Raw genomic sequence first — 144,179 nt, forward strand, 5'->3', positions numbered from 1 at the left:
GAACCCTCATGAGAACCCCCAGGGCGATCAGGGTGAGCTCTATGGAAGGCGCGGACCAAATCAGTCGCATGAACATCGGAGGCGACCACCCAGGAATTATCCTCCTGACCATAACCCTTCCACTTAACCAAATACTGGAGTTTGCGTCTGGAAACACGAGAATCCAAGATCTTCTCAACAACATACTCCAATTCTCCCTCCACCAGCACCGGAGCAGGAGGCTCAACCGAAGGAACAACGGGTACCTCATACCTCCGCAACAACGACCGATGGAACACATTATGAATAGCAAACGATGCTGGGAGATCCAAACGAAAAGATACAGGGTTAAGAATCTCCGAGATCCTATAAGGACCGATGAACCGAGGCTTGAACTTAGGAGAAGAGACCTTCATAGGGACAAAACGAGAAGACAACCACACCAAATCCCCAACAAGAAGTCGGGGACCCACGCGGCAACGGCGATTAGCAAACTGCTGAGTCTTCTCCTGAGATAACTTCAAATTGTCCACCACCTGGTTCCAAATCTGATGCAGCCTGTCCACCACCACGTCCACTCCAGGACAATCCGAAGACTCCACCTGACCAGAGGAAAAACGAGGATGAAACCCCGAATTACAAAAAAAAGGAGAGACCAACGTGGCAGAACTAGCCCGATTATTAAGAGCAAATTCGGCCAGTGGCAAAAAAGCAACCCAGTCATCTTGATCAGCAGAAACAAAACACCTCAAATAAGTTTCCAAGGTCTGATTAGTTCGCTCCGTCTGGCCATTCGTCTGAGGATGGAATGCAGACGAGAAAGACAAATCAATGCCCATCTTGGCACAAAACGTCCGCCAAAATCTAGACACAAACTGGGATCCCCTGTCAGAAACGATATTCTCCGGAATCCCATGCAAACGAACCACGTTCTGAAAAAATAAAGGGACCAACTCAGAGGAGGAAGGCAACTTAGGCAAGGGCACCAAATGAACCATCTTAGAAAAGCGGTCACACACAACCCAGATAACGGACATTTTCTGTGAAACCGGGAGATCAGAAATAAAATCCATGGAAATGTGCGTCCAAGGCCTCTTCGGGATGGGCAAGGATAACAACAACCCACTGGCCCGAGAACAGCAAGGCTTAGCTCGAGCACACACTTCACAAGACTGCACAAAGGTACGCACATCCCTAGACAAGGAAGGCCACCAAAAAGACCTGGCCACCAAGTCTCTAGTACCAAATATTCCAGGATGACCAGCCAACACAGAAGAATGGACCTCGGAGATGACTCTACTGGTCCAATCATCCGGAACAAACAGTCTTTCCGGTGGACAACGATCCGGTTTATCCACCTGAAACTCCTGCAATGCACGTCGCAAGTCTGGGGATACGGCGGACAATATTACCCCATCCCTAAGGATACCAGTAGGCCCAGAGTCTCCAGGAGAGTCAGGTACAAAACTCCTGGAAAGAGCATCTGCCTTCACATTCTTTGAACCTGGCAGGTATGAAACCACGAAATTGAAACGAGAAAAAAACAATGACCAACGAGCCTGTCTAGGATTCAAACGCCTGGCAGACTCAAGGTAAATGAGATTCTTGTGATCAGTCAAGACCACCACACGATGTTTAGCACCCTCAAGCCAATGACGCCACTCCTCAAATGCCCACTTCATGGCCAAAAGCTCCCGATTACCCACATCATAATTGCGCTCAGCGGGCGAGAATTTTCTAGAGAAGAATGCACATGGCTTCATCACCGAGCCATTAGAACTTCTCTGTGACAAAACCGCCCCCGCTCCAATCTCGGAAGCATCAACCTCAACCTGAAAAGGAAGTGAAACATCTGGTTGACACAACACAGAAGCAGAAGAAAACCGGCGCTTAAGTTCCTGAAAGGCCTCCACGGCCGCAGGAGACCAATCAGCAACATCAGCACCCTTTTTAGTCAAATCAGTCAAAGGTTTAACAATACTGGAAAAATTAGCAATGAACCGACGATAAAAATTAGCAAACCCCAAGAACTTCTGAAGGCTCTTAACAGATGTAGGCTGCGTCCAGTCACAAATCGCCTGAACCTTGACGGGATCCATCTCAATAGTAGAAGGAGAAAAAATGTACCCCAAAAAAGAAATCTTCTGGACTCCGAAGAGACACTTTGAGCCCTTCACAAACAGAGAATTGGCCCGCAGAACCTGAAACACCTTCCTGACCTGTAGAACATGAGACTCCCAGTCATCAGAAAACACCAAAATATCATCCAAATACACAATCATAAACTTATCCAGATATTCACAGAAAATATTGTGCATAAAGGACTGAAAGACTGACGGAGCATTGGAGAGTCCAAAAGGCATTACCAAATACTCAAAATGGCCCTCAGGCGTATTAAATGCAGTTTTCCACTCATCACCCTGTTTTATCCGCACCAGATTATACGCACCGCGAAGATCTATCTTAGTGAACCACCTAGCCCCCTTAATGCGAGCAAACAAATCAGTCAATAATGGCAATGGATACTGATACTTGACTGTAATCTTATTCAGAAGGCGATAATCTATACAAGGCCTCAGGGAACCATCTTTTTTTTCCACGAAAAAAAAACCTGCTCCCAGAGGGGACGAAGATGGACGAATATGTCCCTTTTCCAAGGACTCCTTAACATAATTCCGCATAGCAGTATGCTCTGGCAGTGACAGATTAAATAAACGACCCTTAGGGAACTTACTGCCAGGAATCAATTCTATAGCACAGTCACAATCTCTATGCGGAGGGAGCGAATTGAGCTTAGGCTCCTCAAAAACATCCCTATAGTCAGACAAAAATGCAGGGATCTCAGAAGGAGTAGATGAAGCGATTGAAATCGGAGGTGCATAATCATGAACCCCCTGACATCCCCAGCTTAACACAGACATTGTTTTCCAGTCCAGGACAGGATTATGAGTTTGTAACCATGGCAGACCAAGCACTAGTACATCATGTAAATTATACAGTACAAGGAAGCGAATCACCTCCTGATGAACGGGAGTCATGCGCATGGTCACTTGTGTCCACAACTGCGGTTTATTCATAGCCAATGGTGTAGAGTCAATTCCCTTCAGAGGAATAGGAACTTCCAGAGGTTCCAGACTAAAACCGCAGCGTTTAGCAAATGACCAATCCATAAGACTCAGGGCAGCGCCCGAATCCACATAGGCATCGACGGAAATGGAAGACAGTGAAAAAATCAGAGTCACAGACAAAATGAACTTAGGCTGCAGAGTACCAATGGCAAAAGATTTATCAACCCTTTTTGTGCGTTTAGAGCATGCTGATATAACATGAGCTGAATCACCACAATAAAAACACAATTCATTTTTCCGCCTATAATTTTGCCGTTCACTTCTGGACTGAATTCTATCACATTGCATAGTCTCAGGTGCCTGTTCAAAAGACACCGCCAACTGGTGCACGGGTTTGCGCTCCCGTAAACGCCGATCAATCTGAATGGCCATAGCCATCGACTCATTCAGACCTGTAGGCGTAGGGAACCCCACCATAATATCCTAATGGCCTCGGAAAGACCATTTCTGAAGTTTGCAGCCAGGGCGCACTCATTCCACTGAGTAAGCACCGACCATTTCCGAAATTTTTGACAATATATTTCCGCTTCATCATACCCCTGAGAGAGGGCTAATAAAGCCTTTTCAGCCTGAATCTCCAGGTTGGGTTCCTCATAGAGCAATCCCAATGCCAGAAAAAACGCATCCACATTGAGCAATGCAGGATCCCCTGGTGCCAATGCAAATGCCCAATTCTGAGGGTCGCCTCGCAGGAAAGATATTACAATCTTGACCTGTTGAGCAGGGTCTCCAGAGGAGCGAGATTTTAAAGAAAGAAACAATTTACAATTGTTCCTGAAATTCAGGAAGGTAGATCTATCTCCAGAAAAGAACTCTGGAATAGGAATTCTAGGTTCAGACATGGGAGTGTGAACAACAAAATCCTGTATGTTTTGAACTTTTGCCGCGAGATTACTCAGGCTGGAAGCCAAACTCTGGACATCCATGTTAAACAGCTAATATCAGAGCCATTCAAGGGTTAAGAGGAGGTAAGAAGCAGCTAGACAGCAATTAAGGGCTAGGCAGCAAAACTCTGAAGGAAAAAAAAAAAAAAAAATTCCCTTAAACACTTCTTTTTCTCCTGCTTCAGCCCAAACAATTAACACTTTGTGGGCCGGCTATACTGTCATGAATCCCAATGGCTAGGGATAGCAAGGGACAAGCAAAGTAATACAAAATATCGGACGAGCTCTAGGGTGATGGAACCTGGGCTGACCGCTGCCCTACGCCTGACAAACGCAACTAGAGATAGCCAGGGAGCGTGCCTACGTTGGTTCTAGACGCCACGCACCAGCCTAAGAGCTAACTAGTACTGCAGAGAAAATAAAGACCTCACTTGCCTCCAGAGGAATGAACCCCAAAAGGTATAGTTGCCCCCCACATGTATTGACGGTGAAATGAGAGGAAGGCACACACATAGAGATGATATATATAGGTTCAGCAAATTGAGGCCCGCTGTAAACTAGAAAGCAGAACGATACAAAAGGGGTCTGAGCGGTCAGCAAAAAACCCTAATCAAAAAACCATCCTGAGATTACAAGAACCCATGTGCCAACTCATGGCACATGGGGAGAACCTCAGTCCACTAGAGCTACCAGCTAGCATAGAGACATAATAAGCAAGCTGGACAAAAAAACCAACAACTGAAAATCAGCACTTAGCTTATCCTGAAAGATCTGGGAGCAGGTAGGCAGGAACCAAACAGAGCACATCTGAATACATTGATAGCCGGCAAGGGAATGACAGAAAGGCCAGGTAAAATAGGAAACACCCAGCCTCTGATGGACAGGTGGAAACCAAAGGCCGCAACCCACCAAAGTCACCCAGTACCAGCAGTAACCACCAGAGGGAGCCCACAAACAGAATCCACAACAGGTGTCATAACTACAAGGTTATCTTGTTTTTCACTCTGAGAGCATTCTTTTTCAACTGGCTAACATGGTACCAAATCATTTTTTTTCTTTTATTCCTGATCAAGTCACAGAGGGGCTATCCAAATTTCTACAGAGGGCCTACCAAGTAAAGTCCCAATCAAGCATACTAGGAAACTAAATCTTGGAAAATAACGGAGTTGCTTTTTCCGACTCCAAAAACTGATACAGAAGGCATCATCAGATTAATTACTATGTACTCAGAAAGCACTAGAATTAACCCCTTTCTGACCTCAGATGGGATAGTATGTCCCAGGTCAGAACCCCCACTTTAATGCGGGCTCCGGTGATGAGCCCGCATCAAAGCTTGTACATGTCAGCTGTTTTGTACAGATGACATGTGCCCACAAAAGTGGCGGGTGGAATTGCGATTCACCCACCGCTATTACCTAGTTAAGTGCCACTGTCAAATGCTGAGAGCGGCACTTAACTAGCACTTCCGGCCATCTGGCCGGAAATGAGCGCATCGCTGACCCCCGTCATGTGATCGGGGTTCAGCGATGCATTGGCATGACAACCAGAGGTCTATTGAAGACCTCTATAGTTGTTGATGCCGGATTGCTGTGAGCGCCACCCTGTGGTCGGCGCTCATAGCAATGCAGTAATTCAGCTACATAGGAGCGATCTATGCATTGCTCCTATGTAGCAGAGCCGATCGAGTTGTGCCAGCTTCTAGCCTCCCATGGAGGCTATTGAAGCATCGCAGAAGTAAAAAAAAGTTTTAAAAAATCTGAAAAAAATTTAAAAAATATAAAAGTTTAAATCGCCGCCCTTCCGCCCCTTTCAAACTAAAAAATAAAAAAATTAAACCTATACATACTTGGTATTGCCGCATTCAGAATCGCCCGATCTATCAAAAAAATAAAGGATTAACCTGATCAATAAACGGAGTAGCGATAAAAAAGTTTGAAACTCCAGAATTACATTTTTTGGGTCACCACGACATTGCATTAAAATGCAATAACGGGCGATCAAAAGAATGTATCTGCACCAAAATGGTATCATTAAATATGTCAGCACAGCACACAAGTTATAAGCCCTCACCCAACCCCAGATCATAAAAAATGGAGACGCTACGGATATCGGAAAACTGCGCATTTTTTTTATTGCAAAGTTTGGAATTTTTTTTACCACTTAGATAAAAAATAACCTAGACATGTTTTGTGTCTATTAACTCGTAATTACCTGGAGAATCAAAATGGCAGGTCAGTTTTAGCATTTAGTGAACCTAACAAAAAAAAAAAAAAATCCAGTGTGGGATTGCACTTTTTTTGCAATTTCACCGCACTTGGAATTTTTTCCCATTTTCTAGTACAGACATGCTAAAAGCAATGATGTCATTCAAAAGTACAACTTAGCCTGCAAAAAATAAGCCCTCACATGGCCATATTGATGGAAAAATAAAAAAATGATGGCCCTGGGAAGGAGGGGAGCGAAAAACAAAAACACAAAAACGAAAAAAGAGGGGTGATGAAGGGGTTAAGATCCATTTTTGAAAAACACTGACCCATTCTAATGAAGGATAGTGATATCAGTGGCAAACCGGATCATTACCCATGTCATATACAGGAGGGGTAAATCACTGAAAGATGAGCTAGTGCATAGCCATTTTCAGCAACCATTCTGGTTAATTTCTATAGATAAAGACTGCTTTGTTTTGTGTGGCAAATTGTTTAGGGGAAATGTGGTACAAAAGGATTTTGCAATCACAGAGTTTATAAATTGTCGATCGCAGGGTGTAATCTATAAGGCAACATGTGCCTTTGGTCTCAAGTACATCGGAAAAACTAGGAGGGAGCTCAGACACAGGGTTGGAGACCTTCTTGGTGACATAGAACACAAAAGGGACATCCCCCTAGCAAGGCACGTCAATACTGTTTACATTGGCATAAAAACAGTGATTAACTTCAAAGCCATCAACATGTTTGATAAACCCACTAGAGGTGGTAACTGAGATTGGCTGATCCTTCAAAGGGAAACAATATGGATATTCCGCCTTAACACGACCTCGCCATCCAGTCTGAATGAGCAGCTAAATTTTGGATGCTTCTTTGAATTTATTTTTTGCTGCACCCATTCAATTTACCATAGACCTACTTATTCTTGTGGGAATTTGTCCGATGTTAATCTATACACTAAGTATTTATTGGTTGTCATATGTGAATTAATTTTAATCTTACTGTGTATCTGATTTTCTGTTTTGCACATCATCCTGCAGGATGCCGCACACTATTCTTGGGTGCTTTCCATGTCCTTCAGTCTTAATACACTACGTGCGTGCCAAATAGACCAGAATTGATTTCCAATCACTGGATTCATGCTGTTCTCTGATTGGTGCTTTTTCTTTCACGACAGGTACAAAAGTTTTCCTTTTTTTGTTTTGACCTGACTATACCAGACTGATGTTGGCTAGGTCCACCACTATGGGGCTGTTTTGTTAGCCCTAGGTTTGTGTGTAATGTGCTTTGCCATCCCTTGATGACCCTGAATGGTAGAAAAGCGTCAGGAGGTGCGTTGGGCTGTTTTGAGGGTGAGATCTGTCCAGGGTCAGCTATGGACTGCCCATGTCAGGGTGGGTGTCTTGGGGTTAACAAAGTCAGTATAGTCTGACAGGACTTAATCTAGTCCTCAGGCCTCATCCTTCAGTACAGACAAGTTCTTGCAACATTAATTGATGAGCAAAGACCCCGTTCTTATGAATATGACAGACTAGTGAGATTGTTACAATTATTTTCACTTCTTTGCCTTTTTGCCACAAGTTAGGCATAATGCAGACCAAGTTTTCAATCAGACATGTAGTTTTTTCAATACTGGACCACCTAAGGTTGACTGGCCATAGTCAGTAGTATGTGTTCTATGTATTGTCTGCAATATTAAGTGACATTGTTTGTTGATCCTTTTTGGCCACCTCTGTGGTTTGATCTTTTTTGCATACACGTTTGGTTAGTCTGGATATGTATTTGAACATTCTTAAGTAATATAGGTGGTGTCACTTATTTTTTTAAATTTTATCAAATAAAAGTTATATTTTATACCTCTTTACATTCACTTTATGCTGATTTCATAGTTTGCTTGTTTTATTCATGTCTGCAACAACAAGTGAGCATGGCCATCCTTATTTTCACAACAAATGATAATGAAGCAATGACTTATTTTATTCAGTCCATGACAATTTGCAATATCCTTTTATTTGGCAGCAGTAATTTAATCTTTAAATTAGAGTTGATCAAAAAGAAGAATAGCTTACATATACTGAATTATCAAGCTAATAAAAATTTTCTACATTTTTCTTTTCCAGTTTTTTTTTTTTTATTATTATTTTTGTCAGCAATAAAAAAAATTCATATGCAAGATACAATTTCACTCCTGCAGCAGCAGAAAATTATGGTTATCATAATTTCTTCAAAAAATTATGAAGAAGTAATGGCTTATTTCAGCAAGCTGTGACAACAATATTGAAAACATTTTAGGTAGTAAACTTTTTTTTTGAAAACAATATAAAGTTTCTTGAGAATATTGTGAAATATAAAAAAGCTCTACCTTATATTAAAAGGTTCATGACAAATTTAAAAAGTTGCATTTTACCTCTTGAAAGCAGTAAATATTTTTAAAGAGTATTTTCCTGTGTGCAAAAGCAAAAAATTATAATCAATCTCATTTTTCTAAAAAAAAAAATAAATAAATAATGAAGAAGCAATGACTTATGTTTGATAGCCTGTAACAGAAGCAATTGAAAAATAAAATTTGGTTAGTAGTAAACCTTTGAGTGAAAAAAATTAAATTTTGGGGGGGCACGATATGGAACACAAAGAAGCAATAACCTATTGTTATTCTAGTCATAACTCACGGACAGGCTGTGAGGCAGATAAGTCAGATGGTCTGGGGTCAGTATCAAGAGAGCATGTAGTAAACCAAGGGAAAATAGGAAGGCATAAGTCAGGTCACATTCCAGGGTCAGAATACCAGTGAAATAGAGGATAAGAAGGGGGCAATAACAAATGCGTAGTCAGAAAGGTCAGCAGAAGAAGATCAGAACTCACAGGAATCAGGCAAAAACACACCAGTGATCATAAGTTTTTGACTGGCATTGATCTGGGCCAGACAGCTCATCTAAATAGAACGGCAATTACTAAGAACAGGGAGCACCTGGGGCAATCTCTGCACCTCCCAATCTCAGATAGATCAACTGAGCTGTCAATCAAGGCACCGACAGCTCAGAACGCCCCAACACAGAATAGGATGACAGAGCTGTCCATCACTGAGTCCCAGACACTCTGAGCAGAGGAATTGTGAAAGTATCCCCTTTTATTGGGTCAGTGAACCTCCAAGTTTCCCAGGAGACCTACGATAAAGAGCTCCAACCAAACAATCAGCCTTCGCTGATTGAGCTGGAACTCAGGATCTCTCATCAAGTCCGTATCTCCTCCAATGAACAAGATAATGGAGAGAATTGCGGACCCTCCAAGAATCCTCGATCCTCTGCATGTCGTACTCCAAACTACATCAGCAGAGACTGGATGAGGTGGGGATGATACAGACAACACCAAAGGGACAAACTTCTTTAACAGGGATCTGTGAAAAACATTGAGAACATGAAGGGACTGAGGAAGCTTTAATCTAAAACTGGATAAACTGGATTGACTACCTCCAGAATCTCGTACGGGCCAATATATTTAGGACACAACTTTGCCAAAGGTACAGTTAATCTAATATTCTTGAACAATAACCAAATTTTATCGTCAACTTTGAAAGTAGAACCCACTGAATGTTTCCTATTGGCCTTCCACTTTTGATGACACTGAGTCACCCAATATTTATCTGAACCACCCTCCAAACTCCCCCAATCATCCCCACTGTTAAAAGGAAACTCAGCCAGAGGTAAAAATGAGTAGAAATCCTCCTGCTGAGCCACAACAAAACATCTTAAAATTTGTTCTAGCGATTCATTTGTTTTCTATGTCTGACCATTGGTTTCAGGGTGGCAAGCAAAAATAAATGACAAATCAATCCCCTATTTCCTACAAAATGACTTCCAGAATTTAGAGACAAATTGCACTCTCCTATCAGATATAATGTTCAAAGGTATGACATGCAATATCACCACATGATTGAAAAATAACCTGGAAAGCATTTCAGCATTGAGTAACACAGATAATGGAACAAAGTGAGCTTGTTTACTGAATCGGTCAACCACCACCCATATAATTATTTTTCCACCAGATAAAAGCAAATCAGTAATGAAATCCATGGATAATTGTATCCACGGTCTTTCTGGAATTCGCATTGGAGCCAATTTCCAGGTCGGTTATGACACAATTTAATGTGTGCGCAAATCTAACAAGTGGATAAGAACTCCTTAATATCTTTAAGCATGGCGGGCCACCAAAAGAGTCTAGCAACAGCTTTCTGTGTAGTAGTGACTCCCGGGTGACCACTTCAGACGGAATCATGAAAGTCCTGCATTATACATAATCTTAGATACACAGTCACAAATAATTTAGATTCAGGAGTAGAAGATGGAGCCAACAACTGGATCTCATGAATTTCAGCTTCCAATTCTGAGGATACCATAGAAATCACAATTCCTAGAGGAAGTATGAAGGATGGAGGTTCTGGAGGAGAAGCGTAATTAAGACTGCATAACAAAGCGTCATCCCTAACAAACTTAGACCACGGTCTGAACATGATGGACAAATTGAATCTAGAAAAAAATAAGAATTGTCTGGTCTGTCTAGGGGTTAAACGTTTAGCAGATTCAGTATAAGCTAATTTTTTAGGATTTGTCACCACAATAACCAGATGAATAGCTCCCTCAAAAAATTGTCTCCATTCTTCAAAAGATAACTTGACACTGAGCAGCTCGTGATTCCCAACTTTATTATTTCTCGCAACAGATGAAAATATTCTGCAGAAAAATGTAAATGATTTCAAGTTGGTCAAGGATTTGGAACCTTGAGACAAAACAATCCTTACCCTAACTTCTTAGGCATCCACCTCTATTATCACCTCTGCCGAAGCTGCGCCCCCTGGCTGCATGAACTCATATGAACTCTTGAGCATGGGAAAATCAGCTGGCATTTTCCCAGACTGAAGAGGTCATTTAAGTTCATGAAGCCAGGGTGCGCAGCTTCGGTGATGGCACCACTATTCACCGAAGCTCCACTCCCTGCATTTCATTAATTCCCCAGTCGTTTACAGCTGGGAGTGGCCGCATTAGCAGCGCTCCCATATGTAAAATGTAAATGCCCCCAGATATGGATTACTGCGTGGGACTTGACTGTACGGCGGACAGGTATGGGATATTGTTGCTTTTTTATTTTGGAATTTTTTACAAGAGAATGAGGGCTTTGCTTGGATTGAGAGTACAATAAATATGTTAAAACCTGTTTGTTTCATTATTTCATTAAAAGACTTTATTCTTAATGGGTGTGTGTATTTTTAACCCTTTCAGACTATTGGATTAATAATGGAGAGGTGTCTTATTGACACATCTCCATTATTAACCAGGCTTAATGTCACCTTACAATAGCAAGGTGGCATTAACCCTTAATTACCCCATATGCCTATGCTACAGGGTAGTGGGAAGAGAGAGGCTAAGTGCCGGAATAAGCACATATTACAGATGCGCCTTTTCTGAGGTGGCTGGGGGCAGATGTTTTTAGCCATTGGGGACCAATAACCGTGGTCCCTCTCTAGGCTATTAATATCTGCCCTCAGTCACTGGTTTTCCCTCTCTGGCTGAGAAAATTGCGCGGGAGCCCATGCCAGTTTTTCCCTGAATTAATCCTTTAATTTAACACCTACAGCTCCCAAATGTTACACACTCAGACTACTAACATTATTAGTGAGGGACATATAAAAATCTAACTGTTCTGCAATGGTTTACTGTATGTAAACCATGAACTCCTGTCGGGTTCTGCAATAATTTTACAGAACCCGACAATTGAATTATCGTCTAGTCTGCCATCTAACTCTCTATGATATATATATATATATATATATATATATATATACATATATATATATATACATATGTGTGTGTGTGTCAATGCCATATGTATGTACTGTATATATTGTGGTGCAGTGACCAATGTTACAGCCAGGGGTCGCTGTGTGTGCGCTGCAGGATGCACTTGGATTTATAACTGTGGTGGTGAGAGAAAGTCCGGCAGGATTATAAATGGCCGATATGTGTGTTGCAGAGGAGGACACTTTGCGCTGTCAGTCTAAAGTTATGTTGTGTTCTGGGACCTGTAGTCCCACAAGTAATTGTGTAGTTCTAATGGGAAATTGGCAGGGCTAGTTATGAGAGATGGGAGGGTCAAACTAGACACACACACACTCCCACCCAGGGGAGTGGTTAGGGGTAGATAATGTGACCAGGGTGTGGGTCATGTGCCTGTGAGGTTCCTATGTATGGAGCCGTTTGTTCCTGTGCAAGGTCCTGGATGGTCAGTGTTGGAGACTCCTGGGAGTGGAGTCATCCTGGAAGCACCTGGAGACCGTAGACCTGGACGGTCTGTGTTGAGGACCTGGGACTGATGTGAAGTCAGTGTGAGAACTCCTTAGAGGTAACCCCGGACAAGGGGATCATAACATACAGCAGAGAAGCCTATCTGCTACACAAACTGTCTGATGACTTATAATGTTTCATGGCTGTAATGAAATGGACTGTACCCTGTCTGGTTTATGCAGAGTTTAAATAAACCATATGGACTGATTTGTGTGAGGAACCGTGCCTGTCTATGATGATTCTGCTGCCAAGCGAGTGTCCCCAAGACCCGTAGCGGGTGAAATGGTACTATATATATATATATATATATATATATATATATATATATATATATATATATATACAGTACAGACCAAAAGTTTGGACACACCTTCTCATTTAAAGATTTTTCAGTATTTTAATGACTATGAAAATTGTACATTCACACTGAAGGCATCAAAACTATGAATTAACATATGTGGAATTATATACTTAACAAAAAAGTGTGAAACAACTGAAAATATGTCTTATATTCTAGGTTCTTCAAAGTAGCCACCCTTTGCTTTGATGACTGCTTTGCACATTCTTGGCATTCTCTTGATGAGCTTCAAGAGGTAGTCACCTGGAATGGTTTTCATTTCACAGGTGTGCCCTGTCAGGTTTAATAAGTGGGATTTCTTGCCTTATAAATGAGGTTGGGACCATCAGTTGTGTTGCATACCCATTCCACGATTAAGGCTATCCCCACGGGTCAATTCTTGAGGGCTAAATGGACATGTTCCACAGTGGATGGGTTTGAGGCACAGGCGAAAGATTTGAGGGCCCATTTTCAAGAGAGAGGCTATAATCGGAGGAATATTAAACAGGGGTATCATTGGGCTAAATATACCCCACGACAAGGCCTACTTGGTAATTGTGGTAAAATGAAGGACAAGAGTGACCCCCAAACGAGATTTATCTCAACCTTTATTTGCCAGTGGATACTATCCGCCAGATTTTAACTAAACACTGGCCTATCCTTCAAACAGACCCAATTTTGAGGAAAGAAATTTCCACAAGACCATTGATCACGGCAAGGAGAAGTAAAAATCTTAAGGATCAACTGGTGGAGAGCCACTATGTGGTCCCCCAGAAGAGTCCTTTTGGCAATTTAAAACAAAGATGGTGGTGCTTTCCCTGTGGGAACTGTTTGGTGTGCAATCTGCATAATATCATAAGAGCTAAGACCTTTAGACTATGGTTGGCACTCGGGAGTATACTATTACTCACTACATTTCCTGCACCACCTCATATGTGGTCTATTTTGCACAGTGTCCCTGCTCTAGGGCCTATATTGGCCTAACATCCAGGGAACTGTGCATTAGGGTAAGGGAGCATGTTAGGGACATCCTTGCAGCGAAGGAGGTGGAGGATCCCTCGCTGATGAAAACCCTACCTAAGCACTGCAGATTATGCCATAACTCTGACCCACGTGGCCTTAAAGTGAGGGGGATTGATACGATACATGGAGGCATAAGAGGTGGAAATTTGAAGCAGATGCTAGCACAGGCCAAAACTAAATGGATTGTGGAGCTCGGCACTATGTCTCCTATTGGACTAAACGAGAAATTGAGCTTCGCCCCGTATTTGTAATCCCTGCCTGTTTTTAACTTTGTTGTGTCTTTAGTATATGTGTTTTACTGTTGTATTTTTCCTTAATTTTAGTAACCCGTTTATATGAAACATCATGTTTTGTCGTGGTTTGAGAAGTGGTTCCTTACTCATTTATGATGACTGAGACTTTCTACTCATTATATTATTATATATTATCATTATATTATCATATGCTATTGATAATTTATGAAGATCGTATAAAAGTTCCTACTCAGTTACACTATATACTGGAAGAATCTCCCGGATCAACTTGGAGGCTATATTTTATCATATGTGGCTTCTTTTTTCTCTTTATTTACCCTGAATGTTCTCTGATTATTGTGTGACATACTACTGTATGTACTCTAGATTGATGATGTCGGGTTACTGTAGGTGAAATCCAGGCATTTAAATGTATATCATCCGAATATTAGTATAGGGAGAACATAGTGGGGAGGGAGTTCAGATTTTTTGCACGAATATGTTTAGTTTTAGGAGGGATACCTGTACTCTTTTAGTGCATTGAGGGAAATGGCTATGCACATGCACATTATGGTTCTGTGTTTGGCATAGCTGGGTGTTATGATCCTTAGTGGCTGAGGATCACGAATAGACCAGCAAGTGAATAAACTAAGGACAAGCTCTAGGGAGATGGTAACTGGACTGATCGCAAATCTGAACCTATGCAACACAACTAGAGGTAGCCGGTGAACGTGCCTAAAAAATTCTTAGACGTCTCGAGCCAGCCTGAGGAACTAGCTACCCCTAAAGAGAAAGAAAGACCTCGCTTGCCTCCAGAGAAATAATCCCCAAAGATATAGAAGCCCCCAACAAATATTAGCTGTGAAGTAAGAAGAAGGCACACACGTAGGGATGAAATCAGATTCAGCAAAAGAGGCCCACTAGTACTAGAGAGCAGAAAATAGAGCAGGGGTCTATGCGATCAATAAAAAACCCTTACAAAATATCCATCCTGAGATTTCAAGAACCCACACACCAACTAACGGTGTGTGGGGAGAAACTCATCCCACTAGAGCAACCAGCAAGCGAGGGAATTACATTTTAGCAAGCTGGAACAGAAAACATGATAAACACTGCTGATCAAAAAATGAGCAAACAAAACTTAGCTTATCCTGGATGGACTGGGAGCAAGGTAGTCAGAAGGAATCTGAGTAGCACTGATTACATCGACAGCCGGCAACAAGTGAAAGTAAAACAAAGCTATATAGGAACCTCCCAGAGGATAACGAACCAGCTGATAGCCAGAGACCAGCAGGATAACAAACAAAGCCACCAGGGGGAGCCCAAAGCAAAAGTCACACCATACCACCAGTGACCACAAGAGGGAGCCCGAAAACAGAGTTCACAACAGTACCCCCCCTTAAGGAGGGGTCACCGAACCCTCATGAAAACCCCCAGGGCGATCAGGATGAGTGTTATGACCCCAATGGCGAGGGTCTCAGAGATATCAGCAAGTCTGCGAAGTACAAAAATCCAGCTCATAGGGCAGTGGTAACTGGGTTGACCATATATCTACTCCTAACGCCAACACTAGAAGTAGCCGGGGAACATGCCTACGTTGGTCGCTAGATGTCTCGCGCCAGCCGGAGGACTAACTACCCCTAGAAGAGGAAAACAAAGACCTCTCTTGCCTCCAGAGAATAGACCCCAATAGTTGGATACAAGCCCCCCACAAATAATAATGGTGAGGTAAGAGGAAATGACAAACACAGAGATGAACTAGGTTTAGCAAAGAGAGGCCCACTCACTAATAGCAGAATGTAGTAAGATAACTTATATGGTCAACCAAAACCCTAACAAAAATCCACACTGGAGATTCAAGAACCCCCGAACCGTCTAACGGCCCGGGGGGAGAACTCCAGCCTCCCTAGAGCTTCCAGCAAGGATAGGATACAGATTATGTACAAGCTGGACAAAAATGCAAAACAAAAACAATAGCAAAAAGCAAGAAAGCAGACTTAGCTTAATCAAGCAGGAACCAGGATCAGTAGACAAGAGCACTACAGATTAGCTCTGATATCAACGTTGCCAGGCATTGAACTGAAGGTCCAGGGAGCTAATATAGCAACACCCCTGACCTAACGACCCAGGTGAGCATACAAGGGATGATAGACATACCCAGAGTAAAAACACTAGTAGCCACTAGAGGGAGCCAAAAGGTAAATTCACAACAGTACCCCCCCCTTAGTGAGGGGTCACCGAACCCTCACCAAGACCACCAGGGCGATCAGGATGAGCGGCGTGAAAGGCGCGAACCAAATCGGCCGCATGCACATCAGAGGCGACCACCCAGGAATTATCCTCCTGACCATAGCCCTTCCACTTGACTAGGTACTGAAGCCTCCGCCTGGAGAGACGAGAATCTAAGATCTTCTCCACCACGTACTCCAACTCGCCCTCAACCAACACCGGAGCAGGAGGCTCAGCAGAAGGAACCACAGGCACAACGTACCGCCGCAACAAGGACCTATGAAATACGTTGTGAATGGCAAATGACACCGGAAGATCCAGGCGAAAGGATACAGGATTAAGGATCTCCAATATCTTGTAAGGACCAATGAATCGAGGCTTAAATTTGGGAGAGGAGACCTTCATAGGAACAAATCGAGAAGACAGCCATACCAAATCCCCAACACGAAGTCGGGGACCCACACCGCGGCGGCGATTGGCAAAACGCTGAGCCTTCTCCTGTGACAACTTCAAGTTGTCCACCACATGATTCCAGATCCGCTGCAACCTATCCACCACAGAATCCACTCCAGGACAGTCAGAAGGCTCCACATGTCCCGAGGAAAAACGAGGATGGAAACCGGAGTTGCAGAAAAATGGCGAAACCAAGGTGGCAGAACTAGCCCGATTATTAAGGTCAAATTCAGCCAACGGCAAGAAGGTCACCCAATCATCCTGATCAGAAGAGACAAAACACCTCAAATACGCCTCCAGAGTCTGATTAGTTCGTTCCGTTTGTCCGTTAGTCTGTGGATGAAAAGCGGACGAAAACGACAAATCAATGCCCATCCTACCACAAAAGGATCGCCAGAACCTGGAAACAAACTGGGATCCTCTGTCCGACACAATATTCTCAGGAATGCCGTGCAAACGAACCACGTTCTGGAAGAACACAGGAACCAGATCAGCAGAGGAAGGCAGCTTAGGCAAAGGAACCAGATGGACCATCTTGGAGAAACGATCACATATCACCCAGATGACAGACATGCCTTTAGACACCGGGAGATCCGAAATGAAATCCATAGAGATGTGTGTCCAAGGTCTCTTCGGGACAGGCAAGGGCAAGAGCAACCCGCTGGCACGAGAACAGCAAGGCTTAGCTCGAGCACAAGTACCGCAGGACTGCACAAATGACCACACATCCCTTGACAAGGAAGGCCACCAAAAGGACCTGGCCACCAGATCTCTGGTGCCAAAAATTCACGGGTGCCCTGCCAACACTGAGGAATGAACCTCAGAAATGACTCTGCTGGTCCATTTAGCAGGCACAAACAATCTGTCAGGTGGACAAGAGTCAGGCCTACCAGCCTGAAATCTCTGCAACACACGTCGCAGATCTGGAGAAATCGCTGACAAGTAGTGTTGAGCGATACCGTCCGATACTTGAAAGTATCGGTATCGGAAAGTATCGGCCGATACCGGCAAAGTATCGGATCCAATCCGATACCGATACCCGATACCAATACAAGTCAATGGGACTCAAGTATCGGACGGTATTCCTGATGGTTCCCAGGGTCTGAAGGAGAGGAAACTCTCCTTCAGGCCCTGGGATCCATATAAATGTGTAAAAGAAAGAATTAAAATAAAAAATATCGCTATACTCACCTGTCCGACGCAGCCTGGACCTCAGCGAGGGAACCGGCAGCGTTGTTTGTTTAAAATTCGCGCTTTTACTTGGTTACGTGAAGTCCCGGCTTGTGATTGGTCAGGGCGGCCATGTTGCCGGGACGCGGACCAATCACAGCAAGCCGTGACGAAATTACGTCACGGCTTGCTGTGATTGGTCCGCGTCCCGGCAACATGGCCGCCATTAACCAATCACAAGCCGTGACGTCACGGGAGGCTGGACACGCGCGCTTTTTAAAAAGCGCGCGTGTCCAGCCTCCAGTGACGTCCCGGCTTATGATTGGTCACGGCGCCATGTTGCCGGGACGCGGACCAATCACAGCAAGCCGTGACGAAATTACGTCACGGCTTGCTGTGATTGGTCCGCGTCCCGGCAACATGGCCGCCATTAACCAATCACAAGCCGTGACGTCACGGGAGGCTGGACACGCGCGCTTTTTAAAATGGGCGCGTGTCCAGCCTCCCGTGACGTCCCGGCTTGTGATTGGTTGCGCCGCGGTCAACCAATCACAAGCCGGGAGGCTTGTATAATACATCAGCTGAGAGGTGATACATGGGAATGTGAGACACATCCTGCAAATTCGACCAAACTTATTATGCAATAATTGATGTTTTGACAACATTGGCAGTTTCCCCTTGTTTGGTTTAGTTCATCCTCACTCATTTTGTGCGCCGCGGTCAACCAATCACAAGCCGGGAGGCTGGACACGCGCGCATTTTAAAATTTTAAAATGGGCGCGTGTCCAGCCTCCCGTGACGTCCCAGCTTGTGATTGGTTGCGCCGCGGTCAACCAATCACAAGCCGGGAGGCTGGACACGCGTGCATTTTAAAATTTTAAAATGCGCGCGTGTCCAGCCTCCCGGCTTGTGATTGGTTGATCGCGGCGCAACCAATCACAAGCCGGGACGTCACGGGAGGCTGGACACGCGCCCATTTTAAAATGCGCGCGTGTCCAGCCTCCCGTGACGTCACGGCTTGTGATTGGTTGCGTCTCCCATGTGACTGCGACGCAACCAATCACAAAGCCGGGACGTAATTTTAAAATCCTTAAGGACCTGAAATTACGTCACGGCTTGCTGTGATTGGTTGCGTCGCCCATGTGACTGCGACGCAACCAATCACAACGCCGGAACGTAATTTTAAAATCCTGAAGGACCTGAAATTACGTCACGGCTTGCTGTGATTGGTTGCGTCCCGGTCACATGGGCGGCACGCAACCAATCACAAGCCGGGACTCACGTAAAGGAAAGAAAAGCGCGAATTTTAAACAAAGAACGCTGCCGCTTCCCTCGGTAAGGTGCAGGCTGCGTCGGAGAGGTGAGTATAGCAATATTTTTTATTTTAATTCTCTCTTTTACACATTTTTACATTAATGTTGTTTCGATACCGATACCCGATATCACAAAAATATCGGATCTCGGTATCGGAATTCCGATACAGCAAGTATCGGCCGATACCCGATACTTGCAGTATCGGAATGCTCAACACTACTGACAAGATAACTCCTTCCTTAAGAATACCCTCAGGTTCAGCGACTCCAGGAGCATCAGGCACAAAGCTCCTGGACAGAGCATCGGCCTTCACATTCTTAGAACCTGGTAAATACGAGACCACAAAGTCAAAACGGGAGAAAAACAATGACCAGCGGGCCTGTCTAGGATTCAGGCGTTTAGCAGACTCGAGATACATCAAATTTTTGTGATCAGTCAAGACCACCACCCGATGCTTAGCACCCTCGAGCCAATGACGCCACTCCTCAAATGCCCACTTCATGGCCAATAACTCCCGATTGCCCACATCATAATTTCACTCTGCCGGCGAAAACTTCCTAGAGAAAAAGGCACAAGGTCTCGTAGTAGAGCAACCAGGGCCTCTCTGCGACAAAACGGCCCCTGCCCCAATCTCCGAAGCATCCACCTCAACCTGAAAGGGAAGTGAGACATCAGGCTGGCACAAAACAGGCGCCGAAGTAAACCGGCGTTTCAACTCCTGGAAAGCCTCCACGGCAGCAGGAGCCCAGTTAGCTACATCAGAGCCTTTCTTGGTCATATCCGTCAGCGGTTTAACAACGCTAGAGAAATTTGCGATAAAACGACGGTAGAAGTTAGCAAAACCCAAGAACTTCTGAAGACTCTTAACTGACGAGGGTTGAGTCCAATCATGAATAGCTCGGACCTTGACTGGATCCATCTCCACAGCAGAAGGGGAAAAAATGAACCCCAAAAAGGGAACCTTCTGTACACCAAAGAGACACTTTGAGCCTTTTACAAACAAAGAATTTTCACGCAAAATCTCAAAAACCATCCTGACCTGCTCCACATGCGAGTCCCAATCATCAGAAAAAACCAGAATATCATCCAGATAAACAATCAAAAATTTATCCAGATACTTCCGGAAAATGTCATGCATGAAGGACTGAAAAACTGAAGGTGCATTAGAGAGCCCAAATGGCATCACCAAGTACTCAAAATGACCTTCGGGCGTATTGAATGCGGTTTTCCATTCATCGCCCTGCCTAATGCGCACAAGGTTGTACGCACCACGAAGGTCTATCTTGGTGAACCACTTGGCACCTTTAATCCGGGCAAACAAATCTGACAACAACGGCAAAGGATACTGAAATTTGACAGTGATCTTATTTAAAAGCCGATAGTCAATACAAGGCCTCAAAGATCCGTCCTTCTTGGCCACAAAAAAGAATCCCGCACCAAGAGGGGAAGAAGAAGGACGGATATGCCCCTTCTCAAGAGACTCCTTGACATATGAACGCATCGCGGTATGTTCAGGTACTGACAGATTAAACAGTCTCCCCTTAGGAAACTTACTGCCAGGGATCAAATCTATTGCACAGTCACATTCCCTATGAGGAGGCAGTGCACTGGACTTAGACTCGCTGAAGACATCCTGATAATCAGACAAATACGCCGGAACTTCCGAAGGCGTAGAAGAAGCAATAGACAAGGGCAGGGAATCTCCATGAATTCCATGGCAGCCCCAACTTGACACTGACATAGCCTTCCAGTCCAAGACTGGATTATGGGTCTGTAACCATGGCAAACCCAAAACAACCAAATCATGCATTTTATGCAGAACAAGAAAACGTATTACCTCCCGATGTTCGGGAGTCATGCACATGGTAACCTGTGTCCAAAACTGCGGTTTATTTTTTGCCAATGGCGTAGAATCAATACCCCTAAGAGGGATAGGATTTTCCAATGGCTCAAGAACAAATCCGCAGCGCTTGGCAAATGACAGATCCATAAGGCTCAGGGCCGCACCTGAGTCCACAAACGCCATGACAGGATACGATGACAGTGAGCAAATCAAAGTTACAGATAGAATAAATTTAGGTTGCAAATTACCAATGACGACCGGACTAACAACCTTAGTAAGACGTTTAGAGCATGCTGAGATAACATGTGTAGAATCACCACAGTAGTAACACAAGCCATTCTGGCGTCTATGAATTTTCCGCTCATTTCTAGTCAGGATTCCATCACATTGCATTAATTCAGGTGCCTGTTCAGACAACACCATGAGGGATTTTGCGGTTTTGCGCTCCCGCAACCGCCGGTCGATTTGAATGGCCAGGGCCATAGAATCATTCAGACCTGTGGGAATGGGAAAACCCACCATCACATTCTTAATGGCTTCAGAAAGACCATTTCTAAAATTTGCAGCCAATGCACACTCGTTCCACTGGGTCAGCACGGACCATTTCCGAAATTTTTGGCAATACACTTCAGCCTCGTCCTGGCCTTGAGACATAGCCAGCAAGGCTTTTTCTGCCTGAATCTCAAGATTGGGTTCCTCATAAAGCAAACCGAGCGCCAGAAAAAACGCATCAATATCAGCCAATGCCGGATCTCCTGGCGCCAGCGAGAAAGCCCAATCCTGAGGGTCGCCCCGTAAAAAAGAAATAACAATTTTCACTTGCTGAGCGGAGTCTCCAGAGGAACAGGGTCTCAGGGACAAAAACAATTTACAATTATTCCTGAAATTTCTAAACTTAAATCGGTCTCCGGAAAACAGTTCAGGAATCGGTATCTTAGGTTCTGACATAGGATTTCTGGTAACATAATCTTGTATGCCCTGCACACGAGCAGCAAGCTGGTCCACACTTGTAATCAAGGTCTGGACATTCATGTCTGCAGCAATCACAAGCCACTCAGAGGTAAAGGGGAAAAGAAAAAAAAATGAGAGAAAAAAAAAACTCAGAACTTTCTTTCTTATAATCCCGCTTCTGCAATGCATTTAACATTTAATACTGGCCTGGCAAACTGTTATGACCCCAATGGCGAGGGTCTCAGAGATATCAGCAAGTCTGCGAAGTACAAAAATCCAGCTCATAGGGCAGTGGTAACTGAGTTGACCATATATCTACTCCTAACGCCAACACTAGAAGTAGCCGGGGAACATGCCTACGTTGGTCGCTAGATGTCTCGCGCCAGCCGGAGGACTAACTACCCTTAGAAGAGGAAAACAAAGACCTCTCTTGCCTCCAGAGAATAGACCCCAATAGTTGGATACAAGCCCCCCACAAATAATAACGGTGAGGTAAGAGGAAATGACAAACACAGAGATGAACTAGGTTTAGCAAAGAGAGGCCCACTCACTAATAGCAGAATGTAGTAAGATAACTTATATGGTCAACAAAAACCCTAACAAAAATCCACACTGGAGATTCAAGAACCCCCGAACTGTCTAACGGCCCGGGGGGAGAACTCCAGCCTCCCTAGAGCTTCCAGCAAGGATAGGATACAGATTATGTACAAGCTGGACAAAAATGCAAAACAAAAACAATAGCAAAAAGCAAGAAAGCAGACTTAGCTTAATCAAGCAGGAACCAGGATCAGTAGACAAGAGCACTACAGATTAGCTCTGATATCAACGTTGCCAGGCATTGAACTGAAGGTCCAGGGAGCTAATATAGCAACACCCCTGACCTAACGACCCAGGTGAGCATACAAGGGATGATAGACATACCCAGAGTAAAAACACTAGTAGCCACTAGAGGGAGCCAAAAGGTAAATTTACAACAGATGAGCCACATGGAAGGCAACAACAAAAAAAAAAAATTCTCAAGGCTTATTTTCTCCTGCTTCTGCCATGCAATTAACACTTTAAGGGCCGGCTGTACTGTTATGATCCTTAGTGGCTGAGGATCACAAATAGACCAGCAAGTGAATAAACTAAGGACAAGCTCTAGGGAGATGGTAACTGGACTGATCGCAAATCTGAACCTATGCAACACAACTAGAGGTAGCCGGTGAACGTGCCTAAAAAATTCTTAGACGTCTCGAGCCAGCCTGAGGAACTAGCTACCCCTAAAGAGAAAGAAAGACCTCGCTTGCCTCCAGAGAAATAATCCCCAAAGATATAGAAGCCCCAAACAAATATTAACTGTGAAGTAAGAAGAAGGCACACACGTAGGGATGAAATCAGATTCAGCAAAAGAGGCCCACTAGTACTAGAAAGCAGAAAATAGAGCAGGGGTCTATGCGATCAATAAAAAACCCTTACAAAATATCCATCCTGAGATTTCAAGAACCCACACACCAACTAACGGTGTGTGGGGAGAAACTCAGCCCACTAGAGCAACCAGCAAGCGAGGGAATTACATTTTAGCAAGCTGGAACAGAAAACATGATAAACACTGCTGATCAAAAAATGAGCAAACAAAACTTAGCTTATCCTGGATGGACTGGGAGCAAGGTAGTCAGAAGGAATCTGAGTAGCACTGATTACATCGACAGCCGGCAACAAGTGAAAGTAAAACAGAGCTATATAGGAACCTCCCAGAGGATAACGAACCAGCTGATAGCCAGAGACCAGCAGGATAACAAACAAAGCCACCAGGGGGAGCCCAAAGCAAAAGTCACACCATACCACCAGTGACCACAAGAGGGAGCCCGAAAACAGAGTTCACAACAGCTGGGCTTCAATAAGATGGCGACACGCATGCGCACCACGCTCCAGGATCTAGCATCTGTCTGAAGGCCTCTTTCAACTCCGGCGTGCGGATGTGACGTCATGGGGGATTTCCTCCCTGCACGCTGAAGTTGAGTGCCGGAAATGGATGCACCTGAGACCCGGGGGCGGCGGTGCCGTGTGCGACACAGCTTTGGGCATTATGTGAGTGGGGATACCATATAAACCAGCGTCCTTTTAGACATGACATGTACAATTTCTTTCCCTCTTGAGAAAGCGGAAAACGCGAAATGTACGTCGGGGCATTTGTGATACCAAGGACGGGCTTACTACATGGGTATGTGTCAGGCATTTGATACGTGTTGACCCATTTGGGTATTTTGCACTATGCACTTTAGGACTATTTAGGTCAGGGCTTTTATACTTTGGATGCCCATATGTTCTGACATAAACTATATTATCCCAGAAGCCTGTTTGTCTTTCTTGTATCACTATTTGTGCTATATACTTGGGTATTAATCCTTCCCTCTTATTTAATATTATGATATGGTATTTACGATTTGTGTTTTTAAATTTAATAAAATTTGTCATCTTTCTAAACTTTCTATTTGTGAGTGGTGTGTTTGGATACTTTGTATCCGTATGTGAGGTTGTGTTGTGCAGAAGTCTGGTGAATACACAGCTGATAGTCCTACTGAATAGACTGTTAGAATTTGTATTATGGCAAGAAAAAAAACAGCTAAGTAAAGAAAACTGAGTGGCAATCATTACTTTAAGAAATGAAGGGTTAGTCAGTCCGAAAAATTGGGAAAACTTTGAAAGTGTCCCCAAGTGCAGTGGCAAAAACCATCAAGCGCTACAAAGAAACTGGCTCACATGAGGACCACCACAGGAAAAGAAGACCAAGTGTCACCTCTGCTTCTGAGGATAAGTTTATCCAAGTCACCAGCCTCAGAAATTGCAGGTTAACAGCAGCTCAGATTAGAGACCAGGTCAATGCCACACAGAATTCTAGCAGCAGACACCTCTACAACAACTGTTAAGAGGAGACTTTGTGCAGCAGGCCTTAATGGTAAAATAGCTGCTAGGAAACCACTGCTAAGGACAGGCAACAAGCAGAAGAGACTTGTTTGGGCTAAAGAACACAAGGAATGGCCATTAGACCCGTGGAAATCTGTGCTTTGGTCTGATGAGTCCAAATTTGAGATCTTTGGTTCCATCCACCGTGTCTTTGTGCAACGCAGAAAAGGTGACTGGATGGACTCACCTGGTTCGCACCATGAAGCATGGAGGAGGAGGTGTGATGGTGTGGGTGTGCTTTGCTGGTGACACTGTTGGGGATTTATTCAAAATTGAAGGCATACTGAACCAGCATGGCTGCCAGAGCATCTTGCAGTGGCATGCTATTCCATCCGGTTTGCGTTTAGTTGGACCATCATTTATTTTTTAACAGAACAATGACCCCAAACACACCTCCAGGCTGTGTAAGGGCTATTTGACCAAGAAGGAGAGTGATGGGGTTCTACGCCAGATGGCCTGGCCTCCACAGTCACCAGACCTGAACCCAATCGAGATGGTTTGAGTTGAGCTGTGAAGTGAAGGCAAAGAGTGAAGGCAAAAGTGCCAACAAGTGCTAAACATATCTGGGAACTCCTTCAAGATTGTTGGAAGACCATTCCCTGTGACTACCTCTTGAAGCTCATCAAGAAAATGCCAAGAGTGTGCAAAGCAGTAATCAATGCAAAAGGTGGCTACTTTGAAGAACTTAGAATATAAGACATAATTTCAGTTGTTTCACACTTTTTTGTTAAGTATATAATTCCACATGTGTTAATTCATAGTTTTGATGCCTTCAGTGAGAATGTACAATTTTCATAGTCATAAAAATACAGAAAAATCTTTAAATGGGAAGGTGTGTCCAAACTTTTTGTCTGCACTGTATATATATATATATATATATATATATATATATATATATATATATATATACCTTTACTATGTGTAGATATTTATTTTATCTATTCTATTCTAACCTGTCAGTGTGATTTTACTGCACACCGCACTGAATTGCCAGCCTTTCTAAAGGACACCAGTGTGTATTTCTCGCAAATCACACTGATGGTCCGTGTGATGTGCGAGTTTTTTTCGCATCCATAAACTTTCATTGACGATTCTCGGACGATATACAGTGCAAATCGCAGCATGCTGTGATTTCTCTCGCACGTATAATACGGCCTAGAAAACAACGGATGATAGGAGCTGCCCCATAGATTAACATTAGTCCGAGTGCTATGCAATTTTTTATTGCATAGCACTCGTCCTTATCATACGGTAGTGTGATGCCGGCCTTATTCTTATCTTTTTAGGGCAGTTGGGGCAAGTGTGACCTGCCGCAATTAAAGTTTTTTAAAAAATTCATTGAATCTGGTAAATTAGAATTTCAAAAGACTCAATACTCTCTAATTGGCAAGTGACAATTGCAATAATAAAATGACACAATAATAATGAACCTATTGTTTCCTTTTATAGATATCAAAGAACAGGCATCAAATCTTTCCAGAAAGTTAATTCATTCATTGCCCCGTACACCATGTGGCTGGCATTTAAGTTAGCATCTGTGATCCTTTAAAATGACTTTAACATGCATTATGATTGGATTAGGTAACCTGCATTCCAAGGATGTCTTGATATTCCATGAGCACTCATTAAATATTACTGCTTAGTTCTTTATTCAAAGGGATAAGCAATCAAGTTTTGGCAGCACTGCAGCAATATAATGCAGCATCCTGGCAGCTGCTACCTTTTTACTTATCCCTTAATAATAGATACATCTGCATATAAAGAAAGGTTGACTTCTCAAGACATATATAATATTAATAGCTACAGTTTTTATTACATGGAATGATGACAGGTACTGAACACAGTTAATTAAACACTTCCATATTGGAAAGATACATGAGACTATATGTTGAGGAATATTTGTAGTAATCACAGAGCAGTTGTTCTGATTGCTTTTTATTAGAATTGAAAGCGTTTAGCAGAATTTTGAAAAGGTCCAAATTTACATTTTGGCAACTTTTCCATTGTGTCTTTATGAAAATTAGAATTTATCAAACCCGTACTGGAAATATATGTGACTATATTGTGTCAAACCTCTTAATACCTCACATATTTTTAGTATCTGTCCTTTTTAAGATAACTTTGTGCCCTCAGCTATCTTACATTGATACCCCGTCAAAAACATAGGTCATGAATTTTAAGAACCAGAAAAACTTTTTATGGGGTTGTATCATGAAAGGAAACACCTTCCATATGTAAGCAATAAGTTTAGTTACTAAGATTTCTTAAAATAGCTGGCTTTGATAGGGACAATTAGAGCTGCTCAAACATTTACCCTAAAGTTGGACATGTAATATTGTATGTTAAGCATTAAGATAAATGGGCGTCTATGTAATACATGGTCTGTCCAAGGCTTGCAGAATATGAATTGTTGTTTTAAAGCAGTGGACCCTCTATATAATGCCCGTATGTCCTGTTAAGGGAAGTTGACAAGAGTTATTTGGCACATTAACTCACTTATTGAACAAATGCATTTTTGTATCACTATGGTTATAGAGTAACTCAATGGGTATCAAAACCAGGGCAGTGTCAATAACTAACTAGCTGCATTACTGAAATTGTGTAGGTTTATCATTGAAATGCTGTATTGTTAAAGTGAAAACAGGCTTTGAAAAGCTGGTTGAGGACTATGTGTCTTGGAAGATGAGTTTGAGGAATGTCTTTTATGGCTTTTCCCAGCCTTGCTTCCTGAGACATACAGGTATCTCCCTATGTGTGTATAGGTAGGTACTAGTGATGAGTGAATAGTGAAATATTCGGGTTTTGGAAAATCAGCACAAATAATTTCGAATATCCATGTATTTGTGCCGAATAACGCATCCAATGCAAGTCAATGGGAAAAAAAATATTTTTCTTCTGAACCCAACAAACAGGTCTGGGGGCATGGGAAAAAAGCTGAAATGATGGAAAATAGCTAAAACTAAATCGGAACAGCATAGAGAAGGTGACTGCATGCCTCTCTAATTCACACATGGTATCTGGGAATAATTTTGTCAACTTGCCGAGCTTTAAAGCCGCCACCAATTTGCGCACATTATTGCACACAACCAGACTTGGCGGGAGGTTCAATGGAAAAAGCCACTTATCGGTCTGGTCTTTTATCTCTTTCAACAGCTTGGCTGCATTGTAAGCTTTATCACCTAAACAGATGAGCTTTAGCAGAACATGCTGCTGCTTTGCCATGGCAGTGCTGCAAACTTCCCAGCTGGGGAATGATGGGGAGGCGAGTTCCACTGAGAATGAGGGGGAGGAGAAGGAGAGACAGGAACTGGAATACAAGGAGACTGAAACACTGATGGAAGTTGGACCCGATATTCTTGGTGTGGGTAAGATGTGTGATGTCCCAGCCTCTGACTCTGTCCCAGAACACACCAGGTTAACCCAGTGTGCCATCAGGGAAATGTATAGTCCCTGTCCACAAGAATTTGTCCACATGTCTGGGGTTAGGTGGTCTTTCCCTGTGATTGCATTGACCAGAGCAAGGCTGATATTGTGTAACACATGCTTATGTAACATGGGGATGGCACACCAGTAAATAGAGTGGCAGCTGGGAATCGAGTACCATGGGGCTGCCAGCTCCAGGAGGTTGAAGAAAGACAGTTCCCACAAGTCGAAACAGCAACATTTCTAGGGCTAGCAATCTGCCAATATGGGTGTTTAGCCTTTGGGCCTGTGGGTGGCTGGATATTTCTGCTTTCTGGTAAACGTCTGGGGCAGGGACATCTGAACACTGTGCTGGGACAATGAACCGGATGTGGTTACTGACTGTTGTGTGTGTACAACTGCTGGTTGTGAGCACAAGGCATCAGTGCCTGCTTCATGGTCAGCAGATTGGGAAGGCCATAACACAGGGGAAGGGGCAGTGGCTTTACCCTCAGACAGAGATTTTGTACTCATGAAGACCGAACATACCATAGGATAATATAAGGTTGGATTTAATTCTAGAATCTAAGGTCATAAAATGTTGAAGTGACAGTGCACATAAATCCAAACTGAACAGGAGGAAGCTACAAATTCAATATTTTATTATGGAAAATACATCACAAAATCAATAAATACAGAGACAACAGCAAAATGTGGCAGAATAACAGCTAAATGGAAGGCGCCTCAGATGGTAGGACCGGCGCCAAAAGATAACACATATCACCCCCACTGCAACAGCCGCAGTAGACACAACTGCCGGTGCCAAGGCTGCATAGGATGGCAGTAAAATACTGTTCGATAGTAAAGTATAGCAAATACCCGCAGCCACATAAGGGCACTAAGTGCCTAAGTCCACAATGGATGAAATAAGGAACAGTAACATACTAAACAGTGCTGGGCATAATGCCGAATCTAATTAGTTAATATTACCTTGGGAGGTCATGGCGGCAGAGGAGTGCGGGCATGCAGCGAGGGTATGGAGAGCCTCGACGCGCGTTTCACCGCCTTGGCTTTGTTAGGAGGCGTGGTGAGTGAGTGTGGGCTGGTATATTTATATCATAATGCACAAGACCTGTAGCAAATCGGCGCACTAACCCAGCATGATCTGAGTGCGCCGACGGCGGGGCGGGCCGCCGCGCGCTATGGATCATGGGGGGGAGGACATACGTCATCCCCCGCCATCTCCACAGCAACGCTCCCGGCCAGCGACGCCGCCGAGGAACCAGAGCGCATGCGTGGGGTGCGTCTGTGCCAGAGGCAAGAGGAGAGCCGCATCGTCATAACTAGGTGGGCGTGCACAGCCGCGGCAGCAACGTAGCAGCCACAGAGGTTACAGGTAACGTAACAAACTACAATAAGTACCCACAGAGGCTATTGGGCACACAGGACATCATTAAGCCTCTGCTGCTAGTCATTACATGCAGCTACTGCGGTGAGGATAGCCTGGTCCCAAAGATTACTGCACTTTCAAAAGGCATAATGGAGCTAAGCACAAGGCTATATGTCGCGCCAAAGTCCAGTCTAAGAAGACCCGTACACGCAATACAGCCAATCAATAAATTGTATAATACAAAGAAGAATGCTATATACGAGATATGATTATCCACAGATGTATGTGCAGCATAAGAGCTAGCTAATAAACATAACAAAATAGTAACGGGTATTCGCTAGTGCCTGGTAGGACACAATACGCAGCGTCGTAACACCAGCGGGTGGATGAGCGCTTCTAGGTAAATATTCTTCTCCATGAGTCCGTAATTCCACAGGTGAAGCCAGCTGAGCAAATGTCCCATTGGATGCGGCATGCCTCCAGCACAAGATAGCTGTCAACGGGTGAGTGTGAAGCAAACACTATTGGATATAATATAGGACACATTAAAACTAGTGTTGAGCATTCCGATACCGCAAGTATCGGGTATCGGCCGATACTTGCGGGTATCGGAATTCCGATACTGAGATCCAATACTTTTGTGGTATCGGGAATCGGTATCGGGATTAATATCAATGTGTAAAAGAAAGAATTAAAATAAAAAATAGGGATATACTCACCTCTCCGACGCAGCCTGGACTTTACCGCCGTAACCGGGAGCCGTTGTACCTAAGAATGCGCGCTTGAAGGGCCTTAGATGACGTCACGGCGCTCTGATTGGTCCGTAGCGGTCGCGTGACCGCTACGCGACCAATCACAAAGCAGTGACGTCACCTAAGGTCTTTCAAGCGCTTGAAAGACCTTAGGTGACATCACTGCTTTGTGATTGGTCGCGTAGCGGTCACGCGACCGCTACGGACCAATCAGAGCGCCGTGACGTCATCTAAGGCCCTTCAAGCGCGCATTCTTAGGTACAACGGCTCCCAGTTACGGCGGTAAAGTCCAGGCTGCGTCGGAGAGGTGAGTATATCCCTATTTTTTATTTTAATTCTTTCTTTTACACATTGATATGGATCCCAGGGCCTGAAGGAGAGTTTCCTCTCCTTCAGACCCTGGGAACCATACAGGATACCGTCCGATACTTGAGTCCCATTGACTTGTATTGGTATCGGGTATCGGTATCGGATTAGATCCGATACTTTGCCGGTATCGGCCGATACTTTCCGATACCGATACTTTCAAGTATCGGACGGTATCGCTCAACACTAATTAAAACATAAATCCCACAAATCAAGATAAAAACAGAACAGTACCGACCCATAGATTAAAAAACCCACTATATTTACAAAAAAGACTTGAAACTGAGAGATTCGTTCAGACCTCTCGGTGAAAGTGTGTCAAGCACCACTATCCATCGGGCTTCTTTTTGGAGCAATCTCCGCTTTACATCCCCGCCATGGATACCCGTATAGATGCAGTCAATGCCGCATACTGCAAACCCTCTGGGGCTGCTATTGTGCCTGTCCAAGAAATGCCTAGGAATTGGTTTAAGCAGGTGTGGCTCGGGGCAGTTGGCTGCATTTTTTATGTCCCTCAGATGTTCCTGCACCCGAATCTTCAGGGATCTGGTGGTCATCCCAACGTAAATACGGTTATATGGGCAGCGGCCATAGTAGATCACTGCTTCCGTATTACATGTAATATGATGGACGATCTTGTAGTTTTTATCACCTGCGGAATTGGTGAAATTTTTTGTCCGCACAATAGACCGACAAGCTGAGCAATTTCCACATGGGAAACAGCCCCAGGGAGGGCCACGGCTACTGATGCCAAAAGGGTTACTCCTGGGGGGTACATAATGGCTATTGCTCAGTAGGTCACCCAATGTGCGAGATTTTCGCCAGGTCACGAGAGGGTAAGACGACAATTGGCCCGCCAGGTCTCTATCTGTCAGCAGTACTGGCCAATGTTTTTAAAAATGCCGTTGATTTCGGACCAGTTAGAGTTGAACCTGGTAATAAACCGAGGTTTCAACTCTAAGTCCTTGATGGTGTTTCTTGATGGTTGGGCCAGTAGGGTGGACCTATCAGAGTTTACTGCCCAAGCAAAACCCCTATTAATGTCCCTCCATTTATAGCCTCTATTTCTGAAACGGGTGGATAGATTTATAGCCTGATTACAGAAACTATTCTCATTTGAACAGATGCGATGTGCTCTAAGGAACTGTCCTATAGGAATGGAACTCTTGAGCTTGGGAGGATGAGACGAGGTGAAATGCAGCAACGCATTAGTGGCTGTGGCCTTACGAAATATGTCAGTCCTTATGGGGCCTTCTGTAGGGTTAGTGATGTCTAAATCCAGAAAGTCAATGGAGACTTGACTATATTTCCATGTCAGCTTAATATTGAGTACGTTATTATTTAATAGACCCAGAAAAGCGTCCAACTGCGACGTGGAGCCCTGCCATATGAAGAATACATCGTCGATATAACACAGCCACAAGATAACGGAACCGTGACCTGGTGTGTCAAGGACCGTATCCCTCTCCCACAGCCCCAGGAACAAATTAGCGTAAGAGGGCGCACAAGACGCCCCCATCGCTGTGCCCTGGAGCTGTAGGAAGGGGCGGTCCTTGAACACGAAGAAATTATGTGTAAGTATGAACTGTAATAGTTCCAAGATGAAATGAATTAAATTAGGTTCCAGGTTAGTCATGTCAAGAAAAAATTTCATGGCCCGCATCCCATGGCCGTGTCCTATCGACGTATACAGGGACTCCACGTCGCAGGTGACCATCCACATGTCGTGCTCAAGAGTGAGACCGTCCAGCCTCCTTAGGACATCGGTCGTGTCCTTAACAAAGGACGGGAGGGTCTCAACACATTGCTTCAAGTAAAAATCAATAAATTGACAAGCTGGTTCACAAAGACCCCCTATGCCCGAGACAATGGGTCTGCCTGGTGGGCACAGGGGGTCCTTGTGCACCTTAGGAAGCAGATAGAACCTGGGGATAATAGGAAACTCCGGCAATAGGGCTAATTTCATTTTCCTGGTAATAGCTAATGATTCTTCTCCCTCATCAAGTATATGACTTAATTCATGTTGGAATGTAGAAAGAGGTAACGATTCCAATCTCCTATAATGTTCGGGCCTATTGAGCTGCTTAAAGGCTTCTGCCTCGTATAGTTTCACTGGCCACACCACTACATTTCCTCCCTTGTCCGCCCTTTTAATAACGACATCCTTCCTGGCTCTAAGCTCCTTAAGGGCGAGCCTCTGCGCTGGTGTGAGGTTGTCATGAAAAACCTGCGAATCAAGTTTAGATATGTCCTTTTTTTTGTACTCAGGTGTTCTGCCCACCTACTAGGGTGCTTGTCTGCCATGTGCTTTTGCATGCTGGTAGTGCTCAGGTTGGCAGTGTTTTCACCTCTTCTTAGCTTGGTTTGGCAAATGCTGAAATTTACAGTTGTGTGTGAAGGAATTCCAGAAATTACTGCCATACAGGGGAACAATAATAATAATAATAATAATAATCTTTATTTATATAGCGCCAACATATTCCGCAGCGCTTTACAGTTTAACAGTTTCAAACAACAATCATAGGTAACAATGTTAACAATACAGCAATAAAGCAAAATAAGACGACCCTGCTCGTGAGAGCTTACAATCTACAATGAGGTGGGGAGATACAAAGTACAGGTGTGTATTTACAATGATGTATTTACAATGATGGTCCAGCCATCTTCAGGGGGTGGGGGGTAGATGAGCTAGTGAATGGGCTACACACACACACACACACAAACATAAAATGACTGATTAGGGAACGTGATAGGCCGCTCTGAACAAATGAGTTTTCAGTGAGCGCCTAAAGCTATGCAAGTTGTGGATGGTCCTAATATCTTGGGGTAGAGCATTCCAGAGGATTGGCGCAGCACGGGAGAAGTCTTGGAGACGGGAGTGGGAGGTACGGTTTAGTGCAGAGGTTAGTCGAAAGTCGTTTGCAGAACGCAGCGGTCGGCTAGGCCGATAGACAGAAATGAGGGAGGAGATGTAAGGGGGTGCCGCACTGTGGAGAGCTTTGTAGGTGAGAACAAGTACTTTGAATTGTATCCTGTAATGAATGGGCAGCCAGTGTAATGACTGGCGAAGAGCGGACACGTCCGAGTAACGATTAGCCAGATGGACGACCCTGGCTGCTGCATTAAGGATAGACTGGAGAGGGGAAAGTCGCGTGAGGGGGAGGCCAATTAAAAGAGAGTTGCAGTAGTCCAGGCGGGAGTGGATTAGGGCGACAGTGAGAGTTTTTGTTGTCTCCATGGTGAGAAAAGGGCGGATTCTAGAGATGTTCTTTAGGTGTAAGCGGCACGAGCGGGCAAGATTGCACAATGCACCCTTGGCCTGTTATCTTGCCGAGTGGGGGGCTCTGTGGAACAGTTGACCAAGTTCTCTCTCTGGTCAAACCACTACCTCTTCTTATCTGTTTTTGTGCTACGGATCCATCCCTCTCTGTGCTTGCTAGGCATACCACCATGCCAGGTTGGATCAGAGGCCTCATTATCGACCATGTTGTTTTCCAATTCCTCAATCTGATCCTCCTTCTGATTTGCGATTTGAGGCTGACCTTGCATCATCCACACAGTCAGCTCGGCATCGTGCTCATATGCAGGCGTACTTATCTGCCCTGTTGAGGGCAGAGCAAAGTACTGTAGTTCACAGGCAACGGGAAAGGCCAGAGATGCCCAGCGCCTGCACACTGCAGGACTTTGCTCTGCCCTCAACAGGGTAGAGAAGTACGCATGTGCAGTAGCGCAATGCCGGGGAGATTGTGGGGATGATGCAGTGACACGTCATCCACCCGAACCAAAAAAGAGGATGGTATCGCAAGAAGAAGGAAGGCTCTGGATCAAGAAAAGCGACAACCCTCAGTCCGGAACGCCTGGCAGGTAAGTATAATAAAAAGTTATTTTTCAGTTCTTCTAGGTCGGGTTGGAGGCTGATATACAGCATTATAGAATGCTGTATATCAGCCCTGAAAGGTGGTGGCCGCATCTCATATTGGCCTAACCTGGTGACAGGTTCCCTTTAACTCCTTTCTAACATCAGATGTACTATTCCGTCCATGTGACCAGGACCAGTTTGACCATGGACGGAAGAGTACATCTGAGCGATCGGCTGCAATAACGGGGGAGCACAGCCGATTGTCATTGGGTGTCAGCTGATTCTCACAGCTGGCACTAGGTGCCAGGAGCAGTCACAGACTGCTCCCGGCACTTTAACCCCTTAAATACTGTGCTAGATTATGATCGCAGCATTTCAGAAGCCGGCACAGGGGCTGTCAGGCCCCTCTGCCTTTGGATCGGAGACCCCTCAGCATGACGCGGGCTCCCAATTGTTGCCATGGTGACCCAATGTTGTCATGACAATATCTTGGTCACCAGAGCTAGGAAACTTGATGATCATGCGCAGTGCATGATCACCAATCTACCGGTCAGTGCAAAGCTGACAGCATATATGGCATGCAGATGCTGCTTCATCTGCATGTCATAGAAGCGATCAGCCTGCAAAAAATGATTGTCCCATAGTTAGAAAAAAAGTAAAAATTGCTTTTTAAATAATTGTAAAACTATTTTTTTTAAACAAAAATAATAATAAAAAAATCAATATTTATTATATCTCTAAATAAATATTTTAATGAAAAAACATCTAAACAATAAAAGCACATATTTGGTAGCACCACGTCCACAACGACCCGACCTATAAAACTATACCACTGATTAACCCTTTTTGTGAACACCATAAAAAAGGCAAAAAACAATGCTTTATCATCATACCGCTGAACAAAAAGTGGAATAACATGCTATCAAAAAGACAGATATAAATAAGCATGGTACCGCTGAAAACCTCATCTTGTCCCACAAAAAAACAAGCCCCCATACAGCTCCATCAGCAGAAAAATAAAAAAGTTATAGCTCTTTGAATAAAGGGATGCAAAAAGAATTATTTTTTAAATAAAATAGTTTTTATTGTATAAAAGCGCCAAAACAAAAAATATATATAAATGAGGTATTGCTGTAATCATGTTAGCTAAAAACGAAACCTCACTTGACTCTGTCTGCCGAAATTTGAAAAAATTAAAGCTCTCAAAATATAGTGATGCAAAAACAATTTTTTGCAATAAAAACCATCTTTTAGTGTGTGACAGCAGCCAAACATAAAAACCCACTATCAGGTCTCTGTCACACGTCCTGATATTTCCGGTACCAGAGATGTCAGTGTCATGTGTGTAATACTTGCGGCACACATGTGGCATGCGTGTGCCGCATCAGTACCACAGGGATGGGCACCAAAGAAGAAACATTACAGTAAGTGCTGTTCCCTGGCAGCGGGTGCTGAGCAGGGTAGAATGATGAGAGATACATTTATAATAAAAGAGAAAGCAGGCAGCGGCTGATGGGACTATTAGGCCGGCGTCACACTCGGCGTAAGACAATATGGTCCGTATTTTACGGCCGTAATACATACAGTAAACAGTAAACCATCTCATATCCCCATTTTTTTTGCATATTCCACACTACTAATGTTAGTAGTGTGTGTATGCCAAATGTGGGCGCTGTAGCTGCTAAAATAAAGGGTTAAATGGCAGAAAAAATTGTCGTGGGCTCCCGCGCAATTTTCTCCGCCAGAGTGGTAAAGCCAGTGACTGACGGCAGATATTAATAGCCAGGAGAGGGTCCATGGTTATTGGCCCCCCCGTGGCTAAAAACATCTGCCCCAAGCCACCCCAGAAAAGGCACATCTGGAAGATGCGCCTGTTCTGGCACTTGGCCACTCTCTTCCCATTCCCGTGTAGCGGTGGGATATGGGGTAATGAAGGGTTAATGCCACCTTGCTATTGTAAGGTGACATTAAGCCAGATTAATAATGGAGAGGCGTCAATTATGACATCTATCCATTATTAATCCAATTGTTTGAAAGGGTTAAAAAACACACACACACGTGATTTAAAAGTATTTTAATGAAATAAACACAGCGGTTGTTTTAATATTTTATTGCTCTCTCAATCCATTTGCAGAGCCTCGCTTGGCAAAACAATAAACCCACAATATACATACCTTCTGCTGACCCGTCACGTCCCACGAGGTAATCCATCTGAAGGGGTTAAAATAATTTACAAGCAGGAGCCCTGCAAATGAAGCTGTGCTCGTGCTTGTAATTCCCCGGCGAATGAAGGAAATGTAGGTCATTGACCTACACTTCCTTCAGTCGCGGTGATGCGCCCTGTTATGACCCCAATGGCAGAGGGTCTCAAAAGTACATACCAAGTCTGCAAACACAAAAAACCAGCTCATAGGGCAGTGGTAACTGGGCTGACCATATATCTAATTCTAGCACACCAGTTCAATTCCACCAGTGGCCACCGGGGGAGCCCAAAATCCAATTTCACAACAGTACCCCCCCCTCAAGGAGGGGGCACCGAACCCTCACCAGAACCACCAGGGCGATCAGGATGAGCCCTATGAAAGGCACGGACCAAATCGGAGGCATGAACATCAGAGGCAGTCACCCAAGAATTATCCTCCTGACCGTATCCCTTCCATTTGACCAGATACTGGAGTTTCCGTCTGGAAACACGGGAGTCCAAGATTTTTTCCACAACGTACTCCAACTCGCCCTCAACCAACACCGGAGCAGGAGGCTCAACGGAAGGCACAACCGGTACCTCATACCTGCGCAATAATGACCGATGAAAAACATTATGAATAGAAAAAGATGCAGGGAGGTCCAAACGGAAGGACACAGGGTTAAGAATCTCCAATATCTTGTACGGGCCGATGAACCGAGGCTTAAACTTGGGAGAAGAAACCCTCATAGGGACAAAACGAGAAGACAACCACACCAAGTCCCCAACACAAAGCCGAGGACCAACCCGACGCCGGCGGTTGGCAAAAAGCTGAGTCTTCTCCTGGGACAACTTCAAATTGTCCACTACCTGCCCCCAAATCTGATGCAACCTCTCCACCACAGCATCCACTCCAGGACAATCCGAAGATTCCACCTGACCAGAAGAAAATCGAGGATGAAACCCCGAATTACAGAAAAAGGGAGACACCAAGGTGGCAGAGCTGGCCCGATTATTGAGGGCAAACTCCGCTAAAGGCAAAAAAGCAACCCAATCATCCTGATCTGCAGACACAAAACACCTCAAATATGTCTCCAAGGTCTGATTCGTCCGCTCGGTCTGGCCATTAGTCTGAGGATGGAAAGCAGACGAGAAAGACAAATCTATGCCCATCCTAGCACAGAATGCTCGCCAAAATCTAGACACGAATTGGGTACCTCTGTCAGAAACGATATTCTCCGGAATACCATGCAAACGGACCACATTTTGAAAAAACAGAGGAACCAACTCGGAAGAAGAAGGCAACTTAGGCAGGGGAACCAAATGGACCATCTTAGAGAAACGATCACACACCACCCAGATGACAGACAACTTCTGAGAAACAGGAAGATCCGAAATAAAATCCATCGAGATGTGCGTCCAGGGCCTCTTCGGGATAGGCAAGGGCAACAACAATCCACTAGCCCGAGAACAACAAGGCTTGGCCCGAGCACAAACGTCACAAGACTGCACAAAGCCTCGCACATCTCGAGACAGGGAAGGCCACCAGAAGGACCTTGCCACCAAATCCCTGGTACCAAAGATTCCAGGATGACCTGCCAATGCAGAAGAATGAACCTCAGAAATGACTTTACTGGTCCAATCATCAGGAACAAACAGTCTACCAGGTGGGCAACGATCAGGTCTATCCGCCTGAAACTCCTGCAAGGCCCGCCGCAGGTCTGGAGAAACGGCCGACAATATCACTCCATCCTTAAGGATACCTGTAGGTTCAGAATTACCAGGGGAGTCAGGCTCAAAACTCCTAGAAAGGGCATCCGCCTTAACATTCTTAGAACCCGGCAGGTAGGACACCACAAAATTAAACCGAGAGAAAAACAACGACCAGCGCGCCTGTCTAGGATTCAGGCGTCTGGCGGACTCAAGATAAATTAGATTTTTGTGGTCAGTCAATACCACCACCTGATGTCTAGCCCCCTCAAGCCAATGACGCCACTCCTCAAAAGCCCACTTCATGGCCAAAAGCTCCCGATTCCCAACATCATAATTCCGCTCGGCGGGCGAAAATTTACGCGAGAAAAAAGCACAAGGTCTCATCACGGAGCAATCGGAACTTCTCTGCGACAAAACCGCCCCAGCTCCGATTTCAGAAGCGTCGACCTCAACCTGAAAAGGAAGAGCAACATCAGGCTGACGCAACACAGGGGCGGAAGAAAAGCGGCGCTTAAGCTCCCGAAAGGCCTCCACAGCAGCAGGGGACCAATCAGCAACATCAGCACCCTTCTTAGTCAAATCAGTCAATGGTTTAACAACATCAGAAAAACCAGCAATAAATCGACGATAAAAGTTAGCAAAGCCCAAAAATTTCTGAAGACTCTTAAGAGAAGAGGGTTGCGTCCAATCACAAATAGCCTGAACCTTGACAGGATCCATCTCGATGGAAGAGGGGGAAAAAATATATCCCAAAAAGGAAATCTTTTGAACCCCAAAAACGCACTTAGAACCCTTCACACACAAGGAATTAGACCGCAAAACCTGAAAAACCCTCCTGACCTGCTGGACATGAGAGTCCCAGTCATCCGAAAAAATCAAAATATCATCCAGATACACAATCATAAATTTATCCAAATAATCACGGAAAATGTCATGCATAAAGGACTTAAAGACTGAAGGGGCATTTGAAAGACCAAAAGGCATCACCAAATACTCAAAGTGGCCCTCGGGCGTATTAAATGCGGTTTTCCACTCATCCCCCTGCTTAATTCGCACCAAATTATACGCCCCACGGAGATCTATCTTAGAGAACCACTTGGCCCCCTTTATGCGAGCAAACAATTCAGTCAGCAGTGGCAACGGATATTGATATTTAACCGTGATTTTATTCAAAAGCCGATAATCAATGCACGGCCTCAAAGAGCCATCTTTCTTAGCCACAAAGAAAAAACCGGCTCCTAAGGGAGATGACGAAGGACAAATATGTCCCTTTTCCAAGGACTCCTTTATATATTCTCGCATAGCAGCATGTTCAGGCACAGACAGATTAAATAAACGACCCTTAGGGTATTTACTACCCGGAATCAAATCTATGGCACAATCGCACTCCCGGTGCGGAGGTAATGAACCAAGCTTAGGTTCTTCAAAAACGTCACGATATTCAGTCAAGAATTCAGGAATCTCAGAGGGAATAGATGATGAAATGGAAACCACAGGTACGTCCCCATGCGTCCCCTTACATCCCCAGCTTAACACAGACATAGCTTTCCAGTCAAGGACTGGGTTATGAGATTGCAGCCATGGCAATCCAAGCACCAACACATCATGTAGGTTATACAGCACAAGAAAGCGAATAATCTCCTGGTGATCCGGATTAATCCGCATAGTTACTTGTGTCCAGTATTGTGGTTTATTGCTAGCCAATGGGGTGGAGTCAATCCCCTTCAGGGGTATAGGAGTTTCAAGAGGCTCCAAATCATACCCACAGCGTTTGGCAAAGGACCAATCCATAAGACTCAAAGCGGCGCCAGAGTCGACATAGGCATCCGCGGTAATAGATGATAAAGAACAAATCAGGGTCACAGATAGAATAAACTTAGACTGTAAAGTGCCAATTGAAACAGACTTATCAAGCTTCTTAGTACGCTTAGAGCATGCTGATATAACATGAGTTGAATCACCACAATAGAAGCACAACCCATTTTTTCGTCTAAAATTCTGCCGTTCACTTCTGGACAGAATTCTATCACATTGCATATTCTCTGGCGTCTTCTCAGTAGACACCGCCAAATGGTGCACAGGTTTGCACTCCCGCAGACGCCTATCGATCTGGATAGCCATTGTCATGGACTCATTCAGACCCGCAGGCACAGGGAACCCCACCATAACATCCTTAATGGCATCAGAGAGACCCTCTCTGAAATTCGCCGCCAGGGCGCACTCATTCCACTGAGTAAGCACAGCCCATTTACGGAATTTCTGGCAGTATATTTCAGCTTCGTCTTGCCCCTGAGATAGGGACATCAAGGCCTTTTCCGCCTGAAGTTCTAACTGAGGTTCCTCATAAAGCAACCCCAAGGCCAGAAAAAACGCATCCACATTGAGCAACGCAGGATCCCCTGGAGCCAATGCAAAAGCCCAATCCTGAGGGTCGCCCCGGAGCAAGGAAATCACAATCCTGACCTGCTGAGCAGGATCTCCAGCAGAGCGAGATTTCAGGGACAAAAACAACTTGCAATTATTTTTGAAATTTTGAAAGCAAGATCTATTCCCCGAGAAAAATTCAGGCAAAGGAATTCTAGGTTCAGATATAGGAACATGAACAACAAAATCTTGTAAATTTTGAACTTTCGTGGTGAGATTATTCAAACCTGCAGCTAAACTCTGAATATCCATTTTAAACAGGTGAACACAGAGCCATTCCAGGATTAGAAGGAGAGAGAGAGAGAAAGGCTGCAATATAGGCAGACCTGCAAGAGATTCAATTACTAGCACACTCAGAACTGAAGGAAAAAAAAAAAAAAAAAAATCTTCAGCAGACTTCTCTTTTCTCTCCTTTCTCTGTCAATTAATTTAACCCTTTTTGGCCGGTCAAACTGTTATGGTTCTCAATGGCAAGAGAACATAGCCCAGCAAACATAAGAACTAGCTCTTGGAAGGATGGAAACTAAACTGACCATGAACTAAACCTGCCGCACAACTAACAGTAGCCGGGTAGCGTAGCCTGCGTTTTATCCCTAGACGCCCAGCGCCGGCCGGAGGACTAACTAATCCTGGCAGAGGAAAATATAGTCCTGGCTCACCTCTAGAGAAATTTCCCCGAAAGGCAGACAGAGGCCCCCACAAATATTGGCGGTGATTTTAGATGAAATGACAAACGTAGTATGAAAATAGGTTTAGCAAAATTGAGGTCCGCTTACTAGATAGCAGAAAGACAGAAAGGGCACTTTCATGGTCAGCTGAAAACCCTATCAAAACTCCATCCTGAAATTACTTTAAGACTCTAGTATTAACTCATAACATCAGAGTGGCAATTTCAGATCACAAGAGCTTTCCAGACACAGAAACGAAACTACAGCTGTGAACTGGAACAAAATGCAAAAACAAACAAGGACAAAAGTCCAACTTAGCTGGGAGTTGTCTAGCAGCAGGAACATGCACAGAAAGGCTTCTGATTACAATGTTGACCGGCATGGAAGTGACAGAGGAGCAAGGCTAAATAGCGACTCCCACATCCTGATGGAAACAGGTGAACAGAGAGGATGATGCACACCAGTTCTATTCCACCAGTGGCCACCGGGGGAGCCCAAAATCCAATTTCACAACAGGATAGGTGTCATAATTGACGCCTCTCCATTATTAATCTGGCTTAATGTCACCTTACAATAGCAAGGTGGCATTAACCCTTCATTACCCCATATCCCACCGCTACACGGGAATGGGAAGAGAGTGGCCAAGTGCCAGAACAGGCGCATCTTCCAGATGTGCCTTTTCTGGGGTGGCTGTGGGCAGATGTTTTTAGCCAGGGGGGGCCAATAACCATGGACCCTCTCCTGGCTATTAATATCTGCCGTCAGTCACTGGCTTTACCACTCTGGCGGAGAAAATTGCGCGGGAGCCCACGCCAATTTTTTCCGCCATTTAACCCTTTATTTTAGCAGCTACAGCGCTGAAATTTTGCACATACACACTACTAACATTAGTAGTGTGGAATATGCAAAAAAAAAGGGGATATGAGATGGTTTACTGTATGTAAACCATGTCTCATATCCTGTCGGGTTTAGGCAGGAGAAATGAAAAGCCGGCAATTGAATTACTGACTTTTCACTAATACCGCTGCGTATTTCTCGCAAGTCACACTGCTGGTCCGTGTGGAATCCGTATTTTTCTCGCCCCCATAGACTTTCATTGGCAATTTTTTTGCACGATACGCTGACAAACGCAGCATGCTGCAATTTTCTGCGGCCGTAGAACGCCGTATATTACGGATCCGTAATATACGGCTGATAGGACGAGCCCCATTGAGAAGCATTGTGCCATATGTTATGCGAGTTTTACGCACATAGTTTCTGTGCTCTTACGTCCGTAAAACTCGCATATGTGACGGCGGCCTTACTCCCATCAGCCAATCCCTGCTGCTGCTAAAAACAGTGACAGCAGGAGTGGCGGATGGAAGTATTCATCTGCCTCTCCTGTGCTGTAAATAAATACAGTAAGTAAAAAAAATGGCTTTGGTTCCCCCCTATTTTTGGTAACCAGCAGACAAAACTCACAGCTCGGGGCTGCAACCCTCCGATGTCAGCTCCAGAAAGGTTGGATACCAAGAATAGAGGGGTCCCCATGCCATATTTTTTAATTATTTGACTAAATAATAAAAAAACAGTGTGGGGTCCCCCCATTTTTGACATCCAGCCTGGCTAAAGCTCACAGTGGGGGGCTGGTATTCTCATGTTGGTAAGAGGCGATGGATATTGACCCCCCAGCCTAAAAATAGCAGCCTGCAGCTGCCCAGAAAAGGCACATCTATTAGATGCGCCAATTCTGGCACTTTTCCTGGCTCTTCACACTTGCCCTGTAGCGGTGGCATGTGTGGTAATATTTGTGGGGTTGATGTAATGGAGATAATTTCTATAAGACACCCATCCATTACTAAAACTATAGTTGTAAAGGTAAATAAAGACACAGCCAGAATAAAGTCCTTTATTTGAAAAAAATTACACAGACACCTTTATTATTCTCAATTAAACCATACTTACTGTAACGCGTAATTCCTGTGAAGCCCTCGATCTCCGGCAAAAAATAAGCCCTCACCTGACCCCAGATCACGAAAAAATGGAGACACTACGGGTATCGTAAAATGGCGCAATTATTTATTTACTTTTTTAGCAAAGTTTGGAATTTTTTTTCACCACTTAGATAAAAAATAACCTAGACATGTTTGGTGTCTATGAACTCGTAATAACCTGGAAAATCAAAATAGGAGGTCAGTTTTAGCATTCAGTGAACCTAGCAACAAAGCCAAACAAAAAACAAGTGTGGGATTGCACTTTTTTTGCATTTCACTGCACTTGGAATTTCTTTCCCCTTTTCTAGTACAGGACATGTTAAAACCAATTATGTTGTTCAAAAGTACAGCTCGTCCTGCAGAAAATAAGCCATCACATGGCCATATTGATGGAAAAATAAAAAAGGTTATGGCTCTGGGAAGGAGGGGAGCGAAAAACGAAAATGAAAAAATGAAAGTACCCTTGGTCATGAAGGGGTTAAGCAATAGTCGAGCTTTTAAAATGGATGATACTATATGCTGGCACTGAGGAATATTATTTTGTGCAAAAAAAATTATAGGCTGCTACACAGCAAGATTATGTAGCTACAAAAAAATGGTTTTGTATATGCTGGTGCTACCTAATATTATTTGCCTGTAAAAATAGCTGATTTGTATATTTTGGTAGTGGATGAATCCCTCCCTTTTTCACTCTAATGGTACAGTTTGTTCCTAATACTAACTATACAACAAAGTGGAAAATAGCAGAGATCTGCAGCATGTACTTGCAATGATGATAAAACACCAAGGTGCCTGCCTTTATACTCTCCCTCCTATTAACTCTCTCCCTATGCTATCCCAACCTAACAAACAACTAATCTGCACAATCTTCAGCTCTTAAAAGAGCTTTTTGAAATGAATAACATTCCACACAGCCAGCCTAGCATGTTCATTGGCTGCAAATAAAGCGCCAAACATGCAGGGCGGGTCACTAAAATATAGTGAGGCAAACACCAAATTACTTGCTGAGTAACGAATAGGCTGAATACCGTACTATTCATGCTCATCACTAGTAGGTACCTGTCATTCAAGAGAAGAAGGGAATAAAAAGTCTTTTCCTCATCATTTCAAAAGAATGTATTCACTCCAGCAGCGCTGACCACCTACGTGTTCATCCAACTGGATCCAAGTGAAGAATGGAGTAGCAGCTGAAGACCTCCGCTGAATGGACATTCTAGACACATGGTCCCCAGCCTGCTTTTCTTAAAATATTTTGTCCGAAATGCTTCAGTTTCAGAATGAAGCATAAGATGGAATGACACATCCAGTGTTTGATTCATGATGTCTATTATTCAGGCACAATTAATTTGCTATAGAATAATTAAATGGGGGCACTACTTTCGGCAAGAAACAATAGAACCTTGGTATCTTACAGTAAGGATAACTACACCATCATTTCTCAAAAAGGCAGCAGGATCCACAATCTGGTAAGGCAGCAACTGCACCACAGGCAACTTGACAAGATCCAAGTTTAGTTGGCAAACCAGCGGATAAATGGGGGCATATGGTTGTTTCCTCATCACACAACTGGCATTGGATATTTGCAATTTCAGTGGAGGAGGGGAGGTGAACTTGGAGTATCACATGTAGTAAAGGAGGATGACGATGATGATGGAGAGGATGAAACTGAACAGGTGCTATCTAAGGGTGTGGCTTGGCTAACAGAAAGACAAGCTTGCAAAAAGAGGAGACTGGACAGAGTAAGGCTTGGTCTGATTTCCAGATGGCTTAATTTTGCCAAATGAGCAGATAATGTGATGATGGAGAGCCTTAGGTCCTAGTTATTGATAAGCGAGTGTTCTCATTACTCAGGTTTTTTGAGCATGCTTGAGTGTTCTCTGAGTATCTTGGGCATGCTCAGAGAACCTGAACACATGCAGGGATTGCCTGTTTGTTAGGGAATCCCTGCATGTGTGCAGGCTGACTAGCAGCCACAAATCATGCAGTTACGGGGACACAAACAATCTACGAGCACGCCCAAGATACTTGGAGAACACCTGAGTAATGAGAACACTTACTCATCACTAGTCCTAGTCTATAAGAGCCATATCATCCACTGCTTATTTTCCTCTTCCAGAGCCTGCAGAGTGGGTGAGAATCATCTGGTAATGAGAAAAAGAACTTTCAAAATTGGGAAGTCCACATGTATGACATGTCACTATGGCAACCAGACCGATCAGGTACTGAAAGCCTCCACCAACAGCACTTGCAGAATTACGTGCTCAAAAGATGACCAGATGGAAAGTTGATTAGAATGCATGGGGTTGCTTTTAATGCACAACGCCTGCGCTGTGTAGTGCCAATGCCAGCAAACTCATCCTCTGATTAGATTAACATCTGCTTTATAATCAGGATTTGTCCAAAAACAGTGTCTGTATGTAAAATGTCCAGTGCAACTTTACTGCTACTGCTTGCAGCAACCACATTATTTTACCTGGTATTCTTTTTTCTCTATCACTCTGTCATGTCCTTTGCCCTTGCCCTTGCCATGTTTTGGTTAACAATAAGTATACATTTGGACAAAAGTATAACATTTAGTTTGTTTCTAAATTTTGTAGCAAATGTAATCTTTTTTTTTTAATTGTCTCACCTTTTACAAAGCGTAACTCTAATAAATGAGGTCACTGCATAATTACATGCACAGAAAGTAATTTGCAGGAACCACCAGTATTGCTGTGGTGCCTACAATTCTTAAATGTGAGTAGCATAATGGTTGCAAAAGCTTAAAAGAGTTGTCTGGTCTAGAATTATACTAATATGCCCCATATTTGATAATAGTAGTGAACCCAAAAGTAGCAACTTCTCACCCTAGCATTTTTTTTATTCATTAACTTACTTTTCATTACGATAGAACGTCATTATTTTAAAAAAATAAAAGGTTAAAGGGGCTGTTGAATCTACAATGAAAAGTCTGCAGCCATTCAGTGTGACTGCTGATTTATGAATCCTCCCAGGAAATGCACTGTGCGATGCGAGCATTCGTTGCTTTCTGCACCAGGAATTGAGAATGAGGCCGTACCTCATCAAGTGTATTGAGCGAAGCCACAAGACACCCGCAAACAGGGCTTTGTCCAGGAGTATGCACGTTGCTTACTTGACCTTTGTTTCTGGCACAGACTATGGCGAATCCTCACAGCGCACACTGCGTGTGCTAGGAGGATTAACAAATCTGCAGTTAAATTGAGTGACTACTGACTTGTCATTCTAGACCAGAAAACCTCAGATTTTTTTATTTTGTTTGATTTTTAAAAAAAAATGAAAAGTAAGTTAATTAATCCAGAAAATGTTAGAGTGTGTTAGGCGTCAAGTTCCTGCACAGTGGGAATCTCGAGCCATGTCCACTGTCGTCTCCCATTCTTCTCCAGCTGCAGTGGAGCCTGCTCAGCGGAGACGTCGGTCCCAGCGCCTGGCTCGGACAGATACTGCATGTTTGGTTACTGCTGCCCTTCCAGGTCCAGCCATTATAACCAGTACTGTTCGGCGGCGAGCAGGTGCTCCTGGGACTAAGTCCTGCTTTTCTCCTCCTGAGCATGCCCAAGGGAAGACCTCTCATTGGAGGTCGGGGGTCACACGCTCAGGTCCTGTAGCAGCTCCTATTGGTCCACTAGGAAGGTCCTGAACTGCTACAGCTATAAAAGGTTTGCATGGCTGCACGGCCATGCGCTAGTATCATTTGTGTTTGGCAGTTGCCAGTGGATACTCTGCCACACTGTTTATAAGTGGTGTGAGTCTGTTTAGCCTTGGGGTTGTAGACTCAGGCAGGCAGCTAGCGTCAGTGGAGGCAATTAGCCTTGGCTTAGCATCTGGTTCCATCATGTGTGCGGTTAGCACAGAAGAGATCCAGAGCAAGCACAACTTTTAGTTAGGGTTTTAGTCCCTGTGTACAGCGCGACTCTATGAAGCAACAGAGCTCACTTTTATTTCACACGGGGTGAAGTTTAACCCAAGTGTGAGCTCAGTGTCCATCTGTCATTACTTGCAGCAGGTATCTCTGCACGGTGGACCCTGGGCTGCGAGCGCACCTCGTATCTATCACCCTATTACTTGGTGCGTTCCGCTAGCCCTAACAGAGTGTGAAGTTGAAATTACTTTCTCCATCTTCTCCGTACCTGTACTGTGATCCTGTCATGTGAGAGAATCGCAGCATAGTAACATGACACTCAGCTCCTGCTCGCAGCTGAGCTGAAGCCGACGGTCATTAGCATATCGCATCTGATTCTCTCGCATCGGATGCTATACGCCAGTGTGATTCCAGCCTTGGTATCAAATATATGGCTACAATGAGTAGATAACAATAGAGTAGAAAATGTAATGCTCATGCTCATATTCGTATAAATCAGACAAGTGCAATCTGATAAAAAATCTAATTGCGCTCTGAGTACTGTTATTCACTGATTTAGAGCTCCTTTGTGATTTTTTTCTCAGCTTGAATATGGATAAGAAAAAAATAGCAGCATACAATATGGACTTGTACTCATCTGCGTGTACACCATATTCCAAAATATTATGCAAATGATATTTTTCTCGGATTTTCCTAAATGGTCGGTGCAAATGACAGTCAGTCTAATAAAAGTCATCACCCGTTATTATATAACCTGGAATTACACACTTAACAAAAAAGTGTGAAACAACTGAAAATATGTCTTATATTCTAGGCTCTTCAAAGTAGCCACCTTTTGCTTTGATGACTGCTTTGCACACTCTTGGCATTCTCTTGATGAGCTTCAAGAGGTAGTCACCGGGAAATGTCTTCCAACAATCTTGAAGGAGTTCCAGAGATGCTTAGCACTTGTTGGCACTGTTGCCTTCACTCTGTGGTCCAGCTCACCCCAAACCATCTCGATTGGGTTCAGGTCTGGTGACTGTGGAGGCCAGGTCATCTGGCGTAGCACCCCATCACTCTCCTTCTTGGTCAAATAGCCCTTACACAGCCTGGAGGTGTGTCCTGTTGAAAAATAAATAATGGTCCAACTAAATGCAAACCGAATGGAATAGCATTCCTCTGCAAGATGCTGTGATAGCCATGCTGGTTCAGTATGCCTTCAATTTTGAATAAATCCCCAACAGTGTCACCAGCAAAGCACCTCCACACCATCACACCTCCTCCTCCATGCTTCACGGTGAGAACCAGGCATGTAGAGTCCATCCGTTCACCTTTTCTGCGTTGCACAAAGACACGGTGGTTGGAACCAAAGATCTCAAATTTGGACTCATCAGACCAAAGCACAGATTTCCACTGGTCTAATGTCCCTCCTTGTGTTCTTTAGCCCAAACAAGTCTTTTCTGCTTGTTGCCTGTCCTTAGCAGTGGTTTCCTAGCAGCTATTTTACCATGAAGGCCTGCTGCACAAAGTCTCCTCTTAACAGTTGTAGAGATGTGTCTGCTGCTAGAAATCTGTGTGGCATTGACCTGGTCTCTAATCTGAGCTGCTGTTAACCTGCGGTTTCTGAGGCTGGTGACTCGGATAAACTTATCCTCAGAAGCAGAGGTGACTCTTGGTCTTCCTTTCCTGGGGTGATCTTCATGTGAGCCAGTTTCTTTGTAGCGCTTGATGGTTTTTACCACTACACTTGGGGACACTTTCAAAGTTTTCCCAATTTTTCAGACTGACTGACCTTCACTTCTTAAAGTAATGATGGCCACTCATTTTTCTTTACTTAGCTGCTTTTTTCTTGCCATAATACAAATTCTAACAGTCTATTCAGCAGGACTATCTGCTGTTTATCTACCAGACTTCTGCACAACACAACTGATGGTCCCAACCCCATTTATAAGGCAAGAAATCCCACTTATTAAACCTGACAGGGCACACCTGTGAAGTGAAAACCATTCTCGGTGATTACCTCTTGAAGCTCATCAAGAGAATGCCAAGAGTGTGCAAAGCAGTCATCAAAGCAAAAGGTGGCGACTTTGAAGAACCTAGAATAATAGACATAATTTCAGTTGTTTCACACTTTTTTGTTAAGTATATAATTCCACATGTGTCAATTCATAGTTGTGATGCCTTCAGTGTGAATGTACAATTTTCATAGTCATGAAAATACAGAAAAATCTTTAAATGAGAAGGTGTGACCAAACTTTTGGTCTGTACTGTACATCAAATTTTATTCAAGAAACCTCCCAATGATAACAGTATAATCTCCAAAATGAATAAAAACTCAAAATGCACTGTTCCAAATTATTAGGCACAGTAGAATTTCTAAACATTTGATATGTTCTAAAGAACTGAAAATGCTCATTTGTTGAATTTGCAGCATTAGGAGGTCACATTCACTGAACAAAAAAGCTATTTAACTCCAAAACATCCTAACAGGCCAAGTGACATGTTAACATAGGAACCATTCTTTGATATCACTTTCACAATTCTTGCATCCATTGAACTTGAGAGTTTCTGCTTGTATTTCTTTGCACGATGTCAGAATAGCCTCCAAAAGCTGCTGTTTTGATGTGAACTGCCTCCCACCCTCATAGATCTTTTGCTTGATGATACTCCAAAGGTTCTCTATAGGGTTGAGGTCAGGGGAGATGGTGGCCACACCATGAGTTTAACTCCTTTTACGCCCATAGCAGCCAATGACTCAGAGGTATTCATTGCAGCATGAGATGGTGCATTGTCAGGCATGAAGATGAGTTTGCTCCTGAAGGCACTTTTCTGCTTTTTATACCATGGAAGAAAGATGTCAGTCAGAAATTAACTAGCGGTTACATTGCCTAGACACAGGACTGTGTCGGCCTCCCCCACCACGCCACCAACGCTTAAGCCTTGCCTGCACCACCGAAACGGACTACGTTGCTTTATTCACTGGCAGCATACCATATGCCCAAGGAAGGTCGTCTTTATGTATCCATAGGGTCGCTTGCTTACCTGCTCAGCACAGCACCATATTTCTATGTCATCTTGAGGACATATCAGAATATACGGGAAGACCAGTACCTGATCCATAATTTTGCCCACTGTATCCACAGGACAGGTTCTGTTCCAGCCGCAGATACGGCTCTTTTGCATGGACATACGTTGTTTAGCGTTCCTGCTGGGTATATCGCTATACCATTGTATATAACTCAACACGAAATTAAGAATCCTTCTTTATATGCAAGAGAATTTCAACAGGCGGTTTTGTGAACAAGGCCACGAGTTGGCCGAAACGTCAAATTCGCCTAGTACCCTATGCTCTTCAATTTAATAAATTCTTCAATTTACGCATCTGAATAACATACGAGTGCAGTGATTTTTCTGACTTTAAGAAATTCTATATACTTTGCAGAGGTCATTTTCACACCTTCAGGAACCTTAAAGGGCCCTACCAGCTGTTTCCCCATGATTCTGGCCCAAAACATGAGTCCTCTACCTCCTTGCTGGCGTCACAGCCTTGTTGGGACATGGTGGCCATCCACCAACCATCCACTACTCCATCCATCTGGACCATCTAGGGTTGCTCGACACTCATCAGTAAACAAGACTGTTTGAAAATTAGTCTTCATGTATGTCTGGGCCCACTGCAACCGTTTCTGCTTGTGAACACTGTTTGGGGGTGGACGAATATTAGGTTTATGAACCAAAGCAAGCCTTTGAAGGATCCTACACCTTGAGGTTCTAGGGACCCCAGAGGCACCAGCAGCTTCAAATATCTGTTTGCTGGTTTGTAATGGCTTTTTAGCAGTTGGTCTCTTAATCCAATGAACTTGCCTGGCAGAAACCTTCCTCATTATGCCTTTATCAGCATGAACACGTCTGTGCTCAGATTCAGCCACAAATCTTTTAACAGTACAATGATCACGCTTAAGTTTTCGGGAAATATCTAATGTCTTCATCCCTTGACCAAGGCATTGCACTATTTGATGCTTTTCGGCAGCAGAGAGATCCTTTTTCTTTCCCATGTTACTTGAAAACTGTGGCCTGCTTAATAACGTGGAACATCATTTTTAAGTAGTTTTCCTTTAATTAGAATCACCTGGAAAACTAACTATCACGTGTTTATCGTTGAATTCAGTGATCCATTGAGCCCTGAGACACAAAACCATCCATGAGTCCAATTAATCTTTATGACACTTAAATCCAATTTGCATAATAATTTGGAACACGGTGTAAAGCATTGCTTCGATGTTGATCCAGAAAAGTAGGACAAGAGCCATGCGAATGCAATGCAATCTTTCTCACATATCATCCGAATGACATGTGTATGTTATGCGTTTTTTTTCTCTGCAACTATTGTTCTGCAGAGAAAATATTATTATTTACAGGTCCATTTACAGCGTTCTATGCTACAGAATGGTAATGTATCCATAAAAATCGGATGGCATATGGATGGTCTGTGTGCAATGTTTTTTTTCATGCCCTCGTTATCTTGCATTGGTGAGTCTTGTCGGATATACGCGGCCACTCGCAGCATGCTGCAACTCTTTTTTCATCCAAATTCCAGCTGAGAAAAAAATCGCAGATGAGCACTAAATCAGGTAATAACATTAGTCAGAGTGAAATTGGATTTTTTCTCGGATTGCACTTGTCCGATTTATACGCAGGTGAGTTTGAGCCTATATTGGACAAGACCCACCAATGTAACTCAATGGGTGCAAGAAAAAACACTAACGGCACATGGACCATTCCTATGCAGCCAAATTTTTACGGATACATTTCCATTCTCTAGAACACTGTAAATAGTCCTGTAAATGATTGTGAAATAATAGTTGCAGAGAAAAGAAAACTCATTGCATACGCAAGTCATTCAGATGTCACATTAATGCTATGTGAGAAAAATCGCATTATACTCATATGACACTCATCCTACTTTTCTTGATCAACATCAGAGCGATGTTTTAAACACAGATGAGTGCGAGCCATTAAACACGTATTCCAAAACAAAAATAAGTTTTATATTAAAATTGAAGAAAAAAAGGTCAAGTGCCTTTACAAAATTGGATGGGACCAGAAAATGTAGCTAAAATCATTTGTCACAATAAACACGTGCAACTAGTCGCTGTACACTGATGACTAGTGTTGAGCGATACCGTCCAATACTTGAAAGTATCGGTATCGGAAAGTATCGGCCGATACCGGCAAAGTATCGGATCTAATCCGATACCGATACCCGATACCAATACAAGTCAATGGGACTCATGTATCGGACGGTATTCCTGATGGTTCCCAGGGTCTGAAGGAGAGGAAACTCTCCTTCAGGCCCTGGGAACCATATTAATGTGTAAAATAAAGAATTAAAATAAAAAATATTGCTATACTCACCTCTCCGACGCAGCCTGGACCTCACCGAGGGAACCGGGAGCCTTCTTTGCTTAAAATGCGCGCTTTTCCTTCCTTCCGTGACGTCACGGCTTCTGATTGGTCGCGTGCCGCCCATGTGGCCGCGACGCGACCAATCACAGCAAGCCGTGACGTAATTTTCAGGTCCTTCTAGGCATTCAGTATTTTAAAATTACGTTCCGGCTTTGTGATTGGTCGCGTCGCGGTCACATGAGCGACGCGACCAATCACAAGCCGTGACGTCATGGGAGGCAGGAGACGCGCGCATTTTTAAAATTACGTCACGGCTTGTGATTGGTTGCGTGCCGCCCATGTGACCGCGACGCGACCAATCACAGCAAGCCGTGACGTAATTTCAGGTCCTGATGCCTATTTCTGCATTCAGGACCTGAAATTACGTCACGGCTTGCTGTGATTGGTCGCGTCGCGGTCACATGGGCGGCACGCAACCAATCACAAGCCGCGACGTAATTTTAAAAATGCGCGCGTTTCCTGCCTTCCGTGACGTCACGGCTTGTGATTGGTCGCGTCGCCCATGTGACCGCGACGCGACCAATCACAAAGCCGGAACGTAATTTTAAAATACTGAATGCCTAGAAGGACCTGAAAATTACGTCACGGCTTGCTGTGATTGGTCGCGTCGCGGCCACATGGGCGGCACGCGACCAATCAGAAGCCGTGATGTCACGGAAGGAAGGAAAAGCGCGCATTTTAAGCAAAGAAGGCTCCCGGTTTCCTCGGTGAGGTCCAGGCTGCGTCGGAGAGGTGAGTATAGCAATATTTTTTTTTTTTATTCTTTATTTTATACATTAATGTTGTATTTTACACATTAATGTTGTTTCGATACCGATACCCGATACCACAAAAGTATCGGATCTCGGTATCGGAATTCCGATACAGCAAATATCGGCCGATACCCGATACTTGCGGTATCGGAATGCTCAACACTACTGATGACGTGTGAACTAATATTACACTATTAAAAAGTGCTGAACAAATTATTTATAACTATGAACATGCTTAAAGGGAACCTGTCACCTGAATTTGGCGGGACCAGTTTTCAGTCATATGGGCGGGGTTTTCGGTTGTTTGATTCACCCTTTCCTTACCCACTGGCTGCATGCTGGCTGCAATATTGGATTGAAGTTCATTCTCTGTCCTCCGTAGTACATGCCTGCACAAGGCAATCTTGCCTTACGCAGGCGTGTACTATGGAGGACAGAGAATTAACTTTAATCCAATATTGCAGGCATCATGCAGCCAGCGGGTAAGGAAAGGGTGAATCAAACACCCGAAAACCCCGCCCATATGACTGAAAATTGTTCCCTCCAAATTCAGGTGACAGAGTCCCTTTAAGTTTCAAGAACATATAGGTTTTTTTTCTTTAAAAACAAAACAAATAAAAAAAATTAAAATAACAAAAAAGTCCACATACCTTTACCAAATGAGATGAGGCAAGGAAATCTAGGTACAATTGCACCTCAATAGTAAGCACATGTAAATGGCTTGTATTCAGCATGCTGTGCTGAAGTATTGAAGTGGGTGTAAAAAAATATTTTAAACAATGACCACATTTTAGTAGCTAAACACTTATGTTTAACTGTTTCATGACGTGGAAAATTTCCATTTTTGCATTTTCTTTTGTCCTTTTTTTCCAGAGCCATAACTTTTTTATTTTTCTATCCATGTAGACATATGAAGGCTTGTTTTTTTGCAGGATGAGTTGTACATTTGAATGGCACCATTCATTTTACAACATGGTGTATTGGGAAACAAAAAAAATTCCAAGTGGTGAGAAATTGTGAAAAAGAAACACAATTCTAACATTGATTTTTTAAAAATTGTTCTTAGAGTGTATACTATGTGGTACAAATGACCTTGCAATACGATTCTGCTCATCAGTACAAGTCCCATAAGTCAACTCTGTGTATCCAGTTCCAACTTGTCATGAAGGGGTTAAGTTTCAGGATTTAGGTGATTTCTCTTTTTTAACCAATAGTGAATCTCAAAGCACAGGGCTCAAACTTCATTTACAAACATAATCATCCCTTGAATTCAGATTTAGTTGGTTTAATTCTACCCTTTCTTGATGTCATTGCATGATAAAGAAAACAATAAAGCATTTATGACAATGCTGTTGCTAATAGATATGACAGATGGAACATGTATTAATTCACAGGCACACTGAGTGGTGATGATGAGATTGCCACACAGTTCAGTGTGTGTCATTTAAATCATGGATTTCTATTCACAGACTGAAACTATCACTCCCATTTTCAACATAGTACTGAAGTAGTACACCAAAATTGCATTAGGCCTTTATCAATCCCTATCCACTGTGGTCTGAGCGCTCCTATACCTACATAGTACAGGCATAAATAGTGCTATTTGGCCAACCTCTATGCTATATATTAACTGTTATAGCCCCTCTGATTGGCTGTGTTCAACTCTGGGCACAGTTCACACTGATCAGACTGCAGATTCTCATAGTTCTTTGAAGCTCACTAGCTGACTCATGCAGTCTCCTTTCAGACAGAGACCCTGGCAAGGCTTTCTCTCAGCTATAGCTCACATTTTGGCTGGTCATTCACCATTAGCACACTCAACTCTGCTCAACATTCAGCAGACTGACATACCCAGTAAACACAGGCCTTTGCTCTTAGTCAAAGTAAGTCAGATGCATCTAATCAAAACCTGGAGTGCTAGGAAAGCACTCAGTCCTACCTAGCTTAGCTACAAGGGTCCTCTCTATCCTGTAGAGTGTAATGTTTTATTGTCAGCAGGGTCCTCTCTTTCCTGTAAGCTCTTATGATTGAAGGGGTTCTCGCTCTATCCTGTAGAGTGTAAGCTGTTATGGTCAGTAAGGTCCTCTCTCTCTCTCCTGTTGAGTGTAAGTTCTTATGGTCAGTAAGGTCCTCTCTTTCTCTCCTGTTAAGTGTAAGTTCTTATGGTCAGTGGGGTCATCTCTCTCTTTCTCTCTTGCTTGCAAAATATATTCTCTTACGTTCAGTGTGATTCTCTCTCTCTCTCTCTCAATCCTGTAGAGTGCAAGCTCTTATGTTCAGAGGAGTCCTCTCTTTCTCCTAGAGAGTGTAAGCTCTTATGGTCTTTCTTCTTCTCCATGTGCATTTTCCGAGTAATTACACGCTTTCCAAAATTGAGATTTGAGCACAATTTTTCACCATGAATCAAATTTTTTGAGGAAATTCACCAAAGTCAGCAATTTTGAATTTTTAAAGATCTGCTTTACTGTATGCCATTTCCAAACATACATTATATACTTGTAAGGGTGATGGACTGTGCTTTCGCTTTCCTGCTCCTGAAGGTACCAATCTCATCAGGTGTATTATGTTATGCGTCTTTGTATATATTGTGCCATGTGAATTGTATTGCATTGTGGTGTTTGCCAGTGTGTAGTGTAAGAAAGTTCTGCACAGAAACAGACCACGGGGTCAAAAGTAGTTAAGTGTTGAGACTAGACTGTAGTGGTAGAGACAGGACTGTGCTTCCTGCATACAGTTAGATAGAGTCTGGAGAGTAACAAGTGTGCAGTGCTATCTAGGGGTGATCCACAACTAGAAGAGACTGGAGCGAGGAATAGCGAGATCCTAAAGAGAGTTACGGACAAAACTGTGAGACCTTACAGAAGGCATTATCGGATAAGATGCCAAGTCATGAGAAACCCCAGAGTTTGCTAGTGCCGAAGGTCAGGGTCCTAATGACGACTCAGAATGTGGGACTTGTGGGCGTCCTGACTAGTGTTGAGCATTCCGATACCGCAAGTATCGGGTATCGGCCGATACTAGCGGTATCGGAATTCCGATACCGGGATTCCGATACTTGGCGCGTATCGGATACCGGAATCGGAAGTTCAATGATTCAAAATTCAGAAATTCAGCCAATGAGAAAGATTCCAAGTGTGGGCACATCCTGTTTAGCATGGAGGGCATGAAACTACTGGCAAGGCTGTGATTGGCTGCTGAAATGATGTCATGATGCAGTTTAAAAGTCGCTGGCGCCATTTTGCGATCACTCTGCTGTGAATTCAGTTAGTGACAGGACGCTGTTTGCTGACTGAGGGACAGTTTAGAGATAGCGATTTGCTTCTTTGTGCTTTCCAAAGGCTAATTTAGCAACCGCTGTGTTCACCTACTATTCACCTTCCTTTTGCCTTGTAGCGCTGTTTTCACAGCGATCTGCAAGGTCTCTCTGTGTGTGTGTGTGAGTGCAGCCCACTCTCTAGTCTGAGTGCAGCCACATAGGCCATCCATAGCTGGTTGTATTCAGTTCAGGGAGGGTGGTTCATTGCCTCATACTGTCCTTTTTTTTTTTTTTTTTGAAGTAGTGCAGGCTGCTGCACATTTTTTCCAAAAATTCCTATTAGTGTCTTTCCACCCGTCTCCAGCTAATTTGTGGAAAAACACTACATAGGATAAAGTAGAGGAGGGTTTTTGGGCCTTGCAGCGCCGTTTACGGCTGTCTGCACGGTCTCCGTGTGACTGCAGCTCGCCCTGTAATCTGTGAGCAGCTATAGCCTGGTTGTCTCCAGCTCAGGGTTTTTCACTGCGTCATACCGCCAAATCAATTTTCTTTTTTTTCAAAGTAGTGTAGTCTGCTGCTAATTTATTTTAAAAAATCCTATTAGTGTCTTTCCACCCGTCTCCAGCTAATTTGTGGAAAAACACTACATAGGATAAAGTAGAGGAGGGTTTTTGGGCCTTGCAGCGCCGTTTACGGCTGTCTGCACGGTCTCCGTGTGACTGCAGCTCGCCCTGTAGTCTGTGAGCAGCCGTAGCCTGGTTGTCTGCAGCTCAGGGTTTTTCACTGCGTCATACCGCCAAATCAATTTTCTTATTTTTCAAAGTAGTGTAGTCTGCTGCTAATTTATTTTAAAAAATCCTATTAGTGTCTTTCCACCCGTCTCCAGCTAATTTGTGGAAAAACACTACATAGGATAAAGTAGAGGAGGGTTTTTGGGCCTTGCAGCGCCGTTTACGGCTGTCTGCACGGTCTCCGTGTGATTGCAGCTCTATCCGTTGTCAGTTCAGCCCCAAAAAAATAAATAAATAATAAAGTTCACCAAACACACCAGTTACACCACTTTACATTTGTGTAGGCCACATTAGCTCATATTCAAGTCTAGTCCACACTTTAGAAAATTAGTGTGTCTTATACCTGTTAGGAGGAGTTGCTCAGGAATAAGCACACAAAGCCGTTAGTACTTTTCTGCTTATCTTTATCAGTCAACCAAGATGAAGAAGGCAGTGAGTAAGGCACGTGGGCGTGGGCGTGGGCGCGGAGCAGGGAGGGGACGTGGGGATTCTGTGCCTGCTGCGGGCACCGGTGAGTCATCAGCACCCACTTTCACAAGGGAACAGTCGTTCATGCGCAGCTTTGTCGCCGAGCGCCGTACACCGCTGCTGCGTGAAGACCAAATTGAAGCCGTTGTGGGATGGATGGCAGCTAATGCATCAACTTCCATTAGTGCCACATCCTCTCAGACACAGAGCACTGGAGAGCAGCCATCTGTCTCTTCACCACCTGCAAAATTGCCCAGGCAGACAGAGATCCCAGGACAGGAGCAGTCTCTACTTCTGTTCTCTGAATCATCTCTTGGCTTGGAAACAGGGGGCCAGCCAAGCAGCATTGGAGAAATGGAAGAAGAGGCAGGGTGCAGTGATGCCCAACAGCTTTTTCTGTCTTCCTCTGAAGAGGCGGGTGGGCCAGTGGCTCCGGTCACCACCTCGCAGGCCGCATCAGCTGATGATGACACTCAGGTGCCACTTACTGGTGCGTGCTCTGCTGCTGAGACTACCCAGGAGGAGCAGTTGGGGGCAGAGGGTAGTGTAGATGATGAGGTCCTTGACCCATCTTGGCGTCAGGGACAGGAAGGTGGTGGGAGCAGCTCTGAGGAAGAGATTCCCCGTACGGCCCAAAGAGGGAGAGGGAGGGGGAAGACTGCGGATCCTGCAGCCTCCGCTTTGGCACCCGTAAGGAGCATGTCTCTTCCAAAAGTCAAAAGGGGGGCTCCCAAGACTTGCAGTGCCTGGTCCTTTTTTGACACAGTTGCAGATGACATTTGCTATGTCAGATGCAAGGTGTGTCATCAAAAAATCAAAAGAGGTCAAAAAGTCGCCAACCTCAATACCTCCAACATGTGGAAACATGTGCGCAACAGGCACCCGGCGGAGTTAGACAAACACACTGAAGAGCTAGGCCAACCAACAGCGGCAGCTACCACCTCTTCAGCTCGTGTTGCCTCTTCCTCTAGCTCACACGCAGCTGGTTCGGCTTCCTCCCAGGATCGCCGTGGAAGAACCTCTGGCCCTGTTGTCCAGAGACCCGCTGTCATTCCACCCGCAGCACCACTTTCCCAGTCAACCACACACTCCCAGCCCAGTCTACAGCCATCGGTAGTACAGGCATGGGAGAAAAGGCGGCCTTTCTCGTCAAACCACCCACGAGCACAGGCTCTGACTGCAGGCATTGCCAAACTTCTGTCACTGGAAATGCTGTCATTCAGGCTGGTGGAGACTGACAGCTTCCGTGACTTGATGTCATTGGCAGTCCCACAGTACAGTGTGCCCAGCCGCTTTTACTTCAGCAGGCAAGCCGTCCCTGCCCTGCACAAGCATGTGGAGGGACACATAAAACACGCGCTACTGAACGCCGTCAGTAGCAAGGTCCACCTCACCACCGATGCGTGGACCAGTCAACATGGACAGGGGCGATACCTTTCCCTCACTGCCCATTGGGTTAATGTCGTTGAGCCGGGTACAGACCGTGCGAGTGGCGCAGGACGTGTCCTGCCCACTCCAAGGATTGCAGGAATCCATTCTGTACGCATTGACTCCTCCTCTTACACCAGTTCCTCAGAATCATCGCTGCAGGAGCCGTCACAGTCCACCTCCACATGGACCCGTGATGAACGTGTACCTGTTACGACCGACATGAGCACAGCCGTGGCCAAACGTCAACAGGCCGTCTTGAAATTAATTTTTTTGGGGAATCGTAGCCACACAGCGCAGGAGCTCTGGAATGCCATCAAGCAGGAGAGCGATGTGTGGTTTGAGCCAGCGAATCTCCAGCCAGGCATGGTAGTGTGTGATAATGGCCGAAATCTGGTGGCAGCCCTGGGCCTCGGCAACCTCACTCACATCCCATGTCTGGCACATGTGCTCAATTTGGTCGTGCAGAGTTTTTTGAGGGACTATCCGGATCTTGATGCACTGCTGCACAAGGTCCGCCTAGAGTGTGCTCACTTGCGGCGTTCCAGCACGGCAAAAGCGCGCATTGCGGCTCTGCAGCGCCGACACCGCCTGCCGGAACATCGCATCATATGTGACCTACCTACCAGGTGGAATTCCACGTTACATATGTTGGAGCGGTTGTGTGAGCAGCAGCAAGCTGTAATGGAGTACCAGCTGTATCAGGCGCAAAAAAGTCGCAGTCAGCGCCGTACAGACTTCACAACCACAGAGTGGGCCACTATGAAGGATGTCTGCCAGGTTTTGCGTCCCTTTGATTATTCCACGCGGATGGCGAGTGCAGATGATGCACTAGTCAGCATGACTGTCCCCCTTATCTGCCTGCTTGAAAAATCACTGCAAGCGCTAAGGGATGATGTTGTGGAAGAGGTGGAGGATGAGGATTCACCACTTCCATCATCTTCTGGACAGTCAGCGCCACGTGGTTCCTCACAAACGCGTAGGCAGGGGACAGTTTGTGAGGAGGATGAGGAGGAGTCAATGGAGGAGGAAGACATCCGTCCAGAGGAGGGAGTTCCCGAATTGTCCAGTACTCAGTGTGTACAGCGAGGGTGGGGTGATGACGAGCGGGCAGAGATCACGCCTCCAGCTGGGGACAGCGTTTCTTGGGCAGTTGGCAGTCTGCAGCACATGGTGGATTACATGCTGCAGTGCCTGAGAAACGACCGCCGCATCGACCACATTCTCAACATGTCTGATTATTGGGTGTTCACCCTCCTCGATCCTCGCTACCGGGACAACGTAGAAAGCCTCATCACACCGTTGAACCGGGAGCGAAAAATGCGGGAGTACCAAGACACACTGGTCAGTTCCATCATCTTCTCCATTCCAACTGAGAGAAGTGCTGCTAGTGCATTACAAAGCAGCTCAGTGCGTCCAGGCAGTGGTGGAGGCTCTGCACAAAGAGGGAGCAGAAGCAGTGCCTCTGCCCAAGGCAAGACCAGTATGGCCGAACTGTGGCACAGTTTTCTGTGCCCGCCACAAAAGTCTACACCATCACAGACGGCTCCAGTCAGCAGGAGGCAACGGTTCCGTCAGATGGTGACAGACTACATGTCTTGCCCTCTTGCTGTACTCCCAGACGGCTCTTCCCCTTTCAAGTTTTGGGTCTCAAAGCTGGATACATGGCCAGAGCTAAGCCAGTATGCATTGGAGGTGCTGTCTTGCCCTGCGGCCAGTGTATTATCGGAACGTGTCTTTAGTGCTGCAGGTGGTGTACTAACTGACCGTCGCATGCGACTATCCTCCGATAACGTTGACCGGCTTACTTTCCTGAAAATGAACAAGGCCTGGATCTCGCAGGAATTTGCCACTCCTCCTCCTGATTAAATAATTAGGTCACTGTATACGTTATCCAGGTCTCCTGTTGTGTTCATCTTTCTACCACCTGAACTTAAATTCCTGGGCTCCAACACCGCCAGTTGAGGCTCAGATGTGCCGTCTGCACAGTCAAAACATACGACCCAGTGTTATTGGGTTTCAGTAACGTCAGCTGATCCCCAGCTGTGTAGCCGGCAATGTGTCATGCGACCGCCACGCTGACACAACAACTGAAATGTAAGGGAATCTGTCCCCCCCCCCCCAAGGCGTTTGTTACTGAAAGAGCCACCTTGTACAGCAGTAATGCTGCACAAGGAAAAAGGTAGCTATTTTGGTTTTGCTCCTTGCACACGCAAAACTTAACACTTATAAAATGTGTCCACTGATACCGTAAAACCGTCCCGGAGGTGGGACTTTCCTTCGTAATATGACGCAGCACAGCCGTCATTCCTACCCCCCCGGCGCCGCGCCCCGGCTCCTCAGCGTTGTTTGATTCCGTCCCGGAGCCTGCGCTGTTATGTTATCCCGTGGCCAGGCACACTTAGCGCTGCCCGTCTTCTGGCATCATTTGGTGTCAGGCTGGCTGCGCCTGTGCGGCCACGCTGGCCGAGAGCCCGCCTCGCAGTGTCTTCTGATTTAATCCCACTGGGGGCCTGGGATCTATGGACATGCGCAGTGCATATCTGAACCTCCACCTCTCACTCATCTCCCTATGGCTTCTTCAGACTGTTCGGTGTCAGCTGGTCCCTAATAGCATGCCACGGCCGTGACACCGCACAGTCTGAAAAAGAAGCCGTAGGGAGGGGAGTGAGAGGCGAGGATATGCACTGCGCATGGCCATGGATCCCAGGCCCCCAGTGGGATTACATCAGAAGACACTGCGAGGCGGGCTCTCGGCCAGCGCGGCCGCACAGGCGCAGCCAGCCTGACACCAAATGATGTCAGAAGATGGGCAGCGCTAAGTGTGCCTGGCCACGGGATAACATAACAGCGCAGGCTCCGGGACGGAATCAAACAACGCTGAGGAGCCGGGGCACGGCGGCGGGGGGGTAGTAATGATGGCTGTGCTGCGTCATATTACGAAGGAAAGTCCCACCTCCGGGACGGTTTCACGGCTTCAGGAGACACATTTTAAAAGTGTTTAGTTCTGTGTTTGCAAGGAGCATGATGAAAAGAGCCACCTTTTCCTTTTGCATCTTTTGTGCTGCACAAGCTGGCTCTTTCAGCTACAAACGCCTTGGGGGGGGGGTTAAAGGTTCCCTTTCGACTTTCTCAGGCTTCGGCCTACATTGTGTTCCTCTGCTTTTCCACCTGCCCCTGGGCTCCAACACCGCTAGTTGCCGTCCAGAAGTGCTGTACGCACAGTCAACAGTCGCTCCTCTGTTATTGGGGTTCAGTAACGTCAGCTGTTCCCCTGCTGTGTGTGTGGCAATCCCTCCTACCTCCTCCAACCTCCTCCTCCTCCACCTGTCCCTGGGCTCCAACACCGCCAGTTGCCGTCCAGAAGTGCTGTACGCACAGTCAACAGTCCCTCCTCTGTTATTGGGGTTCAGTAACGTCAGCTGTTCCCCTGCTGTGTGTGTGGCAATCCCTCCTACCTCCTCCAACCTCCTCCTCCTCCACTTGTCCCTGGGCTCCAACACCGCCAGTTGCCGTCCAGAAGTGCTGTACGCACAGTCAACAGTTCTTCCTCTGTTATTGGGGTTCAGTAACGTCAGCTGTTCCCCTGCTGTGTGTGTGGCAATCCCTCCTACCTCCTCCAACCTCCTCCTCCTCCACCTGTCCCTGGGCTCCAACACCGCCAGTTGCCGTCCAGAAGTGCTGTACGCACAGTCAACAGTCCCTCCTCTGTTATTGGGGTTCAGTAACGTCAGCTGTTCCCCTGCTGTGTGTGTGGCAATCCCTCCTACCTCCTCCAACCTCCTCCAACCTCCTCCTCCTCCACCTGTCCCTGGGCTCCAACACCGCCAGTTGCCGTCCAGAAGTGCTGTACGCACAGTCAACAGTCCCTCCTCTGTTATTGGGGTTCAGTAACGTCAGCTGTTCCCCTGCTGTGTGTGTGGCAATCCCTCCTACCTCCTCCAACCTCCTCCTCCTCCACCTGTCCCTGGGCTCCAACACCGCCAGTTGCCGTCCAGAAGTGCTGTACGCACAGTCAACAGTCCCTCCTCTGTTATTGGGGTTCAGTAACGTCAGCTGTTCCCCTGCTGTGTGTGTGGCAATCCCTCCTACCTCCTCCAACCTCCTCCTCCTCCACCTGTCCCTGGGCTCCAACACCGCCAGTTGCCGTCCAGAAGTGCTGTACGCACAGTCAACAGTCCCTCCTCTGTTATTGGGGTTCAGTAACGTCAGCTGTTCCCCTGCTGTGTGTGTGGCAATCCCTCCTACCTCCTCCAACCTCCTCCTCCTCCACCTGTCCCTGGGCTCCAACACCGCCAGTTGCCGTCCAGAAGTGCTGTACGCACAGTCAACAGTCCCTCCTCTGTTATTGGGGTTCAGTAACGTCAGCTGTTCCCCTGCTGTGTGTGTGGCAATCCCTCCTACCTCCTCCAACCTCCTCCAACCTCCTCCTCCTCCACCTGTCCCTGGGCTCCAACACCGCCAGTTGCCGTCCAGAAGTGCTGTACGCACAGTCAACAGTCCCTCCTCTGTTATTGGGGTTCAGTAACGTCAGCTGTTCCCCTGCTGTGTGTGTGGCAATCCCTCCTACCTCCTCCAACCTCCTCCTCCTCCACCTGTCCCTGGGCTCCAACACCGCCAGTTGCCGTCCAGAAGTGCTGTACGCACAGTCAACAGTCCCTCCTCTGTTATTGGGGTTCAGTAACGTCAGCTGTTCCCCTGCTGTGTGTGTGGCAATCCCTCCTACCTCCTCCAACCTCCTCCTCCTCCACCTGTCCCTGGGCTCCAACACCGCCAGTTGCCGTCCAGAAGTGCTGTACGCACAGTCAACAGTCCCTCCTCTGTTATTGGGGTTCAGTAACGTCAGCTGTTCCCCTGCTGTGTGTGTGGCAATCCCTCCTACCTCCTCCAACCTCCTCCAACCTCCTCCTCCTCCACCTGTCCCTGGGCTCCAACACCGCCAGTTGCCGTCCAGAAGTGCTGTACGCACAGTCAACAGTCCCTCCTCTGTTATTGGGGTTCAGTAACGTCAGCTGTTCCCCTGCTGTGTGTGTGGCAATCCCTCCTACCTCCTCCAACCTCCTCCTCCTCCACCTGTCCCTGGGCTCCAACACCGCCAGTTGCCGTCCAGAAGTGCTGTACGCACAGTCAACAGTCCCTCCTCTGTTATTGGGGTTCAGTAACGTCAGCTGTTCCCCTGCTGTGTGTGTGGCAATCCCTCCTACCTCCTCCAACCTCCTCCTCCTCCACCTGTCCCTGGGCTCCAACACCGCCAGTTGCCGTCCAGAAGTGCTGTACGCACAGTCAACAGTCCCTCCTCTGTTATTGGGGTTCAGTAACGTCAGCTGTTCCCCTGCTGTGTGTGTGGCAATCCCTCCTACCTCCTCCAACCTCCTCCTCCTCCACCTGTCCCTGGGCTCCAACACCGCCAGTTGCCGTCCAGAAGTGCTGTACGCACAGTCAACAGTCCCTCCTCTGTTATTGGGGTTCAGTAACGTCAGCTGTTCCCCTGCTGTGTGTGTGGCAATCCCTCCTACCTCCTCCAACCTCCTCCAACCTCCTCCTCCTCCACCTGTCCCTGGGCTCCAACACCGCCAGTTGCCGTCCAGAAGTGCTGTACGCACAGTCAACAGTCCCTCCTCTGTTATTGGGGTTCAGTAACGTCAGCTGTTCCCCTGCTGTGTGTGTGGCAATCCCTCCTACCTCCTCCAACCTCCTCCTCCTCCACCTGTCCCTGGGCTCCAACACCGCCAGTTGCCGTCCAGAAGTGCTGTACGCACAGTCAACAGTCCCTCCTCTGTTATTGGGGTTCAGTAACGTCAGCTGTTCCCCTGCTGTGTGTGTGGCAATCCCTCCTACCTCCTCCAACCTCCTCCTCCTCCACCTGTCCCTGGGCTCCAACACCGCCAGTTGCCGTCCAGAAGTGCTGTACGCACAGTCAACAGTCCCTCCTCTGTTATTGGGGTTCAGTAACGTCAGCTGTTCCCCTGCTGTGTGTGTGGCAATCCCTCCTACCTCCTCCAACCTCCTCCTCCTCCACCTGTCCCTGGGCTCCAACACCGCCAGTTGCCGTCCAGAAGTGCTGTACGCACAGTCAACAGTCCCTCCTCTGTTATTGGGGTTCAGTAACGTCAGCTGTTCCCCTGCTGTGTGTGTGGCAATCCCTCCTACCTCCTCCAACCTCCTCCAACCTCCTCCTCCTCCACCTGTCCCTGGGCTCCAACACCGCCAGTTGCCGTCCAGAAGTGCTGTACGCACAGTCAACAGTCCCTCCTCTGTTATTGGGGTTCAGTAACGTCAGCTGTTCCCCTGCTGTGTGTGTGGCAATCCCTCCTACCTCCTCCAACCTCCTCCTCCTCCACCTGTCCCTGGGCTCCAACACCGCCAGTTGCCGTCCAGAAGTGCTGTACGCACAGTCAACAGTCCCTCCTCTGTTATCGGGGTTCAGTAACGTCAGCTGTTCCCCTGCTGTGTGTGTGGCAATCCCTCCTACCTCCTCCAACCTCCTCCAACCTCCTCCTCCTCCACCTGTCCCTGGGCTCCAACACCGCCAGTTGCCGTCCAGAAGTGCTGTACGCACAGTCAACAGTCTCTCCTCTGTTATTGGGGTTCAGTAACGTCAGCTGTTCCCCTGCTGTGTGTGTGGCAATCCCTCCTACCTCCTCCAACCTCCTCCAACCTCCTCCTCCTCCACCTGTCCCTGGGCTCCAACACCGCCAGTTGCCGTCCAGAAGTGCTGTACGCACAGTCAACAGTCCCTCCTCTGTTATTGGGGTTCAGTAACGTCAGCTGTTCCCCTGCTGTGTGTGTGGCAATCCCTCCTACCTCCTCCAACCTCCTCCTCCTCCACCTGTCCCTGGGCTCCAACACCGCCAGTTGCCGTCCAGAAGTGCTGTACGCACAGTCAACAGTCCCTCCTCTGTTATTGGGGTTCAGTAACGTCAGCTGTTCCCCTGCTGTGTGTGTGGCAATCCCTCCTACCTCCTCCAACCTCCTCCAACCTCCTCCTCCTCCACCTGTCCCTGGGCTCCAACACCGCCAGTTGCCGTCCAGAAGTGCTGTACGCACAGTCAACAGTCCCTCCTCTGTTATTGGGGTTCAGTAACGTCAGCTGTTCCCCTGCTGTGTGTGTGGCAATCCCTCCTACCTCCTCCAACCTCCTCCTCCTCCACCTGTCCCTGGGCTCCAACACCGCCAGTTGCCGTCCAGAAGTGCTGTACGCACAGTCAACAGTCCCTCCTCTGTTATTGGGGTTCAGTAACGTCAGCTGTTCCCCTGCTGTGTGTGTGGCAATCCCTCCTACCTCCTCCAACCTCCTCCTCCTCCACCTGTCCCTGGGCTCCAACACCGCCAGTTGCCGTCCAGAAGTGCTGTACGCACAGTCAACAGTCCCTCCTCTGTTATTGGGGTTCAGTAACGTCAGCTGTTCCCCTGCTGTGTGTGTGGCAATCACTCCTACCTCCTCCAACCTCCTCCTCCTCCACCTGTCCCTGGGCTCCAACACCGCTAGTTGCCGTCCAGAAGTGCTGTACGCACAGAGCCAAACACCTCGCCAATGTGTTAGTGGGGTTCAGCACCGCCAGCTGTTCCCCTGCTGTGTATACGGCAACGTGTACTGCGACCGCCACGCAGGCACAACAAGTTAAATGTAAGGGAACCTGACCCCCCCCCCCCCAGGCGTTTGTTACTGAAGGAGCCACCTTGTGCAGCAGTAATGATGCAAAGGGAAAAAGTGCCTCTTTTCGTGATGCTCCTTGCACATGCTGAACCAAACACTTATGAAATGTGTCCCCACACAGCGTTAAACCGTCCGGTAGGTGGAACTTTCCTTTGTCGTGTGACGCAGCACAGCCATCATTTTTACCCCCTTGGCGCCGTGCGCCCCCTCCTCAGCGTTGTTTGAATCTGTCCCGGAGCCTGCGCTGATAGGTTAGCCCTTGGCCATGCACACATGTTGCGCTGCCCGTCTTCTGACCTCATTTGGTGAGATCGCGCCTCGCAGTGTCGTCTAATGTAATCCCACCGCGGGCCTGTGATCCGTGCCCGTGCGCAGTGCATATCCTCTCCTCTCACTCCCCTCCCTACGGCTTCTTCAGACTGTGCGATGTCAGCTGGTCCCTAATAGCATGCCACGGCCGTGACACCGCACAGTCTGAAAAAGCCGTAGGGAGGGGAGTGAGAGGAGAGGATATGCACTGCGCACGGGCACGGATCACAGGCCCGCGGTGGGATTACATTAGACGACACTGCGAGGCGGGATCTCGGCCAGCGCACCCGCACAGGCGCAGCCAGCCTGACACCAAATGAGGTCAGAAGACGGGCAGCGCAACATGTGTGCATGGCCAAGGGCTAACCTAACAGCGCAGGCTCCGGGACAGATTCAAACAACGCTGAGGAGGCGGCGCACGGCGCCAAGGGGGTAAAAATGATGGCTGTGCTGCGTCACACGACAAAGGAAAGTTCCACCTACCGGACGGTTTAACGCTGTGAGGAGACACATTTCATAAATGTTAGGTTCCGCATGTACAAGGACCATAATTAAAAGAGCTAAGTTTACCTTTTCCAGCATTAGTGCTGTACACAATGGCTCTTTCAGCTGCAAACGCCTGGGGGGGGGGGGAGGGTTAAAGGTTTCCTTTCAACTTGCTCGAGTGCAGGCTTCGGCCTACACTCCGCTCCCCCTGCTCCTCCTGCTGACCCTGGGCTCTAACACCGCCAGTTTTTGCCCAGATGTGCTAGCTGCACAGAGAAAAACACCAGCCAATGTGTCAGTGGGGTTCAGCACCGCCAGCTGTTCCCCTGCTGTGCAGCCGGCATCGTGTCCTGCAAAAGCCACGCAGACACAAGAACTGAAATTGAAGGGAACCTGTCCCCCCTCCCCCAGGTGTTTCTATGTTTTACAGCTACCTTGAACAGCAGTAATGCTGCATGTGTTCAAGGTGGCTCAGAAACTTATTCTCCTTGCCCATGTTGAAGTGAACACGTCTAAAATGTGTCCTCTGTGACCATTAAAACGTCCCTCAGGTGTGATTTGACTTTGTATTGACACACGCAACAAGCTCCTTGGTAACGCTGCCCGTCTTCTGGCATCATTGTTTGGCTGGCTGCGCCTCTGCGGCCGCCCTGACCCACACAACAGCCCTCGTTGTCTTATTTAATGGGACTGCGAGGGTGTGATTGATGGGCAGGATCAGTGCATCAGTTCGCCTGTCCCTCCTCTCCTTCCGCCTTCTTCGGACTGTGCGGCTTCATGGCCGTGGCATGCGATAAGGGATCAGATGACGCCACACAGTCTGAAGCGGGTGTAAGGACCCGAGTGTGAGAGGCGAACATATGTGCTGCGCCAGGCCCTGAATCCCAGCCCCGCAGTGTTTTAACAATGTTAAGACACTGCGGGGCTGGGATTCATGGGCATCGCGAACCGCACCGGCCGACATTACATGATGCCAGAAGATGGGCAGCGCTAACGGCGCTAGGCCAGGGGATAACACGACAGCGCAGACTCCTGTACAGCAAATAACAACGCTCGGGAGGCTGCACCCAGCACCAAGGTGGGATTCTTGACACCTGTGCTGCGTCTCATTACAAAGGGAACTCTCGCCTCCATTACACAGTTTGACTGTATAAAGGGCTAAATGTTATACGTGTTCCATTCAGCGTGTGCAAGGAGAAAAATTACAAGAGCAACCTTTGACTTGCGCAGCACTGCTGCTGCATAAGCTGTGGCTCTTCTACTTTGTAACCCCTGAGGGGGGGTTAAAGGTGACTTTTGAAATCGGTTCAATTAGGCTTCGGCCTACACTCTGCTCCACCTGCAGAGCCCGGGCTCCAACAACGCTAGTTGCTGTCCGGAAGTGCTGGCTGCACAGAGCCAAACACCTCGCCAATGTGTCAGTGGGGTCCAGCACCGCCAGCTGTTCCCCTGCTGTGTAGCCGGCAACGTGTCCTGCAAAAGCCACGCAGACACAACACACCCAAAGCTGCCGCCTGTGCAGGCTTCGGCCTACACTCCCCTCCCCCTGCTCCTCCTCCTCCTGCTCCTCCTCCTGCTGTCCCTGGGCTCTAACACACCGCCAGTTGGGGCCCAGATGTGCTAGCTGCACAGAGAAAAACACCAGCCAATGTGTCAGTGGGGTCCAGCACCGCCAGCTGTTCCCCTGCTGTGCAGCCGGCAACGTGTCCTGCAAAAGCCACGCAGACACAAGAACTGAAATTGAAGGGAACCTGTCCCCCCTCCCCCAGGCGTTTTTACGTTATCCAGCCACCTTGTACAGCGGTAATGCTGCATGTGTGCAAGGTGGCTCAGAAACGTATTCTCCTCGCACATGTGGAACTGAAAACACGTCTGAAATGTGTCCTCTGTGTGACCATTTAACCGTCCCGGTGGTGTGACTTTCCTTTGTAATGACACGCTGCAACCCCCTTGGTAGCGCTGCCCGTCTTCTGGCATCATTGTTTGGCTGGCTGCGCCTCTGCGGCCGCCCTGACCCACACAACGCCCCTCGGTGTCTTATTTATTGGGACTGCGAGGGTGTGATTCATGGGCAGGATCAGTGCATCAGTTCGCCTGTCCCTCCTCTCCTTCCGCCTTCTTCGGACTGTGCGGCTTCATGGCCGTGGCATGCGATAAGGGATCAGATGACGCCGCACAGTCTGAAGCGGGTGTAAGGACCCGAGTGTGAGAGGCGAACATATGTGCTGCGCCAGGCCCTGAATCCCAGCCCCGCAGTGTTTTAACAATGTTAAGACACTGCGGGGCTGGGATTCATGGGCATCGCGAACCGCACCGGCTGACATTACATGATGCCAGAAGATGGGCAGCGCTAACGGCGCTAGGCCAGGGGATAACACGACAGCGCAGACTCCTGTACAGCAAATAACAACGCTCGGGAGGCTGCACCCAGCACCAAGGTGGGATTCTTGACACCTGTGCTGCGTCTCATTACAAAGGGAACTCTCGCCTCCATTACACAGTTTGACTGTATAAAGGGCTAAATGTTATACGTGTTCCATTCAGCGTGTGCAAGGAGAAAAATTACAAGAGCAACCTTTGACTTGCGCAGCACTGCTGCTGCATAAGCTGTGGCTCTTCTACTTTGTAACCCCTGAGGGGGGGTTAAAGGTGACTTTTGAAATCGGTTCAATTAGGCTTCGGCCTACACTCTGCTCCACCTGCAGAGCCCGGGCTCCAACAACGCTAGTTGCTGTCCGGAAGTGCTGGCTGCACAGAGCCAAACACCTCGCCAATGTGTCAGTGGGGTCCAGCACCGCCAGCTGTTCCCCTGCTGTGTAGCCGGCAACGTGTCCTGCAAAAGCCACGCAGACACAACACACCCAAAGCTGCCGCCAGTGCAGGCTTCGGCCTACACTCCCCTCCCCCTGCTCCTCCTCCTGCTGTCCCTGGGCTCTAACACACCGCCAGTTGGGGCCCTAGGAAGACAAGCTTGAATAGGTCCCCATCCGGGTTCCAGTACCGTCAGCTGGTTCTCGGCAGTGTCTTTTGCTCTTGTACCTTCTGCTCCCCATCCTGGTTCCAGTACCGTCAGCTGGTTCCGGGCAGAGCCTTTGGCTTAGGTGCCTCCCTCTGGGTATCCGAGTTCCACCAACGTCAGGTGGTCCTTGGTAGTGCTTTCAGGCACGGGTACCTCCTGCTTAGTAACCGGGTTCCAGTAACGTCAGCTGGTCCTCGGTAGTTCCATTGGCTCTTGGACCTTCGGCTACCCATCCGGGTTCCAGTACCGTCAGCTGGTTCTCGGCAGTGTCTTTTGCTCTTGTACCTTCTGCTCCCCATCCTGGTTCCAGTACCGTCAGCTGGTTCCGGGCAGAGCCTTTGGCTTAGGTGCCTCCCTCTGGGTATCCGAGTTCCACCAACGTCAGGTGGTCCTTGGTAGTGCTTTCAGGCACGGGTACCTCCTGCTTAGTAACCGGGTTCCAGTAACGTCAGCTGGTCCTCGGTAGTTCCATTGGCTCTTGGACCTTCGGGTAGCCATCCGAGTTCCAGTTCCATCAGCTGTTTCTCGGCATTTTCTCAGCCTTCTTGTACCTTCTGCTACATTTCCAAGTTCAAGACCCGAAAGACGATGACCCGGAAGACCACCCCTAAGATGATGACGACACCAGAGACGACAACCACCGAGATGACGACGACCCTGGAGACGATGACCCTGAAGACGACCCCGATGACGACGACCCCGATGACGACGACCCCGATGACGACGACCCTGGAGATGACGACCCTGGAGATGACGACGACAACCTGGAAGACCGAGAAGCAGAAGAACAAGAGGCTGCAGAACAAAGAGCAGAAGAACATTAGGCATAAGACTAAATATCAGAGCAAAAGATATTATCTAAATTATAAGCAGAAGAAGACTAAGCAGTGTATGGGGGTGAGTCCGTTCCTCCTCGTGGTGCCCCTGGATAAAGCCTGATGCTGCAGGCCAAACTGAACGCGGACAAATGTAACTGTTTTGTGACAGGCAGAACGGAAGGTGTAATCTTCAAACTTTTATAGATAACAACTACGGGAATGCCTGTCACAAATAAGAATATGATGAAGAAGTTGAATATAAAAAAGATAATAGTTAAATAAAAAGAATATGAACAATGTAAAAAAAAAAATATATATATACGTAGAAAAGAAGAAGATGAATAAGGTGAAGAAGTTGATGTCACAGAAGCTGATGATGAGGATAATGAAGAAGAAAGTGTGGGAGAAGTAAAAAATAGGGTGAAGGGCGTGGAAGTAGTGAAACATCAATATCTGACAAAATAAATAAAAAATTAACATAGTCAAATTCTTTCTAACGCCGAACGTCATAAAAAAATTAAAAATACTGCTATTCTATTTGATTGGGATAAACCCCTGTGCCTTTAATGTCTCCGCCACCTCCCCCAATACATCCTACATTATTCTTAGTTGTTTTCCTTCATGTAGAATTAACCTACAAGGAAAGAAAGGGTTTATTTTAATTCCGATATTTTCGTCCCATTGACTTGCATTGGGATCGGGTATCGGTATCGGATTGGATTCCGATACTGTGACAGTATCGGCCGATACTTTCCGATACCGATACTTTCCGATATCGGAAAGTATCGCTCAACACTAGTCCTGACCTGTATATCCAGGGCATCCATAGTGATAGGATGCAGAACCATTAAGCAAGTGGAGAGAAACTCACTTCTCAGACTGTGACGTAGAAGCTGGGCTGTGGCGACAAAGTGACAAAACAGATAAGCTGCAGAGCCCTGGGGTAGCCAACAGAGGAAGGATACATTGGGAATGAAAATACTTTTACTGTGAATCAAACAAGCCCAAGACTGGGTAATCACTATCCCTTGTACAGTACAAACCCATATTAAGCTCAGTAAAGTTCCCATGTTTGAACAGAAGTCTCCTTTATTAATCTGTGGAATTTGTGGTTCTTGAAAGCCAACATTATCGGCTATAGGCGGCCTGCATGGGCGTAAGACCCACACAACATTAACACCAATACCCAGCCCACTCTTTCATGTAGCATGCCAGGGTGTGACAGTAGAAGACTAGTGCTTTGGCCACAGCTACAGCATCATGCCTCGTTCCATACTTACCCTAATATAGTTATGGAACATAACTCCAATATTTTTAACTCGATTATAAATTCAGGAAACAAGGATTTAGGCAAAGTTTTATCTCTTAGTTTTTTATCTCTCAAGGCTGTAAACATTTCATCCATTTGGAAGACAGAACAATGCATAAATATAACTAAATATATGCATTCTTTACTCTGGCACATTTCTGTTAAGCAATACACAAAGAATTGAATATATTATCCTCCATGCATTGTTTTATTGTCTCTGCTGACTCCCTTCCTACTATTTCTACTGTGTTACCTGACTGTGTTACAAAGGGTCAGCTAGAGGGCATCTTTACCTCAAATGCTATATAAACCTCAGGATTCATGTGGAGATGACTGAAGTCATTGCCGTCTATAAAAATGTGTGCTGTGTAAAAATAATTCTCTTGCTTCCACTGTGGTTTGTTTGAACTAAAAGCACACATCTGCTTTTATAGGTGTCTTCTGATTTTATCTAAATGCATAATAAATACAGAAAATGTCAATTGGCATATATTACTCATCGTGTAAAATAAATCAGCAAGACAGAAAGCAATGTATGTCTAAACTGATGTTAAAACTCTCTTTCTACTAGAATGTAGAGCTTTTGCTGCTCTTTTATGGAGATAAGTCTAGTAATCTTATAGGAGACACAAATATGTATCATCTTCCTCTAGTGAAACTGGTAAAATATTCTGCTTGGACATGTACTGCATGTCTGCCTGTAGTATGAAAATGAGATGCATGGTGACTCACTTGTTAGTACTGCTGCTTTGCAGTACTGTAGTCCTGAGTTCAAATCCCAACAAAAACATTGCTTTTTAGTTTTTTTTACAAAGGTTTCCTCCAAAGACATACTACACTGTGTGCAGAATTATTAGGCAGGTTGTATTTTGATCACATGATACTTTTTATACATGTTGTCCTACTCCAAGCTGTTCAGGCTTGAGAGCCAACTACCAATTAAGTAAATCAGGTAATGTGCATCTCTGTAATGAGGAGGGGTGTTGTCTAATGACATCAAAACCCTATATAAGGTGTGCTTAATTATTAGGCAACTTCCTTTCCTTTGGCAAAATGGTTCAGAAGAGAGATTTGACGGGCTCTGAAAAGTCCAAAGTTGTGAGATGTCTTGCAGAGGGATGCAACAGTCTTGAAATTGCCAAACTTTTGAAGCATGATCAACGAACAATCAAGTGTTTCATGGCAAATAGCCAACAGGGTCGCAAGAAGTGTGTTGGGCAAAAAAGGTGCAAAATAACTGCCCATGAATTGAGGAAAATCAAGCGTGAACCTGCCAATATGCCATTTGCCACCAGTTTTGCCATATTTTAGAGCTGCAACATTACTGGAGTAACAAAAAGCACAAGGTGTGCGATACTCAGGGAAATAGCCAAGGTAAGGAAGGCTTACAAACGACCACCTTTGAACAAGAAACATAAGATAAAACGTGAAGACTGGGCCAAGAATTATCTTAAGACTGACTTTTCAAAGGTTTTATGGACTGATGAAATGAGAGTGACTCTTGATGGGCCAGAGGCTGGATTAGTAAAGGGCAGAGAGCTCCACTTCGACTCAGACATCAGCAAGGTGGAGGTGGGGTACTGGTATGGGCTGGTATCATCAAAGATGAACTTGTGAGATCTTTTTGGGTTGAGGATGGAGTGAAGCTCAACTCCCAGACCTACTGCCAGTTTCTGGAGGGCAACTTCTTCAAGCAGTGGTACAGGAAGAAGTTTGTATCGTTCAAGAAAAACATGATTTTCATGCAGGACAATGCCCCATCACATGCCTCCAACTACTCCACAGCGTGGCTGACCAACAAAGGTCTCAAAGAAGAAAAAATAATGACATGGCCCCCTTGTTCACCTGATCTGAACCCCATAGATAACCTGTGGTCGCTCATAAAATGTGAGATCTACAGGGAGGGAAAACAGTACACCTCTCGGAACAGTGTCTGGGAGGCTGTGGTGGCTGCTGCACGTAATGTTGATTGTATACAGATCAAGCAAATGACAATCTATGGATGGAAAGCTGTTGAGTGTCATCATAAATAAAGGTGGCTATATTGGTCACTAATTTTAGGGGGGGTTTGTTTTTGCATGTCAGAAATGTTTATTTCTAAATTTTGTGCAATTATATTGGTTTACCTGGTGAAAATAGACAAGTGAGATGGGAATATATTTGGTTTTAATTAAGTTGCCTAATAATTCTGCACAGTAATAGTTACCTGAACAAACAGATATTCTCCTAAGATAGCCAAATCTAAAAAAACCCTACTCCAACTTCCAAAAATATTAAGCTTTGATATTTATGAGTCTTTTGGGTTGATTCAGAACATAATACTTCAAAGAAAGCAAGGAATATCGCCTAGTAATATGGCATGCTTCAAAAACAGCACACATCCAATATAGGAAAATAGAAGCATTTAGCCATAGAATATATAAAAAGGATTTATTTTATTTAAATATATCCATCAAATAACATATACATTTTTTATTATCAATAAACAAGTTAAAATCGGGGGTAAAGCTGCACAAAGAAACCACCGCCAAATACCACACAGGCAATAAGTGAATAACATGAAAATCAAGAAATTATTTTCCTTACGGGTAAGTATGATTGCTATTCACCGAGTGTTACACCTATTCCATGGTGTGTCCTATAAATTGCACTAGTGTGCTAAAAGTCTGAACCTTTTTATATTGTCTACTTGACCGCAAAGGTACCAAAATAGTAGATATTACGTTAGGAGTTCCAATGCCCTGAGGAGGTCTAACTTATGGAGACATGGAGGCTCAAATATAAGAAATCAATTACCTGTGAGTGGTGGTGGTGACCCAACCCGGACGCGCGTTTCGCCTGTGGCTTCGTCTGCGGGGAAAGTGTGTTGTAATTTGGAGTGTGGAATTGCTTAAATAATGCCGGATATGTTGTGGGCGGCAGCAGTTTAATGGCGGCGCTTCCGCCGGTTACACTGCGTGACGTCACCCTGGATCAGCGTCATGTGATCGCGGGCCGCTTCCCCTCCCGATGCGTCAAGGAGGGGGGCGTGTCCGGAACCAGCTGAGACGCGTCTCCACAGAAACGCCAGAGCAGAGAGCCGGCGCAAGCGCACACTGCTTGCTGGGAAAACAATGTTCCCCAGTTAGTGGCCTGAAAGGTTAGAGTGATCGAGAGAACGCTGTACTGTGCTTTTTAATGTGTTTCTTCATTAAGCAGGGACATATGTGTCTGTCTTTATAGTGCATAAGTGCAATAGTGCAAAAGATTTGTTTCTTCATTAAGCAGGGACATATGTGTCTGTCTTTATAGTGCGTAAGTGCAATAGTGCAAAAAATGTAAAGAAAATAATGGGGAAAACATTGTTGCATAATTGTTGGCTAGAAACATATGTGCCCATTCTTATAGTGCATGTGTGCAATGGTATAAAAAGATAAGAGAAATCGTACGGGGCTTATAATTATTGCATATATCCCCGATATGATGTTAAGAAAGTGCATGAACAATAAAGTGCATTTAATTAGTGAAGGAATTAGTTAATCCAAACTTGAAGATGGTGAATAATCCATATATATTACATAAAAATATAAAAAATTCCATACATATATAAAATATTATCAAATTTAATTATTACATATAAAAACCATATCGTCATAGAATTTCATTAATCTAGCCATATGCAAATTATACAAATTAGTTACAGTGAAATTTTTCATATACTTCGGCCACATGAAATGGTTTCCTGTATGCAGGATAATGGAATGTGTTGCAGAGGATTGGAAAGAGCCGCCACCCAAATAACGCCTTACTGATTTGTTCCATACTAAAAAGATAAAAATATTACATTAAAACCGGACATTTCACAAATTAAAAGCATATAAACAAATGTATCCATAAATCTACAAGAAAGGGGCAAAACTGAGGACTTCGTTAAGTCCATGTGGTTGGACTGAACCCACTTTATAAATCCATTGGACCTCTAACTGCGCTAATTTTTTCTTCCAATCCCCTCCCCGACTGTCAATGTGCACTTTATCAATGCCGACCGCAGATAATAATGTGGCATCGCAATCATGAAATTCCTTGAAGTGCCTAGGTATAGGCTTCAATAAGGATGCATCTTCAACAGTGGATGCATTCGAGATGTCTCGGAAATGCTCCCTAATTCTGATTTTGAGGGGTCTAGATGTGAGTCCCACATATAATTTGGGGCATGTGCATGAAGCAAGGTAGACCACTCCTATGGTATTACACGTGATGTTCTGCGTAATTGCGAATGTTTTTCTACCATCACTTGATGGAAATTCAGTTGCGCGTGACATATTAGGGCATGAAATGCATTGGCCACAGGGATAAAATCCCCATTTAGGGCCTTTAGATGAAAAAGATTTAGCTGGGTGGGGACCCTTATAATAGCTGCGGACCAATTGGTCCTTCAAATTTGGCGAACGCCGAAAGGTGATGGCTGGTTGGTATGGAAGATATTTTACCAGAGTACGGTCCGCCGTAAGGATGGGCCAAAATTTTTTTAAAACTTCCTTCATTTGAAAAGATTTACTGTTGAATGTAGAGATAAATCTCACCGTGGGGTCAGTTGTAACTTTTTTACATGGTTGTAGCAGTTCAGTACGTTTTGCCACTTTGGCTTTTTGGAATCCCCTTTTAATGCTTTTTTTGGAATAGCCCCGTTCCTCAAATCTGGCTGCTAGTGCATTGGCTTGCTTTTGAAAGGATGCATCTTCCGATCAAATTCGCCTTGCCCTTAGGAATTGTCCAGTGGGAATACCATTAATTAAGGGCTTAGGATGTGATGAAGTGGCGTGGAGGAGAGTGTTTACGGCAGTTTTCTTTCGGTGTACATCGGTTTCCAAGGTTTTTCCCTTATGTCCTACAATTTGAATGTCTAGGAAATCAATGCTTGTTTGACTGTGTTTGCATGTCAATTTTATATTTAAAGGGTTTTCATTCAAAATCCTAACAAAATCGAGGAGGTCCTGCTCTGGGCCCTGCCACACGACCAATATGTCGTCTATGTAGCGGGTCCAGAACAGGACTCCCTCGATGTGCGCCACCGGCCGAGTGAAAAAAATGCCTCTCTCCCACATGCCTAAAAACAAATTTGCATAAGATGATGCAAAGGCCGCACCCATGGCGGTGCCTTGCCTTTGTAAGTATATGCTCTCCTTAAAGATAAAAAAATTGTGTTCCAGAGCAAAAGATAGTAGCGTGATCAGGAAGTCATTAAATTCAGGGTCATATTCTGTCATTGCCAAAAAAGTCCTTACTGCTTGTATACCGTCTTGATGGTGAATAGATGTATATAAAGCTTCAACGTCCATGGACATCAGCCACATATCCTCTTCCCACGGTATCCCCTCAATTTTCCTCAATACATCACTTGTATCCTTGGCATAGGATGGAAGATCCCGCACCAAGGGTTTTAAATGAAAATCCAGGAATTTGGATATGGTCTCGCATAAATTGCCATTACCCGAAACTATAGGGCGTCCTGGGGGGGCCGTGGGGTTTTTATGAATTTTAGGGATAAAATATATGCATGGCATTCGGGGATATGGTGGAATTAGGTGGTTTTGGAGATCTTTAGTAATTAACCCCTTATAAAATGCAACATCTAGAATGTTTTGCAATTCTTGCTGGTATTTAAAGGTGGGGTTAAATGTTAATTTTCTATAACAAGTCTCGTCCCGTAATTGTCTAAATGCCTCCCTTTCGTATAAGTGTGTCGGCCATATTACCACATTGCCCCCTTTATCGGCGGGCTTTATCACGACCCCCCCAAGGGTTTTAAGTTCTTTTAGGGCCATTCTGTAAACTCGGGAGAGATTTTGATTATGATCAACTGCGCCAATTTCCTCAAATTCTTTGGTGACCAATTTGACGAACAAGTCTATATCTGGGTAAAGACTAAGGGATGGAAATTTCTTTGGAATGGGGGGAATAAATTTACTTACGTTAGTCATTGAGCTCTGTGGGTATTGTTCACCCTCCAATTCTTCCAGGGTTTTCAAAACCTGTAAATCCGTATCCGTCAGTTTGTCAGTTGCCGGTTTTTCATGCAGCTTTTTTAGAACCAGCTTGCGGGCGAACAATTGCAAATCTTTTATGGCTGAAAAAGAATTGAAGGGTGAAGTTGGTGAAAAAGTTAACCCCAGACCCAAGACTTCCATTTGTGGTGCTGTGAGTTCATGATTTGACAAATTAATCACCTGCAATTTAGATGATGAAGCACCCTCATTGCGTCTTTCATTCCGTCTATAAGTATCGTTTTTTCTCTTATAGTTGGTTTTACGTAAGTTGTACAGGCGTTTCTGAGTTCCCTCGCCTTCTCTTGAAGACATAGATGAAATTGAGGATGAACGGGATATGCTTGATGAACTCACAGTTTGAGATTGCCATTTGTAAATTGTACCATTTTTAAAATCCTGCAGATCCCTCTGGAATTTTTTGGCCTTAATTTCCTTGGTTTCTTTTTCCCATACGTTAAGCTGGGTTTCAATTTCTTTATTTAAGCCCTCCATCTCAAGCACAGATAAGTTTTCACTCAACCTTTTTTGCGTGCTTTCTATATCCACGTCTAATTTGTCCAGATTTTTCTTGTAATTTCCTATAAGGAGCTCTATCAAAGTCTTTGAACACGTGGAACACGCTTCCTCCCACTTTGTTCTAAAGGTTAAATCATCAATTGGAAATGAAGGCATTATACGTATTCTTAAGCCTCTTGGAATGAGGCTTTTTGACAAATAGCTCTCTAGAGATGCCTTGGTCCACCAAGCTCGGGTTCTTTTCCTCAGATAGTATTTCATAGAATTTTTTAGTTCTAAATTCTGCCCACTTTCTGTAGAAATATTCTGTGCAGCATCCCCACCAAATACAGTATCAATACATGTGAGCCAGTTTTTATCTCTGGCCTTCAGATCCATCCTGGCGAAAAAAACTCTGTAAATAAATACAGCACCAAATTACAGAATACTTCAAAGAAAGCAAGGAATATCGCCTAGTAATATGGCATGCTTCAAAAACAGCACACATCCAATATAGGAAAATAGAAGCATTTAGCCATAGAATATATAAAAAGGATTTCGTTTATTTGAATATATCCATCAAATAACATATACATTTTTTATTATCAATAAACAAGTTAAAATCGGGGGTAAAGCTGCACAAAGAAACCACCGCCAAATACCACACAGGCAATAAGTGAATAACATGAAAATCAAGAAATTATTTTCCTTACGGGTAAGTATGATTGCTATTCACCGAGTGTTACACCTATTCCATGGTGTGTCCTATAAATTGCACTAGTGTGCTAAAAGTCTGAACCTTTTTATATTGTCTACTTGACCGCAAAGGTACCAAAATAGTAGATATTACGTTAGGAGTTCCAATGCCCTGAGGAGGTCTAACTTATGGAGACATGGAGGCTCAAATATAAGAAATCAATTACCTGTGAGTGGTGGTGGTGACCCAACCCGGACGCGCGTTTCACCTGTGGCTTCGTCTGCGGGGAAAGTGTGTTGTAATTTGGAGCGTGGAATTGCTTAAATAATGCCGGATATGTTGTGGGCGGCAGCAGTTTAATGGCGGCGCTTCCGCCGGTTACACTGCGTGACGTCACCCTGGTGACAGAATGGCCCTAAAAGAACTTAAAACCCTTGGGGGGGTCGTGATAAAGCCCGCCGACAAAGGGGGCAATGTGGTAATATGGCCGACACACTTATACGAAAGGGAGGCATTTAGACAATTACGGGACGAGACTTGTTATAGAAAATTAACATTTAACCCCACCTTTAAATATCAGCAAGAATTGCAAAACATTCTAGATGTTGCATTTTATAAGGGGTTAATTACTAAAGATCTCCAAAACCACCTAATTCCACCATATCCCCAAATGCCATGCATATATTTTATCCCTAAAATTCATAAAAACCCCACGGCCCCCCCAGGACGCCCTATAGTTTCGGGTAATGGCAATTTATGCGAGACCATATCCAAATTCCTGGATTTTCATTTAAAACCCTTGGTGCGGGATCTTCCATCCTATGCCAAGGATACAAGTGATGTATTGAGGAAAATTGAGGGGATACCGTGGGAAGAGGATATGTGGCTGATGTCCATGGACGTTGAAGCTTTATATACATCTATTCACCATCAAGACGGTATACAAGCAGTAAGGACTTTTTTGGCAATGACAGAATATGACCCTGAATTTAATGACTTCCTGATCACGCTACTATCTTTTGCTCTGGAACACAATTTTTTTATCTTTAAGGAGAGCATATACTTACAAAGGCAAGGCACCGCCATGGGTGCGGCCTTTGCATCATCTTATGCAAATTTGTTTTTAGGCATGTGGGAGAGAGGCATTTTTTTCACTCGGCCAGTGGCGCACATCGAGGGAGTCCTGTTCTGGACCCGCTACATAGACGACATATTGGTCGTGTGGCAGGGCCCAGAGCAGGACCTCCTCGATTTTGTTAGGATTTTGAATGAAAACCCTTTAAATATAAAATTGACATGCAAACACAGTCAAACAAGCATTGATTTCCTAGACATTCAAATTGTAGGACATAAGGGAAAAACCTTGGAAACCGATGTACACCGAAAGAAAACTGCCGTAAACACTCTCCTCCACGCCACTTCATCACATCCTAAGCCCTTAATTAATGGTATTCCCACTGGACAATTCCTAAGGGCAAGGCGAATTTGATCGGAAGATGCATCCTTTCAAAAGCAAGCCAATGCACTAGCAGCCAGATTTGAGGAACGGGGCTATTCCAAAAAAAGCATTAAAAGGGGATTCCAAAAAGCCAAAGTGGCAAAACGTACTGAACTGCTACAACCATGTAAAAAAGTTACAACTGACCCCACGGTGAGATTTATCTCTACATTCAACAGTAAATCTTTTCAAATGAAGGAAGTTTTAAAAAAAATTTGGCCCATCCTTATGGCGGACCGTACTCTGGTAAAATATCTTCCATACCAACCAGCCATCACCTTTCGGCGTTCGCCAAATTTGAAGGACCAATTGGTCCGCAGCTATTATAAGGGTCCCCACCCAGCTAAATCTTTTTCATCTAAAGGCCCTAAATGGGGATTTTATCCCTGTGGCCAATGCATTTCATGCCCTAATATGTCACGCGCAACTGAATTTCCATCAAGTGATGGTAGAAAAACATTCGCAATTACGCAGAACATCACGTGTAATACCATAGGAGTGGTCTACCTTGCTTCATGCACATGCCCCAAATTATATGTGGGACTCACATCTAGACCCCTCAAAATCAGAATTAGGGAGCATTTCCGAGACATCTCGAATGCATCCACTGTTGAAGATGCATCCTTATTGAAGCCTATACCTAGGCACTTCAAGGAATTTCATGATTGCGATGCCACATTATTATCTGCGGTCGGCATTGATAAAGTGCACATTGACAGTCGGGGAGGGGATTGGAAGAAAAAATTAGCGCAGTTAGAGGTCCAATGGATTTATAAAGTGGGTTCAGTCCAACCACATGGACTTAACGAAGTCCTCAGTTTTGCCCCTTTCTTGTAGATTTATGGATACATTTGTTTATATGCTTTTAATTTGTGAAATGTCCGGTTTTAATGTAATATTTTTATCTTTTTAGTATGGAACAAATCAGTAAGGCGTTATTTGGGTGGCGGCTCTTTCCAATCCTCTGCAACACATTCCATTATCCTGCATACAGGAAACCATTTCATGTGGCCGAAGTATATGAAAAATTTCACTGTAACTAATTTGTATAATTTGCATATGGCTAGATTAATGAAATTCTATGACGATATGGTTTTTATATGTAATAATTAAATTTGATAATATTTTATATATGTATGGAATTTTTTATATTTTTATGTAATATATATGGATTATTCACCATCTTCAAGTTTGGATTAACTAATTCCTTCACTAATTAAATGCACTTTATTGTTCATGCACTTTCTTAACATCATATCGGGGATATATGCAATAATTATAAGCCCCGTACGATTTCTCTTATCTTTTTATACCATTGCACACATGCACTATAAGAATGGGCACATATGTTTCTAGCCAACAATTATGCAACAATGTTTTCCCCATTATTTTCTTTACATTTTTTGCACTATTGCACTTACGCACTATAAAGACAGACACATATGTCCCTGCTTAATGAAGAAACAAATCTTTTGCACTATTGCACTTATGCACTATAAAGACAGACACATATGTCCCTGCTTAATGAAGAAACACATTAAAAAGCACAGTACAGCGTTCTCTCGATCACTCTAACCTTTCAGGCCACTAACTGGGGAACATTGTTTTCCCAGCAAGCAGTGTGCGCTTGCGCCGGCTCTCTGCTCTGGCGTTTCTGTGGAGACGCGTCTCAGCTGGTTCCGGACACGCCCCCCTCCTTGACGCATCGGGAGGGGAAGCGGCCCGCGATCACATGACGCTGATCCAGGGTGACGTCACGCAGTGTAACCGGCGGAAGCGCCGCCATTAAACTGCTGCCGCCCACAACATATCCGGCATTATTTAAGCAATTCCACACTCCAAATTACAACACACTTTCCCCGCAGACGAAGCCACAGGCGAAACGTGCGTCCGGGTTGGGTCACCACCACCACTCACAGGTAATTGATTTCTTATATTTGAGCCTCCATGTCTCCATAAGTTAGACCTCCTCAGGGCATTGGAACTCCTAACGTAATATCTACTATTTTGGTACCTTTGCGGTCAAGTAGACAATATAAAAAGGTTCAGACTTTTAGCACACTAGTGCAATTTATAGGACACACCATGGAATAGGTGTAACACTCGGTGAATAGCAATCATACTTACCCGTAAGGAAAATAATTTCTTGATTTTCATGTTATTCACTTATTGCCTGTGTGGTATTTGGCGGTGGTTTCTTTGTGCAGCTTTACCCCCGATTTTAACTTGTTTATTGATAATAAAAAATGTATATGTTATTTGATGGATATATTTAAATAAAAGAAATCCTTTTTATATATTCTATGGCTAAATGCTTCTATTTTCCTATATTGGATGTGTGATTCAGAACATAGTTGTTGATCAATAATACAAATAATCCTCTAAAATACAACTTGCTTAATAATTCTACAGACAGTGTAATAAAATATTTAGATTGCCAGTCTCACTGAAAACAGTGATGAAAATGTCTGTAAACTAATGAGGAATATGTTGGAGTTAGCAAGTCAAATGAAATAACCAATTACTGTATATACTCGAGTATAAGCCGATATTTTCAGCCCATTTTTTTAGGTTGAAAGTGCCCCTCTCGGCTTTTACTCGAGTCATTGTCCCAGGGGTTGGCGGGGGAGGGGGAGCGACAGGAGTGGTGGCAGTCACATCATACTCACCGCCACTTGACACGTCTCTGCACGTCCCTGCTTCTCAGATGGTCTCTGGCGCCTGCAGCTCTTTTTGTGTTCAGCGGTCACATGGTACCGCTCATTAAAGTAATGAATATGGACACGCCTCCACTCCCATAGGCGTGAAGTATATTCATTACTTTAATGAACGGTACCATGTGACCACTGAACACAGAAAGAGCTGCCGGCACCAGAAACCATCGGAGAAGAAGGGACTTGCAGGGATGTGTCAGGTGGGGGTGAGTATGACGGGGGAGGGTCAGCAATGCGATATTCACCTGTCCCCGTTCCACCGCCAGGCTCTGTTTTCTGCGATCTCTGGCTATGACATTCAGGCCAGAGTGTGAAATGACGTGTTTAGTGCACACTATCTGCCTGAACAGTCACTGCAGAGAGCAGGAAGACACGTTGGCGCATGGCAGTGGAACAGGGACAGGTGAATATCGCAAGTGCCTGGGGCCTGAGCCAGCGGTGACACCAGCACCTGGCCCCCATGGTGCGCGAGTGTCCCAGCCTGATCAGGACACTGGCACTCGGCGCCCATCGATGAGAGGTGAGTATGTCATTTTTTATTTTTTTTAATCGCAGCAGCAGAATATGGGGCATATTATGCTATGAAGCATCTTATTGGGCCATCAACCTTTATGGAGCATTATAAAGGGCATATTATTCTATGGAGCATCTTATGGGGCCATCATTAACCTTTGTGCAGCGTTATATGGGACATATTTTAATATGGAGCATCTTATGGGGCCATTATTAACCTTTGTGCAGCATTATTTGGGGCATATTTTTGTATGGAGCATCTTATGGGGCCCATCATGAACTTTATGGAGCATTATATGGGGCTTCTGATTCAATATGGATATTCAAAAATATTTAACCTACTGATGTCTCAATCAATTTTACTTTTATTGGTATATATTTTTGTTTTTGAAATTTACCAGTAGCTGCTGCATTTCACACCCTAGGCTAATACTTGAGTCAATAAGTTTTCCCAGTTTTTTGTGTCAAAATTAGGGGTCTCAGCTTATACTTGGGTTAGCTTATACTCGAGTATATAAGGTAAATTTATCTTTACTTTCATTTTGCTCTTCAAAAGTCTATCCAATATTATTTCTTACCTGTACAAGATCTAATGCCAAGCTTTGCTTTTTCCTTCCACAGTGGCTGGATCCCTCTGTGCTACTTTGGTAACCCATCTAATTTCTTAGATATCATCGTCCAAAGCCTTTTAAGGCTGACTCATGTGGCTTCAAATTGCCTGAGTATGCAGGTAACAAGTACAGTTTGTTACCATGTGATTTCCAGCTACAAGCTACACTTCCTTCCCACTTGGCTCTGCTAGATTCAGGAGCCCAATTATTTACTCAGCTGCTCCTGAGTGCTATCAGCACATCCATCGCTCCTAAAATTAAGTGTCCAATTATCTACTCAGCTCTGCTGTTTCTGAATACCTCTGCAGGTTCAGCTCTCCTTCTACAATGTATTCAAATCTGCTTTTCCTGAGTGCTACATTGGGCTCTGCTACAAAAGGGTTTCTGATGACAAATTCTGTTGATAGGAAACCAATGACTAGAAAGGCTGCATTTAGATTGCAGTACAGGGACATGACTGCAGATGTTAATGGGTCCCGAAAGGTCGAATTTAGCAAGAACTTTATCCAGATATCCCCAGTGTACTATGTCAAATGCTTTCTTCACAACCAAAGACAAGAGCACACTGGGGACCCTAGACAACTCGGCTTTCTTAATTAAGTCTATCAACTGTCTCCTGCCGTCTTTAGCCTGGTGTCCTGCTACAATGCCAACTTGATCAGGGGTTACTAGAGAGAATAATACTTTATGTAGCCTAGAAGCTTTTAATTTTGTGAAGATCTTAATGTCACAATGTAGGAGGAGAAAATGACCAAAAACTGACTTTCACATCCAAACATAAACTAAGTGTGAACAGGTACTAACCTAGAGTCACCAACTCATATACACTCAAACAAAAAAGGCAGCACTCTGTGGCGCCATAGCATGCAAATATGAAATATGAAAACGGAATTGCATTATTGCATCAGAAACATGAAAAATTGAGAATGCTTAGCACATAAATTGTCCAATTCAGGTGTACCTGGAAACCACGTTAAAGCATTTCTCATTTCCAGGACCTATCAATGCCATTCCTCTCTTAGAATAAAGTCTTCACCTGTATGGGAACATGAATCCTCTCTTAGACTGAAATCTACATCTCTGTGGAGGGGTAATGCTCATGCTGTGATTAAAAACACCTGTTGGTAGAAGGTGGAGTGCTCAGTCAGAAGGTTAATCCTTCTTTATTATTTCAAAACACTCTTTTTCGGTGATTACTTTGTATCTCCGTTCATACTGCATCCACACACACAAATGATACACCATTTGAAAGGTAAACTTGCCCCCTTCAGCAAGAAAATAGCCAAACAAACCACACATCCATGATGTTATCGCAAAATACATTTTAAACATTAATTTTAATTAAACTTCAGTAAGGAAATATGACCTGCAGGTGGCACCACACTACCCCAAAGCACAATAAGACAAGGCTGAAACAAATCCTAACATTTGCCTTGGGGGCTTTCCAGCTTGCCGAACTCCTTGCCCCTCTAATTTCAGGCAGGTACATATAAAATATTTGCTACATATATGGAAGTAGAATAAAAGTACAACTTTACCTGTTTAAGACTTCAGCTTTAAAACTGAAGATATAAATGAATGCAGCCTAAAAGAGGGACCAAGAGGTTCTGAACCATCAGACTTTCCCTATTATTGGACAGTCATTGAAAGGTCTATCTTCCTTCTAAGGTTGCAGCTTATTGGTGACCTGGAGTCACCTCTGGTTCCAAGTAAAACACTGCAGCGTTGACATAACTTAGACTGTACATTGTTTCCCAGTGGGAGAGATTGGTGGAAACAACCTTGCAAAAACTGAAAAAAATTCCAAACATATGGAAAAAAAGGAAAAATAATCTGCAGATATTACATTTTTTAAAGGGATATTCCCAATTAGTATACAATGGTGTAAATACGCTCAGTTATGGGGTCAATTCTCCTTCAACATTTTTGCTGTCAAAGTGGCACTGCTGTACAGGGAGCTGCTCCGTTCACATACATAGGGCTGTGTTGCACTTCCCTATACTGCAGATAGATGGCAGTGCTGCTGTGCAGGGGAAAACATGCTGCTGCCCCTGTTCTTTTGCAAAGTCCTGACAATCAGACCCCATTTGATCAGTAAGTAAGATATCAATATGTTTAATGTTGGGGGATCTCCTTTAGGCTGGAGTCACACACAACGTATAAGAAATTGGTCTGTTTTACACGGACGACAATCGCAGAAATGTTCCCTGAACAGTGATCAATATGTCATCCTCGTGCAGTGCAAGGATGTGATTTTCTCTCATGTAAGCATCCGTATGACATCCGTATGACATCCGTATGGTGAGATTTTCTCGCCGGCTTGCAAAATGAACATATAATGGATCCATGGGCTCAAATATTTGTGAAAACATAAACACAGTCTATATACACTGCTCAAAAAAATAAAGGGAACACTATAATACCACATCCTAAATATCACTGAATAAAATATTCCGCTTCTAGATCTTTATTCACTACATAGTAGAAAGCGTTGAGAACAATAAAACATAAAAATTACACTGGTCAACAGCATTTTTGGTGCCAAAGATATTTCATCGAATTTAGGGTATTTTTGGGGTGCTGATTCTGAATATGTCATCAGTTTTGCCAGATTGGCTCAAGTTTTTGAGATTTTTGGTATCTTATTTATAGCACTTGTTGGTAAATGCGACGCATCATCTCATTAATTTCTTTGGATTAGTACTTGAACTGAGCAGTTCTCAATATAGTTTTGTGTTAATTAGTGTTCTAAAAGTTTGTTCATAGCTTGATTTTTGCACTAACTTTATGTTGTTGTCTGTTTTCCAGTGAAGAGCATGAACTCATCAAGAAGAAGTTGTCTTAACGATCCAGACTCATTCTGTTACATTTGTGGTGAATACACACTGCCAAAACATAGAAGAAACATAACAGACTTCGTAAAAAAAGTGTATTTTGCCTATTTTGGGGTTATGCTTGGGGACCAAGACAAGTTTTGGGCACCACACATAGTGTGCAAAGCATGTATCGAATTATTCCGAAAATGGAGCAAAGGACAAAGAAAAAGCTTCAAATTTGGTGTTCCAATGGTGTGGAGAGAGCCAAAAAATCATCATGATGACTGTTATTTATGGTAAACACAGGTACAGGCACATCTTCACAATGAGGGACAGGCCTTCTTGCAGATTCCATGTTACTCCCATTTTCGTTTCTTATGCTTATTGAATCCTTGCACTTGCACTGCACAGAAATAACAGTCATCATGATGATTTTTTGGCCCTCTCCACACCATTGGAACACCAAATTTGAACCTTTTTCTTTGTCCTTTGCTCCATTTTCGTAATAATTCGATACATGCTTTGCACACTATGTGTGGTGCCCAAAACTTGTCTTGGTCCCCAAGCATAACCCCAAAATAGGCAAAATACACTTTTTTTACGAAGTCTGTTATGTTTCTTCTATGTTTTGGCAGTGTGTATTCACCACAAATGTAACAGAATGAGTCTGGATCGTTAAGACAACTTCTTCTTGATGAGTTCATGCTTTTCACTGGAAAACAGACAACAACATAAAGTTAGTGCAAAAATCAAGCTATGAACAAACTTTTAGAACACTAATTAACACAAAACTATATTGAGAACTGCTCAGTTCAAGTACTAATCCAAAGAAATTAATGAGATGATGCGTCGCATTTACCAACAAGTGCTATAAATAAGATACCAAAAATGTCAAAAACTTGAGCCAATCTGGCAAAACTGATAGCATATTCAGAATCAGCACCCCAAAAATACCCCAAATTCATTAAAATATTTTGGACACCAGAAAAAAAAATTTTTTTTGTTGACCTGTGTTATCAATGTAAATCAAAATGAATATCTCATGGAGACCTGGATTTGGTACGATACTCAAAATCGAAGTGGAAAATCAAATTACAGGCTCATCCAACTTCAGTGTAAATGCCTCTAAACTAGGAAATGATGTTCAGTAGTGTGTGTGGCGTCATTGTGCCTGTATGACCTCCCCACAAAGCCTGGGCATGATCCTGATTGATGAAGCAGTGGATGGTCTCCTGAGGGATCTCCCAGACCTGGACTAAAGCATCCACAAACTACTGGACAGTCTGCGGTGCAACGTGATGTTGGCGGATGGTGGAAGACATAATGTCCCAGATGTGTTCAATCGGATTCAGGTCTGGGGAACGGGAAGGTCCAGTTCATAGCTTCAATGCCTTCATCTTGCAGGAACTGCTGACATACTACAGCCACATGAGGCTTGGCATTGTCCTGCATTACGAGGAACCCATGGCCAAACGCACCAGCATATGGTCTCACAAGGGGTCTGCAGATCTCATCTCGGTACGTAATGGCAGTCAGGCTACCTCTGGCAAGCACATGGAGGGTTGTGTGGCCCTCCAAAGAAATGTCACTTCACACCATTACTGACCCACTGCCAAACCGGTCATGCTGAAGGATGTTGCAGGCAGTAGATAGCTCTCCACGGTGTCTCCAGACTCTGTCACATCTGACACATGTGCTCAGTGTGAACCTGCTTTTTTCTGTGAAGAGCACTGGTCACCAGTGGCGAATTTGCCAATCCTAGTGTTCTGTGGCAAATGCCAAGTGTCCTGCACGGTGTTGGGCTGTGAACACAACCCCCATCTGTGGACATCGGGCACTCAGACCATCCTCATGGAGTCTGTTTCTAACCGACTGTGCAGACACATGCAAATTTGTAGCCTGCTGGAGGTCATTTTGCAGGGCTCTGGCAGTGCTCCTCCTGTTCCTCCTTGCACAAAAGCTGAGGTAGCGTTCCTGCTGCTGGGTTGTTGCCCTCCTACAGCCCCCTCCACATATCTTGGTATACTCACCTGCCTCCTGGTAGCACCTCCAGCCTCTGGACACTACTCTGACAGACACAGCAAACCTTCTTGCCACAGCTTGCATTGATGTGCCATCCTGGATGAGCTGCACTACCTAAGCCACTTGTGTGGGTTGTAGAGTCCATCTCATGCTACCACAAGTGTGACAGCCCAACTAACATTCAAAAGTGATCAAAACATCAGCCAGAAAGCATTGGTACTAAGATGTGGTCTGTGGTCCCCACCTGCAGAACCACTCCTTTATTGAGTGTGTCTTGATAATTGCCAATAATTTCCATCTGTAGTCTTTTCCATTTGCACAGCAGCATGTGAAATTGATTGTCAAACAGTGTTGCTTCCTAAGTGGACAGTTTGATTTCACAGAAGTTTGATTTACTTGGAGCTATATTCTGTTGTTTAAGTGTTCCCTATATTTTTTTGAGCAGTGTATATATATATATATATATATATATACTAGACTGTGGCCCGATTCTAACGCATCGGGTATTCTAGAATATGCATGTCCCCGTAGTATATGGACAATGATGAGTCCAGAATTCACGGCAGACTGTGCCCGTCGCTGATTGGTCGAGGCAACCTTTATGACATCATCGTCGCCATGGCAACCATTATGACATCTACGTCGATACTGTGCCCGTCGCTGATTGGTCGAGGCCATCTACGTCGATACTGTGCCCGTCGCTGATTGGTCGAGGCCGCCAGAGACGCGGGATTTCCAGGACAGACAGAAAGACAGACAGACAGACGGAAAAACCCTTAGACAATTATATATATAGATAATGTCATTGAGACACATACCTCTCTGTGTTCATCATCTCATTAAATGCATTTACATTTTACCAGCTTGATTTTCATTAAATTAGGCTTCTTCCTTAGGGTCTTGTAGGAAGCATTCCTTCATTTTGAAAAAATGAATATGTGCCAAGATGTCCCGTGGCAGAGCAGGTTTAGGTTTTTAGCTTTAGGGACCCTGTGGATCCTGTCTATCATCAGATCGCAGGAGTCTTGCTCTGCGAGGACCAGCTGCAGCAATTTACAAAAGTGGTTTGGAAGTTCTGCATCTTGGATAGATTATTTGGCCCCCTCACCTGAACATTATTTTGTCATGATATGTCTTCTAGATTATATATTTTGCCTTTAAGGTAGGTTACCTCCTCCTCTAGGGCGGCATTGCCATCTATTAAATCATTATGCAAACTGGTGTACTCCGCCATTTCAGTTTCAATATAAGTATGTACTCCCAGAGAGTCATTATCCCCCTTCAGGTCTGCGAGCATGCTGCTCAGTTCTTCCTAGAGTGAGGCTTTGAGTGAGCTGAGGAGATTCTGCATGGTCTTCTTTGTGAGAGGAATCTCAGAGCTATCACTATCAGCTGCATCAGACTTCATCTTAGAGCCTCTGTGCGAGGAGTGTGATGGAGCTGAGAGAGGAGATGGCGCCATCTTTCCAGGTGTTGCCGGAGTTGTCTTCCATGTAAAAAGAGTCTTACATTAGACCAGAGAGCCCCAATTGTGAGACCTACCTCTCCGTATTGTATATACCGGAGTATCGTGCAGAGGAGGAGGCCACTTTGAGGTTTGTAAAGCCAGATTGGGCCGCTTCAGAGCCTGTCATCACTGGAGCTGAGGTTTCAAGCAGCTGCTGCCATCAGAGTGAAGACCATTCCTTCTCTACACCATAGCCCCTCAGGACTTGTCATCACTAATGATACCCCCCAGGATTGTTCACTTTCCCCAATTATATTTGCTCTAATAATGGAACCCCTCGTGGAGTCCTTTCTTGCCAATCCAGATACCTCAGGCAAAAAAGTTGGGGATTTTGACCATTTGATCGGACTTTATGCTGATGATATTACTATATCATGTATAAATGTTGAAACATCTCTTCAGACTACTACAATATCTTTAGCTGCATTTGCTGATATCTCTTATTATGAACTCAATGATTCTAAGACTCATATTTTTCATGCACATATCTTTCATTAGACTAAATGTAGTCTTGAGAGCTTATTGCTTTAAATAGTCTGATGATGACATTCTATATCTAACAATTACTCTCACTGCTACCCATTAAATATTACAAAAAATCTTGATGCTATATACCATTCTCTCATGTCAGAACTAGAGAAACTCTCACCTTGCTTTTTTTTGGATAGCTGGGATAAATTCCTTTAAAATGATCTTCATTCACAAATTATTATATATTTTTAGCTGTATCCCTTTAAAAGTTCCGTACAAGTCTATTGTTAAACTCAAGTAATAATTGGGAAATTCATTTGCGCCAATAAATGAGTCTCTCACAAAACTAGGTTCTATCCTTTTAGGCTAGGAGGCCTGGGCACACCTGATGATGTAGCATACAACAAGGCAGCAGTTCTAGAATCAACAAAAGACTGGTGGTTTGATAACAGCTCTCATAGATGGATGCAAATCAATTTTATTTTTGACCAAACATAGCTCAACAAGAAGAAAACTTGAAATAGAATATATCAAACCATCATCCTTTACACCCTGCCTTACAACTATGTCTGCTACCCTATTTTTTAATAATTGGGCTATCATGACTCTGTCCATCCCCTTTACTAAATTATCTATTAGATCCTTAGAATTCCATACTCCCTTCCTTAGTCTAGCTTTATGGTGAAATAGTGGAATTCATATGCCTTGCTGGTAGCTCATATTCTCACCTCAGCCAGGCAGTGTTTACCTGCAAAGTGGAAATCCCCCTCCACTCCCTTATTTGACGACCTATTGTCACACACAGTGTTGGAAAGACTAAGTGTAACACGAAGGGATAAGGGGAAGGAAGCCCAGACACTAGGGAAAGGGTGAGTGAAGACCCCTAGGCAGATCTAATAACACTCTACCTGCCCTACCATCCCTGAATTGGTTCCTCACCAATCGCTAAGCAGGAAACCTTAGCCCTGTATGTCCTTAGAGCTAAGCCCTGGATAGCGAGTGGGTGGGATCCTCACTGACCAGTCCCCACTGTAAAATAAAGGCAAAAAGGTAGACAGACAAGAGGCATGAACTTAGCTTGAGCAGACTCAGAGAGGTAACACCAAACACCCTCAAACAGCTCCAGAGAGGAAGTTAGCCGACTTCGATGGCTCCAAGCCTTCACAAGGAAAAATGTAAATATCATCGGATCCTCTCTGCAGTAGACTGGGGATTTATAAACACCCAGGTTCAGGTGTGTCAACTGTCATGGTTCCCAATGGCAGGGGAACGTCAGGACACATAAATAACGAACGAGCTCTTGGGTGATGGAATCTCGAGCTGACCGTGAGCTAAACCTACCACACAACTAACAGTGGCCGGGGGGCGTGCCTACGTTTTATCCCTAGACATCTCTCGCCAGCCGGATAACTAACTTACCCTAGTAGAGGAAAAAACAGACCTGGCTTACCTCTAGGGAAATTCCCCCAAAAAGGAGACAGAAGCCCCCCACATATATTGACGGTGAGTTCAGAGGAAAAGACATACGCAGTATGAAGGTAGGTTCAGCAAAGCGAGGTCCGCTTACTAGATAGTAGAAAGATACAAAAGGGAACTGCATGGTCAGCTGAAAACCCTTTTAAAATACCATCCTGAAATTACTTTAAAACTCATGTGTCAACTCATGACACCGGAGTGGTAATTTCAGCCCACAAGAGCTTCCAGCTACAGAGAAAGACTTAACTGTAAACTGAAACAAAAATGCAAACAAACTTAGGACTAAGAGTCCAACTTAGCTGATCAGTAGTCTAGGAGCAGGAACATGCAACAGAAAGGCTCTGGTTACATTGATGGCCGGCAAGGCAATGACTGAAGAGCAGGATTAAATAGGAACTCCCCACTACTGATGAAAACAGGTGAACTGAGAAAGAAAACACACCCGAGTCACCAGTACCACCAGCCACCACCAGAACGAGCCCAAAAGCAGATTCAAAACAGTCAACTAGAGTCAGAGGAAGGTTGCTGCTGGGTTCAGAAGGATTAAGGAGGTATCTGTAATGCCAAACGCAGAGACCTTCTGCAGCCAGATGCAGAGTGACAGTCTGTTGCATCTTTCAAACCTGTGACAGTACCCTCCATTCTATGAGTGGCCTCTGAACACTCAGTGCCAGGTTTCTTAAGATAAGAGATACAGAATGAACAAACCAGCCTGGGGGCATTCATCTCTGATACTGAAACCCACATCCTTTCCTCTTGGCCATAAAGCATAATTCTGCCATTTTGATTACACTGGTCAACAGCATTTTTGGTGCCAAAGATATTTCATCGAATTTAGGGTATTTTTGGGGTGCTGATTCTGAATATGTCATCAGTTTTGCCAGATTGGCTCAAGTTTTTGAGATTTTTGGTATCTTATTTATAGCACTTGTTGGTAAATGCGACGCATCATCTCATTAATTTCTTTGGATTAGTACTTGAACTGAGCAGTTCTCAATATAGTTTTGTGTTAATTAGTGTTCTAAAAGTTTGTTCATAGCTTGATTTTTGCACTAACTTTATGTTGTTGTCTGTTTTCCAGTGAAAAGCATGAACTCATCAAGAAGAAGTTGTCTTAACGATCCAGACTCATTCTGTTACATTTGTGGTGAATACACACTGCCAAAACATAGAAGAAACATAACAGACTTCGTAAAAAAAGTGTATTTTGCCTATTTTGGGGTTATGCTTGGGGACCAAGACAAGTTTTGGGCACCACACATAGTGTGCAAAGCATGTATCGAATTATTCCGAAAATGGAGCAAAGGACAAAGAAAAAGCTTCAAATTTGGTGTTCCAATGGTGTGGAGAGAGCCAAAAAATCATCATGATGACTGTTATTTATGGTAAACACAGGTACAGGCACATCTTCACAATGAGGGACAGGCCTTCTTGCAGATTCCATGTTACTCCCATTTTCGTTTCTTATGCTTATTGAATCCTTGCACTTGCACTGCACAGAAATAACAGTCATCATGATGATTTTTTGGCTCTCTCCACACCATTGGAACACCAAATTTGAACCTTTTTCTTTGTCCTTTGCTCCATTTTCGTAATAATTCGATACATGCTTTGCACACTATGTGTGGTGCCCAAAACTTGTCTTGGTCCCCAAGCATAACCACAAAATAGGCAAAATACACTTTTTTTTACGAAGTCTGTTATGTTTCTTCTATGTTTTGGCAGTGTGTATTCACCACAAATGTAACAGAATGAGTCTGGATCGTTAAGACAACTTCTTCTTGATGAGTTCATGTTTTTCACTGGAAAACAGACAACAACATAAAGTTAGTGCAAAAATCAAGCTATGAACAAACTTTTAGAACACTAATTAACACAAAACTATATTGAGAACTGCTCAGTTCAAGTACTAATCCAAAGAAATTAATGAGATGATGCGTCGCATTTACCAACAAGTGCTATAAATAAGATACCAAAAATGTCAAAAACTTGAGCCAATCTGGCAAAACTGATAGCATATTCAGAATCAGCACCCCAAAAATACCCCAAATTCATTAAAATATTTTGGACACCAGAAAAAAAAATTTTTTTTGTTGACCTGTGTTATTTTTCTCATTACGTTGTTTACTGATGAGATTAATTTACTTAATATTTTGATGGATCGGGCATTTCTCAATGCAGCGCTACCAAATATGTGTAATTTTGTTATTTTATTATTTTTAATGGGGCAAAGTAAAGTTGATTTTAACTTTTGTGTTTTTTTTATTTTTTTTATACGTCTTTAAAAAAAATTAACCTTTTACTTTATTTAATAGTCCCCTTAGGAGATTTAAAGAAGAAAATATCCGATCGCCTGGGCTATACACAATAGAGCTTCAGGGTTAAAATGAAATATTTTTATTTGAGCAGATTACAAATATCCCAAGCCTCCATCCTATTCACCTTCATCATAACCTCCGAAGCTCTTCAGTAATAAACTAATAAGCATGTAACACACTATGGAAAAGGTGAAAAACTAGATTGGCACTTATCTGGATTGTATGACATCTACATAGAAGCCAAATAAGATAAATTTCCATGTGGTGCACAAATAACAACAGTCAAGAATAAGGATCTATTAGAAATATAGAAGAAATGGCATTCACTAAGTTAAACAACAGTTTTTATATTTTTATATTCTTCCAATAGTGCAATACTAATGGGGGAGGATCTGTCTGCAACTTCCCCGGTCTATATTATACTTTATGAAGAAACTAAAAGTTGCTGGTTGCATTGTTCGTGCCATCCCATTCAATCTATACTTGGACTGTTTGTCAAAGCTAGAGCCCCTGTATTGGTCCTGATATCCATAAGCCCTGATGTGGCATCTAGGTAAGGAATATCTTGAAGACAACACTTATAAAAGTCTGTTCATATTTTATTTAGGCCAAAGAGCTATGCCTCTGCTTAAGGTTATATGAGTTATATGAGTTATTGCAGACATATTCCTTCGAGTATGTGAAAATTGAAACCAATTAGTCTGTATAAAGTCTAAACTGTTTTCATTATTTTTGCAGTGATGTATGTCCTTTAGGTACTGTGTGCACAATATCAAAAACCCACAATATCAATTGTTTAACATATTGCTGTTTTAATTAATAAAAATGCTGCGCAATCTGACTGTTACACAAACACAAGCATTACAGCTCCAAAACACAGATATTAATAAAATCAACCAAGTGACAATGCATCAGTTATCAAAGGTGATAGACCTAATAGAGGTAACTCCAAAGTCAAGCAAAAGCCGTGCCAAGAAGCCAGATGCTGCAGCTGAAAAAAGAAACATCAACCACTGCTGCTGTCTGTGTGCCCATATTTGTTAGCAGAGCTGCAAAACTATGGAATCTGTCCAGCAGAATTCAGCTTATATGCAGTCTATCATTTCAAGACACAAAGATCATAACTTATCATAATCTACTATGGAAGGTTGGAAGCCTAAGTCTCCATTCTATGCTTATAAAACAATTTATGGCTTTAAGAATATGCAGTATATGTACTGTAAAGACACAGTCAGAGGGATTACTACACATGTGAAAAATTTGGAATCTTTATTTAGTAAAGCATTGCTTACACTGTAAATATATAGAAACATAGATGCTGCTATGTGGATGGATAGATAGATAGTGTAAGATTGCTCTTACTGAGTGTATTGGGGGACACTCGCTTGGCACGAGATTGACATAGTCAGGCACGATTTTTCGCTTAACCCCTTAGTGACAGAGCCAATTTGGTACTTAATGACCAAGCCAATTTTTACAATTCTGACCAGTGTCACTTTATGAGGTTATAACTCTGGAACGCTTTATCGGATCCCGCTGATTCTGAGATTGTTTTTTCGTGACATGTTGTACTTCAAGTTAGTGGTAACATTTCTTCGATATTACTTGCGATTATTTATGAAAAAAATGGAAATATGGCGAAAATTTTTAAAATTTTGCAATTTTCAAACTTTGTATTTTTATGCCCTTAAATCAGAGAGATATGTCACAAAAAATAGTTAATAAATAACATTTCTCACATGTCTACTTTACATCAGCACAATTTTGGAAACAATTTTTTTTTTTGTTAGGGAGTTATAAGGGTTAAAAGTTGACCAGCAATTTCTTATTTTTACAACACCATGTTTTTTTTAGGGACCACATCACCTTTGAAGTGATTTTGAGGGGTCTATATGATAGAAAATAACCAAGTGTGACACCATTCTAAAAACTGCACCCCTCAAGCTGCTCAAAACCACATTCAAGAAGTTTATTAACCCTTTACGTACTTCACAGGAACTAAAACAATGTGGAAGAAAAAAATTAACATTTTACTTTTTTTTGCAAACATTTTACTTCAGAACCATTTTTTTTAATTTTCACAAGTGTAAAAACAGAAATTTAACCACAAATTTTGTTGTGCAATTTTTCCTGAGTACGCCGATACCCCATATGTGGAGGTAAACCACTGTTTGGGCGCACCGCAGAGCTTGGAAGTGAAGGAGCACCGTTTGACTGTTTCAATGCAGAATTGGCTGGAATTGAGATCGGACGCCATGTCGCGTTTGGAGAGCCCCTAATGTGCCTAAACAGTGGAAACCCCCCACAAGTGACACCATTTTGGAAACTAGACCCCCCAAGGAACTTATCTAGATGTGTGGTGAGCACTTTGAACCCCCAAGTGCTTCACAGAAGTTTATAACGTAGAGCCGTGAAAATAAAAAATCGCATTTGTTTTCACAAAAATGATTTTTTCGCCCACAAATTCTTATTTTCACAAGGGTAACAGGAGAAATTAGACCACAAAAGTTGTTGTGCAATTTCTCCTGAGTACGTCGATACCCCATATGTGGAGGTAAACCACTGTTTGGGCGCACCGCAGAGCTTGGAAGTGAAGGAGCACCGTTTGACTTTTTCAATGCAGAATTGGCTGGAATTGAGATCGGATGCCATGTCGCGTTTGGAGAGTCCCTGATGTGCCTAAACAGTGGAAACCCCCCACAAGTGATACCATTTTGGAAACTAGACCCCCCAAGGAACTTATCTAGATGTGTGGTGAGCACTTTGAACCCCCAAGTGCTTCACAGAAGTTTATAACGTAGAGCCGTGAAAATAAAAAATCTCATTTTTTCTACAAAAATGATCTTTTTGCCCCCAAATTTTTATTTTCACAAGGGTAACGGGAGAAATTAGACCACAAAAGTTGTTGTGCAATTTCTCCTGAGTACGTCGATACCCCATATATGGGGGTAAACCACTGTTTGGGCGCACCGCAGAGCTTGGACGTGAAGGAGCACCGTTTGACTTTTTCAATGCAGAATTGGCTGGAATTGAGATCGGATGCCATGTCGCGTTTGGAGAGTCCCTGATGTGCCTAAACAGTGGAAACCCCCCACAAGTGATACCATTTTGGAAACTAGACCCCCCAAGGAACTTATCTAGATGTGTGGTGAGCACTTTGAACCCCCAAGTGCTTCACAGAAGTTTATAACGTAGAGCCGTGAAAATAAAAAATCTCATTTTTTCTACAAAAATGATCTTTTTGCCCCCAAATTTTTATTTTCACAAGGGTAACAGGAGAAATTAGACCACAAAAGTTGTTTTGCAATTTCTCCTGAGTACGTCGATACCCCATATATGGGGGTAAACCACTGTTTGGGCGCACCGCAGAGCTTGGAAGAGAAGGAGTGTCGTTTTACTTTTTCAATGTAGAATTGGCTGGAATTGAGATCGGACGCCATGTCACGTTTGGAGAGCCGCTGATGTGCCTAAACAGTAGAGACCCCCCACATATGACACCATTTTGGAAACTAGACCCCTTAAGGAACTTATCTAGATGTGTGGTGAGCACTTTAAACCCCCAGGTGCTTCACAGAAGTTTATAACGTAGAGCCGTGAAAATAAAAAAATCGCATTTTTTCTACAAAAATGATCTTTTTGCCTCCAAATTTTTATTTTACCAAGGGTAACAGGAGAAAATGGACCCCAGAAGCTGTTGTACAATTTGTCTTGAGTACGCCGACACCCCATATGTGGGGGTAAACCACTGTTTGGGCGCATGGCTGAGCTCGGAAGCAAAGGAGCGCCATTTGACTTTTCAATGCAAAATTGACTGGAATTGAGATCGGACGCCATGTCACGTTTGGAGAGCCCCTGATGTGCCTAAACAGCAGAAACCCCCCAAAAGTGACCCCATTTTGGAAACTAGACCCCCCATGGAACTTATCTAGATGTTTAGTGAGAACTTTGAATGCCCAAGTGCATCACAGAAGTTTATAATGCAGAGTCGTGAAAATAAAAAATATATATTTTTTAACAATAAAGATTTTTTAGCCCCCAAGTTTTTATTTTCACAAGGGTAACAAGAGAAATTGGACCCCAACAGTTGTTGTCCAATTTGTCCTGAGTATGCTGGTACCCCATATGTGGGGGTAAACCACTGTTTGGGCGCATGGCAGAGCTCGGAAGGGAAGGAGTGCCATTTTGGAATGCAGACTTTGATAGAATTGTCTGCGGGCGTTATGTTGCCTTTGCAGACCCCTAATGTACCTAAACAGTAGAAACCCCCAACAAGTGACCCCATTTTGGAAAATAGACCCCCCAAGGAACTTATCTAGATATGTGGTGAGAACTTTGAATGCCCAAGTGCTTCACAGAAGTTTATAATGCAGAGTAGTGAAAATAAAAAATATTTTTTTTCCCACAAAAAAGATTTTTTTAGCCCCCAAATTTTTATTTTTACAAGGGTAACAAGAGAAATTGGACCCCAACAGTTGTTGTCCAATTTGTCCTGAGTATGCTGGTACCCCATATGTGGGGGTAAACCACTGTTTGGGCGCACGGCAGAGCTCGGAAGGGAAGGAGCGCCATTTTGCAATGCAGACTTTGATAGAATTGTCTGCGGGCGTTATGTTGCGTTTGCAGACCCCTAATGTACCTAAACAGTAGAAACCCCCACAAGTGACCAAATTTTGGAAACTAGACCCCCTAAGGAACTTATCTAGATATGTGGTGAGAACTTTGAAAGCTCAAGTGCTTCACAGAAATTTATAATGCAGAGTAGTGAAAATAAAAAAATATATTTTTTTCCAACAAAAAAGATTTTTAGCCCCCAAGTTTTTATTTTCACAAGGGTAACAGGAGAAATTGGACCCCAAAAGTTGTTGTCCAATTTATCCCGAGTACGCTGATGCCCCATATGTGGGGGTAAACCACTGTTTGGGCGCACGGCAGAGCTCAGAAGGGAGGGAGTACCATTTGACTTTTTTAGCGCAAAATTGGCTGTCGTGTTTGGAGACCCCCTGATGTACCTAAACATTTCCGCGGATGCGTGGCCGTAACTCTGCCCCCTCCTCCCCAGGACATAGACTGGGCAGCGGATGCGTTGAAAAACTGCATCCGCTGCCCACGTTGTGCACAATTTTCACAACGTGCGTCGGTACATCGGGCCGACGCATTGCGACCGCCCCGTACCGACGCAAGTGTGAAAGAAGCCTTAGGCTACTTTCAGACATAGCGCATTTTTGAGCGCTATTTTGCGGGCGCTTTTCAAAAATGCGCAATGTCATTTTCGTCTGCCGGCAAAGTGAATGAGAAATTCACTTTGCCGTTCAGACACACCGCAAAAAAACGCGGCGCTTTTGTCTGCAAACACGCCGGCGTAAAAAGAATTGACATGTCAATTCTTTACGCAGCGGCGTGTCTGCGTATCCCCCTAGGGCCCCATATTACCTTCCACACACAGCACCTTTGTCCTGGGTGTCGGCGTCTTTGTACGGAGGGGTTGACACCCAGGACCGGACGTGACGTCGGACAGGAAGAGGGAAGCCCCCGCCCCCCAGTGAAGCAGCATGGAGTCCTTCTGTGTGTGTGTGTGTGCGTGTGTGTGCGTGTGTGTGTCCCCATGCGACGCTAGTGCCACCATTGTGCTAAGTCGCCGTATGGGACTACTACTCCCATCCGGTATTAGGATGGGAGAGTTGTCCCTGTGTCCGGCGACTTAGCACAATTGTAAAGTTACACAAAACACCTACACACAATACACATACATGACACACAGTACATACAACATATAACACAGAGTATATACTCACCAACAGCACACTTGTAGGCGAAGCCCTCGATCCTCCAGGAAAAAATCCAAAAATAATAAACCAAATTCATACTCCCTGTCCGCAGAATCCATAAAACGAGTGTCCCACGCCGATCGGCTGCTCTCCGGCGATACACTGCCAGGAGCGAAGCTCCTAGCAGTGTATCGCGTACTGTTCCGGAGTTCAATGACTCCGGCGTCTCGGTTAACAGCAGTACAGCTGCGTTGAACTTTCCCACGCAGCACTGCCGTTAAGCGAGAGTGCCGGGGTCAATGACCGCCGGTAAACTCGCTCGCGCATGCGCAGTGACACACCGACAGGAACTATGGCTCCTGTCAGTGTGTTGCTGCAGCCGTGGAGAGCTGACATATCTCTGGATGTGTCTGTTCTCCATGGAAAATCTTGATACGTGGCACTTAAATATGTGGCAATTAAATACGTGACACGTGGCACTTATACGTGATACGTGTCACTTAAATACGTGGCACTGAAATACGTGATACGTGGCACTTTGATACGTGGCACGTGTCTCTTAAATACGTGGCACGTGGCACTGAAAGATGTGGCACGTGGCACTTTGATGCGTGGCACGTGGCACTTTGATACGTGGCACGTGGCACTGAAATACGTGGCACGTGGCACTTTGATACGTGGCACGTGGCACTTTGATACGTGGCACGTGGCACTTTGATACGTGGCACGTGGCACTTTGATACGTGGCACGTGGCACTTTGATACGTGGCACGTGGCACTTTGATACGTGGCACGTGGCACTTTGATACGTGGCACGTGGCACTTTGATACGTGGCACTGAAATATGTGGCACGTGGCACTTTGATACGTGGCACGTGTCTCTTAAATACGTGGCACGTGGCACTGAAAGATGTGGCACGTGGCACTTTGATACGTGGCACGTGGCACTTTGATACGTGGCACTTTGATACGTGGCACGTGGCACTTTGATACGTGGCACGTGGCACTTTGATACGTGGCACGTGGCACTTTGATACGTGGCACTGAAATATGTGGCACGTGGCACTTTGATACGTGGCACGTGTCACTTAAATACGTGGCACGTGGCACTGAAATATGTGGGACACGTTGCACAAAAAAGTTACATGTAGTTTTTTTTGTGTTGACGGTCCGCCGAAGCACGACGCATCCGTCGCACGACGGATGCGACATGTGGCAATCCGTCGCAATGCGTCGCTAATGCAAGCCAATGGAGAAAAAACGCATCCTGCAAGCACTTTTGCAGGATGCGTTTTTTCTCCAACGACGCATTGCGACGGAAGCCAAAAAACGCTAGTGTGAAAGTAGCCTAACCCTAGCCCTAACCCTAAATTTAGCCCCAACCCTAACCCTAACTCTAACCCTAACCCTAACTCTAACCCTAACCCTAACTCTAACCCTAACCCTAACCCTAACCCTAATTTTAGCCCCAACTTGTCTTCTCCTGCCGGCCGGCAGATGGCAGCAGATGGCGGGCGCACTGCGCATGCGCCCGCCATGATGAAAAAGCCGGCCGGCAGGAGAAGACAGAAGAGGACCCAGGGACCCCGGGTGAGTATGATAGGGTCCCCGAATCCCCCTATTTCTCTGTCCTCTGATGTGCGATCACATCAGAGGACAGAGAAATAACTGATCGCTTTTTTTTTTTTTTTTTTTTTTGCGGTCGCCGGTAAACTGTTAATTACCGGCGATCGCAAAGCAGGGGTCGGTGCAAATCGACCCCGATCATGTTCTTTGGGGTCTCGGCTACCCCCGGCAGCCGAGACCCCAAAGAACATCCGGGTGCCGGGCGGCGGGCGCACTGCGCGTGCGCCCGCCATTTTTTCCCGGAAAAAAGATGGCGGCGCCCATGGGGAGACACGAGGAGCACCGGGGGAGGTAGGTAAGTATTGGGGGGCTATTGGGGGCCATCGGGGACCACATTTCTCTGTCCTCCGATGTGCGATCACATCGGAGGACAGAGAAATTAAACGGCAAATCGCGTTTTTTTTTTTTTTGTTGCGACCGCCGGTAAACGGTTAATTACCGGCGATCGGAACTCGGGGGTCGGTAAAAACCCCCCGAATCATGTTCTCTGGGGTCTCGGCTACCCTCGGCAACCGAGACCCCAGAGAAAATCCGACTCTGGGGGGCGCTATTCACTTTTTCCACAGCGCCGTTAATTAACGGCGCTGTGGTTTAAGTACCCTTAGCGGCCGCCGTTAAAAGGCGTATCGGCGGTCGTTAAGGGGTTAAACACAGTCTATACGGTTTATTAAAGTGTCATAAACCGGGTTATGCACAGTTCATTATATACATTTCAAGAAACACAACAGGCACCAACTGGTGATATTAACTTGCAGCTTTATCTTAAACACTTCATTTACGGCTTTGACTCACGGACACTAAAGATGCTGGACCTCTCACTTCGCCCAGTTACCATGGGTGTCCGTACGCCATACAGTTCACCAATGTCCCAAGTCACATATAGCGCATATGACACTGGGTCGCAGACTCTAAACATGCCAAACCTCACTCCGTTCAGTTGCCGTGGGAGATTACACAGTTCATAGAACAACACAAGCACCAACAGTCTGTATAGGTACCTGATGAGAGCTCCTGCTCCACCTGCTGACTCCTTGTCAGTCCTCTCTTCCGAGTAAGCTGCCTCACAGGGATCACCAACTTGCCTGGCCGGCACACATTAGTCAGTCCAGACCCACCGAAGGACTGTAGCTTCCCCACACAGTAGCTGTCACTGGCTCTGCAGATCCCGGTCCTCACCTCGTGCTGTTCAGGGATCCAGTCCTACTCCCAGGACCTCCCAACAACCAGGTTACGCAGGATCACACAGGTGGCCAGTCCGGGTACTATTCATGACATCCATCCCCAGCTGGGACCGTCCAAAACCCAGGTCACCAATAGCAAAGCCCCACCATGTGCTATTCAGGATTCCTACTCCCAGGAAATCCAACACACTGGTATGTGCTCTTCAGGATTCCTACTCCCAGGAAATCCAACACATACTTCCAGGACCTTCACCACTCAGGTCCAAACACTGGTACCATAGATGACCATGTGACCCACACCCTGGTCACATTATATACCCTTAACCACTCCCCTGGATGGGAGTGTGGAAGTGTGGATGTGTGGCTAGTTTGTCCCGCCCATCTCACACAACTAGCCTAGTAAGTCTCCCTTGACTATTATACAACACTACACAAACTCTTGAGGGACTACAAGTCCCAGAACAACCACATTACATCAGACTTACCACGCAGACTCCCTCTGCGACACATATCGGCCATTCACAACACTGCCAGTCACTGTTTTACCACCATTATCACAACAGATATGCCTCCATGCATATCTCAAGGAGCACACAAAGTGCCCCCTAGCTGCCACAGGGGTCACTGCATCACAATAGATAGATAGATATATAGATAGATAGATAGATAGATAATGTAATAATAGTTTTTATCAATTCACAAAATACAGAGTAAATGAACAAAAGAGAAATATAAATCATACTAGAGGCCCCAATTCATCAGGACTGCCAATGTTGAGGCTATTCTTGATGAGGGTCTGTTTTAGAGTCAGACACACCTGATTCAATAAGAGGTACAGTTGTGCCCAAAAGTTTACATACCCCAGCAGAATTTTTGCTTTCTTGGCCTTTTTTCAGAGAATATGAATGATAAAACCAAAACTTTTTCTCCACTCATGGCTAATGGTTAGGAGAAGCTATTTATTGTCAAACCTCTAGATTGTAAGCCCGCAAGGGCAGGGTCCTCGCCCCTCTGTATCAGTCTGTAATTGTTAGTTTGCTTGCTGTAATCGATATCTGTAATTTGTATTCTCATGTACAGCATCATGGAATCAATGGTGCTATATAAATAAACAATAATAATAATAACAATAACTACTGTGTTTCCTCTTTTTAAATCATAATGACAACACAAAACATCCAAATGGCCCTAAACAAAAGTTCACATAACCCATTTCTTAATGCTGTGCATTGCCCCCTGTAACATCAATGACGGCTTGAAGTCTTTTGTGGTAGTTGTAGATGAGGTTCTTTATTTTGTTCCATGGCAAAGCTGATCACTCTTCTTGGCAAAAAGCCTCCAGTTCCTGTAAATTTCTGGGCTGTCTAGGATGAACTGCTTGCTTGAGATCTCCCCAGAGTGGCTCAATGACATTGAGGTCAAGAGACTAAGATGGCCACTCCAGAACCTTCACTTTTTCTGCTGTAGCCAAAGTCAGATCAACTTGGCCTGTGTTTTGGGTCGTTGTCATGTTGTAGCGTCCAAGTATGTCCCATGCGCAGCTTAAGGGCTGATGAGTGCAAATTTGCTTCCAGTATTTGCTGATAACATGTTGCATTTGTCTTTCCTTCAACTTTGACCAGGTTCCCTGTGCCTCTGTAGCTCAAACATCCCTAAAACATCAGCGATCCACCTCCGTGCTTTACTGTAGGAATGGTGTTCCTTTCATCATAAGCCTTGTTGACCTCTCTCCAAATGTAACATTTATAGTTGTGGCCAAAAAGTTCAATTTTGGTTTCATCACTCCACATTACTTTGCTCCAGAAGTTTTGAGGCTTGTCTCTGTGCTGTTATGCATATTGTAGGTGAGATACTTTGTGGCATTTGCGCAGTAATGGCTTTCTTCTTGCGACTCGATCATGCAACCCATTTTTCTTCAAGTGCCTCCTTATTGTGCATCTTGACATAGCCACACCACTAGTTTTCAGAGATTCCTGTATTTCAGCTGATGTTATTTGAGGGTTTTTCTTTGCATCCCAAAAATATTCCTGGCAGTTGTGGATCACATTTTTGTTGGTCTACCTGACCGTGGTTTTTGTTTTTATAAAGCCCCTGATTTTCCATATGTCAATCACAGTTTGAACGCTGCTGACAGGCATTATCAATTCCTTGGATATCTTTATGTATCCTTTTCCTGTTTTATACCATTCAACTACCTTTTCCCATAGATTCATTGACAATTATTTTGCTTTCCCCATGACTCACAATCCAGAAACGTCAGTGTCTGTCTGGATCCTAGAAAGTCACTCAGCTTTTATGCACACACACTGATTACAAGCAAACAGGTCACAGGTGAGGATGTTACCTTTAGTAGCCATTCAAACCCATTTGAGTCAATTTCTGTGCATGCTATCAGGCCAAAATCACCAGGGTATGTGAACTTTTGATCAGGGTCATTTGGATGTTTTGGGTTTGCATTATGATTTAAAAAGAGAAAACACAGTAGTTTGATAATAAATGATGTAACTAATGGAAACGGAGACACAGATGGTGAAGTTCACACTCATTGTTATTGTAATTGAATGTGGAACCTCTGGACCACGGTCCGGGGGCTCTGAAGGGGGCATGACTATGTAAGCCCCAGACACCCATACTAGGACCCCCCAAACAGGGTCGGAATGGGATACCTGGGGGACATGGGTGCTACCTCCAGTTAGACCCTGGACTCATGGTAGCTGACCCAGCAGGACAGATGGACAAACAGGGTTAGTAGGTGATGTAGAGCTAACCGGTGGGTACCAGGGCTATGGGTAGAAGCTGGTTCCAGTGGTACTGATGTTGTCCTGACGTTCAGGTGACTGAATGGCGGGATGAGACTTAACTGGAGTAAGCAAGTTGGAGATCATCCAGAGAAGCCAGGTAATGGGTAGCAAATAGTCTGTTGAGACAAACAGTATAAGCGAAGAAGCACTGACAGAGATTTCAGAACGGAAGCACATGCTAGCAGGAACCGGAAGAAAGCAACTGAGGATACTTGTTGCTCCGGCACCCTCCCTAGGGTGGAGGGACTAGAAATAGCAATCATTCACACGCCATTAGTCAGAAGCACCTTTTGGAAAATACGCGCTGTCTCTTTAAGAGACTGGGAGCATGCACACGTGACCTAAACACACAGCGTGAGGACCTGCTGGCTGCATGCCAGCAGACAGAGAAGGGAGGAGAAGCAGAGGGACCATCCGGACAGTGTGGAGTCGGCACAGAGCGGGAGTCCCGACGGGGATCCCACGAAGGTACAGGAACCAGACCTGGTGTAGCACATGACTTCACCCAACTAGTAACCAAGAGTTTGAGAAAAAGTTTTGGTGTTATCATTCATATTGTCTGAAAATAAGCTAAGAAAGCAAAAATTCTGCCGAGGTATGTAAACTTTTGTGCACAACTGTACATGCTTCTTAAGGAATCAGGAATATCTGACAAATGGCGTGAGCCTCCATGAGTCTTGCCACAAATTTCACTCTAGTCAGGGACAGGAGTAAGATTTATTGCATAAGGAATGCCACAGCTAGTCATAAATTAGATGAGCTATGGCATGACCCCCTTATTATCCCGTAACACCAATTTTAGCAGAGCTTGGAGAAACCAGTGTAAAAACATCAAAAGTCACAAAATGTTTGCTCAACTCCAAGCAACTTGCCATTTTTTAAAGCAATTTACACTTGAATGGCATTGCTGAATAGGGCTGTGAGCTGTGAGTTGTATTTGCATCAATTCTTCTAGGTAGACTTGCACACGGGTTTTGAAGGTACAGAACAGTTGTGCCAAGTTCCTTTAATAGCTTTGTGCAAGTTTATTTAAAAGAATTGATGCTTTGAAGGCAAAAGATGGTCACACCAAATATTGATTTGTTCATTCACTTTGCATTTTGTTAATTGATAAATATAGACCATTAGCACTTCTGTGTTAGCTGTTGTCGTGTTGAAGAGACTCTATCAGCAGGTTTTTGCTACCTCATCTTAGAGCAGCCTGATGTTGAGAAAGATACCCTGAATCCAATGATGTATCACTTAGTTTACTGTGTGCAGCCGATCTGACACAAAGTTTTTCTAAGGTAGCAGTGCAGCAGAGCGGAGAAAGCAAACCCCGCCCACATTAGGCTCTATTGTTTATAGACAGTGAACTGCTTATTACAGAAAGGGGTCAGATAGATGAGAGCCCATGCCAGCTAGTTACAGCAATGATATTCAACAGATCATAAAACCTTCAGCCTAAGTAAACAACAGCACATAGCTTGATATGCGACAAATCATTGAATTTAGTGTTTCAACCCCATCCTCATGCTGTCCTCAGATTACATAACAAAAAACTTCCTTGTAATAAGTAATAAGTGTTGGGAATCAATCTGTTGTTTTTTTTATAGAGCCAGACCTTCAAAGCCAGACATAGCAAGTCAATCTCTATGCTGAATCTCAGGGAAATCACAGGTAACAAAGTGGGGCAAGTCTTAACATATTATTTTCTCTATTGATTCTCTAAAATGCAAATCATTAGAGTTAACGTCAAATCACGAATCTAGTAAATCCATTCTACCATCTGTAACGGTTAATCTAATTCCCCTGCTGTTCTATTACTGGAACTTTCCCATTCATAATATAAGCAACTCTTATGCAGTTTCATAATACATCAAAATGAAGAACGATCATCCAGCTTGACGCTTTTCATTTGTTATCCTGTCAAACAACAGATCAAATGTAATTTATATTTAGATTAGCTATTTGATCACAATGAGGACTTCTTACAAAAATCCCTGTTCAAAACCTTAATTCTGTCTCATAGTTATGATTCTAATACACTTTTATTCGAGATCAAATTTGTTGTCAATATTTTAATTCAACCATAAATAAAATTGAGGGAGGAAATTTAAAAACAAACAATCATTAAAGTTGATTGTTGACACACTGTTATAATATGGAAAGAAGTCAGCCATGTCAGAATATATATTTCATACTCCAGTGATAAATTGCCCTGTGAGCATCTGAGAGTCATTACTTCCATTCTCTGTGACTTGAAAGAACCTACAAAACATGTCTACCCATCCTTCCCCAATCGTGAATTTGGTTGGACTCCAATTTGTCATAGAACAATGTTATCACAATTTTGAAACATGCTAGCAAAACCCTTAACAGGCTACAATTCGCATCTCAATCATTGGCTTTTATGCTTAGTCATCTGACAAGGCTCGTTAAAGGATCAACATTAGGATTGCTACTTCCTATAGGTGGCACTAGAGTTCTAGTTCTCTTCCTCTCTGATGATACAATTTGCAATCATTGGTTTGCAAAACATTGACATTGTAGTATAAACATCTGTTTGAATAGAATAAAAAATGATGTGTTTTTTTTAAAGGTGAACAATTGAAGTTATACTGATCAAAGAGGAAATGTGAAAAAGGACACATCTGTAACTATTATGGTCACAGATGCTAATACAAATAGGCCCTTAGAGAGTTAAAACAGGTTGGTTTCACCCATGAAGCCAGAATCAGGGAATTTGAAGCAGGGCTGACATGTCTGTCACCTACAAGACATTTGGTTAGATAGAAAATGGCTAGTTTTATAGCTGAAATAGCCTTCAAAGAGGTTGTCCAATCATAAATTATATTGTCTTGGCGCTGCCTAAGATACATCATAAATTATACTGATAAGCCGCAATTTATTGGAGAAAAATGACAGCTATTACTTTGTTTTTTCTCAACCCATCTCAAGTTTCTAGACCAATGGTCTGCTGTACAATCTTCATTAATTAGACAGTGGGACATATTCTCATAGCATTATTTTTTGATCATATTAAATCTGAAAATCTACAGAAGCTCAGGCTTTTTTTTATAAATATATTTTAAAAAAATGTTTTAATATTAGAATTTCAAATACCGCTTGCTAACAAATTTAGAAGAAATGTTATGGGGAGAAAATATTTAAGAAAAAATAATAATGTGTTTTATTGAAATGTCCTAAATTATTCCTCTACCTTTTATCAATATGTTTGTATTCCTATTTTTTTTTTCTATGCCAAAGGTTTAGCAGTAATATGCCACTTCCAGATGTACATTTAAGAGTATTATTGGACTTTTGAACTGCAAAAAGGGCACTGTGAAAATGATTACTTTTAAGATTGCAAGGTGTCTTTGCATTCATCTTGTTTGATATGGAAGACTTTAGATAGGAAAGATATTTTTTTCAGTCACTTACAGATGATTGTGAAGCAGTCAAGGGAGTAGGTTTGAAATGCAAGCACATTATTACATTCTACCCAAGTCAGGAGGATGAGAAGTTTAATCATATTTAATAAAATTGTGCACTGCAAGGAGGGAAAATAACTGATGCATTTTTAAAGGCATTGTCATTCACATTCTAGCATGCATTGCCATCACCCTGAGAACTCTGTCAGTAAGCTTCGTCGTTAATAATGATTTATGGATATGGATATTCACAACATCTGTGTCTTCACCTTTAAGTACCTCATACAATATTCAAAAAGTACTTGGATATGGTGCATTGGGAAGCAGCTAAAATGCTGGAAGGCACTGCTGGTTTAATGTTTTGCTTCTAAAACAGTATGCTGATTTTTCTTTTTTTTATCTAGTGAGAAGGGGATTTTAAACTCTGAAAGCCAACAAAAAGAGAGAAGAAAAGGATTCCTATAGCCAGATAAATGCACAATCTGCAAACGATGGGTCCCTTACCTTCTGGGGCTTAGGCAAAGCTCACTTCCATTTTATTGTTATTATAAGCATATGTGTGTCTCATGAATGTAAAGCAATATCCATTCTATAGAAATAGAAGATGTCATCAAATGCAAGTGCAAAGCTAAGTGTTCTGTTTTTCAAGCCATAGAAATGGATTCCAAACACAAAGTGAACAGTTCTGAATTTGGAAAAGTTTCTAGTTGAAAATGCTGCAGTCTTCTTTAACTTTACATTTAGTCATGGCTCTTAGAATAACTAAACTATCACTTGTGATTTAAAAGGGAAACATCACAAAATTGGTACAATGTGTGCAAAGCTTTACATATGTACATAAACTGATATAGTATATTTCAACATTATATACTCTATAGCAAATTTAATACATTTTTATTTTTTTTTTGCTTACATATTCCTCAGTACTTTACAGACATTAACGACATTGTCCTACTGGAGTTTACAATCTAAACTCTCTAGCAGTACATCTTTGGAGGACCCAGAGAAAAATCACACAAACTCTTTGTAGATGGTGGGAGTTTGATCTGGGTTTGGACTACAAGAATTAGGTACTGTACCTATTGAGTACAACTTTCATGGTGGGATGGCTTATTATGCTTTTTTCTTCAAAATAGTGTTATATTAAGTACTTTATTTTATTTACATGTAATATTACTATTTAGTTTCTTATTACAGGGTATTTGCTCATTTTGTTTTTTTCTTGGGCACTGTCTGTTACATGGCAACAGTGTGAATGCACACCTGCACACTGCGCTTATACCAACATACAGCTCTGGCAAAAATTAAGAGACCACTGCAAAATGTTCAGTCTGTCTGATTTTTCTCTTTATAGGTTTATTTTTGAGTAAAATGTAATTTTTTTTAATTCTATAAACTTCTGACAACACGCCTTCGAATTTCCAAGCAATAGTTTTTGTGCTTTTTTTTCTGACAAAGAAAAATGGTCAAAATTAAAAAAACACCCAGCGCTTTCAGACCTCAAATAATGCAAAGAAAACAAGTTCATGATCATTTAGAAACAACAGTACTAATGTTTTAACTCAGGAAGAGTTCAAAAATCAATATTTTGTGTAATAACTGATTTTTAATCACAGCTTTCATGCGTCTTGGCATGCTATCCACTAGTCTTTCACACTGCTTCTGGCACAAAAATGTAAGCAGTTCTTCTTTGTTTGCTGGCTAGTGACTATCCATCTTCCTCTTGATTACATTCCAGAGGTTTTCAATGGGGTTCAGGTCTGGAGATTGGGCAGCCCATGACAGAGATTTGATGTGGTGATCTCTTAATATTTGCCAGAGCTGTAGACTCTGGCTCTTTTTTTGCTCTTATGCTCTGGTTTCTGTAAAGTCCTTAAAATTTAAAAAGACACATTTGAGTCAAAAAAATAATAATTGCAAAATGGACTTCCTGACCAAATTCAAGAATACTGCCAAGGTCAAATTCTTTCAGCACAATTTTACTTTTTTTTTAATTACTGATTTTGATTAAAAATATGTAAATTATTTTAAAATAGTCTCAGACTGCTTTATAACAAAAACTTAAAGAGGTTACACCCGCACCCACCATTCCCCACCAGTATCGGCACTTACACAGTCCTTGTTGGTCTTTAACCTCTTAAACTCCAGGCTATTTTCCATTTTTGCATTTTTGTTTTTTGCTCCCCTTCTTCCCAGAGCCATAATGTTTTTATTTTTCCATCAAAATGGCCATGTGAGGGCTTGTTTTTTGCAGAACAAGTTGTACTTTTGAATAACACCATTGGTTTTAACATATTGTGAACTGGAAAATTGGAAAAAATTCCAAGTTCGGTGTAATTGCAAATAAAAGTGCAATTCCACACTTTTTTTTGTTTTTTTACCATGTTCACTGAATGCTAAAACTGATCTGCCAATATGATTCTCCAGGTCATTACGAGTTCATAGACAGGAAACATGTCTAGGTTCTTTTTTATTTAAGTGGTGAAAAAAGAAATCCAGACTTTTGTAAAAAGAAAATGACATCATTTTCCGAGACCTGTAGTGTCTCCATTTTTTGTAATTTGGGGCTGGATGAGGGCTTAGTTTTTGCACACAAAGCTGTTGTTTTTATTGATACCATTTTCGTGTAGATATGAACTTTTGATCGCCCATTATTGAATTTTATTGCAATGTAGCAAAAATCGTAATTCTGTCATCTTGACTTTTTTCTCTTTATTCCATTTAGCAATCAGGTTAATTATTTTTCTATTCTGATAAATCGGGCAATTTTGTAAGCAGAGATACCAAATATGTGTATGTTTGATTTTTTTATTTTATTTTGAATGGGGCAAAAGGAGGGTGATTTGAACATTTCTATTTTTTTATTTTTTTAACATTTTTAAAAACATTTTTTTTACTTTTTGCATGCTTCAATGGTCTCCATGGGAGACTAGAAGCTTCAGTTGTCCTATCGGCTCTGCTACATACAGGCAATGATCGCCTGTTTGTAGCAGAAATGCTCACTTGCTATGAGCGCCGATCACCGGGCAGTGCTCATAGCAATCTGGCTATAACAACCATAGAGGTCTGCTGGAGACCTCTGGTTATCCTGCCAACCCATCGGTGACCGGCGATCGCGCGACGGGGTCACTGATGGGTGGGATTTTCAGCGCTCAGCGCTCATGCCGGAAAATCAGCTGACATGTGCTGAGAAATATATGGGCTCAGCTCTGGAGCCTACATCAAAGGGAAGGAGGCCGATGTGGGCATATTATTATGTCCAACATTGGAAAGAGGTTAAAGGGGTTTTTCACAAACAAAGACTCTTTTAATCAATAGATCTTGGAATAATAATACATTTCACAATTGGATGTGTTTAAATAAAATGTTGTTGTGCTGAGATAATCTTTTAAACGTGCCCCTGCTGTGTACTGTGTAACGACTGTGTGTGACCGTACAGGGACAAGGTCTGAACATACCACAGCTCCTGGACAGGGGAGGACACAAAAGAGTATATAGATATTACAGCAGGGGATCGCAAATCATTCTTTCTTTGAAGTAAAACATTGTTTTAAACAGGTAAGGTAAAGTTTTACTCACAAAAAGAATCATCTGTGCGCCACCTGTGCGCTTGACCCGCTCCCATCCCACCTCATCCCAAACCTCACCACAGTCTTCATCCCAACCCTAACCCATCTCTTCAACCTATCACTAACAACTGGTGTTTTCCCCTCAAGCTTTAAACATGCCTCAATCACACCTATCCTCAAAAAGCCCTCTCTTGACCCATCCTCTGTATCTAGCTATCGCCCTATATCACTTCTCCCTTATGCCTCCAAACTACTGGAACAACACGTCTACCTTGAACTGTCCTCCCATCTCTCTTCTTGCTCCCTCTTTGACCGCTTACAATCTGGCTTCCGGTCACACCATTCCACTGAAACTGCCCTAACTAAGGTCACCAACGACCTCTTAACCGCCAAGAGCAAGCGACACTACTCTGTTCTCCTCCTCCTCGACCTGTTGGCTGCCTTTGACACAGTGAACCATTCCCTATTATTACAGATCCTCTCATCCCTTGGCATCACAGACTTGGCCCTATCCTGGATCTCATCATACCTAACAGACCGGACATTCAGCGTCTCCCACTCACACACCACCTCCTCACCTCGCCCCCTATCTGTCGGAGTCCCACAAGGTTCAGTTCTTGGGTCCCTGCTCTTCTCCATTTACACCTTTGGCCTGGGACAGCTCATAGAATCTCACGGCTTTCAGTATCACCTCTATGCTGATGACACACAGATCTACATCTCTGGACCAGATATCACCTCCCTACTAACCAGAATCCCTCAATGTCTGTCCACTATTTCATCCTTCTTCTCCGCTAGATTTCTGAAACTTAACATGGACAAAACAGAACTCATCATCTTTCCCCCATCTCACGCGACCCCCCCAATGAACCTAACCATTACAGTAAATGGCTGCCCACTCTCCCCAGTCCCACAAGCTCGCTGCCTCGGGGTAATCCTTGACGCCGATCTCTCCTTCAAACCACATATCCAAGCCCTTTCCACTTCCTGCCGACTTCAACTTAAAAATATTTCACGAATCCGTTCATTCCTCAACCAAGAATCTGCAAAAACCCTAGTCCATGCCCTCATCATCTCTCGCCTTGACTACTGCAACCTCCTGCTCTGTGGCCTCCCCTCGAAAACTCTCGCACCCCTCCAATCTATTCTAAACTCTGCTGCCAGACTAATCCACCTGTCCCCCCGCTATTCCCCTGCCTCTCCCCTCTGTCAATCCCTTCACTGGCTCTCCATTGCCCAGAGACTCCTGTACAAAACCCTAACCATGACGTACAAAGCCATCCACAACCTGTCTCCTCCATACATCTGTGACCTTGTTTCCCGGTACTTACCTACACGCAACCTCCGATCCTCACAAGATCTCCTTCTCTACTCCCCTCTTATCTCCTCTTCCCACAATCGCATACAAGATTTCTCTCGCGTATCACCCCTACTCTGGAACCCTCTACCACAACACATCAGACTCTCGCCTACCATCAAAATCTTCAAAAAGAACCTGAAGACCCACCTCTTCCGACAAGCCTACAACCTGCAGTAACCACTGATCAACCAAACCGCTGTATGACCAGCTCTATCCTCACCTACTGTATCCTCACCCATCCCTTGTAGATTGTGAGCCTTCGTGGGCAGGGTCCTCTCTCCTCCTGTACCAGTTATGACTTGTATTGTTTAAGATTATTGTACTTGTTTTTATTATGTATACCCCTCCTCACATGTAAAGCGCCATGGAATAAATGGCGCTATGACAATAAATAATAATAATAATAATCCCATGCTGTCCTGTCTGTATACTTTCTTTTCTTTCCTCCCCTGCCCATAGAAGATCAGCTTTATTTGACTTTTGCATTCAATTAAATATATAGACAGATTGTGTTGCCCAAAATTATCTATTTTTGCATTATTTTGATATATATTGCAGAATAAAAATTTTATCACCAATTATTGACTTTTCTGTGTAGTCTATGCAGAAGTGGTCATTAGCCACACATTTCCATTAGTCCTATGAGATATATCTAATTACTTATGTATTTTTGTATAATTAAATTATGATGAATATGTCTTTTGCACAATAACACCCTTGGTGAGGTTTATTTATGTTTTACCATCTCCTTGTTATTTTGTTTGTCATACTATGTTGTACATGTACTTAACCCATTTACTCCAAAAGGTGGTTTGCTTGTTAATGACCAGGCACATTTTTACAATTCTGACCACAGTCACATTATGAGGTAATAACTTTGGAATTCTTCAACAGATCCCAGCGATTTGGGGATTGTTTTTTCATGACATAATGTACTTCATCATAGTGGTAACATTTCTATGATATTACTTGCATTTATTTGTGGACAAAATAGAAATTTTGAAAATTTTGCAATTTTCAAACTTTGAATTCTTATGCCCTTAAATCAGAGAGACATGTCACACAAAATAGTTAATAAATAAAATTTCGCACATGTCTACTTTACATCAGCACAATTTTTTAAACATGTTTTTTTAGGAAGTTATGAGGGTTAAAAGTTGATCAACAATTTCTCATTTTTCCAACAAAATTTAAAAAAACATTTTTTAGGGACGATATTACAATTGAAGTGACTTTGAATGGTTTATATTACAGGAAATACCCAAAAGTGACACCATTGTAACAACTGCGTCCCTAAAGATGCTCAAAACCACATTCAAGAAGTTATTAACCCTTCAGAAGCTACACAGACATTTTTGGAATGTGAAACAAATGAACATTGAACTTTTTTCACAAAAATTTTACTTTAGATTCAAATATTTTTATTTTTGCAAGGGTAACAGGAAAAAATAGACCCCCAAACTTGTGCAATTTCTCCTGAACGTGTTGATACCCAATATGTGGAAGAAAACTAATGTTTGGGTTCAAAGCAGGGCTTAGAAAAGGAGCATCTTTTGACTTTTTGAACTTAAAATTTGTTGGAATCATTAGCGGACACCATGTCCCATTTGGAGAGCCTCTGATATGCCTAAACAGTGAGAACCTCCCACAATTTACCCCATTTAGGAAACTAGACCCCTCTAGGAATGTATTTACAGTAGATGTGTGGTGAGCACTTTGAATCCCCAGATGCTTAACAGAAGTTTATATTGTTGAGCCATAAAAATGAAAAAAAATCATATTTTCCCTCAAAAATGTTTTTAGCTCCAAATTTTGCATTTTCATAAGGGTAACAGGAGAAATTGCACTATTCAATATGTTGTGCAATTTCTCCTGAGCACACTGATACCTCATTTGACTTTTTGAATGCAAAATTTGCTGGAATCATTAGCAGACGCCATGTCCCATTTTGAGACCCCTGATGTGCCTAAACAATAGAAACACCCCATAAGTGACCGCATTTATAAAACTAGAACCCTCAAGAAATCTGTTTAGATATGTGTTGAGTGCCTTGAACCCCCAGGCGCTTCACAGAAGATTATAGTGTTGAGCCGTGAAAATAAAAACAATCATATTATCCAAATAAAAAATGTTTTTTAGCTCCAATTTTTTTGCTTTTCACAAGTGTACTAGGATAAATTGCACCAATCAATTTCTTGAGCAATTTCTTATTAGTGCGTTCATACCCTATATGTGGGAAAATACTACTTTTGCAGCATAATGCAAAGCTCAGAAGGGAAGAAGCAACATACTGGATTTCAGATTTTGCTTGAATGGTTTGAGGGTGCCATGCCACATTGGCAAATACACTCAGGTGCCAGAACAACAGAAATGGGCCATATGTGTACTAATTTTACAAAGTACACCCACAATGAATTCAGCTAGGGGTGCAGTGACCATATTGACACCACATGTGCTTCCCAGATTTTTATACCATTGAGTGGTGAAGAAAGAATACATAACATTTTTACCACTAAAATGTTGTTTTAGCCCCGAGTTTGTAATTTTTATAAGGGCTAATAGGATAAATTTTTACAATAAACTGAGGTCAATTTTTTCCTTTCGCGAATACCCTACATAAAATTGGGAAACACTTTTCAGGCACAGCATAAATCTCAAAAGGGAAGGAGAGCCATATTATAGTGTAGATTTTAGTGCTATGGTTTGCGGGTGCTATGATGCACTGGGAGAGCCCCTGAGGTGCCAGAACAACAGAAACCCCCATAATTGATCCCATTTTACAAAATACATCTCTCAATAAATTCATCTAGGGGTAGAGAAATCATATTGACACCACTGGTGTGTCACAGAATTTTATACCACTGTGCAGTGAAGAGAAGATAATTACAGTTACCAAACAAATGGCACTATAGTTTGTCCCACAATTTCTACTGAATGTGGCAATGCCCCATATGTGGCTGTACAGTACTGCTTAGCCACACTGCGAGACTCAGGAAGGATGGAGCGCTATTTGCCTTCTGGAGCCAGATTTTCCTACAATAGTTTGCAAATTGCATACACAGATTCCCCTAAGTGATTGAAGAGCAGAATCTCTCCCTCAAGTGACCCCATTTTGGAAATTATACCCCTTTGGGATTATATCTACAGGTATAGTGATGATTTTGACTCCATGGAGGTTTTCCAGAAACAAGCAGCAATGAATGTTGCTGAGTGAAAATTGCAAACTGTCATTGTAGTGACCAGCACGCTGTATTGACCAGTACCTTATAGTGACCATTACGTTATGCCCAGCTCATGTTTCTAGAGACACGGTGCATAAATTAAGTGGCCTCTTATCACTACAGAAATGCCAAACATGTGGACCTTATATGCTGTTTAAACACATTGAGGCTCAGAAGGGAGGGAGCATTTGGATTTGGGAGCGCAGAATTTGCTGAATTTTGTATTGGAGGGCAAGGAGTCATTTTGCTCTTCCAGAGCCATTGTAATGCCAGTTACGTGATAGTCCCCTATATTTCCATTAACCCCTTTCTGCCATATGATGTACTATCCCGTCGAGGTGACCTGGGACTTAATTCCCATGGACAGGATAGTACGTCATGGGCGATCAGCCGTGCTCACGGAGGGAGCACAGCCGAACGCCGCCGGGTGACAGCTGATTATTACAGCTGACATCCTGCACTATGTGCCAGGAGTGGTCACGGACCACTCCCAGCACATTATCCCCAGGAACACTGCAATCAAACATGATTGCAGCATTCCGGCGGCATAGGGAAGCATTGTGCAGGGAGAGGGCTCACTGTGTGCTTCCCTGAGACCCTCAGAACAACGCGTTGTTCCAAACGTCTCCTCCCTGCAGGCCCTGGATCCAAAATGGCAGCGGGGCTCCTTGTGGGACCTGCAGGGAGGTGGCTTGCAAGCGCCTGCTCTGAGCAGGCACTGGCAAGCCTCCTGCACTGCCTGTCAGATCGCTGATCTGACACAGTGATTTGCAAAGTGTCAGATCAGCGATCTGACACTATATAGTCATGTCCCCCCTGGGACATAGTAAAAAAGTTACAAAAAATTATATTTACATGTGTAAAAAATAAATAAATTCCAAAATATAGAAAAAAAAATTGTTCCAATAAATACATTTCTTTATCTAAATAAAAAAAAACAATATTTAGTATCGCCACATCTGTAACGACCCGACCTATAAAACTGTGGGAAAAAATGATTTTTTTATCCTGCGCACTACACTGAGCATTTATATTGGGGTTTTCATATAAATCTCTGAATGACGTGATTCAGATGAAACCCCTAGGGACTGTTTCACTATTATGAGGCAGCAGAGTTACAGTGGACTCAGTCTGTCCTCTATTCAGTGGCGTCCTTTTCTTCAGAAGTGTGTGCACAAAATTGGCCGACCGTGCTTTTATGCACGGCTAAAAAGATGGACACCACCTGATCATAGGCCAGATGGCATCCGTAGTGCTTCTATCTGCCTCATTATAGGGAATCTTCCACCTGGGGTTCCGTCAGAATCATGTATTTCATTGATTTACATGGAAACCCCAGTGTAAGTGCTAAGTGCAGAGCGCAGGATAAATGTGGGCTGAGGCAGAATGAACAAATCAACAGCAGGTGAAGAGTTGGTTTTATTGTTTTTTTATGCCATTTCTCATGATAAGTGATTAGGCGACTTTATTGTTCATGTTAGTGCAATTACAGTGATACCAGATTTATATTTTTTTATATTTGGCTTCAGGCACACACTGAAAGATACTTTTTTTGCATCATCTAGTTTTTGCCATATTTTAGGAGCTATAATTTTTCCATATATCTGATGACAGAGTAATGTGAGCACTTGTTTTTTGTGGAACAAGTTGATGATTTTATAGGTACTATTTTGGGGCACATTACATTTTTTGATCTATTTCGATTTTTGATAGGCAGAATGAACAAAAAAAGCAGCAATTCAGGAATAGGTTTTTTTTTAATGCCGTTCCACGTGTTGTAAAATTGAAAAGGCATCTTTATTCTTCAGGGTAGTACAATTACGGAAATATCAAATTCATGTATCTCTCAGTGCTGCACTGGCAGACAAACTTGCTTTATCCTGCTCTGAGCATAACCAATCAACTTTGCTAGCTCTGGTAACCCGGATGTGGTCATGATGACATCATGTCACCATGGCAACGATCAGGAACCCACAATGACATTGCAGGGTCTCCAATTCAAGGGAAGAGGTGCTTTGTTCCCTCTGCCTTATCCCAAAATTCTGTGAACGAGTTCAATGACTGCATTTAGAGGGTTAAAGTGCCGTGAGCGGTGCAGGAACGCTCCTGGAACTGAGTGCCGTGTATCAGAATCAGTTGATACTGGGCGTCGATCGCGCACACACATTGTCTGTGGATGCAAAATTGCCTGTACATATCCATACTTCCAAGTTCAGTAGGTACCAGGCGACCTGGACATATAGATACATCTGAGGTCGGAAAGGGGTTAATAAAGTTTATTGGATTTTATATATGGCTATTCTACTTCTAGTTTCTTATGTAGGTTATGTACACTGTTTATATGAGCCTAAATGCTGACTTTTGAATTAATGTGTTTTTCTGCACTCGGTCATCTTCCTAAGCTTGCCGCTACCTCCTCTCCATGATGCCTGACAAAAGTGAGGTGCTACTGGTTGGTGTAGTAGGCCCTGGATGCCCCAAAGTAGTAGCTGCTCTTATCCCTGAGGGCCATTGGAAGGGTGAGACTCTGTCATTTGCACCATCTTGTGTATTTTCTTGGACTGTTCTATATGTTTTTGTCTGTTGGTGGTACAATAAATTAGTGCCACGCTGTTTTACCATCACCCTACGTTGTCTGAGTAGTATTTTGCCCATGGGAAAGGAGTATGGGCATTCAGTGGGATGAACCTTGGTCTATGCGTTCTTTGTAAAGACAGACAGGTCAGCGGACAAGAGCACCCACTAATCCTTGTGTTTAGATAGATAGATAGATGAAATGTAAAATACCCTACACCATAACATCAATGCAAATTATTTCATAAATTTGCCTTCACCCTAAAATATTAAATGTTTTCATTGCTTCTGTCTTCAATTCAGCTGCAATTTGCTTTAAATTCTACAACAATTCATGCCTTTGGTGGATTCTATACACATTAGTCCTTTTCTCTTTTTCTTGCTTATGTACAGCTCACATGCAGCACACAACCTCCTGAAACCATCACCTTAAGGCCGGGGTCACACTAGCGTAGAATACGGATGAGTGCTATGTGAGAAAACATCTCATAGCACTCAGACCAGTTAACATCTGCGATTATTTTCTCATGCCGAATCGGCATGCGAGAACAATCGCAGCGTGATGCGATTGGTAGTCTCGGCTCGCTCGCACCCATATAAGTCTATGGGTGTGAGTGACACAACGCACATCACTCGATTATCATCCAAGTGCAGTGCGATAGACACCGATGCCTGCAATGTAGGAGATGGAGAAATTACTTTCTCCGCCTCCTTCGCAGCTGTGCTCCGATTCACTCTGTGCGAGAGGCTCAGAGCACAATAGCATGACACTTGGCTCCTGCTCGCAGCAGAGTAGGAGCCAAGGGTCATTAGCATATCGCATATGATGCTCTCGCATCGGATTCCATACACTATGTAATGCTGACCTAGGGTTACTTCTCATGATCAGCTTTTGGTTAACTTTGAGGTTGGAGATTTTCTGCACCTTTTAAGTAAATATAGTTACTTGCAATTTTTTGAGATGCATTTTGAATGCATTGTTAAACATGGATTTTTATTGCCTTCTCAGAGCTAGATTTTGTCTCTTGTTGTATGTTAGGTTTTAAATGAAGAAGCTATGTTTTGGATACTTCCTGGTATTTGGCTTTGACAAAACTGTATTGATACAGTCATGTGCGGACTATATGAATTTTTAGTGTGTTTCTGCCGTGGAAACGCACTAAAAACACATGTATGCTTTTTATATGTGGATTTTCTGCATCTGATTCTAGTCTATGGAAAAAAGCTGCACATTAAATTCAGCATACCTGAGAGAGAAACTGACATGTTGTGGATTTGAAACACGCACTACAGGTGAGTTTACACTGAAAAAAAGCACAATGGGCATGATATTTCTATAAATCCCTTCGACTTTTTTTTGCTTGAATTGCAATATTCTGCATTTTTGACAAAGCAAAAATCCAGCAAAAACTTACCAAGAGCTCATTGTGGCCACACAGCCTAAAGCATCTTGCCTTACAGTAAAACACACAAGTCAGTTGAATAAATGTCATTCAGTTTTGTAGGTCTCATTCACATGTCAATATTTAAATATATATGTGAAAAAAATGTTACCGGTGTCATTAGTGTTTTACACCTGTGTGTCCATTTTTACCTTCAGTGTTGTGAATCAGTGCAAGGTCTCTGTGTCCATTTTCACCATCATTGTGTCATCAGTGTTTTTCATGGATGGTTAAATAAATAAATTATAGTGCGGTCCAATGTTTTGGACAGACCCATAAACTTGTATGGGTACATGAAGTTCGAATTCAAGAGCCACTCGCATCACATTGCGATTTTTTTTCCATAAACCTATCTGGTCTGTAGAGAAAATTCTGGCCTGGACTGCCTCATAGTATAACATTGGTCCTAGTGCTATGTGATAAAACATTGGATATCACTCGGCTGTGTTATATGTGAGCTGAATACCCCTCTAAGAATTTTAATTTTTTTTCTTGCAATCAGTGATTTTTTGTTTCTTTGTTTTTTTATTTTTCTCCTTCATATTGTGTAGACTATGAACATTACTTATTGAAGAGCTACATAGGCATGCCAAACAAAGCAGTAGCTGTACAAATAATTACCTGCACTTCCAAATAAAACACATCTGCTTCTCTATTTTCTATGTTGTGAAACATGAAATTTCATGTCATTTAGCGACAGTCATTTTTATGGGTGAGCATATCAGAAAAATATAAGGCAAGCACTGTACCTGCTTTTCTTCAGTCTGCAAATGATTACTTGTCCAGCCATCCCTTTTATGTTCCTTAATGTTTTGATATATATGTTTCATTACAGTGCCATCTGTTAGCGTTCAGAGAAAATGGCATCCAAGCTATAAAGTGAGAATATTTGAAAAGGTCTGTAATGGAGATTTATCTTCCACAAAGAGTCTTGTTTTTGTATTGAAATGTTCAGCATGACCATGCTTAAATTCATAAATAATCAATGTGTTAGCAAAAAGAATGTTAATAGATAGAAAATTTGGATTTCCTCTACGATAGGATGATTTTAATAACTTTATTTTCTTGCCACCAAAGCATTAACCACTTTATTCACAACTGTTTGATTAGACAATTACACTATTTTTAAAAGCAACATTTTGTTCAAACATTTAGGCTACGTTAACAAGTTGCGTTTTTGCAGCATTTTTTTTTGCTGCTTTTTTAACGCAAATTTTAAACTGCGTTTTAGGGTATGTGTCCACGTTCAGGATTGCATCAGGATTTGGTCAGGATTTTTCATCAGTATTTGTAAGCCAAAACCAGGAGTGGGTGATAAATGCAGAAGTGGTGCATATGTTTCTATTATACTTTTCCTCTAAGGGTGTGTGTCCACGGTCAGTAAACGCTGCTTGTTTGATGCTGCGCAGAGCTGCAGCGTGAAACACGCAGCGTCCAGATGTTCCAGCATAGTGGAGGGGATTTTATGAAATCCCGTGTCCACTATGCGTGGAAACCCGCACGCGGCGGGCCTGCGACTCCGCAGCGTCCCCGCAAGGCATAACACAGGGCCCTATGGGAGGGGGGCGATGATCCTGGATGTGTACAGTTAACACATCCGGCATCATCGCGTCCCGGAAGGGGGCGGGGCTTAGCGCCGAGCGGCTTCGCCGCTCCGGCGATACCGCCGGCCATCCTGAACGTGGACACGCAGCCTAATTGTTCCACTCCTGGTTTTGGCTTACAAATACTGATGAAAAATCCTGACCAAATCCTGATGCAATCCTGAACGTGGACACATACCCTTACAGTACCAGAAAAGTCTATGAGATTTCAGATATCTGATGCGCACACATTGGTTTTATTTTCCTGACTGATTTGGAGACAGGCTGCTTTTTTAAAACTGTAGCATGTCACTTCTTTCAGGGTTTTTTCAGCATTTTTGCAGCATTTTTTGACCCACAACAATGGGTAAGTGCAAAAACGCAGGAAAAAATGTAGGTATGCAAAAACTTATAGAAGTTAAATCACTTTTTTTTGGTCAGTAAACTTTATCAATCTGCACAAGGGACAGCAAAAATGCAGCAATAAAAACACTGCAAAAACACCACAGCAAAACCTGCTTTTTGTAAGTAGCATAAGCGCTGCCTAAAATTTGCATTAAAAAAGTAGCAAAAATGCAACATGTGAACATAGTCTTAGGCTTTTTGCCTAAGATTTTCATGAATTTTTTACATATATACTTTCGCTGCTTCAAAACCGCAGCGTCTTACAGCTCTTTCAAAACGGATGGGATTTATGGAAATCTCATGCCCTCTGTGCTTTCGGTTTTACCCATATTGTGTGTTTCAAATCCTCAACATATCAATCTCTCTTAAGGGTATGTGTCCACGTTCAGGATTGCATCAGGATTTGGTCAGGATTTTCCATCAGTATTTGTAAGCCAAAACCAGGAGTGGGTGATAAATGCTTAAGTGGTGCATATGTTTGTATTATACTTTTCCTCTAATTGTTCCACTCCTGGTTTTGGCTTACAAATACTGATAAAAAATCCTGACCAAATCCTGATGCAATCCTGAACGTGGACACATACCCTTAGAGTATGCCGAGTGAGGATTTTGAGGATTTTCCCCATAGAATTTTGTTAGATGTGGAAAAACCACAGGTAAAAAAAACACATGTGTGTTTTTAGTGCAGTTTCCACTGCAGGCATGCTCTAAAATTGCATGTAATCCACACATGAAGTTTTGTCAAAATCATATATCAGGACATACAGTACAGACCAAAAGTTTAGACACACCTTCTCATTTAAAGATTTATCTTTATTTTCATGACTATGAAAATTGTAAATTCACACTGAATGCATCAAAACTATGAATTAACACATGTGGAATTATATACTTAACAAAATAGTGTGAAACAACTGAAAATATGTCTTATATTCTAGGTTCTTCAAAGTAGCCACCTTTTGCTTTGATGACTGCTTTGCATACTCTTGGCAGGCAGCCTCTTGATGAGCTTCAAGAGGTAGTCACCAGAAATGGTTTTCATTTCACAGGTATGCCCTGTCAGGTTTAATAAGCGGGATTTCTTGCCTTATAAATGGGGTTGGGACCATCAGTTGTGTTGAGCTGAAGTCTGGTGTCTGATGAGTCCAAATTTGAGATCTTTGGTTCCAACCACCGTGTCTTTGTGCGACGCAGAAAAGGTGAACGGATGGCTCTACATGCGTGGTTCCCACCGTGAAGCAAGGAGGAGGAGGTGTGATGGTGTGGGGGTGCTTTTCTGGGGACACTGTTGTTGATTTGTTCAAAATTGAAGGCATACTGAACCAGCAAGGCTACCACAGCCTCTTGCAGCGGCATGCTATTCCACCCGGTTTGCGTTTAGTTGGACCATCATTTATATTTCAACAGGACAATGACCCCAAACACACCTCCAGGCTGTGTAAGGGCTATTTGACCAAGAGGTAGAGTGATGGGGTGCTACGCCAGATGACCTGGCCTCCAGAGTCACCAGACCTGAACTCAATCGGGATGGTTTGGGGTGAGCTGGACCGCAGAGTGAAGGCAAAAGGGCCAACAAGTGCTAAGCATCTCTGGGAACTCCTTCAAGATTGTTGGAAGACCATTCCCGGTGACTACCTCTTGAGGCTCATCAAGAGAATGCCAAGAGTGTGCAAAGCAGTCATCAAAGCAAAAGGTGGCTACTTTGAAGAACCTAGAATATAAGACATATTTTCAGTTGTTTCACACTTTTTTGTTAAGTATATAATTCCACATGTGTTAATTCATAGTTTTGATGCCTTCAGTGTGAATTTACAATTTTCATAGTCATGAAAATACAGAAAAATCTTTAAATGAGAAGGTGTGTCCAAACTTTTGGTCTGTACTGTATCAAAAATATTGAAACTTTACTTCAAACATAATATACCGAAAAGGGAGAAAAACTGCAGCATCATAAACGTGATAAAAACAAATGTAAAATAACACACTCGAAAATACAATTTAAAAATTGCAAGTAACCTAATTTATGTAAAAGGTGCAGAAATGCTGCAGAAAATCTGCAACATTAGAAAAGTGTAATAATTATAGGGGATAACTCAGGAGACTCTTTGCGTGGAACAAGACAACTACAGGACACAGTTTTATAAGTGGTAAAGTCTATATTATCACACGGTGATTCAAACAGGTGCAGAGAAAAACTCAAGTCCACAACACTTGGAGTAAATATTAAATGCAGCTTAGCAGTCTATAGGAAACTTCAGAGGAAAATGCAATCACGCAGAAAGTCTATGAAGCACAATTATTCTTGAGGATACTTGACACGAATAAGTCCTTGCTTAGTCCAAAACACAGATAGATATGCTTATAAGGCAGTTCAAATAATATCTTAGCTCAACCAGGGAAGCCTGGGTAATAGTCTCAGGTTCTTGCAGAGCAGAAACAGCTTACATGTCTGTCATGTTCTCAATGGCAAGAGAACATAGCATCAGCATATATAGGAACTAGCTCTTGGAAGATGGGAACTGAGCTGACCATGAACTAAACCTAACGCACAACTAGCAGTGGCCGGGTAGCATGCCTACGTTGATTCTAGATGCCCAGCACCAGCCGGAGGACTAAATAATGCTAGCAGAGGAAAATATTAGTCCTAGCTCACCTCTAGAGAAATACCCCGAAAGGAGACAGAGGCCCCCCACATGTATTGGCGGTGAATTAAGATGAAATAACAAACGTAGTATGAAAATAGGTTTAGCAAATTTGAGGTCCGCTTACTACATAGCAGAAGACAGAAAGGACACTTTCATGGTCAGCTGAAAACCCTATCAAAAACACCATCCAGAAATTACTTTAAAACTCTGGCATTAACTCATAACACCAGAGTGGCAATTCCTGTTCACAAGAGCTTTCCAGACACAGTAACGAAACTACAGCTGTGAACTGGAACAAAAATGCAAAAACAAACATGGACAAGAGTCCAACTTATCTAGTAGTTGTCTAGGAGCAGGAACAAGCACAGAGAGGCTTCTGATAACATTGTTGACCGGCAAGCAACTAACAGAGCAGCAAGGTTATATAGCGACTCCCACATCTTGATGGGAACAGGTGAACAGAGAAGATGAAAACACCAGTTCAATTCCACCAGTAGCCACCGGGGGAGCCCAGAATCCAAATTCACAACAGTACCCCCCCCTCAAGGAGGGGGCACCGAACCCTCACCAGAACCACCAGGGCGATCAGGATGGGCCCTATGAAAGGCACGAACCAGATCAGAGGCATGAACATCAGATGCATTCACCCAAGAATTATCCTCCTGGCCGTATCCCTTCCACTTGACCAGATACTGGAGTCTCCGTCTGGAAACACGAGAGTCTAAGATTTTCTCCACAACGTACTCCAACTCACCCTCAACCAACACCGGAGCAGGAGGCTCAACGGAAGGCACAACCGGTACCTCATACCTGCGCAATAATGACCGATGAAAAACGTTATGAATAGAAAAGGATGCAGGGAGGTCCAAACGGAAGGAAACAGGGTTAAGAATCTCCAATATCTTATACGGGCCGATGAACCGAGGCTTAAACTTAGGAGAAGAGACCCTCATAGGGACAAAACGAGAAGACAACCACACCAAATCCCCAACACAAAGCCGAGGACCAACACGACGGTGGCGGTTGGCAAAAAGCTGAGTCTTCTCCTGGGACAACCTCAAATTGTCCACCACCTGCCCCCAGATCTGATGCAATCTCTCCACCACAGCATCCACTCCAGGACAATCCGAAGATTCCACCTGACCAGAGGAAAATCGAGGATGAAACCCCGAATTACAGAAAAACGGGGACACCAAAGTGGCAGAGCTGACCCGATTATTGAGAGCGAACTCTGCCAATGGCAAAAAAGCAACCCAATCATCCTGGTCAGCAGACACAAAACACCTCAGATATGTCTCCAGGGTCTGATTAGTCCGCTCGGTCTGGCCATTCGTCTGAGGATGGAAAGCGGACGAAAAAGATAAATCTATGCCCATCCTAGCACAGAATGCCCGCCAAAATCTAGACACGAATTGGGTCCCTCTGTCAGAAATGATATTCTCAGGAATACCATGCAAACGAACAACATTTTGAAAAAACAGAGGAACCAACTCGGAAGAAGAAGGCAACTTGGGCAGAGGAACCAAATGGACCATCTTAGAGAAACGGTCACACACCACCCAGATGACAGACATCTTCTGAGAAACAGGCAGATCTGAAATAAAATCCATCGAGATGTGCGTCCAAGGCCTCTTAGGAATAGGCAAGGGCAACAATAATCCACTAGCCCGAGAGCAACAAGGCTTGGCCCGAGCACAAATGTCACAAGACTGCACAAAGCCTCGCACATCTCGTGACAGGGAAGGCCACCAGAAGGACCTTGCCACCAAATCCCTGGTACCAAAAATGCCAGGATGACCTGCCAACGCAGAAGAATGAACCTCAGAGATGACTCTACTGGTCCAATCATCAGGAACAAACAGTTTATCAGGTGGGCAACGATCCGGTCTATCCGCCTGAAACTCCTGCAAGGCCCGCCGCAGGTCTGGAGAAACGGCTGACAATACCACTCCATCCTTAAGGATACCTGTGGGCTCAGAGTTACCAGGCGAGTCAGGCTCAAAACTCCTAGAAAGGGCATCCGCCTTAACATTCTTAGAACCCGGTAGGTATGACACCACAAAATTAAACCGAGAGAAAAATAATGACCAGCGCGCCTGTCTAGGATTCAGGCGCCTGGCGGTCTCAAGATAAATCAAGTTTTTGTGGTCAGTCAATACCACCACCTGATGTCTGGCCCCCTCAAGCCAATGGCGCCACTCCTCAAAAGCCCACTTCATGGCCAAAAGCTCCCGATTCCCAACATCATAATTCCGCTCAGCGGGCGAAAATTTACGGGAAAAGAAGGCACAAGGCCTCATCACGGAGCAGTCAGAACTTTTCTGCGACAACACTGCCCCAGCTCCGATCTCAGAAGCGTCGACCTCAACCTGAAAAGGTAGAGCAACATCAGGCTGACGCAACACAGGGGCAGAGGAAAAACGGCGCTTAAGCTCCCGAAAGGCCTCCACAGCGTCAGGGGACCAATCAGCAACATCAGCACCCTTCTTAGTCAAATCGGTCAATGGCTTAGCAATATCCGAAAAACCAGCAATAAATCGACGATAAAAGTTAGCAAAGCCCAAAAATTTCTGAAGACTCTTAAGAGAAGAGGGCTGCGTCCAATCACAAATAGCTTGAACCTTGACAGGATCCATTTCAATGGAAGAGGGAGAAAAAATATATCCCAAAAAGGAAATCCTCTGTACCCCAAAAACACACTTAGAACCCTTCACACACAAAGAATTAGACCGCAAAACCTGGAAAACCCTCCTGACTTGCTGGACATGAGAGTCCCAGTCATCCGAAAAAATCAGAATATCATCCAGATACACAATCATAAATTTATCCAAATAATCGCGAAAAATATCATGCATAAAGGACTGGAAAACTGACGGAGCATTTGAAAGACCAAAAGGCATCACTAAATACTCAAAGTGGCCCTCGGGCGTATTAAATGCGGTTTTCCACTCATCCCCCTGCCTGATTCGCACCAAATTATACGCCCCACGAAGGTCAATCTTAGAGAACCACTTGGCCCCCTTTATGCGAGCAAACAAATCAGTCAGCAACGGCAATGGGTATTGATATTTTACAGTGATTTTATTCAAAAGCCGATAATCGATACATGGTCTCAAAGAGCCGTCTTTTTTTGACACAAAGAAAAAACCGGCTCCTAAGGGAGATGACGATGGACGAATATGTCCCTTTTCCAAGGACTCCTTTATATATTCTCGCATAGCAGCATGTTCAGGCACAGACAGATTAAATAAACGACCCTTTGGGTATTTACTACCCGGGATTAAATCTATGGCACAATCGCACTCTCGGTGCGGAGGTAACGAACCAAGCTTGGATTCTTCAAAGACGTCACGATAGTCAGACAGGAACTCAGGAATTTCAGAGGGAATAGATGATGAAATGGAAACCACAGGTACATCCCCATGAGCCCCCTTACATCCCCAGCTCAACACAGACATAGCTCTCCAGTCGAGGACTGGGTTGTGAGATTGCAGCCAAGGCAATCCTAGCACCAAATCATCATGTAGATTATACAGCACCAGAAAGCGAATAATCTCCTGGTGATCCGGATTAATACGCATAGTTACTTGTGTCCAGTATTGTGGTTTATTATTAGCCAATGGGGTGGAGTCAATCCCCTTCAGAGGAATAAGAGTCTCCAAAGGCTCTAAATCATACCCACAGCGTTTGGCAAAGGACCAATCCATAAGACTCAAAGCGGCGCCAGAGTCAACATAGGCGTCCGCGGTAATAGATGACAAAGAGCAAATCAGGGTCACAGATAGAATAAACTTAGACGGTAAGGTGCAAATGGAAACAGACTTGTCAGGCTTCTTAGTACGCTTAGAGCATGCTGATATAACATGAGTAGAATCACCACAATAGAAGCACAACCCATTTTTCCGTCTAAAATTCTGCCGCTCGCCTCGGGACAGAATTCCATCACACTGCATACTCTCTGGCGACTTCTCAGTGGACACCGCCAGATGGTGCACTGGATTGCGCTCCCGCAAACGCCTATCGATCTGAATAGCCATTGTCATGGACTCATTCAGACCCGCAGGCACAGGGAACCCCACCATAACATCCTTAATGGCATCAGAGAGACCCTCTCTGAAAGTCGCCGCCAGGGCGCACTCATTCCACTGAGTAAGCACAGACCATTCACGGAATCTTTGACAGTAAATTTCCGCTTCATCTTGCCCCTGAGATAGGGACATCAAAGTTTTTTCTGCCTGAAGCTCCAAATGAGGTTCGTCATAAAGCAACCCCAAGGCCAGAAAAAACGCATCCACATTGAGCAACGCAGGATCCCCTGGTGTCAATGAAAAAGCCCAGTCTTGAGGGTCGCCCCGGAGCAAGGAAATCACAATCCTGACCTGCTGTGCAGGGTCTCCGGCAGAGCGAAATTTCAGGGACAAAAATAATTTGCAATTATTTCGAAAATTCTGAAACCCAGATCTATTCCCCGAGAAAAATTCCGGCAAAGGAATTCTCGGCTCAGATACAGGTGCATGACAAACAAAGTCTTGCAAATTTTGTACCTTCGTGGCGAGATTATTCAAACCTGCAGTTACACTCTGAAGATCCATTACAAACAGGTGGACACAGAGCCATTCAAAGAAGGAGAAAAAAAAAAAAAAAAAAATTCTCAGCAGACTTCTTATTTCTCTCCTTTCTCAGCCAAGGATTTTAACCCTTTAGTGGGCCGGTCAAACTGTCATGTTCTCAATGGCAAGAGAACATAGCATCAGCATATATAGGAACTAGCTCTTGGAAGATGGGAACTGAGCTGACCATGAACTAAACCTAACGCACAACTAGCAGTGGCCGGGTAGCATGCCTACGTTGATTCTAGATGCCCAGCTCCAGCCGGAGGACTAAATAATGCTAGCAGAGGAAAATATTAGTCCTAGCTCACCTCTAGAGAAATACCCCGAAAGGAGACAGAGGCCCCCCACATGTATTGGCGGTGAATTAAGATGAAATAACAAACGTAGTATGAAAATAGGTTTAGCAAATTTGAGGTCCGCTTACTACATAGCAGAAGACAGAAAGGACACTTTCATGGTCAGCTGAAAACCCTATCAAAAACACCATCCAGAAATTACTTTAAAACTCTGGCATTAACTCATAACACCAGAGTGGCAATTGCTGTTCACAAGAGCTTTCCAGACACAGTAACGAAACTACAGCTGTGAACTGGAACAAAAATGCAAAAACAAACATGGACAAGAGTCCAACTTATCTAGTAGTTGTCTAGGAGCAGGAACAAGCACAGAGAGGCTTCTGATAACATTGTTGACCGGCAAGCAACTAACAGAGCAGCAAGGTTATATAGCGACTCCCACATCTTGATGGGAACAGGTGAACAGAGAAGATGAAAACACCAGTTCAATTCCACCAGTAGCCACCGGGGGAGCCCAGAATCCAAATTCACAACACATGTCCAGCAAATGCAGATGGAAGTAAACATGAGCAGCAGATGAAGGAGGATTACTGGAACTGGTGTATGCAGCAGGAACTCAGAGCAGAGTAGCAGGATAACCCCACAAGTTCACAGGAGCAGGTATATAGCCAGGGAGTCACCAGAGGTCAGGAGCTGGATGCAAGGCAGAATACTCTAGCACAGACTGAAGGCTGGGGTGGAGTTTTATAGCAGGAAGACACAGTGCACATGAGACCAAAGACACCATCTTGGAAAAGGGCAGTAATGCACAAAAGGTAATAAAAAATGTTTAGAGTCCTGACATTACACCCTCCTTAGAAGCGGCCCCAGGACAATCCTGGACCTGGTTTCTCAGGGAATCTCTGATGAAAACGAGAAATCTTCTGTTGGGCATTGATGTTTTCCACAGGTTCCCAAGAGTCTTCCTCAGGGGGATATCCCTGCCATCTTATCAGATATTGGAGCCGATTCCTGCGAATCCTGGAATCAACAATTTCCTCCACCACAAATTGTTCTTGCCCATCAATCACCACAGGCTGCAGAGGTGGCACAACATGTCCCTGGAAGGTTTAGGGAGATACAGGCTTTAGTAAAGATACATGAAAAACTGGGTGTACCTTCATAGTCCTAGGCAACTTCAGCCGGCAGGCCACAGAGCTCACAATACCGTTAATCTTGAAAGGGCCAATGAATTTCTGTCCAAGTTTTTGTGAAGGAACGTTTAACTTCAGATTCTTAGTTGCTAACCACACGGAATCTCCTACCTTGAACATGGGTGCAGGTTTACGGAATCTATCAGCCGATCTCTTATAATGTTCTTGAGCTGTGGTCAGGGATTCCTTCAGAACCTCCAGATTTTTCCTCATCGCCGTCAGCCTTTCCTCCACTGCCGGAACCGGAGAATTAATTGGAGACCTAGGTAAGATACATGAATGATAACCCAGATTGGCAAAGAAAGGTGTAAATTTAGTGGAGGCGCTCTGAGAATTGTTATATGAAAATTTGGCTAACGGCAGCAACTCCAACCAATCATCCTGGAGATGGCTGACATAGCATCTTAGATATTGTTCCAGCGTCTGGTTGGTACGCTCAGTCTGACCATTTGTCTGGGGATGGTAAGCGGAAGAGAGACAGACATTAATATTGAGTGCAGAGCAAAACCCCTTCCAGAATCTTGAAGTGAACTGTACTCCATGTTTAGAGATGATCTCATCCGGGACCCCATGCAACCGAAAGACATTCTGTATAACCAAGTTCACTGTATCTTTAGCTGAGGGGAGGCCGGTGCACGGAAAAAAATGAGCAGCTTTAGTCAGGCGATCAACTACCACCATGATTGTATTCATGCCCCCCGATGTAGGCAGCTCCACAATAAAGTCCATTGATATAGACCCCCAAGGGCGGGACGGAACAGGTAATGGTTGTAGAAGACCCGTAGGTGCCACATGAGGAGTCTTGTAACAAGCACATACTGTACCTTGCAAGAGAGAACATAGTCCTTGGTATCCTTCAGGAAAGTTGGCCACCAGAAGAATCGGCTCCGGAACTCTTGTGTCTTCTGTACTCCCCTGTGACCAGCCAACTTGGAGTCATGTACCAACTTGAGGATCTGCAGACGGACGACCTCGGGACGTAGATATGTCGATCTCTGAACCACATGCCACCCTTAAAGACAAGATTAATATCCACAGGTGGGTTGGACAGAAATACATCACTGTCATAGGCCTCCCTGCACTCCTTCCACAAGTCCTGATCGTGGATAACTCTGATGAAATTGGCATCAGATAGAATGGTCTTGGATGGGGCTCCAGGTACAGAATCCCCAGCATGGATTCGGGATAAAGCATCAGCCTTGCCATTACGAGAACCTGGACGGTACGAGATAACAAAGTAAATTGATTTAAAAATAAGTTCCAACGAGCCTGATGAGGAGAAAGACATCTAGTGGATCTAAGGAACTCTAAATTGTGATGGTCAGTTAGCACTATGGTCTGTTGTGCAGCTCCTTGCAGATGATGCCTCCATTCTTTGAAAGCCGCAATAATAGCCAGCAATTCCTTGTCTCCCACGTCATAATTCTTCTCTGCTGAGGTTAGTCTATGGGAAAAGAAAGCACAAGGATGTAGCAGACCCTTCTCTCCAGTTCTTTGGGAGAGAATAGCCCCCAAAGCATTATCAGAAAAGTCCACCTCCACAATTATTATTATTATTATTTATTGTTATAGCGCCATTTATTCCATGGCGCTTTACATGTGAGGAGGGGTATACATAATAAAAACAAGTACAATAATCTTAAACAATACAAGTCATAACTGGTACAGGAGGAGAGAGGACCCTGCCCGCGAAGGCTCACAATCTACAAGGGATGGGTGAGAATACAGTAGGTGAGGGTAGAGCTGGTCACGCAGCGGTTTGGTCGATCGGTGGTTACTGCAGGTTGTAGGCTTGTCGGAAGAGGTGGGTCTTCAGATTCTTTTTGAAGGTTTCGATGGTGGGCGAGAGTCTGATGTGTTGTGGTAGAGGGTTCCAGAGTAGGGGTGATACGCGAGAGAAATCTTGTATACGATTGTGGGAAGAGGAGATAAGAGGGGAGTAAAGAAGGAGATCTTGTGAGGATCGGAGGTTGCGTGTAGGAAAGTACCGGGAGATGAGGTCACAGATGTAAGGAGGAGACAGGTTGTGGATGGCTTTGTACGTCATGGTTAGGGTTTTGTACTGGAGTCTCTGGGTAATGGGGAGCCAGTGAAGGGATTGACAGAGGGGAGAGGCCGGAGAATAGCGGGGGGACAGGTGGATTAGTCGGGCAGCAGAGTTTAGAATAGATTGGAGGGGTGCGAGAGTGTTTGAGGGGAGGCCACAGAGCAGGAGGTTGCAGTAGTCAAGGCGAGAGATGATGAGGGCATGGACTAGGGTTTTTGCAGATTCTTGGTTGAGGAATGAACGGATTCGTGTAATATTTTTGAGTTGAAGTCGGCAGGAAGTGGAAAGGGCTTGGATATGTGGTTTGAAGGAGAGATCAATGTCAAGGATAACCCCGAGGCAGCGAGCTTGTGGGACTGGGGAGAGTGGGCAGCCATTTACTGTAATGGATAGGTTCGTTGGGGGGGTCACGTGAGATGGGGGAAAGATGATGAATTCTGTTTTGTCCATGTTAAGTTTCAGAAATCTAGCGGAGAAGAAGGATGAAATAGTGGACAGACATTGAGGGATTCTGGTTAGTAGGGAGGTGATATCTGGTCCAGAGATGTAGATCTGTGTGTCATCAGCATAGAGGTGATACTGAAAGCCATGAGATTCTATGAGCTGTCCCAGGCCAAAGGTGTAAATGGAGAAGAGCAGGGGCCCAAGGACTGAACCTTGTGGGACTCCGACAGATAGGGGGCGAGGTGAGGAGGTGGTGTGTGAGTGGGAGATGCTGAATGTCCGGTCTGTTAGGTATGATGAGATCCAGGATAGGGCCAAGGCTGTGATGCCAAGGGATGAGAGGGTCTGTAATAATAGGGAATGGTCTACTGTGTCAAAGGCAGCCGACAGGTCGAGGAGGAGGAGAACAGAGTAGTGTCGCTTGCTCTTGGCGGTTAAGAGGTCATTGGTGACCTTAGTTAGGGCAGTTTCAGTGGAATGGTGTGACCGGAAGCCAGATTGTAAGCGGTCAAAGAGGGAGCAAGAAGAGAGATGGGAGGACAGTTCAAGGTAGACGTGTTGTTCCAGTAGTTTTGAGGCATAGGCGAGAAGTGATATAGGGCGATAGCTAGATACAGAGGATGGGTCAAGAGAGGGCTTTTTGAGGATAGGTGTGATGGAGGCATGTTTAAAGCTTGAGGGGAAAACACCAGTTGTTAGTGATAGGTTGAAGAGATGGGTTAGGGTTGGGATGAAGATTGTGGTGAGGTTTGGGATGAAAGAAAGTGTTGGATCTGGGTGTATCAACAGTGGTGCTGATGTGAAACAGATCTTAAGCCGATCAAAAGCTTCTTGAGCCTGTGATGACCACTTAAAGGGCTTTTCCTTCTTTGTCAAGGAAGTAATGGGACGGACAATATCAGAAAAATTTCGAATGAAGCGTCTGTAGAAATTTGCAAAACCAACAAAACGTTGGATCTCCTTAACGTTCTTGGGTACCGGCCAGTCAAGGATAGCCTGAATCTTACCAGATTCCATGTTCAGCCCCTGGGGAGAGATGATATAACCTAAGAACTGTATCTCAGAATGATGGAACTCGCATTTCTCTGGCTTAATATACAGATGGTTCTCTTTCAGACGTCTTAAAACAGTTTTGACATGTTCTTCATGTTCCTGTAGAGAGTTAGAAAAGATTAGTATATCCTCCAAATAGATCACTACAAACTGGTCCAACAAATCTCTGAAAATGTCATTTGCAAGGTGTTGAAATGTTGCAGGGGCGTTACAAAGCCCGAAGGGCATTACAAGAGATTCAAAGTGTCCATACCGGCATCTGAATGCTGTCTTCCACTCATCCCCTGGATGAATACGCACCAAATTATAAGCCCCACGGAGATCCAGTTTAGAGAACACCTTAGCATGGCGGACTCTTTTCAGTAATTCGGGAATCAGAGGCAAAGGGTAACGGTTTCATACTGTTACCTTATTGAGCTCTCGATAGTCCACACAGGGACTCAGGGACCCATCCTTCTTCTTTACAAAAAAAGATAGGTGCCCCTGCTGGTGAGGAAGAAGGACGTACGAAGCCTTTGGCTAGATTTTCATCAATATACTCCTTTAAGGCTTGAAGCTTAGATGCCGCCAAAGGGTATACGTTACCAAAAGGAATAGGTGCGCCAGGAAGCAACTCAATGGGACAGTCATAATGCCTGTGTGGAGGAAGCTGATCTGCATTCTTCTTGTCACAGATGTCAGAGAACTCTTTATATGCTGTAGGTAAAGAAAATACCTGTACATGTGGTTCCGTAGCCGTGGACTCAGGGACAGCTTCCGTTAACGCTGAGTTGCTCCTTGTTGGAAAGATAATCTCCTTGGTCTCCCAGTTGATAATTGGGTTCTGAGAATGCAAACAAGGAATGCCTATAATCACAGGAAAATGAGGAGAAGAAATTAGCAAGAAAGAAAGTTGCTCCTGATGATTAGGCTCCAACAAAATTTCAAGGGGTGCGGTCTCCTGATCCACAGGCCCAGAGATTAAAGGTGACCCATCCACTGTTTCCATGGTAATTGGAGAGGCTCTTTGCTGAATTTCAATACCATGTTCCTTGGCAAATGCGATATCAATGAAATTGCCACCCGCACCAGAGTCAATCAAAGCTGCACTGGAAATCCACTGTCCTGAACACAGGATCTTAATAGGGAGAGAACAGTGAGAGTTCTTTTCCTTAAGCTCCTTGGGGGGTGAAGTCATAGAAAGTGAATGGAATACAGCGTTTAAAGGCAAGCTACATTCAGAGATGTCAGATTCATCATCACAGTTGTCATACTCCCCTACTGCTGCTAGCACCTTGTTAGGCCGTCTAGGATACTTAGGACAATTGATCAAGAAGTGGTCAGACTGGCCGCAGTAGAAACATAGAGTTTCACAAAGGCAATGCTCCCGGCGCTCATTGATCTCGCGCCTCTGAACGGAATCAATTTGCATGGGTACCACCTCCACCTCCCGAGATGTTTTACCTGCAGTCTCTTTGAAGGAAGGGAAAAGTTAGAAATACAGTTATATGCAGCAAACTTCTCCTGCCTACGCTCAGTAAGGCGAATGTCAATGTGCACACAATGCTGTATAAATGTCTCTAGCTACTGTGGTGACTCAGAGCGAGCTAGTTCATCTTTTACAATACTAGACAGACCCTTTTTAAAAATAGGCAATTGTGCATAACTGTCCCAATTGGTATGTACCGCTAATCTCCTGAATTCAGTAGCATACTCAATAACAGACTGTTTTGCCTGGCATAAAGACAATAAAGCAGATTCAGCAGTTGCACGGCGATTAGGATCATCAAACATTAATGCCATAGCGGCCAAGAAATCATCCAAGTTATTTAACCGTGGGTCACGAGACTCAATCATCGGATTCACCCAGGCGAGCGCTCGTGCGGTCAGCAGCATTATTACACACAATACTTTGGATCTATCATTAGGAAAACGGTCAGCATGCACATCAAAATATAGCATACATTGATTCACAAAGCCACGAAATTTGTCGCGATCACCATTAAATCTGAATGGGGGCAACTTAGGTGGGCTAGCTTTTTTTAGGCCAGAGCATCCTGTAATAATTATAATGAATAACTCAGGAGACTCTTTGCGTGGAACGAGACAACTACAGGACACAGTTTTATAAGTGGTAAAGTCTATATTATCACACGGTGATTCAAACAGGTGCAGAGAGAAACTCAAGTCCACAACACTTGGAGTAACTATTAAATGCAGCTTAGCAGTCTATAGGAAACTTCAGAGAAAAATGCAATCACGCAGAAAGTCTATGAAGCACAATTATTCTTGAGGATACTTGACACGAATAAGTCTTGCTTAGTCCAAAACACAGATAGATATGCTTATAAGGCAGTTCAAATAATATCTTGGCTCAACCAGGGAGACCTGGTAATAGTCTCAGGTTCTTGCAGAGCAGAAACAGCTTACATGTCCAGCAAATGCAGATGGAAGTAAACATGAGCAGCAGATGAAGGAGGATTACTGGAACTGGTGTATGCAGCAGGAACTCAGAGCAGAGTAGCAGGATAACCCCACAGGTTCACAGGAGCAGGTATATAGCCAGGGAGTCACCAGAGGTCAGGAGCTGGATGCAAGGCAGAATACTCTAGCACAGAGTGAAGGCTGGGGTGGAGTTTTATAGCAGGAAGACACAGTGAACATGAGACCAAAGACGCCATCTTGGAAAAGGGCAGTAATGCACAAAAGGTAATAAAAAATGTTCAGAGTCCTGATAAAAAGACACTAAAAGCTCACAGTGGGGACTCAACTTAAAAGGGTGCTTATACAAATGTTGGATGCATTTAATGACTGACTGGTAAAGTGAAAAGTGGCTTATTTCCAAATCAAGACATTTATAGATAGGATGGTAACATTCATTTCAGGAACTAAATATTAACCCCTTTCTACCATTAGACATACTATTCCGTCCATGTGGGGTGGGCCCTACTTCCCATGGACAGAATAGTATGTCATAGGCGATCGGCCATGCTTCACCCGTGATCACCGCTCGGTGTCAGCTGATTATTGATATTCCCCTTGAGGGATTGTGGCTGGAGCAGCTTGGGGCCATAGAGTTCATCTCCAGACAACAGGACCTGAACTGATGTCACATCTTGTAAAGTGGCATCACGTGACTGGATCTTGGGCCCATATGACCAGACCAGGGAGCACAGCACGGGAGCAGTCCTGGAGCAACAGAGCAGGAGTGCACGGAGATGTCTGCTACTGGAGTTGTGCAGGGGTGCAGAACCCTTCCAGGTGAGAGGCTAATCCCCCACCTTTTATTGAAACATCCCAATTAAACCACCTGGTGCTAGCTATCAAACATGCTGTTCATGTGGGTTCCACACGTCCTTTGCCAGTGATTTTATGTGCAATTTTCTGCATGTTTCATAATGTTGTTTCTCCTCTATGCCTTTTAAACAATAAACATGTTAATTTTTGCACTATAAATTGGTATTACCTACTAATTATCATAAATATACATATTTGATGTATTTACCAATGACATTCATAAGCTATCTCCATGTTTATTAGTGAGGATTTCCAGATTAGAAAAATTTTATACACTTGTATAATGAATGACATCTTAGAAAAGCCATCCCTTAGGCCAGTTTCACACGTCCAGATATTTCCGGTACCGGAAGAAACAGTCCCAGGGCTATCCGTGTCCGTGTGTCCATATGTGCACGTAGGCCATCCGTGTGTCATCCGTGTGCTATCCGTGTGTCCGTGTTTATCATCATTGTGCTGTCCGTGTGTCCGTCTCCATGTATTGAAACAATTTGTTTCAATTTTAACCCTATGACTTTAAAAAAAAGCACACCGACGGCATCCATGTGCAGTACGTGTTTACACGCACCCATTGACTTTAATGGGTCCGTGTGATTCGTGCGCTCCCACGAACACTGACATGTCTCCGTGTTTTGCACATGGACACACGGTCCGTGAAAACATGCTGACATCTGCAGAGACACATTTATTTTAATGTGTCTTACGTGTGTCAGTGTCTCCGGTACGTGAGAAAACTGTCACCACACGTACAGGAGCCACTGACGTGTGAAATCGGCCTTACAGACAATTTCTTTGGCCATGCAGGATCAATAGTGAAGAAAGTGTGTTTGTATCAAAAGCAGAAAAACTGAAGAAAAAACTTCCTTCTAAAGAAAAATACTGCACGAGACAATTACATAAGTATCACATTTTTCCAATCAGGAGATCCTCACTAGTACACTTAGTGAAGATGCAGACCTTAAAGAAATAAGAGAAGAAGAATAAGAGAATAAACTGTCAAAAATAAGGTTTCAACCACTTAAAATAAGACATGCCCCTACAGACTGTTTTTCTTAAGAAAAAAGTTTTAAATCCCAAATGTGATCTTTCAAGCACCAAATTTATTTATTTACCCATTCCTGTAGTTTTTGTATTTTTCAGATATAATTATTTCACTTTGTGTCTAACAGTATACTGCATTAAAAAGATGAGGCAATGGCTATTTGTAGATTTTTGTATGTTTTAATTCTTAACTTTACAGCAGGTATCCAGGCATAGAAAACATCCAAAATTAATTGACATCAAATGTTGTGTATCTGCTGAAGACGGCGCTACAAATAAAATGGCAGCCAAAGCTTGCATCCTTTATGTATCTTAATATTGTTATAATTTGCTTATAGCATAGCACTGTTATTACATTACTTAATGTGTGAAGGTTTAATGCTGTCACTCTTGCTTGCTTTTTGATTGGTTAGGATTCAGCTGCTGAATCCCCAAGGGATTCTAAAAAATTGATGCTTAATAATGGCCCGATAGCATGGAACTAAGACTGTGCATGTGTACATCTGATTCATTGACTGTACTTTTGAAGATAATTAACCCCTTCATGACCCAAGGTATTTTTGTTTTTGCGCTTTTGTTTTTAGCTCCCCTACTTCCCAGAGCCATAACTTATTAATTTTTCAGTTAACATGGCTATGTGGGGGCTTGTTCTTGTGTGACAAGTTGTACTTTTGAATGGCACCATTGGTTTTAACATATAATGTACTGGAAAATAGGAAAGAAATTCAGTGGGCGGTGAAATTGCAAAACAAGTGCAATTCCACAATTTCCTTTTTTACCAAGTTCACTAAATGCAAAAACTGACCTGCCAATATGGCCAGGTCATTATGAGTTCATAAACACCAAACATGTCTAGGTTGTTTTTTATCAAAGTGGTGAAAAAAATTCCAAAACTTGTTTAAAAAAAATTGCGCTATTTTCCGATACCCGTAGCGTCTCCATTTTTCGTTATTTTGGGTTGGGTGAGGACTTCTTTTTTTTTTGCACACAGAGCTGATGTGACCCTTCATGACCCAGCCTATTTTGACCTTAATGACCTGGCCATTTTTTGCAATTCTGACCAGTGTCCCTTTATGAGGTAATAACTCAGGAACGCTTCAACGGATCCTAGCGATTCTGAGATTGTTTTTTCGTGACATATTGGGCTTCATGTTAGTGGTAAATTTAGGTCGATAATTTCTGCGTTTATTTGTGAAAAAAACGGAAATTTGGCGAAAATTTTGAAAATTTCACAATTTTCACATTTTGAATTTTTATTCTGTTAAACCAAAGAGTTATGTGACACAAAATAGTTAATAACTAACATTTCCCACATGTCTACTTTACATCAGAACAATTTTGGAACCAAATTTTTTTTTGCTAGGAAGTTATAAGGGTTAAAATTTGACCAGCGATTTCTCATTTTTACAACAAAATTTACAAAACCATTTTTTTTTAGGGACCACCTCACATTTGAAGTCAGTTTGAGGGTTCTATATGGCTGAAAATACCCAAAAGTGACACCATTCTAAAAACTGCACCCCTCAAGGTGCTCAGAACCACATTCAAGAAGTTTGTTAACCCTTCAGGTGTTTCACAGCAGCAGAAGCAACATGGAAGGAAAAAATGAACATTTAACTTTTTAGTCACAAAAATGATATTTAGCAACATTTTTTTTATTTTCCCAAGGGTAAAAGGAGAAACTGGACCACGATAGTTGTTGTCCAATTTGTCCTGAGTACGATGATACCTCATATGTGGGGGTAAACCATTGTTTGGGTGCACGACAGGGCTCGGAAGGGAAGGAGCGCCATTTGGCTTTTTGAATGAAAAATTGGCTCCAATCTTTAGCGGACACCATGTCGCGTTTGGAGAGCCCCTGTGTGCCTAAACATTGGAGCTCCCCCACAAGTGACCTCATTTTGGAAGATAGACGCCCCAAGGAACTTATCTAGATGCATAGTGAGCACTTTAAACCCGCAGGTGCTTCACAAATTGATCCGTAAAAATGAAAAAGTACTTTTTTTTCACAAAAAAATTCTTTTAGCCTCAATTTTTTCATTTTCACATGGGCAACAGGATAAAATGGATCGTAAAATTTGTTGGGAA

This window comes from Ranitomeya variabilis, chromosome 6 (assembly GCF_051348905.1).
Source record: "Ranitomeya variabilis isolate aRanVar5 chromosome 6, aRanVar5.hap1, whole genome shotgun sequence".
In the NCBI taxonomy this organism is placed as follows: Eukaryota; Metazoa; Chordata; class Amphibia; order Anura; family Dendrobatidae; genus Ranitomeya; species Ranitomeya variabilis.